The following is a 103,821-nucleotide window of genomic DNA, read 5'->3' as shown; positions in this document are numbered from 1 at the left end:
AGATTGTGTGTTTGTAAGTGCTCACGTACGTTGGTGTGGATAGTAGATTAAAATGATGTTTTTTTGTTTGTTTTTTTTTGGTGTTTGAGGTGTGGGGAGAGTAGATTTGGTTTTGGATTGGATTGCTTTGCGTATGTGGATAGTCTATTGAAGTGTTTAATGAAAAAAAAAATTTTAGAATAGTGATGAGCAGTATAAAAAAGTGAGTGTTTCTTTTAGGTCCGCGCGTTGTTTTGGTCATGATCTAGGTAAGATCAATTTTATGTTTTTAGGGGGATGTTTTCCATCACGTCCGCGCTTTCAGTATAAATTGAAACTCGCTCGACAGTCTAGCTACCCTTGTTGATTGATCAACACCACCAGAAGAATGAACACCAGAATTGTGAAACTGCTAGAACTCCAGATGCACCTGGAATATGCCAGGCGCATAGTAAAAGAACTATCCGCGGAAGCCATCGTAGAAGAGGCAAGAATAAAGAAGGAAGAGGAGGAGAGAAGAGAGAGGGAAGAGGAGGAAAAGAAAATAGGAGAGAGGATGACTTACAAGATACCAGAGACAGTGGATTGGGGTGCTGAAGCCAATCATCCCGCCTCTGCACTCCCAAGAAGAAAGGTGAAAGGAGACTGGGGAAGAAGATGCGTGTGTGGCGCTAGACCAGGAAGGTGCCATCATTAGATAGGTGCATCTGGAGTTCAAAAAAAAAAACAACAGCCCTTTTCAGGGCTACCCAATACTCTAGAAAAGAAATAACTATATATTTGCCAATGTGTGTGTAGGTAGAGTAGTGTGAATATAAACACCAACTCTTTTTTAATAATGCGAGTGTATGTGTTTGTGTGTTAGTGATTGTGTTTGTAACCGTTCACGTAAGTTTGTGTGAATAGTAGATTATGGGTTTCTTGATTGTTTCTTAGCGTATGTGGAGAGTATAGTTTGGGTTTTGTAACGGCTGACGTACGATTGTATGGATAGTAGATTATGGATTTTGTCTTAATGATTTGGGTGTGTAAATAGTAGATTTGGGGTTTGTTTATTGATGGTTAACGTATGTGAATAGTAGATCATATGAAATGAGAAAAGTAGGGGGGATGTTTTCCTTCACGTTCGCGCATTGTTTGGTCATGATCTAGGTAAGATCAATTTTATGTTTTTAGGGGGATGTTTTCCATCACGTCCGCACTTTCACTATAAGAACACACAAAGTTTGATGTTGGAACCATTCTAAGGAATAACTGAGACAAAATGACTCAAGTATCAGTTCTATTTAATCTATTGAGAGACATCTATTTTTGGATAATGGATGTAGAATATGTTGTAGGAAGAATAGAAGAGGAATGGAGGCATGGAGATATGAAAGACTCTGTAACCAGTCAAGTTCAAGGCCTAAAGACAGCAAGAGATATTATAGTAGGGATGATTGAAGAAGAAGTCAGTAAGTCAAGAGGCTTCATTAACCCACCTTACTTCAGAGTGGGAAGTTTGAAGGAAGCACTGGATCATGTCATCCAAGTCCGGTGCTTCCTAGAAAAAATATTGTACTGGACAGAGTGGAGAACTGTAAAATGGGGGTTGGACAAGGTGAAGAAAGGGGAAGATCTGATGAGAAAAGTAATGGAGGAAGAAGTAGAGAAGATTAAAGAGAAATGGAGGGAAGAAAGAAAAGATGTGGAAAACAAAAAGAAAAAGGAAGAGTTTGAGAGGCTAAATAACAATTGGATAAAGATACAGACGAAGTTTAGAGAGTTGGGCCATCCTGACTGGTTACCAGAGGAGGAGAAGAAGAGGAAGAAGAAAGGAATAATGGAAAAAGTGAGAACTTGGTGGAAGAAGTGGAGGAAATAGAAGAAGAAACCCAAAGGCCCTTTTCAGGGCCTCCCACATTTCTCGAAAAGAGATAGCCTTTCGATTGCCTACCCCTTTATAAAAAAAATTAAAAAAAAAAAAATAAAATCCTATGTTCAATTCCCCTTGTCTCTAAAATAGTTTTTTTTTCTAACATGTTCAATTCCCCTTTGTCCCTAGACAAACCCAAACTCTATTCCCATGTTCAATTGTCTTTGTCCCTAGACAGACCCAAACTCTATTCCCCATGTTCAATTGCCTTTGTCCCTAGAATCGATATTTTTTTTCCATTGTTCGAATGCCTTTGTCGCTAAAATCAATATTTCCTTTTTTTTCCTTTCTCCAATGTTAAATTCCATTGTCGCTAATCTTACCCAGGGTTTTTTGCCCATGTTAAATTTCCATTGTCGCTAATCTTACCCAGGGTGGTTAATGTTAAATTTCCATTGTCGCTAATCTTACCCAGGGGGTGTTTTTAATGCTAATTCCCATTGTCGCTAATCTCACCCCTTTCACTACTTGCGTGAGTTCTTTTTTATTAGATCTTAGTAATCAGTTAAAATATTGTTGTTTAATTTCCATTGGTCATTCTCCCCATGCTTACACTTTCCATGAATATTTCCAAAGTTATCATTTTATGATCTGAAATTTACAGGTGCTAATACCAGTCTTATATTTTTCATTGCTCGGTTTGATGCATAGCTTGTCTGGTCTGCTTGCTTGATTTATGAGATATTCATATGTATATTCCTTTCTAACCATATTTAACTTCCTATATGCATCTTAAAATTCATTTTCCTTTCTTCAGTTTTCATCTTTTCTCTAAATAATAAATCATTTGGCGTTAGCTCCGTCTTTCTGTCTTTCTCATCCTCCACCCAGTTATAATATCCTATAACAGAATTCTTCATCGTAAAGTCCTGGATAAATGTTGTCAGTTTTTTTACAAAGACCATTTTCTTTGCCCTGTTTTGGGCAGGAAAGTAAAAGTTAAGGATTTGCCATCCATTTATATATATATATATATATATATATATATATATATATATATATATATATATATATATATATATATATATATATATATATATGAAACAAACATCCTTTAAAAAGTCGTCCTACTTAAAAATGATCCCATGATATTTATTTTGAAACCGCTCCGGTGGCCTAGTGGTTAGAGCGTCCGCCCCGGATGCGGGAGGTCGTGGGTTCGATCCCCGGCCGAGTCATACCAAAGACTTACAAAAACGGTACTAACAGCTGCCTCGCTTGACGCTCAGCATTAAGAGGTTAGTGTTAGGACTGGTCGGCCCGGTGTCAGGATAATGTGACTGGGTGGGACATCATGCTACATGTCTGCGGCATGATGCCCCAGTGCTAGACATTACTATAAACTGCCACATTGCAGACATCTTAGCGATATGACTGAAAAATTGTTAAAGCTACGTTAAAAATGCAAATCACATCACAACACATTTATTTTGAAGCTTTAATAGTTATTACTACCCCACTCTTCTATCCCCATGATTGTTGTTCACTATTACTACTATATTCTGTTTTTCTATTTGGGATTTTGGTTTGTTTGTTACAAGTGTGCTTGTTGTAGCATTAATATATCCAATTACTTAGTTTATTTTTTATGTTCCATCTTTTTATTATCATTTATCCCATTCATATTAATACTAGTTATTCAATCTCCAATTTTCTTTCTGTCAATGTTCTTAATTTTTCGAAAGAAAGAAAAGTTTCTGAAAATTGTCTTTACATTTACCATTGTTCTGAGTTATTTGTTTGGCTCAGCAGTTGTCAGTCAAGACATTCTTTTTGTTTCTTCATTCATTTAATCTGTGGCATGTGTTCCTGTTTTTTTTCCGACCTATCCGTCCTTATGTCTCCAGTCATGTTTGTCTGATTCCAAATCCTGTTTCGTTTGATTCGATTCACTTTGCGGCTTTTCCGTTTGGTCTGTTTTTTTTTCATTAGAGTCAGTCTTATTCAAAATTTCTTGTATATGTGTGTGTCCGTCTTGCTCGTCTTGTCCCTCTTTTTATAACTCAAAATTGTAATATTTTGGGGCTTGACCTCAGTTTTAGGAGAGTCTTCTTATTCTCGATGAATGAACTGATTTTGCTTGTTCTCAATTTATACGAAATTTTTGTATGTATACTTACACGCAGGCATCGTCTGTGTTTGTAAACTTCTTTAAGGTGTAGGGACCTTTTAATGTTTGAAATTCTCACGGTAAAGTTCAGTCTAGACTATATTTTCTTGCAACATTTTTGTGAGTTCTTTCTATTTTATATTATAATTGAATGATTAATTATTTTAAAAAAATGAATTCGCTACCAACTTCATGTTTAGTAAATTTTAATGTAGGAATAAAAAACTATTAAAGTAATAATGAATAATGTTTTAGTAACCCATTCCAAAAATATATTCTATTTTAAAGTTAGTAAAATACATTTGTTCAAAGTGTTTGTTGCATTAATCGCAACTATTTAATTTTATACCTTTGGGCTATTATGAATTTAGTCGATAAATAATAATCTGTTTTAGATTCTAACAGGCAGAAATTATACAATATATGAAGTTGGTAAGCTCGAAGGAAAATTGTAATTGTATGTATTTCGTATATTTTAAACATAAAGTCTTTATAGATGTATAAGTTATTTAAATAAAGTTCACTCATCGAGATTCAGAAGACTGTCGTTCCCGTCGTACCCTCGCTCCCGAAGATGTAGACGTATTTACATAGGTACGAGTGACACATTTTGTTAAGAGAGCCTGAACTCTCTCTCTCTCTCTCTCTCTCTCTCTTTCTCTCTAACCATGTAAAGACATTTCTTAAGTTATGAGCATTTCCTTCTCGTAACAAGAAGTGAGAAGAAGGTTATGATAAAAATCTTTTCATTACATCTATGTTGAAAATTCAAACTAAACTTTGTACAATTACCCTTCTCCTTTCACCCTATAAACTTTTCTGTCCATAAATTCGTTTGTTCCTATCAATCCCTTTATAAACCCTTGTCCTTATCAATGCATTTCACATGGCCTTTTCCACACCTACCTACCAACAGTAGCGGGTATTGAAGTCAACTCGAACACTGTTACTTATCAACTGCCCAATTGAGGTCGGCCACTTCCAATACTGTTGCCAGGTTTTCCTAGTATGTCCAGTACCGTTACGTCAGTCAAGTTCAATTCTCCTTATAGCTATAACTATTTTGTCCCTATAAATCTCCTTGATACTATTCAATATTCACTTTTTTGTAATGAAGTCCCGTTGTCCCCCAGTCGTCACGACATACACATATACACGCACTGTAAGTTACCAACTACAGTGTTATATTACTATTATTCGGTATCCAGTAAAATGTACGGGCATCGAAAATGATTGACACAGTTTAAACGTTTATCCTTTTCTACTAAAATGTATTCATTTTCTCAACCAAATGGAAAGTTCACGGTCTTAGGAAAGGTGGAAATGTTAATATTACCAGTGTTTAAACTTTCTCGCATATTACTTGCTAAAACAGATGTTTTATAACCTCGTATATGCTGTAACTTGAAACATAACCATTAGCTGCAAACGGGTGGAGAGTTTGGCTGTGGATTGGGTGGGTATTGCTGACGTTTGAAAAATTTACTTTATATGTACATTTTTTAAAGCTGTGTGATAAACACATCGAACAGCAAAATTATTTTCTTTCTGCGTTTACAATCTCAAAATTATTTTCAAAGTCTGATACCAAGAGCATCTGTTTCCGACATCATTTATTTTACACCATCGGATTCTTGTCTGTGATCATTGAGAGAATAAAGATGTAAAACAAAATTAAGTACTCTAAAACCCTCTTGATATACCCCTCTCTCCGTGTAAATGAATAACTGTTATGGTGGTGTCCTATTATTTAACCAACTTCACCCACCCCTCCAACCATGCCACCCCTACCAAACTCAATTACTCTATTGACAACCAAACAAAATTAAAACTATTCGACATTTGATATATAATAATTCCCTTAACAATTGTACCAGTTTCTATATTTTTTATATTGTTGTTGTGAATTCAGTTCCTATAGAAAATAATCTTGTCATATTTTACAACTTAATCATGAAGGAATCAGAACGATTTATATTTAAAAAGACGTACGTACGTATGTAGGGACGAACACTATGACTAAATTAATATACACGCTTCGTTTTTAGAAAAGAGGGTAATAAAAACAACGACAACGACAACAGCAATACTGATAGTAGTAGTATCATTAGTAATAATACTATGATTATACTGTCAGACAGAGGCTTAGTCGTAAGTACGCTAAGTCGATATTAATGTTCATGTTTGTATCTCCAAATGCGATATTATTATTATTATTATTAGTAGTAGTAGTAGTAGTAGTAGTAGTAGTAGTATTCGCCAACACTGTCAAAGCCTGATCCGTCCACAGAGAATTTCAGTTTTATTCACTCGTAAGTCACTTTTGTTATCTTTTTGTTCGTCTTCGTTTTCTTCTTCTTCTTCTTCTTCTTATTATTATTATTATTATTATTATTATTATTATTATTAGTTGTAGTATTAGTAGTAGTATTCAGCAACAGTAATACTGATAATGCATAACTGGTGAAGGAGTGCCTCACATTTACAATTGTTCTTATGTTACGTGGTTAGGCTCGAATAAACAGTAACACAAGATAGAGTGAAAATAACAAGCTTTGAAAAATATAACAAATAATTTATTTCCCTGGAAAAATACTGTAAAAATGAAAAAAATATGAGAACTATCGGTTTCCGGAATCAAATCCAAAAATACGAGAATAATCCATGAATAAAATTTTTGAAGTCCTAATGTTGAAATATTCTAATGATTCCAAGTTCGAGTCCTGACAAAGAACCCAAGGTGGAAGGAGCTGAAGTATGATGTAGCCTGTACTGTGTTGAAGTCTACAGTTCCTTGTAGAAACATAATAATTAATCCTCCAGTTTTGGAAATCCAAATAAAATTTTCAAGCAATGTCCTCGTTCAAGAGTTCTGTATGAATACAATAATATTTCCCGAGAAACGAATTTATCTACTTGAGTCCAAATAATCAGAAGAAACTTAACAAATAACTCAAAAACTCAAAACTTCAATACTGGTCACAACAGAAGAAAACAATTTGACATGAAGTGTTTAAAAGCCCGGACTCTCTCTCTCTCTCTCTCTCTCTCTCTTTGTAAACATCACTATTAATACTAAGTATTTCGCAATTTTGGAAATGCCAAATTGTAAAATATATTGCGAAATAGGGGATGACGTGATCATGTTTACGTGTAAAAGTCATATAGCTTCTGTGTGTCTTTGATAAGAACCAATCATTTTATTCCGAGAAAAAAGTTGTTTACTTGACCCTCAATCATGGCCAGGAACTAAGTCAAAAATAGAAACAAGTGCTCATATTATTAGGTAATTATGGAAACATTCGGGTCAAACTGAAATTTCTGGAAAATATCAAATTCCAAGTAAACATAATAACATTACATTGACATGTATAAAAAAAATTTAAACCTCGAAAACCCACAAACAATCAAATCAAATCAAACACAAATTAAATAAAATGTAAATTAAATCAGATATATGTAACATTGTTAAATCTTCAGTTTAGAGGATGAGTAGCAAGGTATATAATCGGCATGATCATTTTGTTTCCAGTTCTTTGGTAGTGAGCAGATAGAATGTAATCATATATTTCAGGTGACTTTTACAGTGTACGGCGAGATACTGGTTCAAGAAAAGTTGCATTTGCCGTAGCTTTGCGCTACCATATTACATCCATCAGTCCCGGGCAGATAGCTCCTTTCGATACTGTACTTTACAACGAAAGAAACTTTTACAACAGTAATTTGCATATGTTTACGTGTCCAGTGCCGGGTACCTACCTTTTCACACTTAGCGTCACTTGTGGCTCAGGTACGTCGGTAGTTACCTAAGTTTGATTGTAAATGGAGATACTAAAATGCGTGTTGGGGCAAGCCCTGGAAGTCATGTGATCTCTAATCAAGGGAACTCTACTGTTGTAACCCGATGTGATGCAGGACAAAACTTGTGGGCTAGCATTGATGGGGGGCAGGGGATACGGTGAACTTTCTGTATGGTGCCATCTACACATCCTTATCCGGTTTCCTTCTCTGGACAGACGCGTTGGGAAGTAAATGAACGTGAATGTTGAAGAGGTGTATGAAGATCGCATGAGTTTAATGTCGCTGGGACATAAACAGCATCGTGTACACTGTGGAATGAATACATCAGCAGTTTGGTTATAATATTATTATAGTAATATTATTAAATTATATTTATGAAATAGTACTTTCTTATAATTATGATTTCACAATGAGATATCTCGAGAAAGTGAGAGTATAGCAGGGCGGATTACCGATTAAGCACACTTTGTACATGTTTAGGGTACCAGTCCAACAAGGGCACCCGAAAAAGATTCAAATTAACTGTTGATGATAAAAATCGAATGAATTATATATGAAAATTTCGATCTGCATGTACAATTATATTGATTTTCGCACCTTTTTACCTTTTAATTGTTTTTTTTTTTTTAGTTTCACGGGGGGGGGGGGGCGCAATATTTTCAGTGCTGAGGGCAATGAAGGCGTTAATCAGGCACAAGACGAATAAGGAAGGGTAAAGTGTGTAGATACACATCCAGGACCCACATGCAGACTCAAGAGTCAAATAAAACAAGTTTATTAGTGGTGTTACCAAGGAAGTCGCTGAACACAACCTAACTGCAGGTTGTCAAAGAACTTGTCACCCACAAATAATAGCCTGCTGGAATTTTTACAGTATAGATGGCGACTGATGGATTGCTTGCTGATTTTGTGTCACCTGAAAACCAGTTTTTTTTTCTCTCTCTTGTTGCACTTGCTCATTCAGGATTTCGACGTGGACAGTTTTGAGTTTCAGGGATGTTTTGGATTTGTGTATGGATGAATCATTTCCACCAGTGCCACTTCCCAATGGACTTCGTGATCCATTTGGATGGCCTGAAGTAATTTGACCACGAAACAGCATAATGTGTTGTTGGGAAACACCTCCAAGGAATTGTCACTGGAAAACGTTAAGTAAAATTGGTTATTCATAATTCCAGAGTTCTGCTGTCCCAGGGGTCACTCGAAGTTAGAGGAGATCCAACAGAGGACTGTTGTGGTTGCTGGGGTGGTGACGGTTGGGAGAGTGATTGACACTGGGCACAAGTGTCCCGTTGTTATCGTTAGAGGAGTATTTCAAGGAATATAAAAATTAACCAGACATGGAAAAGGGTCAATGGAACCTTCATTTTCTATTTATTGTAGAAATCCATATCTAACCATAGCTGATGTCTGAGCTGGACATACAAGAACCATATTCAGGTTGCCATTTAATTTATTGGTAGTATCATGGTGATCATAATTCTAAAATTAAGTGACACTATTATGAACATGCAATGTCAAAGTCCCGGTGCAGGTTTACTTTTTCTGCTGAATTCCTTTATGTTAAGACTAGGCACCAAAATATGTATAAGGCAAATGGTAAACATTAAAGCTGAGATCAGAAGTTTTTATGACACAGGGGCTTAAACTATGTATACTAATAAGAAAGAGAGATAGCCAATAAGTTTTGTATAATTTAAAATATAAATTTATTTCTCTAAAATTAAAAATGAAAGAATTAAAAATAACTTATATTTGTTAATGAATTCCTTAAATCATAATAGTTCCAACAGATTCAAGTAATCCAAATACATTCAGAATGATAACTAAAATGTCTGATGTACCAACACTACATGAGAATCACTGTGATTTAAAATCCAAAACGTCCTTGAATGTTTCACAGTAAATCCAATAGGAATAACAAATCCAAAACATCCTTGAATATTTCACAGTAAATCCAATAGGAATAACAAATCCAAAACGTCCTTGAATGTTTCACAGTAAATCCAATAGGAATAACAAATCCAAAACATCCTTGAATGTTTCACAGTAAATCCAATAGGAATAACAAATCCAAAACGTCCTTGAATGTTTCACAGTAAATCCAATAGGAATAACAAATCCAAAACATCCTTGAATGTTTCACAGTAAATCCAATAGGAATAACAAATCCAAAACATCCTTGAATGTTTCACAGTAAATCCAATAGGAATAACAAATCCAAAACATCCTTGAATGTTTCACAGTAAATCCAATAGGAATAACAAATCCAAAACGTCCTTGCAGTCAACAGCACCTGTTCTGATTCCAACCAATCAGGAACTAGGTCAGTCTGAAATGTTAACAGCACCTATGTCCTTGTTAAATCATGTGATGTTTACTTGAACTGTTCTCTCGATCAACCTTGGAATTTATGAATGAAATACTGCTATGCACAATACATGATGTGACTCATCTTTAAAGTGCAAACTACAATGTTAGAATATTAGCATTAAAATTACATCAACAAAATGACACTTAGAGAATTCATTATTATGAAAACAATATACACAATATCGATATATTTAAAATGATTTGTTTCGAAGTAGATTTTTCATTGTAATTCTACCAGTTATAATGGTCTTCCTCATGAAGGATACCCAACCCTCACCAGTGGCCACCCTTTTTCAATGGCTAAAATAATTAGGTCAGGATCATTGTGACTCAAATAGAAATGGATATTGCACATTTCTTTTTGCTCTATTGTAAGTTCCTAGATTAAGCTTTATGGGTAATTTATACTCATGATAAAAAAGAAACCTATTGGCTGCCAATATATTTGAATAATCCAGATAAAACCCCAGGAAGAACCACCATCCAACAAGAAGCTACTGTCAAGCTTTCTTACATACACATGGTGGCTGAGCTGAGACTTGAACACATGGTGGCTGAGCTGAGACTTGAACACATGGTGGCTGAGCTGAGACTTGAACACATAGAACTAACATGTCAGTAAGCAAGTACCTTAGACTATTCAGCCACCCAAGGCCCTCAACAGTCATGGTTATAGTAAGTCTAACAACACAATCATGGTTTCAGCATAGTAAGTTTCGTTCATTGACACGTGTTAGTCAACAATCTCCGTGTGAACCATGCCCTACTAAAGCCTACTAAAGCCTGCATATAGGACTATTCAGCTTGAATGGGGCATATAACAAGTGGTGATCACAATACAGTTCTTGGTATCATTCTCCATACACTATTTTAGTCAAGGCTGGTGCATATGATCTTGTCTCTCCAGTAGCCATACCAATACCAAATATGATTACTGCATGGATGCTGAATGGTGTTCTCAGAAAAAGGGGGCATATCAAATAAATAATTGTTTATGAAATTTAAAAATATGGATAAAATCTCATCATAAGGTGGAACATGTTTTTCAAGGTATGATGCTGTTCGTCTCTGTTATCAATTTTGTTTCAGCACAATAACTTAACCTGTCCACCATCTACCATTACCTGCTTTCCTAGTGACTGGCACATGTAGTAGGAAGAACCTTAACATTTTTAAGGTCAAAAGTAAGTTAAATTATATAGTTCTAGCCCCCATCTAGACTGTTGATGTATAAACTGCATCTAATACATGAAAACTGCATAAATGATACTCTTCTGAGTCATTGACCAGCCAGTGGATGCAACAGTAAGATTAAATTTAATTGTGTGAATTATGGCTTTCTAGATTGTGTTCATTTATTTCATTTGTAAATACTTTTTGTGTACTTCAACCAGGCTTTTGTCCCTTCAATCAGTTTCTATGGTATCAACATGTCCTGGCAAAGTTCAGCTGTAAAATCAAACTCATTGTGATGGACATAACTCCATTATGTCATTTAAATGAAAACTCTTCTAGGTCTAATCCATATCATGTCCACCAACCCATGTTAAGGTTATGCCATCATAATTAGAGGAAGGTAAAATCAGGCGAGGATTTGGAGTAGGACAAGTCCTGTGAATGAATATGTGGAATACTGGAGATAATATTTACTCAGAGATTCATACAAATAAATCAAAATGCTGAATTTAATAGTAGTTTAACAACCTAAAGATGGGTATGCAGTCATGGAGCACAATTATTCTAACTGCTTTAATAAATTTGCAAACTAAGTTTGGCTTAAATCCAATCAGTTACAGTGAAATTATGTTGCAAAACTCATTTTGTTGCTGGATGGACAGACGCAGAGCCAGAGGGACATACAGACAGATGGATGGCAAATTGACAGATTACTATTATAGGCTTCCACCAATTTTGTAGAAATAGGGGAATGTTTGCTGAACAGAAGGAAAATAAATCTCAAATTTGACCAGTATAGTGATATCAATATTGACTGTTTAGAAATAATAAGCAGCATATGCAAATAAAAATGAAGACAAATTTAGAAATGAAGTTGGGTAATATACAACTCCCTCATTGTAGCATGCCCAGAAAACGTGCAAACCACCTTCATTCATTGCTTGCTTTCAATTTGAAATGGAAGTAAGTGCACAGGAATGGAATGAATGTCATGAAATTTGTAGTTTTTAATAAGAACCCATTTTGTAAAATGTCCTTAAAAAATTCAATACACTGTAAATGACAATATATGTTGAAATAATCAATGAAAATATTGGTAATGCCTATTTGTGGCAATGTTTTAAAAAATAAATACCAATTAAATAAGTCTTGTCAAATGAAATTATTATTTCAGTTTTATCTTTTAATTCAGTTTCATTGTAATTAAAATAGATTTAATACAGTGTATGCTCCTTGTATTCAAACCTGCAAAGTGTCAATCAACCATCATTGTAATTACACTAGATTTAATATAGTGTATGCCCTCTTGTTTTCAAACCTGCAAAGTGTCAATCAACCATTAAAGCAATGCCCACAGGTTTCTTGAAAATCTTAAATTAGGTAGGTGCTGATTGTGTTTTGATCTGTAACTTGTGACAGTGCTTGTTGCATTGTTACAATCAATTGAAAGTTAACCAGCATTGTATAATCGCCTTAATTTTATGTTTTGTTTTTTTTATTAAATGAAAGTCTTGTTTTATTCCAAAGTGTAAAAAGGCTTAAACACAGTACTGGTGTAAGAACTGCAGTCACAGTCCTGTGTCAAATGCACTCATTTCAACTAACTAAATGAACAGTTTAAATATTCTTGTATGTAAGCAATGTAGTTAAATTATCGTACATTAATCAGTGGTTTATACTGGTCATCCACAACTTGGATCAAGGATAATGGTGCCAAGAGAAAGGTGTTCTTACTGGAGCCAAGAGAAAGGTGTTCTTACTGTGCAAAAAGCTTAGTTTTATACTTATGGTTTATTATTGAAAAATGAGGAGCCAAGGTTTGTACTGTGCTTTAATACCATAAACTGGTACACAGACAGCTCAAAGATGAGCAGAAAGTTTGTCAATACTTGCCATAAAATCACAGCAACAATGTGTTATTCATGGAATAATAAAAACTGAATTTCAACATTGTTGTTTCTTGAAATAAGTGTTTATCTTTTGAAGGAAAGGATCTAACTTTGTTCTAAATAAAAGGTAATGCAAGAATTCATCCATATTCAGATGCAAAAGGCAGTGATGTAATACATTATGCTGGTACACATGTGATGTGTATTGAAGTCTTTGGGTGTAATGTTTTTAATGATCTTCAGAGATTGTTACCTTGAAAATAAAGATAATTGATAAAGAAAAGCAAACAACTTCATTATTAAAAAGGTATTTATTAACACAATGTCAATCATTCTCTTTATTGTCATAGGTACATCAAAGACATGCATCTTCATTTATGCTGTGATCTATGATTTTGAAACCTGTTGTGTACGAGTTATCAAGGATGAGATGTACAAATGTATAAAGTCTTATATTTTAAGGTTACGGCTTAATTTATGAATAAAGTGCATACCATGGCTTATAAAGGAAGTCAGTTTTTATTTTTTTGTGGCCAAGAAATTGATGGAAGGTTCAGAATCTTGACTAGACCTCTAGTAAAAATATTATGCAAAGGCTCACATCTATTAATCTAATACAGATTATAATAGGACATAAAATACCTACTAATAGTCACACTTACTAAACCTGCAGTAGTATGACTTTACCACACTCTCCACTAGTATACTATTAAGTTCATATTATGAATTCAACTATAGAATGACTACAGTTCACTCTCCACTGGTATGCTATCATGTTCACACCATAAGCCATTTTGTACCATGACTATACTTCACTCTCCACTCTAGTGTGATTATACTTCACTTTCCACTGTAGTGTGACTATACTTCACTCTCCACTGTACTGTGATTATACTTCACTCTCCACTGTAGTGTGATTATACTTCACTTTCCACTGTAGTGTGACTATACTTCACATTCCAATGTAGTGTGACTATACTTCACTCTCCACTGTGATTATACTTCACTTTCCACTGTAGTGTGACTATACTTCACTTTCCACTGTAGTGTGATTATACTTCACTCTCCACTGTAGCATGATTATACTTCACTCTCCACTGTGATTATACTTCACTATCCACTGTAGTGTGAGAATACTTCACTATCCTCTGTAGTATGACTACACTTCACTCTCCACTGTGGTGTGATTATATTTCACTCTCCATTGTAGTCTGACTATACTTCACTCTCCACTGTAGTGTGATTATACTTCACTCTCCACTGTAATGTGATTATACTTGACTCTCCACTGTAGTGTGACTATACTTCACTCTCCACTGTAGTGTGATTATACTTCACTCTCCAGTGTATTGTGACTATACTTCACTCTCCATTGTAGTGTGACTATATTTCACTCTAGCTGTAGTGTGATTATACTTTGCTCTCCACTGTAGTACGATATACTTCACTGTGACTATATTTCACTCTCCACTGTAGTGTGGTTATATTTCACTCACCAATGTGGTGTGATTATACTTCACTCTCCACTGTGATATGACTATATTTCACTCTCCACTGTAGTGAGATATACTTTACTCTCCACTGTAGTGTGATTATACTTCACTCTCCACTGTAATGTGATTATGCTTCACTCTCCACTGTAGTGTGACTATACTTCACTTTCCACTGTAGTGTGATTATACTTCACTCTCCACTGTAGCATGATTATACTTCACTCTCCACTGTGATTATAATTCACTCTCCACTGTAGTGTGACTATACTACACTCTCCACTGTGGTGTGATTATACTTCACTCTCCACTGTAGTGTGACATACTTGACTCTCCACTGTGATCATACTTCACTCTCTGCTGTAGTGTGATTATACTTCACTCTCCATTATAGTATTACTATATCTCACTCTCCATTGTAGTGTGAGTATACTTCACTCTCTACTGAAGTGTGACACTACTACACTCTCCACTGTAGTGTCATTATACTTCACTCTCCACTGTGTGTGATTTAACTTCACTCTCCACTGTAGTGTGACTATACTTCACTCTCCATTGTAGTGTGATATACTTCACTCTCCACTGTAGTGTGATTATACTTCACTCTCCATTGTAGTATGACTATATTTCACTCTCCATTGTAGTGTGATTGTACTTCACTCTCCACTATAGTGTGACTGTACTACACTCTCCACTGTTGTGTGATTATACTTCACTGTCCACTGTAGTGTGATATACTTCACTCTCCACTGTGATTATACTTCACTCTCCACTGTAATGTGATTATACTTCACTCTCCATTGTAGTGTGATTGTACTTCACTCTCCACTGTAGTGTGACTGTACTACACTCTCCACTGTGGTGTGATTATACTTCACTCTCCACTGTAGTGTGATATACTTCACTCTCCACTGTGATTATATTTCACTCTTCATTGTAGTGTGATTATACTTCACTCTCCACTGTAGTGTGACTATACTACACTCTCCACTGTGGTGTGATTATACTTCACTCTCCACTGTAGTGTGATATACTTCACTCTCCACTGTGATTATACTTCACTCTCCACTGTAGTGTGATTATATTTCACTCTCCAATGTAGCATGATTAAACTTCTCTCTCCACTGTGATATGACTATACTTCACTCTAGACTGTAGTGTGATATACTTCACTCTCCACTGTAATGTGATTATACGTTACTCTCCACTGTAGTGTGAGTATACTTCACTCTCCACTGTACTATGAATAGATTTCACTCTCCAGTGTAATGTGATTATCCTTTACTCTCCACTGTAGTGTGATTATACTTCACTCTCCATTGTAGTGTGACTTTACTTCACTCTCCACTTTAATGTGACTATACTTCACTCTCCACTTTCATGTGACTATACTTCACTCTCCTCTTTAATGTGATTATACTTCAGTCTCCACTGTAGTTTGGTTATACTTTACACTCTACTGTAGTGTGATATACTTCACTCTCCACTGTAGTGTGATATATTTCACTCTCCACATTAATTTGACTATACTTCACTCTCCATTTTAATGTGACTATACTTCACTCTCAACTTTAATGTGATTATACTTTACTCTCCATTGTAGTGTGACTATACTTCACTCTCCACTGTAGTGTGATATACTTCACTCTCTCACATTCACATCATGAACCCTTTTGTACTACATGTATTACTATCATTCACTCTCCACCAGTCTGCTATTGTGTTCATATCATAAATTGAAGAAAACAAGTTATACAATGTGTTAGTGAAAGATAGATTGACGAATGAAACCAGCAGTACTTCGATGAAATTCAGGAAACTATTCTCCAAGTGAATATGAAACAGTCAATGGAACCACAACAATTACAAGATGGATATCATGGATGCTCAGTCACGTTAACAATCAATTCAGAAGGAAATTTAATAATTCCTCTTGCTCATTACACACATGCATGCACACACACATATATGTGTGTGTGCACATGAGTGACTGTCTAGAAAGCTGGCTCCTGGCACTATTCATGGACGTATTTTGTTGACATCACAGTATTTTCATAGGGTTTGTTTTCACCTGCAAAAAAATAAACCTATTAACTGAAATAATGCCATGCAAAAAATATGTAGCAACTTAAGAGACATCATAAAACAGAAAACTTTGGTACTTTATCAACCAAGGAACATCCACTCAATATTTACACAGAAACACATTGAAAGGCAAGTCTCTAAATTATTTGTGTTTTCATCTTAATAAAAATGTTCATAGCTAATGCAAATTTTGTTAAACCCATTGTGAATAATATATATATATATATATATATATATATATATATATATATATATATATATATATATATATATATATATATATATATATATATATAGATATTTATATATATAAAGGGTGCGTGATATTATCAGTATACCAGTTTACAGCAGTATACTTTCTATACATACCATGGTACTTATTCAACGTACCAATACCAGAGTACTTTTTCACTATACCAGTACCAGTAGTTTCCATCAGTTAGGAATATATGGAAATTCCAAAGTAATCATATTACAATTTAAATGATATTAACAAATTTTCCTCATCATTCTGTACAAAACAGTTCAACAAATTACCTTTCTTTTTACAAAATGGTTGTATCTGTGAAAAATTAATGATAAATAATTACAAATATAATTATATTATATATCCATTTAATCTTATAAGGCAGATCTGGCATGCAATACAGTTATTCAGTCTATAGTCTACAGATCTGGCATTCAATACAGTTGTTCAGTCTATGGTCTGCACATCTGGCATGCAATACAGTTGTTCAGTCTATGGTCCACAGATCTGGCATGCAATACAATTGTTCAGTCTATGGTCTACAGATGTGGCATGCAGTATAGTTGTTCAGTCTATGGTCTACAGATCTGGCATGCAATACATTTGTTCAGTCTATGGTCTGCACATCTGGCATGCAGTACAGTTATTCAGTCTATGGTCTACAGATCTGGCATGCAGTACAGTTGTTCAGTCTATGGTCTACAGATCTGGCTTGCAATACAGTTGTTCAGTCTATGGTCTACAAATCTGGCATGCAATACACTTGTTCAGCCTATAGTCTACAGAATTATATTTATTAAGGAGCATTTTTAAATGGAGGGACGTACAAGTTGTCTATTAAAATCAACAAGGAATAAAATTTGTTTAGTAAATCTGAGGATAAAACTGACAAATATTTGCAACATAATGGTAGACATATCACAGAGAGTAGCAGATGTTCTGATTGTGACACAAATTTAGAAGTATATCTTGTTACAGTATTTTTGTTGTGACTTTTCATAACGGGACACATGCTGGGAATTATATGCTGGTTCCTATTTTCAAATTTAGATGAATTATATCTTGTTACAATATTTTTGTGGAGACACACATTAGGGAATTGCATGTTTCATGTCATTTTAAATTCTTGCTATTATTCAAGTAGAAACTAAAGAGATGAAAATAAAACAATGCAGTCTAAATCAGTAAATATGTCCCATACAATATTCTAAAAACAATTGCCCATGACTGCAGTCTAAATCAGTTTGTATGTCCCATACAACATTCTAAAAACACTTGCCTGTGACAGATGTAATTTTATTTATATATTTATGGTTGTTTGATCACACATTTGACATGTGTTACATATGCCAATGTGGTAGCCAAATATCTGAGCCAAAGCCAACTTTAAAAAACAAAATGGATTTAAAAAACTCAAGAAACCACATGTCATGTTTTAGTTATTTACTAGTCTATGTGAATGTGTTAATAAATATATGTATTCCTTTTTTAGGCTGTGAATCATCGTACGATTTTCAGCACACTTGTGTAATTTTCTCAATTCCACTCAATATTTGCTTGCTTGTTGAGTGTATTATATGTTTACTGCTTTCTAACTATAAGACCAATAGTGTGGCTTGTAAATTGTTGGCTTCAATGTCAACACTTTCAACTTTTATCAATAGGTTCTCGAATTTCAGCACGATGTCTTGAACAGTATCAGCTATTGTGTAAGCTTAATCATCCCACATAAGTTTTTAGATTTCAACTTATACAAAAGATACAAAATTCATCTAAGATTTTTAACATTTAATTTGTGGGGTGGGGGTTGGACCATGATTTTCTTTTGAGCTGAAATATTTTCTTTGCATTTATCTCAATATAATAAATTTTATTCCCAAATACTATCATGGACATTATATGGTGTTATTTTTCTACAAAACAGGAAAATATTTTTATTGACAGACAGGAGTTAAACAATAAAGTTTCAGGCCCCTACCCAGAACATTAAATTGTTGGTCCCTAATATTACTGCAGTATACTGTGATATGTATTGTGGTAAATTCAGAAATACTGCAATAACCAGCTCTAACAGACATAAAAATATGATCCTTTACTTTACACAGATTCAATCGGACATTCCCATAGACTCACACTTCATTCACGCACTTCAATCTGTTGTCTGCAATACTGTAAAATTTATTAAAAATAAAAACTTTTGACCAATCCATATGTCAATTCGGGTCGTAGCATCAAACCATAAGTTTTTCCCTATGATTCGCTATAGACTTCCCCAAAACCTTTTGTTTTTTTAACAAAATGTATTTACACACTATTTTGATCATCGAATACATTTGCACTATGGTAAATCAACTCAAAATTCATCAATTTTACAAAAGCAATTTCTGGTGTGAAAATCTGAACTCACACTCCATGCTTGACACTGAAAAACATGTGAAATTTGTATCACAAGAGCAATATTTTGGTAAAATACTTTGATTTAAACTAGTTTTTTCAGCAATTCAGCTACTTTACTTCATCAGTACAGACTACAGTTCTATGACCATGAAGTAACCACTGTTGACCATGACTGTGAGAATCTCATTGCAGAGGGTCCTAAAATGGGATGTATCTACAACAACATGTTGCTTTATGGTAATGAACAGCAAATCACTTGTCATCAAACACCAGCCTTGTCATCAAACACCAGCCTTGTCATCAAACACCAGCCTGTCATCAAGCACCATCCTTGTCATCAAGCACCAGCCTTGTCATCAAGCACCAGTGTTGTCATCAAGCACCAGCCTTGTCATCAAGCACCAGCCTTGTCAACAAGCATCAGCCTTGTTATCAAATACCAGCCTTGTCATCAAGCACAGCCTTGTCATCAAACACCTGCCTTGTCATCAAGCACCAGCCTTGTCATCAAGCACCAGCCTTGTCATCAAATACCAGCCTTGTCATCAAACACCAGCCTTGTCATCAAGCACCTGCCTTGTCATCAAGCACCAGCCTTGTCATCAAACACCAGCCTTGTCATCAAACACCAGCCTTGTCATCAAGCACCAGCCTTGTCATCAAGCACCAGCCTTGTCATCAAAAACCAGCCTTGTCATCAAGCACCAGCCTTGTCATCAAGCACCAGCTTTGTCATCAAGCACCAGCCTTGTCATCAAACACCAGCCTTGTCATCAAGCACCAGCCTTGTTATCAAATACCAGCCTTGTCATCAAGCACCAGCCTTGTCATCAAACACCAGCCTTGTCATCAAGCACCAGCCTTGTCATCAAACACCAGCCTTGTCATCAAACACCAGCCTGTCATCAAACACCAGCCTTGTCATCAAGCACCAGCCTTGTCATCAAGCACCAGCCTTGTCATCAAAAACCAGCCTTGTCATCAAGCACCAGCCTTGTCATCAAGCACCAGCTTTGTCATCAAGCACCAGCCTTGTCATCAAACACCAGCCTTGTCATCAAGCACCAGCCTTGTCATCAAACACCTGCCTTGTCATCAAGCACCAGCCTTGTCATCAAGCACCAGCCTTGTCATCAAACACCAGCCTTGTCATCAAACACCAGCCTGTCATCAAACACCAGCCTTATCATCAAACACCAGCCTTGTCATCAAGAACCAGCCTTGTCATCAAGCACCAGCCTTGTCATCAAACACCAGCCTTGTCATCAAACACCAGCTGAGGGTTACAGTTTGCATGCTTAATATCCTTACACTTATACTAATGGTGAGTAATACTCTCTCAAGCTCCAAACCAAAACTGATACTTATCATTGTCTCATTTTGGCATATATAAGCTTAACAATTTCAAAAAAAACCAACAGAAAACAAAACAATAGACAAAATGATTAAAAGAATAACTTTTACAAAAACATCCTTAGAATAACAAGCATACATTTTTTCTAAGAAACCATTCTTTGAAATTGACTGCACTGTTGTTTGCTCCAAGGATTAAGTTGCCTTTTTCTAAAAATGTTAACGATGAGCAGTATACCTCATAGTCACATGATCTATAACAAATTTAGTCTGTGACACCTCTATTGACTGACCAACGAACAAACAATGTGCAAACTGGACAAGGATAAAAAAAAGATAATCTCATGTAATAATATTTCTAAATATATGCCAGTCAAAACCTTGTAACTGCTAGACATGTCTGGCAAATACAAGAGATTAAGAAAGTCTGGTGTATGTAGCTGTATCAATACAACTTGATAACCAGCTGATGTTTCTATGCCTGTCAAGTCTAGTCATCTATAATGGTGTTTTACTTACCCACCTTACAGTCCATTTATCAATTATGGTGTTTTACTTATCCATCTGATAGTCTATTCATCTGTTATGGTGTTTAACTTGTCCATCTTACTGTCTATTCATCTACTATGGTATGTTTTACTTATCTGTATTACAGTCCATTTTCTTATATATCTTACAGTCTATTCTGCTATTATGGAGTTTTACTTATCTATCTTACAGTCTTTTCATCTATTATGGTGTCTTACATATCTATCTTACAGTCTATTCATCTATTATGGTGTTTTACTTATCGATCATACAGTCTATTTATCTATTATGTTGTTTTACATATGTATCTTACAGTCTACTAATATATTATGATATTTTCTTTATCCATCTTACAGTCCATTTATCTATTATGGTGTTGTATATATCCATCTTACAGTCTATTCATCTATTATGGTGTTTTACGTATCCATCTTACAGTCCATTCATCTATTATGTATCCATCTTACAGTCTATTCATCTATTATGGTGTTTTACATATCCATCTTACAGTCTATTCATCTATTATGATGTTTTACATTTCCATCTTACAGTCTATTGAACTATTATGATATTTTCTTTATCCATCTTAGAGTCTATTCATGTAGTATGGTGTTTTACATACATATCTTACAGTCTATTCATCTATTGTGGTGTTTTACTTATCTACCTTACAGTCTATTCATCTATCATGGTGTTTTATGTATCCATCTTACAGTCCATTTATCTACTGTGGTGTTTTACTTATCTATCTTACAGTCCACTCATCTATTATGGTGTTTTACTTATCAATCATAGTCTATTCATCTATTATGGTGTTTTAATTATCTATCTTACAGTCCATTCATCTATTATGGTGTTTAACTTATCTATCTTACAGTCCATTCATTTAGTATGGTGTTTAACTTATCTATCTTACAATCTATTCATGTATTATTATATATTAGTGTTTAATTTATCAATCTTTAATCTTGTAGTCTGTTCATCTATACAAGTGTTTTATTCATCAATATATTTCAGAGGACTAGACTTATTTATTAAAGCTATACATTAAAAATAAAATTCATAGAATTAAATTTTCAAGCAATCATCAAAAAATTCTTAGTTCTTGAAGTAGCTGCCTTAAAAGCTCACACAAGGCCTACATTCAGTATGAAACTGTACAGATACACAAGGCCTGCATTCAGTATAAAACACAACAGATGTAGTCCAACAAATCAAAAGATGGGGTTAATTAATTAATCTTGATTTTATTTTTCTTCAAAGATTTATTGCAAATTAATTCCTTTGTGTAAATTTTGATTCACATTAGCTATCATGTTCTGGGTTTTTCAAAAAGTTTAATTAAAACTTAGTAAACAAAAGAAAGATATTGCTAAGTGTTCCTCACCACAGTAAATTATTGTTTAACATAATTTAGAGAAAGAATACAGTTTTACCCTCATCAAATCTCTGAGAACTCATCTGTACATATGGACTTGAGATAATTGTTAAACATAATTCACATAATTAATTTGGTTTTACCCTCATCAAGTCCTGGTGAACTCAGAGAGCTATACATATGGCCTTGATTAGTCTCACATGGCTGAAGTTGGTCATACAACACTTGACCAGTGGATGGTCTTGGATCAGATGAAATTCTGAAAGAAGGAATAATCCAACTAAGCTTTTCTAAAATAGATCTGAATTGCATTTGTACTTTACACTAACATATGTGTGTGTGACTTTATTTCTTCACTTTCTTATTCTAAAGTGATTAAATTCAATTATTTTAATTGTATTACATATTAGCAATAGGATTGTTAATGTGGCAATAATGAATACACAATGCACTTAACATTAAAACATATGTCTAAATTTCATTAATGTCATGTCCTGTTTGTAAAGCGTGGAAAATGCAAAAATATGTTCCATCTTCAACACAAGTCAATTTAGACCCAAGTATTCAATATACTGGATACATGCAGTATAACATTGATTTGAAATAATGTTGTCATAAACTAGTAATGAACATGAAGATATTGTACACATATGAAATGGATACAAAGCTTATAAGGACAAGAACATATGTGTAAGCATTCAAAGTATGTATGTATCAATGCATTATTATGACTTTATGATGGCCTTAAACTGAGTAACAGAAAAGAGCAAAAACCAATTGAATTATTTGTTGAATTTTACACAACTTGTAGATTTGCTCTCTTTTCTGTTACTTAAATTTAAGACCATGGAGTTTTTTTCCAATCTTCCATACAGCAAGTGGCTCGAAATTAGTATCGACATTTGTATAGTGTAAGCGTTCCTGTGCCGATTCCAGTTTTGATTTCCACAGTCTCTGTTTGAACTGTTGTTTCAATATTCCTCTTCCAAACAGGTTTTGACACAATTTATGGTTTTCATGTACAAGTGGAAAAGGTGTCCAAGTTGGTATTTTACAAGAACACAGTAATCTTCAACAAAACCAATGCTCTCACACCCATGTATCAGCAAAATCAAGAACTTTTCTGTTGAACACAATTTTCCATGTTCATGAAGCTTTAGCTCTGCAGATTTTATTATAAAACCCTAATTTAGTTTATCAACACATCCATCAAGTAACCAAAACCAAATTTCTAGGTCATAGTTAGTGACTAAGTCAAGTTTGACCACAATCCGCTTTCATACATCATAGCAGGCAAAACTATTTTTATCCAGATTTTAGCACACTTAACTGGATTCATAACATTCTTTTCTATGCTAATCATTACCAGGGAGTAAATTGCTGACATGCCTTTTTCAGCAGCAATTTTCACTGTAATAGTACTAGAACTTAGGTCTGAAGAAAGAGTAACCCCAGCATATGTTTGTAACAAACTACAGGAATCTGCTTATCCCTGGGCATGAACAAGGCTTCTTCAGCATTCTTTTCTTTGAAAATGTGACATTATTCCTTTAATCAACATTGTCACAAAGTCTCCACTAAGTTACACAACCATGAAGCCTTCATACTGGTATATCCATAGCATGGAATGATCATGATAGTAGGGTTGTGCCATAGCTTTTAGCACACAAGGAATCATTAAACTATGTCCAAGAATTTCAACAAGAAAATATTTCCTTAGCAAACAAAGTAAAAATTTAAAAAGAACTTCCAGCAGTATGAATTAAATACCATATTGTCCTAAAAGTTCTATCACAGATCCAAAATTAAAGAGTGTTCTAAATTAATTCCAATCTTAAATGTTCTTATGAGCCAGTATCCTTGACTGTGATAACGTGTCACCGGATGTGATGTACCACAGTCATATAATCAACAACATCTTAAATAAATTCACAATAATCCCAAAACAGTGATTTTATCCTAAAGCCAAAGAGCACTTGTAATTCCAATAAATAATTGAAATAAACAAATACTCTCAAATAATAGTTGAACAGATGATTTCACTGCAGATACTAAGATTGGAATAATTAATTCTGTTTATCACAACCTTTACATAAACAAATAAGTCACAATAAGAGAACCAGGATTAAGGTAATTTTCCCATTAAATTCATCAGCAAGATCACAAAACTTAAACACACAATATAAACATACATAACATTACCAACTTGTATTCCAGATCTGATTGGCTCCAATAAAGATATGAGGTCATTTATCATGGTCATAGATAGCCATACTGAAAGCATTCTTCCCTGACCTATCCTTTGGAGTACTATGTATGATACATTGCCTGTTGAACAAAATGAGGGCCCTAGCACCTCAAAATAAAATTATCAATCATTCTCCACACTTTTCCTTTTATTCCAAGAGAGTACAGATTACAGAAAAGGCCAGCATGCCATACTTTTTGATGGCATTCAAATTGTCCAGGGATGCAGCATATACTTTTGAGTGACCTTCAAAATTTTGGGCTACTCCATCTTTTATAACAATGGCTGCATTAATTCCACTATGGTGGTCTCAAAATCCATGTTGCTACAGATGAAGAAATTGTTCCTTTCACTAAATTAAGTAAATCTTTTCAACAGTATTTTCTGAAACACGTAAGAATGTAAGGATGGATGTATGGATTTTAATGTGTAATAAGCTATGATTATCACAGATAAAACAATATAGATTTATGTCAGTAGATGAACAGAAAGATAGAAAGGTAGATAGATGTACTGATCTACAACTAGTCACCTTATATCAGTGGATTGTTTTAATATTAATGTTGGATCTGAAAAAGAAATTAAACTGGCAGAATGTAGAGGCTTTCATACTGTTTGGGTTTTAAGTGAGTTTTTCGTTGTACATTTTCATTACTCTTTACATATTAATTCACAACATTACTTGTAATGGAATAAACAGAAAAATGATTCATGTTCAAATTTTCTTACTCAGACAAAATATTTTGTGATATTTCAATGTTTCATATGGACACTCACATGCAATACATTATGGTATAATGTCAATCATTTCCATTAGGGTTATATTAATGTGATAATCAAAGACACTAAACAAATATTGCACTCTAGAGTTGTATTAATGTAATAATACAAAACACTATGTCAAGATGCCAGTCTGTTGTTGTATTAATGTAATAATCCAAAATGCTGAGCCAAATGTGGCACAATAGTCTTATCAATGTAATTATCATAAACACTGACGTAAATATAACACTCCAGTCTTATTAACGTAATAATCAGAGATACTAAGTTAAATATAACACTTCACAATCTTATAATGTAATAATCAGAGACACTAAGTTAAATATAACACTCCACAGTCTTATTAAAATAATAATCAGAGACACTAAGTTAAATATAACACTCCACAGTCATATTAATGTAATAATCAGAGACACTAAATTAAATATAACACTCCACAGTCTTATTAATGTAATAATCAGAGACACTAAGTTAAATACAACACTCCACAGTCTTATTATGTAATAATAAGAGACACTAAGTTAAATAACACAATTCACAGTCTTATTAAATGTAATAATCAGAGACACTAGATTAAATATAACACTCCACAGTCATATTAATGTAATAATCAGAGACACTAAGTTAAATATAACATTCCACAGTCATATTAATGTAATAATCAGAGACACTAAGTTAAATATAACACTCCACATTCCTATTAATGTAATAATCAGATAAACAAACATTACCATTAAGTGCTTCATACTGGCTTGACCCTGTTTGACCTGATTGTAGAGCTTCATATTCAGTGGTGTTGATATCACTCCTGAAGGCAGTGTTGATGTACTCTGGGCTTCTGCTGCCAAGGGCCTAAATGCATAAAGACCAGAATTTAAAAAGGGTCACAAACATTTTTGCTAATAATAAATAAAATCTATAATGTTTGGGGAATAAACATATTCTCTGCAGATAAGCAAGGTTGGAGCTGTTACATACACTGTAGTTCTATATTCCTTTTTTATACTTACTGTTTTTTTTTCTTCTGGCTCACAAATATATGAGTAGGTCATTTCTGGGCCACTCAATAAAAAACATTAAATCTGATGAGCATGTGAATAGAAAGTGGGTTTCTTATATACAACTGTTTTCAATTTCTACTTTCTATTGTAAACAAACAATGGACATAGACACCAGCACTTTTGATTTGTAAACAATTCATGTACACTCACGTAAGAGGTGCTTTGCATTGTGGTTGTTTAAATTTGTTTCTGAATGAACTAAAACAGCTGTTTCATGGACTGCCACAGACCAGCTGTTTTGGCTCATTCCATGTTAACTTTGTTGATACAATGTTTCAGATTTAGGCTAGCTACAGTGTACAACAGATATAAGAAAATGTCCTTACAAATAACATGCAAGTGACAAGCCATATACTGTCTTCTTTAGCTGGTGATAAGAATGGCAAAAAAATATACTTACAGTTTTACATCCTGAATTTCCTCAAAATTTACTTTCTTAGTTCTGCAAATCCGAATTACATCAGCCATGTCATAAGTTCTCAATCTTGATTACACATTTTAAAATTGTACTGTAATTTCTATCATAAGTTCAATTACATCCTCATTACTGCACCCAAAATGACATAAGCATTAAATTCCATAGCATCTTTTTGATAATTGCAATGGAAAAACTTATTATGATTTCAAACATTCAATGACTGAAACAGAAACACATTTGCAAATGTCAACACGCTTCTCCCTCACTTCTTCAATCGCATGTATTTCATGTGGAATTGTCACATATAAATCCAGTCCATATTCATGAAACTTCGTAGAATTTAAAAAAACATCAAAATCTATTCATTCCAGATCAAATGGAAAAGCTGTTGCAATGTACATTCATTCACAATATGACTCCAAATTTCAATTTTAATTAGACAAGCCATTTTCTTTCAAAAAATTATGTCAAGTGCACGACTAAGTTCAAATTTATCTGGGCAGAGTTATGTGCACAGTAATAATAGTGTTGCTGTGTAATGATGAATATGCACTTGTGTATTTAGTTTGGAATACGGCATACGTTCAGTTACTTTGTTTTGTATAGTGTATTTTGTTAATATAATTAGGCAGTAGGTAGAATTAAAAAACTTAGCATATAATAAAATGGTTACTGTATTTATATGGGAAAATATGAACTTGGTTTGTTGGATGGATACACTGCACTCCCATGGTTGGGCAGTATTTACATTAAAAAAACTTGTTCATATTTTCCCATACAAATGCAGTAAACTATAATTACTGGGATAACATGATATGTTGAGTCATGATACGGAATAGAAGGATACTGGACATTATATGATATTTTGAATCGTGATACAGGAATATAAGAATACTGGGTGTTATGATATTTTGAGTCATGAAACAGGAAAATAAGAATGCTAGGTGTTACATGATATTTTCAGTCCTGATACAGGAATATAATACTGAGTGTTGCATGATATGTTGAGTCATGATACAGGAATTTAAGAATACTGCATGTTACATTATATTTTGAGGGGCATTAGTATGATTTGTTAATGCCTCATAAAATGATACCAAATTACAATCATTCAATTATCTCACATTAAAAAGGATTTATGAAAAACTGTCAACAAACTTGATATAGACAAATAAACTAACAAAATGTTAATACTCACCTCTCTTTTCATATTTTCTGTAACCAAAATAGAGATCTGTTAGCATATCTGTCATCATTTTATCTTTTGTTCACTATGAATAAGTCATATTTGTAGAAGAATTGCAAATTTTAATCACAGAAAGTAATATATAATATGTATAAATAAAGATCACATGGATTTTTGTTGCTGGTGTGTGTAAAGTTTTATGACAATCCTCAGAAAAATTCATCTTGATTTACAAGACATTGAATATCTAAAAGGTATCATTTAATTTAGATTCCATTCAGATATGTAGATTAATGAATGGATACAATTTTATAAGACTCCTAACTAGGTTATAGCTTTTTGCTTTAAGATGGTATACATATAAAGGTTAAACATGGCTGTAGTGTAGAAAAATTACCAACATTAAAAAGTTGTTTTTCAAGATATTCTAAGAAAGCATGAAGCAGTGAGAAAAGAGACAGTTACAAGTAAAGTAACAAGAAACAGTTAAACTATTGGACTTTTTATTTTCTTTTTTCACATTTTACATCGAGTCCATTAGTGTACATCTCCACATGGCACCAAATTAACATATTTCCAAACAGATGAAGAACTGTTTTATACTTGTCAGGTTGAACGCAATCCATTATACATGATACATTAATCAATGGTGAAATATGGATGAGTTAAACAACTTAAGTGTTCAATAAATGAATCAGCATGTTACGAGCCATGATTTGTTCAGTTGTCAGGTTGATAACCACTTTCTTGATGAATTAAGATAGTCATAAAAGTCTGTTGAGTGTTGTTTAAGCTGGAAATGCCTATACTTGTAGATGTTGCTTTAGCAGGAAATATCTATACTTGTCAGATTTTTTGACTTTTGATCAGTTTTGTCAGCAAATTGTCAGATCAAAAGATGTGGTCTAAATTCAAAAAGGCTAGCAGACAATCTGAGAGAATTGGCATTATGTTCATGACATATTTCACAACTCATTCCCACATTATATATCTTGCAATACTCAACCATTCAATCAGAAATTATCCCAAGCTTGTAAATAGGTTCATTATTATGATTACCGTTACGTCTTGTAAACAACCATTTAAAGCTCATTGCAATCCACAATATGGACCAAAGTAAAGACACAGCATAGATTTACATGTTTCATAAGAAATTTTTTTTTTTAAGCAAAATCTTTTCAGCACATAATTAAACATTTAAATAAATTCTCATACTTAAAATATATTTTATTTGTGTCCAACATAGCCATTTTAATTTATAGCCATGGAGATTTCATCACACTACAAGTTATTTCACCCAGTGCTTCTTCATTATAAAACAACTAATGGTATCATAGACATTTTACAAACAAATCTAACACAAAATTATATTATCAAAGTATTGCCAACTTAGAGTGTTACTTGTTATAGTGCCATGGTATAATTGTGGTCTTTTGACATTCAAAATTAATAGATTTCTCATTTACCAAAGTGCAAGCCATCCAAAAGGTATGTTGATGGTATAAATTTTAAACTAAAAGAACTGTATGGAAATTAAAAAATTAATGGATGGTCAAACTTATGGAGACATAACTCAGGAGCACTCAGATGGGCAGAGAAAATGACTCCTAAATACTGTACATTTTTCTACATCTTAAAATGGAATCTGTGTACTTAGCATTCCAAACTCATGACCAAAGGGTTGAGGGTTTGATTCCTAGCAGTGGACCAGCCTAGGTCAGCTACCATGGCGTGTCCTTTTCCAATTGCCTCAGCACTAAATAACGTACCTGTGTTGCTGTACCATAGAACACCAACCAAACAACCAAAGAAAGAAAAAAGCTTTCTTATACATTCTTACTGTCTGAAGACACTTACCTTCTATTCTTGGCTTTAATGATGTCCGTCTTTTCACAATAACAACTACAACAAAAATGGCAATCACTAACACAAATGCACCAACAATACCTCCTATGACACCTCCTGCAACAACTCCAACTGGAACATCTCTAAGAGCAGGAGAAGGCAGCTCTGAAAATGATTCAATCAGTTATTTAATGAATCAATCAATCAGTAAATGAACAATTAACAGATGAATAAACATGAAAAGGCAGCTCTGAAAAGCAATAAATCAACCAATCATTTAATGGAACTCTAAAATAAATAATCAACATATGAATTTATCAACCTTCCTATGATTTCATTTCTCACTTTGCAATGCACGTGGATGGATGGATGGATGGATGGGTGGATGGATGGATGGGTGGATCGATGGATGGGTGGATCGATGGCTTGCTGGCTGGAAGGATGACTGGATGGATGCATATAAATGATTTTGATTACATCACTAATGCATGTGTATGCATCAATTTTGCTCATCAAAATCTTATAACATTTTGATAATATAAGATTATTTAACAAGTTGATAAAAAAATCTTATCATAAATATATTTGATATATCATGGACAAGCTCAGTAAATCAAATGCATGGTCAATTTAACAAAATACATAAATTTTACACATAATAATACTCAAATAGGAGTCTGATCACAATCCTATTTATCAAGCCTGATCATTATCCTCAAACTTGATCCAAGTTCTATTTATCAAGCCTGATCATTATCCTCAAACTTGATCCAAGTTCTATTTATTAAGCCTCATCCTTATCCTCAAACTTGATGCAAGTTCTATTTATCAAGCCGATCATTATCCTTAAACTTGATCCAAGTTCTATTTACCAAGCCTGATCCTTATCCTCAAACTTGATCCAAGTTCTATTTATCAAGCCTGATCATTATCCTCAAACTTGATCCAAGTTATATTTATCAAGCCTGATCATTATCCTCAAACTTGATCCAAGTTATATTTATCAAGCCTGATCCTTATCCTCAAACTTGATCTAAGTTCTATTTATCAAGCCTGATCATTATCCTCAAACTTGATCCACATTTTATTTATCAAACCTGATCCTTATCCTCAAACTTGATCCAAGTTCTATTTATCAAGCCTGATCCTTATCCTCAAACTTGATCCATGTTCTTTTTATCAAGCCTGATCATTATCCTCAAACTTGATCCAAGTTCTATTTATCAAGCCCGATCAAAATCCTATTTATCAAGATTGATTCAAGTCCCATAAAATTCAGTCTTTAGAGCTTTAAACCAAAACAAAACAATCAGATGTGAGATCAGCTCATAAATATACTAGATTTCTCCTAAAAAGATCATCAAAAATCTTGACAATATTAACCTATTTACAAAGTGTTATTACAACTGGGACAAAACTAGTTTCTCAAGTGATAAATCCTCAGTCAACACCTGCATGATTATCTCATGAATATGCATAAATCTTGCTGATAATAAAACACAAAGTCTGAGAAAAATATGACCACAAAGCACAGTACTTTTAAACTGTTGCTAAATCTGAGTCAGTCAGATGCACATTTATCTCATTAATATGCATGGACAGTGCTAAAAAATCTAATAGCCTGACATCCGGAGCCCCTTTGTTTTAGACTGGGTCTGTCCTGTATTCTAAGCGAGGTGCCCATCAGGCTTGCCGGAAAAAAAAAATTGTCTGAGGAAAGTTAGATCATGCTGATGAAATGTGTAAATGTATTTTGAAGAAGTTGACATATCTGCTATAACATGGATCATCACCACTGTCCTACGTGATATTGAGATCTGATTTTATTCAAATTGAAACATGGTGTGTCATACTAAAAATATGATTTTGTACTCCCAAACTCCTTAACACAGTCATCTTTCAAGAAAACAATGTTCAGTAATATAAAGGAAAAACAAAATTCAAAAAAACAAAAAAATCCCTACACCACTTTCAGTATTTGCCCAGTACATGTAGCATGTAGAAATGGTAAACAGTCATGATTGGAGCTGATGTAAAACTATCCTTTGGGCAGTTTAAATAGCAGCAATTAAAGTCAGAGGTCAGGTATAAACCACCATTTCATATATTTCTTAATTGGCTGACAATAGCTAGTGAGATGTGTTTGAAGGTTGCAGTGGGTGAGTCCACTCTTCTTACTTGCATAAGTAAAATCAGGGTGTGAAACAACCTATTATATGTAAAACAAAGAGATGCTATATGCATGTACAAGAAAAATAGTTATTACATATCATTGCCTTGAGTGAGAATATTTAAGCCAAATGTATTTTGATAAGTTTGTGAACAGCAGCAATGAGTCTTTGAAGTAAGATTTTACTGCATATATGTAATGCAAAGCATGATCATTTCAGTTCGGAAAGTGTTCAAGTGTAATTCATTTTTGAAGCTGATTTAGGAAGCAATTAACTATCAGCAAAGCTCAACAAAAATAAATTTCAGAACTCTTGGTTGATGTAGTTTTAATTTGTTAAGCATGCCAGCAAAACAAAAAACAAAGCAACTTTGCAATTACTGCTAACAACACATCAATATATGTCAACTCCAATCTGACCATGATTCACTCAGAGAATCTAGCAGATAAGTTTAAATACCAGGATCATCCAGTCCCTAGTGAATGTAGTGACGAAAACTAATGACACTTGCATTACCTACAAACCCCTTGGAACACTACTGAATTAGGTATAAGTTGTAACTATTGCAACATTGTGAGACAATATTAAAAAATGGAAAATATTGGGCATGTGAACATTGGAGTCCGGCTTTGTGAAATTTCATTCAGGACTTGTGAGTTAAAAAAGTCACCAGCCTTGGGCCTTTGTCTAGAATTTTTTCTTTGAGCACTGATGGATTTTGATAATTTAAATCTATTAACCATTGTCTGACAAAAAATGAATCAGAAATGCAGTTTCTGGAAAAATAACAAACTCAGCCAATCACAAGCAAGCTCACCTCATGAATATGCATTGAGATTCTGATTATTCAACTGAACATGCAAAGTTGAATTAAAATCAGACCATGAATATTTTTAGAATGTTCACAAGTCAATCTGATGCAAGAACACCACATAGCTTTGCATGGATCTTGCTCATTATCAGATTCATAAAACAAAATAGAAGCCATATTTCAACTCTGATCAAGTGGGATTGAAATATTACTCTCATATTGATCGAAAGCTCAGCCAATCAGATTCCAAATCACCATAATAACAGTCATGTATCTCATTCATCAAGATCTTCATGATGTAAGCATATATTGCAAGTTTCATCAAAATCAAATGAGACATACAGACAAAACAGATAAAATGTTCAGTCAGTGGGACATAACTGATATGCTTATATCTTACTATTTATTTATTAATATGATTCTAGAATGGTAACAAGCTCAGACAAGCAGTGCACTATCACTGAATTATTGTGCATGTACCTCATCCATTATCAAACAGATCAGAGTTCTTGAAAATCTAACAGCATATCCAAACTTATCTGATATACTGATGACATAAACCTATAATCCATGTTTGAAAAAACAAATCTGATCAAACACAGGGCTCCAGAGAGGTAACAAGCAATTAATGATGAACACAAGATTAATAGGCAAGAAAAAAGACAATGGCTGACCCATACCAGAAACTAATCTGGCCATACATGATTAAAGCAAAACATGTGGAATTTAATATTGGCAGTTTCTGCTATCATTTTACACTTTCAATGTAACAATATATATTTGATAATTTGATAATAATAATCACTAGATACAATGGAAAATGTTTTGGGGTCAAATACCCTTGCTGAATTAAAATTTTCTTGAATACATGTATTTCCCTTCATAGCAAGGACCCAAGGAAATCTAAATCTAAAAAGAGATGCTGTTTAAATCAATGTAATAAATAGTCAACCAATGTTGACTGTAAGAATTTAATAGTCAGGTTTACAAAAATGTCTTTGCAACAATATATCTTAGAAAAGCATGTGTGCTGTAGGGGAATGCGGAGAGAGAGGTATTAAATCCAAAGTCTTTAGTCCAGCAGTCAAGTTTTCATATTTATTTACAGTGCTAATGAAGGTTATTTCCTGGAAAGTGACACACAGTCAGTCCTGACTGTGGACCTTTTGGGTGGAAAATTCTTACATATTTACCTACCCTGGCCACAATGTCAAACATTTAAGTGCTGATCATACATGTGCATGACCAATTTAAGATTGAATACAGAAACACAGCAAGCACTTCCATTTTCCTTTATTAATATAAATCATTTTTATTTCTACACAAACTTTACTCTCCAACACTTGAGTAAACAGCTGCATCAGAATATACTTTAATCACAACATTTATGTTAATAAAATAAACGTACAGATTATTTAAACATAACATGTACCAATAATCCATTTGTCTATTCAAATTTAAAAGCAATCATATTGCAACTTACAGGGGAATTCTGAAATCTGACAAATTATCTGTAAAAAAAAGTAAATGAAATGGCCAAGTAATTGGATAATCACTCAGTTATCAATGGGTCCATTTTTATCTCATTCTTGTATAATCACAAGCTAGGAAAAAATCACCAAGTTAATGATGATGCCATTCTTACCTGTGTTATATACCATCACAGACTCTGAAAAAATCACATTATAGTGTGTGGTCTTAATCTAAACTTATTGATTAGAAACATTTATTTTCTTATTAGATTTATCATAACCAAGACCTTTGACCTCTAAAATATAAAGATGTGTTTATCATAAGTGATCCCCAAGAAAGTTAGCTCAAGGAACATATGCATAACAAAGTTATTCCACAAAACCATTCTTTTTATGAGCCACAATGACCTTGACATTTCATCATTTGATCCCAGAATCATTAGGTCCATACCAAAAGTGCAAATCCTTGGTCAATGTAGTGGCTTAACATTAGGGTCATTATGCAAAGGCTGTTTTTATTCTTTCGATCACAGTGACTTTAAACTTCTGACCCTCAAATAAATAGGTATCTTTCTAACCATGATTGCAAGTCATCCACAAACTTTGGTGAAAAGTAAATGGTCATGAACTTAAATTTGTTACCCGTATTCTTCAAAATCAGTTTCTTCTTTACCTCAAGTGTACTTCATCCACAAAACCTAATTCAGGTCTGTGATGTAAAACTAATATTGCTTTGCAGAAACCAGTTTCATCCTTTAAGACATGGTAAACTAGACTCTTAGCCTTTTGACTCTCAGATTCATAGGTTTCTTTCTTACCCCAGGAGCAAATCATGTATAAAATCTGGTAATATTAGATGGTGGAAAACTCGGGTTATAAAATGAAATAGGAAATGAGAAATGGAACAGTTGAATGGATGGCATAAAATTATATGTGCCACTTTGTGGTTATTTTTTGTTAAGTAATCTTTTTTTACCTGATGATTTCAACTGTACTATGATGGTCCTTTTGCCGAGATCATTTTCCAACTCCAGGGTGTAGGCACCAAAATCATGCAGTTTTAAATTATGAATAAAGAGATGTGCAACTTGAGCCTCTAGTTGAACAGGCTTGCCATAAAACTCATAGTCAACAGTTTCAGTAGAGAGGTACATGCTAGTTTTGCTGTTGTTCATTACTGTATTGTTATTTTGTTGAAAAGTAAAGTCCTTGATAGCTGGGTGACTATAAAAAGGTATTGATATATTGATGCTATGACCCACTTCTTCAGTAAACAGACTCTTGTCCTCCTTCACTAAATGTGGTATTCCTGGAAAAATAAAGAATAATGTGAACAATTCACTCTTTAAAGAATTTCTGTCTGAAAGTTTGCTGAAACAATATCCTTTTATATTTTCTGAAACTAGTAGCTGATATTGCTTACAAATGTTAGTGAATAAGGGAAGAAAAGACATAAAATGTGCAGAGTTTTAATGAAAACAATTTTCACAAATGGTCATAGTCTAATTAGTAAATCCAAGTTTGTTAAACACTGCACTATACTAATGTGAAGTTATAGATTGTCATGTCATGGTATTGAGTTGCTTCCAATATATCCAATATTTTCCAGCTTTTCAGAAGATTGTAAGAAATACCAGCAGGTAATTTCAGCAGAAAAATGACAATGATGTAAGCAATAAAAGCTAGAATGCACAATGCCTATGGCAAAGATGCAATGGAAAAAAAACCCTCTCAACAAAAATATCTTTCTATTTAACAGAAAATATCACAATCAGATAAATGTATAATTTTCAAAATTATGCCTTTCAACATTCATCTTATCTTGATTCATACAGATATTTTATTTTTGGGCCATAAAATAAGAATGGCGCAAAGAAGCATTTCAATTTACTACAAAAGTGTGGCGATGAACTCTCCTACCCAAAGAGAGAAAAGTTTGTATCATGTAATATATGACTCTGTAGAGGAGGAGCAGAGAAAGAAACAATACTTCTCCAGCGTATTTACTTGCAGTCTAAGAAATTGGATGTTACTGGATAGCAGTGCAAACCATATGATCAAACTCAAATTGGCATGATAGACAGTGAAGGGTCATTTGAAACTATTTTATTAACCCTGCATGGAATATACTTTATTCAACTATGAAGCTCATTTTGATGCTATCAGAAATAATAAGGTATTTTATCTGAAAATACCCCATTTAAAACTTCGATTTACCACATGTTAGAAGGAAGATGGATTTTAGGATACTTTCTATCCACACAGCATTGAAGACACTGCAGTGGAGGAAATAGTAAAGTGGCGACATATATATCTGTGCCATAGCCATAATTTTTCCCTCAATTAGATAAAATGCTCATTTTTATCTATAGGAATCTCCATGGCATTTGGAAGCACCAGATGCAAAGCCATGTGCCTTGCAAAATACAAACTCTGTGGCAGAACATGCCATTATGAGTACTGTAAAACACATAGGCAGTTATGTTATGTTCAAGGGGCATGATCATGTCTTAAATGTGGCATTGGAGTCACATCAATGTAATCAACTTTGCCAGTGCTATGGATCTGTTCATGACCACTATCAAGCACACAGATATAAATCAAACAACAAAACCTGTGGCTGCATAAACAAATACAAAAATAAATAAAACAGAAATAAATGATATAATAACCAGGATTGAAGTGACTGCAGTTTCTGACCCTGATAAAGCTGTTGACAGACTTCCCAACTAGAGTGAGACACTCCCCCCCAGTATAAGCATACCTACTGTGCTAAAACAGTTTGGATGGCAGTATGGAATATATATACCAAGTCACGTGAGAAAGGCTGATATAACTGAATTACTGAGACCCCTATTTGTACTGAATTCAACAGCTGCCTCTGCAACAACAATAGCAGCAGCAACAATCATCAACAAAACAACAGTAAAGCAACTACAACAATTTTCATGCAAACAAAATGTCAGAATACCAAGAGTTGCAATAAAAGTTGACATCATTGCAGTGTTAGGTGAGTATGAACAAAGCTGTCTTGCATCTTCTATTGCTACTGATCAGAAGCAAAATAATCACAAGTACCCAAAATCAAATTTCCAAAACATTATGGGGATTTGGAAAATAATGTGGCAATTGTTTGACAACTATTGACAAATATGATTCCTGAAACCATAATGGTGTTACAAAACGTTGGTGTTAAAGCAGACATTGTCATCAGCTCTCATCTGATTATGCCACTTAGCCTTGACAAAGACGGATTTAAAACTACAACATCATGGATTCACAGGGGTACCCATGTAATGAAAATGGCAGAGGCTCTGAAAAGATTTGCGAAATACTGGAGAAATGCACCAGTACAGGGTTGGGATCGACTCTCCAATGACGTGGCAAGGTCGAGGTACATCTCACCATATCGACCATTGTTTAGCAATATTGATCAGCATCTGTTTATCAAGTAGTCACTATGTGGCTGATAGTCAATGTCATGTCACAGATTCACCCTTGCCAACAACCCACACATGGAATGGTAACCCTGCTAACATTATGTATCTAGATACTAATAACCTTCACAACTGGGCAATGATGCAACCACTTCCGGTCAGTGGATTTCAGTGGATTGATCCTGCACACATCGATCTACAAAAAAAACACGTGAACGATCACAACACCAGTGGTGACTAGGATACTTCTTTGAAGTTGATCTGGAATATCCTTTACATGACACACAGAATGATTATCCACTAGCATCTGAGACAATCTGTTGGTGCTCAGTAAATGGTTGATGAATCCAAAATGAATGTAACACACTGGTGCCAATGTTTTGGACCAAACACAACTATGCATTACACATGAAACACCTGTATCATATACTTGCAATTGGGTATGCATGTAACCCAAGTTCCATCGAGTGCTTGAATTTTGCCATCAGGCTCAATGGAAGGTCTTGTATATATAAATGAATATAGATGTACTCATAAAAGCCATCAATGATTTTGAAAAGAACTTTTTCAAGTTCATGAACAATGCCGTGTTTTGGGAAAACCATGGAGAGTCAGCACAAATTTGAGTTGATCCTGTCTGTGATATTCAGTAAAACAAAAGTTGTATATTAGCAGAAATACAGAGTGAACATGAATATCTCTTTAAACTCCATCTCTTATCTTAAACTTGGGTACATGGGCCTGAGTCTGGCATGTGACACATTGTCTATCTAAGATACACAACCCATTCAAACTTTATACAGTGGATGCTAAAATATTCTTGTAAACCTTTAAACCATGTCTGTGACTTTAATCTTGGGACAACAGGCCTTGGTGTTGTAAGAATTACATTATCTAATTTTACGACACATATTTAGGCAAAGTTTCATAAAAATCCCTCAGCTTGTTCAAATGTTATGGAGCCAACATGAAAATCCCTATGCTGATCTTTGAACCTCAACTCTGACAATGAGACTGGAAATGTGAGGCTTTGTGTGGGACAAATCACATCATCAAGTGCAGTTGTTTCCCACCTGTGGGCCACATTGTTATTCCAAGGGAGCCTAAAAGCAAAACTGTTAGCATGTGTGGGGTCCATGAAATTTAAGCAGGTGTTCTCATACTTAGAAAGGTTGGGAACCACTGATCTAGTGAATATATACATTGTTTCAAGGTTTATTGTAAAGTTATAGACCAGTCAGGAAATCCCTATATTGACCTTTGAACCTTGCATGCGACCTGACTGAGGTTTCAGGTTTTGGAATGTGACACATAGTCAGTAGAGATACATATATGTGTAAAACTTGATTGAAATCACTGGTCCCACTGAACAGTTAAAGACTGAAAATAAAATGAGGGCTGGAGTGATGGATAGAAAATTTAACACAATATGTCTGTCACATATTGGTGAAAGCATACAAATATTGCCTAATATTAGAATCAACTTGCCATACTCAGAATTATTATTTGTATTGCATGTTTGAATTAATGGACTATCAAGATGGCATAATAAAATACTAGGGTGGTTCTCAACTGACAACTTTCTACCATAATAACATTAATGTTGATCAAGTCTTTGTAACAAGAGCATATAACCACATATGGTTTTTTCAAAGTATTTTTTTATCTCTAAAATTCTGAATCTTTTGATCATATGATTTTAAAATAAATGATATACATTATTGCAGCTTAATAAAAAACAAATCTTTAAAGCATTAACTCTTCTTTTAAATAATGCATGGTAAGCTACCTCAGAAGCTACTAGTGGTGGGTTCAGTATTTTTATATTCAACAACTGCTAACTTCAAACACATTGACTGAACAAGTTTTCATTCAAGGTTGGTATTATGCAGTGTTGTGAGCATGCAATCTTACTTTTTTCATAACTGTTGTAAGATCTATTATACAAGACCAGGTAAACCATAGGAAGTCACTCTGACATGACACAACTTATTTTTACTGTTCAAAGTAACTGAATTTGTATGAATTTATTGATTTAGCATTGCCTTCAAACATACCTTTTATCTGTCAATTTTAAATCTCCTTCTGTTTGTTTTTTTAAATCATAATAAAAAAAATGGCACTGACATTTGTTCATATATATATATATATATATATATATATATATATATATATATATATATATATATATATATATATATGTATATATATATAAACATCCATTTCATTTTTTAAAAATCTGATTTTATGATCACTGAAAAGCAGACAAAAGGTCATCATGACATAAAGATTAGTCATATACTACCGGTACTCAAGAAATAGACCATACAATTGAGTCACATGGCCCTTGGATACATAGGTTCTTAGGCAATGAATCAAATAAAAACATAAGCATTTTTTAATAGTTTAAGAACAAACAGGCACACAACAAATAGTAGTACTATATGTGTGTATGTGTCTGTGTGTAAAGGGTGGAATCTTTAGAAAGGAAGTTTGATAAATATCTGGAATAAAACAGATCAAAAGGTGAGAAAGAAACAACAAGACTGACTGAATGCTTGTTGGTTAATAGATGTTCATTATTTGCTTTTCACAGAGGTACCTGGTGCTGCCACCTATTCTAGCACTGAAAAGTGTGGGGGAAAAAATAAATGTACCATTGATGAAAGAAGAAGATAAAACTCATATTTATATGACTAATATATCTGTTGAGTCTGTAGACAAGGCATTCCATTGCTTGTGATGCAAGTTTTAAAACCCTGCAAACAATTTTAAAAGAATATTACAGCAATCAATCTAACAAGTCAACAACAAATCCTGATTTACAATTTTGCTATAAATTAATTATAATATAAATGCATTTTTCAAATGATTTTAATTTAAAGAAAAATATATCTTTATAATTCAGTACTATTAAATCTTGCTTTACTGTAACCAGTATTCACCTGTCTTATCAGTATTACTTTGCTTCAAATGTATTACTTTGCTTATTTGTCTATCACAGCAACTATTTATGCTTGACTCTGAGTCATCCTTTCATCTCTCTACTGCCTACAATACTCTAATACTCATTAGCATTTTAAAATTATTATAAGTACACAAGTGTATAACTAATCAACAGAAAAATTCTCAGAATCTAAAAATTATTTCAAAAAAATTTAGTCACAAGAATTAACTCTTCATGGAAATGTGATTCTGAATTTAACTGTTCCTGTTTATATTTATTATTAAATGTTATTTTAGCCAAAGTTTCATGACCATCAAATAAATAGAACTGAAACTAAAAAAGTATATGGATAGACAATTAGAAAAGCTATTTGTAGGTGCAATGACCTTGACTTTGACTTTACCAACCCACAAATCAGAAACATCCAGAAATGAATAGTTCACTGATGGATTGAGAGTTTTTAGGCCTCTGTGATCTGAATATTTTGATGGACTATCCTCCAAAGGAAGTTCTTGATCATTATCCAAGAATACCATTGCTGTAAAGTGTCATATCAATTAGATGAATAGAACCCTAGATAATATGGACTAACAGAGGGACAGACAGACAGAGAGACAGAAAATCATATTAATATACATTTGGCAGGTGTATAAAAAAAGTAAATGGCAATAAGTCAAATTTGGCAGATTTAGAATACATCAATAGTTCTTTTGTCACACAATTATGATTGCAATGACCCTATGTGTACTATCTGTAAAATTTGTCAACTAGCTGTTCAGTGGTCATTTATTTTTAATATTCAGTTTTTATATATCTCAGGAAAACATCAAGCTGATGTACACTTTGGAATAATGCACCTTACAATCAATGAATCTATGGATCACTGAACCCTTCTTTTGGACCAATCAACCTTCAAACAAAGGTAGCTTTGGATCACTGATCCTTCAGAACACTGAACCTTTAATTCAGACCAAAGAGCCTTCAGACAAAAGCAACTTTTGACCAATGAATCTTCAAAACTGAACCTTTCTTTTGTGCCATAGAATCTTCAGATCAATGATTTGAATATTGAAATATAAACTATTACATCTGTAAATGCTTTGTTCGTTTGCAAATCAATAAGCTAGACCTTCAAAGATGAATGTCGACAACGATTACGATGTGGATAAATTACTTCCTCTACTTGTTCCGAAATTAGGTATGAGGTTAATCCACAACTTCCACCATCACCTTCTTGTGATAGTCTAAATATTCATCCCTTTTTATTTAAACACAGGTCCTTAGGTGCCAAGATTTGAGCTTAACATTTGTCCCCTTTTGTAATTGTAAAGCAAATTTGTCAAGCATGTGAAATTTAAGATGTCAAATGTGTTACCATCAAGGCTCAGATAGTAGGAAGAGGTCACCACAGCCACACTGACTGTGCATGCATAAATAGCATCACATCTGCATGTGTGATCTGATGACTTCAAACGAGTGCATGAACTGACCTAAACAAGAATGGAAGTGGATTGGCATTATATGGCCTAGTTTCAATAAGGGACAATAGCCTGGTTTACAAAGAACATAAGCTTGGAAGGCTAAATTATATATCTTCATGCAATTTTTCTCTCTCTTAAATATAACTATTTACAAGTAATCCTACTTACTAAAATAGATTACGAAAATAGGAGGATTTAACTGTATATATAAATTTTTGTTTCATCTTTTCAATAACCATGTTTTGAAAGTGACTTTCAGCAAGATTTTCATGTATACAAAGAATATAATGACCATCTCTGCTTAGATATACATTGAAGCCATTCATAAAAAATGCATCACTTTCTAAGTACAGTTTACATCAGTACTATACTTTGTCATAATAAATTGTTACATAAAAACAGAACACTGATGTACTGAATATATATATATATACACTGTATATATATATATATATATATATATATATATATATATATATATATATATATATATATATATATATATATATATATATATTAACAATGATAGTTCTTCCCTGAGTTTTCCAGGGTTCTTCCTCCACCAGTTATACTGGCCACCATGCATAAAATATCTTGTGCTGAAAAATGGCGTCAAACCCTATAACAACAACAACAATAATATATTAACAACACATTAATAACACCTTTTTACATACTTTTAAAATATGTTACAGCAAGTGATACATATAATGCACTGAAAAATGGACCTGAAAAGGCAAAATCTTTAAATGGCATATCCTTTATTAAACAATCCACTACCACATGGCATCAAATTATATATAACATTTCCATGCTTCATTTGTTGCAAGAACAGATGGACAGACAGGTGACAAAAGGGGAATTACCCTAGAGCTCCTGCATCTTGATGTATGACCCTAAAGCTTCAATCTGACTTAAAATGTATCTCTATAATCAACTTTTGGTGATTTTCACAACAAACTTTTATTTACAAAGAAACTGTCAGTTGGTGTAATTTTGTGGAGTACGTATTAAACCCAATACAAAACAGTGCATGGTTCTGTGTCTGTTACATCAGACCCAATATAGGCTAAGTTACATTGGGCATTAAAAACAGTCCATTCCTAACACAACCAGATGCCCAACTCTAAGATGCCTTTTGTAATTTACCCCATTTAGGTTTGAAAGAAGATTCATTGCTAAAGATAACCAAGTGAGTATTGATAATAAAGTAAATGTAAGTAAACATAATTTATCATTATTGATGATCTGTTTGGAACAACTGCCTACTAAGTTATTAGACAATGGTTGATCACAGAGCTTTCATGGATTCTCCCATGTTGCATAATGGTTGGAGAGTCATTAAATATTTGTTGTGCAAATTTAATCACCAAGTCAAGACGTCTAGAGGATTTTGTCAATTTTATGATGAAGATAATTTATGGCATGCAAATACATGGATCCAGTAAACATTACCATTTCATAATCAGGTAACCCACATACACCTAGTTTTACCTGTGACCTTCAGATCAACTGTGTCAGTCTGTATAATATCCCCATTAATTCCCTTGATACCATTATCTACTGAACAGATATATGTCCCCATGTCCTGCAGCGATAACTTCTGCAATATCAAAGTGTTGTGACTTGAACTTGTACTGCTTGTTGAAATTCCAAGGAGATCAGATCTTATCACAAAGTTTTGCAACATGTGTTTCCATGGATGGAACACATATCTGGCTGGGACTCCTTTCACCTCACATCTCAGTGATGGTGACATGTTCTCAAGAGTAAGTCCATCAATAGTCATGTTTAACTTGGGAGCATCTGGAAAATATTACTATATATTACACTGTTGAACATGAAGATAAAAGTCAGCATGTTATGTACAATGAATTGCTATTATTCAAGTTTTTAATAAAAGTAATCTTAAACATGTGTGGTTAGAATTTTTATTTAACAGGGAGATCTAATCTGACATCATGAGATCTGGTCAGCAAGATTTGTGAAGTCCCTGGCAAATATTAAAGCTGCAACATTTACCAAAACTGATAAACATGTACCGTATAAATTTGATGTTTAGGGCAACAAAAGTTGAGGTGTATTTTGCTAGATTGGTTTAAAGGGGCAACAGTGGGTCAGAGTTGCACATTGAGATCATAAACAACTGAATAAATGAATAGGAAAATTAAAGACAAAAACAGTGTAAAATACATTTATTGAGTGGAATAGGTCACAAATAAATTGATAACTGACAATTTGTCTATCTTTATGTGATAAAATCCATTGAAATCCATCATGTTTTACATTTTAAATCCATGTATATGATAAATCCATGAAATTTATTATAGGTCATATACAAGTATAATAGTTCAGAATGATTGTATTCACAATAATCTATATTAATTCCACACATCTTACAAATAAACAATGAATGTCAATTCCACATTTTTTGTGATTCAAAGTATCCTATAAAAAGCAGTATATAATGTCATCTGGAGCAAAGTTCAATCCTCATTGTATGATAAAGTTCTGAAATCATCATCTAGTAATTTTAAATCATCATTTAGTCCAACTTTCATTTCTGTGTACAGTGTTACCCAGGAGGGATTTAGTTATGTCTTAAATTACTTCAAATCACTGAGTTTGGCTCATCCCATGCTGCACAAGAAAATTGCTTGCAATGAGAAAACTGATATAAATTGAGCTCACTGGCCATGGATTGGACCATAGCCAGGGTACTTATAGATTTGAGGTAAACAGTAATATCACAACACAAAAGGTTTTGTCAGGAAGCTGAATACTTTATGGGGGAAAAATCTTTAGCTGTAGAGCTACCTAAAATATAAAGCTGTATTCTCTCTTCCCTTTCTGACTATTATGTGATAGAATTGTATTGATATATTGGATGTTCTAATATTCTAAATTTTGCAAATAATCTGGCCTATGTCAAATAACGCCTAGTTATTAATTCACTATAGTCTGTTTTCAAGTTAGCAATTTTATATTTGAACAAACAATTTGAATTCATTTATATGTTGCATGTATTAAAGGATGAGATAATCAAATCCACATAATGCACGCATAATGTATACCATGCATTTGTACATGACTGTGTCCTGTGTACTACATGGCTTTTGTCATTTTATTGTCAGCACTGTGACCATATGTCTGAATTTGGAGGCTGAGGTTGGCTGTGGAGATAATAGCTTGGATGCAAAGTCAAAGTAATTGGTGGGTAGTTGTAGAACACATGTGCTGCTGTCGGTGATGACTTTGTCTTGGAGGAAGAGAGTAGTTGTTTCATGATGAGAGACCAAAGCTTTGGGACAAACTGTTTTCAACAAACAAGAGCTCTTGAGGAATCATTTGGCAGACTAGGAGGGGCAAGCCATGCATGGTGGCTTCTTGATAATCCATCAGAGTGCTGAGACTGAAGATACTTTATGGTCATCAACTAGATGCCACAAGTTATGTTCCATTTTTTTTTTAAAAATGTTTCAATATTACTATCTGAGTAAAATTTCTAAATGCAATCAGTACCACTATTTGAGTGGATATATATATATATACATATACATATATATATATATATATATATATATTGCTTTTAGTGTCTTCATTATAATCTAATCCCAACCCAGATCATCCTGTTACATCAACTATGAATGTTCTTCTTATATATCACGGGCAAAAGGTATCATGTACCATTAAAAAATATGGAAATTGATAGACTAAAGGTCCTGTAAAAGTGGAACCCGTATAATCTAGACTATGCACATTTTTATTCCTGGTAACTGTGGCACAAAAATGGGTTAACTTTGGCCTTCTATCATTAATTAGCCACTTAGCTTTCTGGGTAACTGACCATCAGCCTAAAATGTTAGTCCTTCTGATGGCTCGTTTACACATTTCTTTTAATTGTTCTGCAAATACATCTATTAAAAACAGACAATATTTATTTTGTGTAAGATGATTCTGTCAATTATAACATAGATCCATAGTGCATAATCTAGACTGACATGACATTTCTAATCAGAATCACAATGTGTGCTAATGAAACATCTGCAAGAAGAACAGAAAGTGGATAAAAATTACCCACTTTTACAGTTGGATAATGAGGGATGATGTCAGAAGGCAGTGAGTAATTTTCAAACAACCGTATAGCAATGAAAAACTTTTGTCTTGGATATGCAAAACAAAAATACCATCTAACAACCATATAGGAATGAAATACTTTTGTCTTGGATATTCCTGGGAAACAAAAATACCATCTAAGAATTTCAAACAACCATATAGGAATGAAAGACTTTTGTCTTGGATATAGCTGAGAAATGAAAATTCTGAAATTATTCTAAAAGGTGTCTTATTGATCTCTTGCACTGCAACTTTTGTTCAACCGCAAAAGTATTTCTATTTACACAATACCCACAATGAACTATCTTCTTTCATTAAAAAAATAAACAGCCCATTATGAGGCATTTTATAATTTTGTAACATGGACAAGTTATAATAACTATGACATTTTTAAAAAGTGAATCTTAAGCATAAACTTTACAACATCAAACTGCTGTGCCATATACACACAACCTTAGCACAGTATAAATTAAATTAGGGCATTTTGATATGATGCCATATTAAATTAGAGCATTTTGATATGATAATATATTAAATGAGGGCATTTCGATATGATACCATATTAAATTAATGTTGGCTAAAGTACATGTACCGCTAAGGTTAATATTATTTCATCAATGTTGACATTTACATGATATGGGGTCAACAATAATGTGAAGAGTGTGGGGCGTCAAACAGTTTGAGATGTTGGGGATTAATAATTTGTCATGTGGTAGTAGTGAACATAGCTTGTTTTACACTTTTACCTGTATAATCAATTTATCTCGGACCTGCCTATTCATGTGACCAAGCCCACCGAATGGGAAGTTGCTGAATTATTTTAGAACCTGCCAAAACCCCATCAGCCAATGAAAACTTAACCCAAAGATGCCATTGTCTTATTATTAATATTATTATTAATAATTGTCAACACATAAGTAAGCATCTATTTATAGATCGATTGTAATATTATGCTCTTAAATGACTCAGGTCATGTAGGCAAAGTCTTAATAAAGATATTCTGTACAATTTATAGTCATAAATACAATTTACAAAACTAAGATAAAACCATTTATCATGAGTTACACAAAATATAGATATACATAACAATCAATGTAAACAACACTTACACTGCACATTTAGATCCATAATGCTGGAAGTCCCTGTTCCATATGGATTGGAGGCTGAACACTGATACTGCCCATCATCAGACTTTTGAATGGATTGGATTTCGTAGAATGCAGAGGTTTGTCCCTGAAGAACAGTTCCTTGATGTCTCCAGATAAAAGCATTGGCCTGAGGCTGAGGATTAGCATCAAGAACATCACACAGCAAGATGAAATTGTCCTTGCCCTCTGTCACATTATATACAGAGTTGTTTGGATTAAGGCTGACAATTGGTGGATCTAAAACATAAACATGAATACTGTAAATTGCAAATTATTTGACCACTCCATGGTAACTACTTCATACCCAACTCAAACCTGAGCATTGATATATATGTATATATATATATATATAATGACTATGAGCTTACATTTGTAGCACTGAAAGCAAAATGTTCTTTCCTTCACCCCCCAAAAAATTGCTGTATTGGACAATAATTCCATAATAAAACTATCCGTCTTTATTGGGCTAGTAAAATTGACTGTAAGCAGTTCAAATTTATGTTTTAGAGGAAAGAAACATGTATTTGAATTTTGAGATCATTTTCTTAAAATCATCCCTGGAGAATTGCATCACTGCCCATGTTATAAGAAATTTTGTGACAAAAGTATTTTTTGTAGATGCATAAATAATGTCCATAGATATTGCACAATATTCCATGGACATCCATATCAGTAGGTTGTCTGGTGGAAATTGTCTTTGCACATTTACTATCTTTTCTCCCTTTAGAAGCTGCAAAATAAAGAATGTGCAGTCTTAAAGTGGACATAAAGTATATCTTGATCATCTCCCATATAGACAAGGGATTTGAATCAGGAGTGGAGAAACCAGTGGAAACTGGCTTTTGCTAACAAAAAAAGACTTTCATGGCAAAGGAGAGAAACCAACTCATCATTTCCATTGAACCTTAAAGACTCATGGTACTAATCAGTTCCCATAGTAAACCTATGCAAACATCAAGCAGCAGAGGGGGTGAACAGACCGAAACTAAAATAGTACTGAATAGACAAAAACAGTTTCGGTTTACTTATTTCGACGATAAACCTTTCCATGTAGACCATAGAATAAAAAAAAAATATCCCTGAACGTCGAATAATTTCTCTCGGAGAGACTCTTCGACGACCCGGGAAATGCAATAACATCCGCGCGCTGACGTTCTTGGTTTACTTCAATAAATCTGAAACTATTCCCCCGCGGGTCGTCATTGACACGGTCGGTCGGTCCAGCCCCCCCCCCCCTCTGCTGCTCTACGAAATGAGTTTCCAAGGAAAAACATTTTTATGTTAGCGGAATTAAATCATTGACAAATAAATAATGGCAAATATTGGAGAAGCACATACGACTAGATTAGCTCGAGAACGTCTCGAAGCAATTCAGAAATTTCTTCCTGTCCGTGATAGTGTCAGACAAAAATTACAACTAAGACAGCAAGCACGGGAAGGCTTTGCAGAGACTACGGAGGAATTATTTAAACCCGTGACCAAAGCTACTGAAAAATCCGCAGCTGTTACCAAAGAGGCTTTAATAGAGCAAAGGAAAATTTTACAGGATATTTCAGCTGGACTTAAACCCCCGCCTCCACCCGATGAAGTTGTTGTGTCAGTACCTGCTGGTAAGCGAGTAACAGGGAGAATTACTGACCCCGCCAAAAGATTTACGCCGGATTATATTGAACTTCTTAAAAATGTACCAGAAGAGAAATTACCTGAGACAATACTGTTAGGATTGATTAGAAGAGATGTGTCTTTAAACCCAGAACACGGTTCTATGACAGATGATAATTTTATCAAATATTCGTATCGTATACGTGAAAATAAAAAACAAATCAGCAGGGACGATACAAAATACGATAGACTTGTAGATGCTATACGTAAACTTGAAATTCCACCATCGCAACCTCAAGAAGAAAAATCACCGTTGCAACACACAGAACGACAACAATATCCTTCACGGCGAAGAGCAATAGATCCTGACCTAACTCCGTTAAGTGAATACGAGGCTGCATCTGAAGGAAGTCCGCGGGGCCAAAAATTCAAACAAACTAGGTCGCCGATAATTAGCTTAACAACATCTTCTGAAAGTTTGCCTCAAGACATTTTATCCCCAAGAATTGTACCATCAACAGGGGAGGGTTTAGGATCCGGTTTTATTGCCTGCCCTAATAATATCATCGATGATGTATCACGGTTGGAAGTTCTCATCGGAGGAAGACGTGCCGGAAACAATTCTCCGGAAATTATAAATGAAGCCGCAGATATCTGTCAGAGACTATTTCAGCGTGGCATCATGGATATCAGCATCTACCGGGGGCTCATTGATGAACTCGCAGACGGTTACCACAGCGACTAATAATTAAATTTGCTAGCAAATTCAGTTAGATAAACAATAATTAAATAAAATGATACTACACGATTCTTTTCGCAGACCAAGAAGTGTCAGAGTAGTAAACTCACGATTACCAGTATACGAGGTTGTTTACGGAGATGGAGTCGGTGATGTTGTTAGGGATTTAGTCACAAGAATCGCTCCGAAAGCTGGACCGTTAGCAAAACAATTCGCGATGAAAGCCGCTGATGTTGTCAAGGATAAAGCCATTGGCACTGTTGGTAGTCTTGCCGGGAAAGCATTTCAATCAATCAAGGATCGACTAGCACAGCTGATACGAAAAAAAAACCCAGTCGAGAGGTTGGTGCCAGTAAAACTACCATCCACTGAAGCTATGCCGGCAAATGTTAGTAGCGTAGTAAATAAGGCCGTAAATCAGAAATTAGCTGAGATCGCAACAGCAGGAATTACCTCCAAAGCGTTGCAAGATAGTGTAACTGCTAATTTGATAGCTGGTAGTGGTTTCCGGTGACGATAACATTTTAATTAGATCATCACAAATAATAATAATGTTTGCACGAAAATCCAATGACGCGTTTGATATGTCCAAACCAGTACTTAAAGATGATTCTGTACGTGATTTTCAATATTATTCTTATGAAGCACGTGATCCTAACCAACGCGGAAGAATTGAACTACAGGTCCAGGATACAAGTAGATACTTCTTGCCCGCTGAGGCCTTCATCGAAGTTGAAGGTAGGCTTTTAAAGAATGATAACACTAACTACGGAATCGGCGACCGAGTTGGATTTGTTAACAACGGCATCATGGCGTTATTTAAATCCGCTATTTACATGATAGATGGAAAAGAAATTGAAACAATTCATGATAACGTCGACGTTGCCACAACAATTCTCGGGTTGGCGAGATACTCGGATGATTACACCAGATCAGCCGGACCATCAATGATGTTTGCAAAGGATATAACCGACAGCCCCGAGAACAGGAATGTAACAATGAATAATGCCGGTGACGCAGTTGCATCGATGAACGAAAATTTTAATTTGGGTTTTGCAACACGTAGATCGATGTTAAGTGGAGATGAAGAGTTCTCAGGTGTGATTCCATTGTCTCACATCTTTGGATTCTGCAGAGATGTCCACAAGGTCATATTCGGTGCCAAACACACAGTTGTACTTGTGCGAAAACCTGATGATAATGACGCTATCTGGCGAGATGCTGCTGTTGCCCCTGGTCAGGTAATACTAACTAAACTGTGGTTGTGGATGCCAGTGTTGTCTCCGTCAATCACCGAAGAACAACGACTGTTGTCTTTCATGGACACGGGCGGTAAATCACTGCTATCCTGGAAAACAACAACCACAGACGTTATTCAGGGTGATAATGGTGGGTTGTTTACATGGCATATATCATCGCAACAAGGAGTATCAGCACCACGACATATTTTCATTGCATTTCAATACCGTGCTAGAACAGATAGCCAGGAAAGAAATCCAATGGTATTTGATACACTTGGAGTTTCTGAAGTTTCGTTGAGAATAAATGGGCATCAGGAGCCATCTGAGGATATATTAATAGATTTCGAACATCATCGTGTCGCACGCGCGTATCATCGTCTGATGTCATTTATGGGGCGCGACCTTAATGTAGACACTGGCCTGCAAATATCACAGCGAGACTTTATGAGTTTATATCCGATTTATTACTTTTCGCTGGAACATCTTGATCTGGTTAAACAATCTGTTGTCGACCTACATTTCCGAGCTCGTGTAGGTGTTCCTGCTGGTGGTTACAGAGCGATTGCTGTCATACTCTCCGATAAAGCAATGCTGCTTGAAGGTGTTGGCGGACGAATGAGGGTCATCGACGCTCCAATCGAGAATATGTAACGCAATTAAAATCAAACTTAGGATATAATGTCATACAGTCATGTTAATGTCACCTTGACTTCCGGTCAAACGAAGAAATTGCAATCAAAGAACGCAAGCACGTGCGGGACATCAATAACACTAAAACGAGATCAGATTACTGGTGGTCCAAACAAATTGTCGTTGACTAATACTCAGCTTAAACATTTTAATAAGGCACTAACAGCAAAAACCGGTGTCCGACTTGATTTCTCTGCTGCAGCTATCAAGGACATGACTAAAACCGGTGGAATATTTCCTCTTCTCGCAGCAATACCGGCGTTGATTGCCGCGGCAGCACCAGCCGTAGCAAAAGCCGCAGCACTCGGTGCAGTTGGAACTGCAGCTGGAATGGCACTAAAAAAGGCAACGGGAAAAGGATACAAGAAAAAAAAGGGACGCGGTCTAAGACTACCAGGAACTCCACCATCATGGTATCCAAAAAAATTCTAACGCCGTTGAGCAATTTTGATTTACTCGATGCTGTTAAAAAATTGCGTATAAAACATTTCAGAGGCGTATTTATGCGAGATCAATTACCGACGCGGCCGAATAATCCAGAAACTGGCATTATCAATCTCGACAACAAAGATGGTCCGGGAACTCACTGGGTTGCTTACGCGATCGATCCACGTGGAATTATCTATTTTGATTCGTACGGTTTAGCACCGCCAGTTGAGTTTCTCAAGTATGTCAGCAGATTTTCTAATGTTCCAGTGTGGCAGTCGACGTTACCAACACAAACATTAATTGATCCGCCCATTTGTGGGAGGGAGGTTTTAAATGTTCTTGATGCAATCTCAAGAAATCCAGCAACTCCTCCTCATAAAGTAGTGTATGAATATACCGCATCGAGAAATGCTAGCATTTGAAAAACAGCAATAAGAATAATGGTGGATATTTACGGAAGACCTTTCACACGAGGAGGTAAACCAAGCACAGATGCTGATCTCTCAAAATATGCGACCAAAGATGAAGTCGATAATCTTTTGAATATAGCTGGAGTTGACCCAGATGAAGTTGCTATTTTCCAAGACAGGCAAGGAAAACTAAGAACGAGCAACATTAAGTGGAATGATATAATTCGCAGAGTTCTTGGAGCTACCAAGGATAACTTCGTTGCATTTAGTGATGGCGGCCGGATCAAGGACTCGAATATATCAATCGCAAGCATCAAAGACAGTATTGATAAAGGTGTTGATAAATGTGTGAAAAAAGCCGGTGACACGATGACAGGCGAACTCAGCATGAGCGGCAACAAAATAACCGCGTTAGCGAATCCCGAATCCGACCAGGATGCGTCAAACAAACAATACGTGGACATCGTCAACGGTAAACTAAATACGCTGCGTGCAGAGCATGATGTTCACGTGGGCGCGTTTACAAGATTTCGAAGAAACTTCGTAAAAACTGATGAGGTCGTGGATAAGTTCTTTGGGACTCCTCCAGTCGTCGATGTAAAACTCGCTGATGTAAAGACCGACATTAACACGATCAAACAAACACAGCAGGATATCGTATCGGGTATTCCTGATATCGTTAACAAAACCAGTTTGATTAAAGTTCCCACTGGAGTTACTCCGGGGCATATCACCAACATCGTATTCACGGTATCATCGGGATTCGCAACATGGTCACGACAAAATAACACTATCAAATATACAGCAACAGCCACCGGTGTTTACAGGTTGTCTGTGTTTTCAGCCGCTAAATTTGAAATCTTCACAACATATCCTTGGAGACATTCCACCGATAAGTATTCCGGGGTTTGCACTGTAATACTAAACAGCGGAACCGAGGAAACATTTATGCTTGAAGCCGAGGACGATAGTTTAACAGCAACATCTTACTGGTTTTGTTTGGAATTCGTCGCTGCAACGCCTCAATTGGTTACCGCGTAATTGAATAATGTCAACGACGCCAGATGCTCAACAATATCGATACAATCAAGTCCGTGAGTGGCAATCTGAGTTAAAAACTGTCATCGAAGTAACTAGTCAAAAAGTAAAAAAATACAAGCGCCGCATAACAGTGCTGGATATTATGGTTTATTCAGTATCTGCCGTTGTTGCATCTGCCGGAGCAATACTATCAGCGGTCACTCCGGTAACTGCAGCAGTCGCCGCCACGATCTGTGTTTCCGCGGCCACAACAACAGCTGGAGTTTTCGGCATCATAGCAAAAAAAATATCATCATGTGCTAACACAAAATTACACGATTACACGACAAAATTAAATACAGCCACGACCGCATATCAGAAATTATCATCGCTGATATCATCATCGTTAGACGTGCAAAGTAGCGACGCTACGATATCAGATTCTGAATTCAAACTAATGTCAGATGCGTACAATGACTATTTGAAAACTAAACAAATAAATAATGTCAATAGAACTGCTTCAACAAATAGTCACAAACACAACACCGGTAAGGACCACAATGATCTCAGTGTCCTCGACGACACCAGAATTCGGTATTAATTTTCGAACTCCAATTCCAGTGAGTGAAATCGCGTTAGCAAAGCTCAGTGTGTATCACAGCTGGCCCAATGTTAGGTCGGCATCATTTGGTGGTCTGCAGCCAAATAATTCATTCGTGTTCGGGAAAAGCAAAGCCGACTCCGGCGAACAGGGTGAACTTGACTGGAATACAATTACACTTCCCACTGGGAGTTATCAGATCGAAGAAATCAATAATGAGATACAACGCCAAATAAAACGAATCACCGGCAAGGAAGCCAAAATATCTATAACAGCTCATGAACCAACGCTGTCTGCGGTCATTGAAATCTCAACGCCAGGATACGCCGTGGATATTTATAACAGCTCAATCCGAACATTATTAGGATGGCCAAAGGCCCCCGAGGTTAAACCTCGTCCACCAAAACCTGAAAAATCGGATTTTATGACCTATAAAGAAGCACTACACGACCTCGAGTACAATTATTATTTACTCCTTGCAGATCAATTACTAGCAAGAAAAAGTACTTTAATGCCCGATACTTGGAGTATAGAAGCTCCACGTGTTAAGGGGGGGCAGGAGCTCCGTGTTTACCGTCTAGATGATATAGAATCTGAATTATTTATTCCGATCAATCTAGTACATAAACAACAGCTACAACTCCTGCGAGTATATTTCCAAGATTATATTTCTGATTTAACAAGTCCGCGTGATAATATTATCACAACCATAGAAAAACTAAACAAACTCGCATCGGCCATGGAAACTATAAATCTAAGAATAATTCAGGCTTTACTGGATCTTAAAGACTATATCGATGATAATTATAGACAGATAGCCAGAGCAGATTTTGCAATTAAATATGGTATTCAAGTGAATGATATTTCAGATTTTAAATTTCCTGGATATAACGTGCCCGAGCTGAGAAAATCAGTCTCTGATCTCATCGATCAATCTTTCGAAGATATTCTTGCCGCGTACGAACGAATAAAACCACAACCTGTTATTCTCAAGCACGACAACAGTACAGCATCCGATGGCAGACACATCTCACCCGGGATCGTAAATATCACAGATGTTATTGCGGTCAATCTTGTATGTGACGTCATCGATGGCAGTTACAGCGCATCAGATACTACGACGGCACAACAGGGGTTTATCCTGTATACGTTCACACCAAGAGACCCCCCTGGTTTTCTGATTGTGCAAGAACCAATCAATCCGGTCTATCTACGGTGTCATAACCCGTGGTTGTCAACGATAAATTTCAAACTCACCGACCAGAGGGGGAATTTGTTGGACCTGCGTGACGAGACTGTTAGTATAAACTTACTGGTGAAGTCCTAAGTCAAGGGATCCATAATATTTATAATAGTTTTTTTTTTCTGCACTGATCCATTTTCGTCATTTTATCGTGCAAATACCCTATCAAAACCAGCATAAGTTATCGTTGAAAGTGCTAGCACGCATTTAAAAAAAAACGGTTGTGTATAATGTATCAACCCGAGTACATTCATGCACGAGTTCATATTCATGATAAGCAAATTCTTTACGAGGCAATAAAAACCGCATTTCAAATACAGACATTCCCAGAACAGTATTTCCCCGTTAAAATAGTTATTGACGTGTATGGTGACGAAGACTTCTTGTTAACTCCGTCACAATTAACAGAGCTACAGCAAAATCATATGATCATAGTTTGGTGTCAACGAGAACAGATTATGAACTATTCTCATTCCTGTATTGATGTTGAAACGCTTAAGCAAATCCTGAAAATCTGAAAGCGCCCTTCACTTGAGAAACTCTTTGAGTTTCCAAGGGCAAAAAAAATAATACACTTTTTTTTTACCGTGGAAATGTGCTTTACACTCCAAGCGGGGGGGCGCTAGCGTTTCTCAGGTTCTACTTTCACTTTGTGCTGTGAGTCACACGCTATGCGGTTTATACTTCCTTGTCGGCCTCGTAGTCAGAAACACTAGTATTTTTGTCAGAAATGCAAGGCATTTCCGTGTCTAGATTCTTTATATAACCTTTTAACCGTCTCACCCTGGTGCTAATTAATTTTCGAGTCTCATACTCTTGTGACAATCCAAGACGAATCTTCTCAACTGCACGGCACAGTGGAATAAATTCAGATACCTAATTTTCAGTTATCCCGGCAAGTGATCTGTAAACACGATCTTGCAAACCCTTAATGAACCTATAACGAGCAGGGAGATTGTTCTTCCCCAAGCGTGATAGCTCATTCAAGGATTCAAAATCTGACATAATTGTTTCAGTGTCTAGTAAAATATTAAAACCTCGCTGTTGTAATTCTTTAATTTCAACAAGTATGGTATTTATATTTTCGTGATTCATATTATTATATATTTTTATATTTTTAATAGAAACACTTTGCATGAGAAACGCTAGCTTTCCAAAACAAAACGAGACAGTCGGAAACATTTATCCCCTGCAAGGGCCTAGATCGTCAAATAACGTTCTAGAACCCCACGAGGACTGCTTCCGACATGACAATACAACATGTAACACGAAACACTTTATCCCCTGCAAGAGCCTCTAGATCGTCAAATAACGTTCTATAGGCTCAAGAGGACGTGTTTAGTGAATTGACAAGGACAAACATATAACACGTAACTTATCCTAAGGACGGACCCCTCTGACTGCCAAGTGACTCAGAGGCACATTTATTTACAAGACGAGACAGCCCTGGCTTCTAGGATCGAGTTCTCTAGCAGGCCCGGCAAACATTTATTTGACAACACAAACAACCTTTACCTCTGATTCGAGTATCACAGCAAGCAAAGGTACAATGAACATGTAATCTTATCCTAAGAGACGGTACAGAACAGACAACCTTTACCTCTGATTCGAGTATCACAGCAAGCAAAGGTACAATGAACATGTAATCTTATCCTAAGAGACGGTACAGAACAGACAACCTTTAACCTCTGATTCGAGTATGACAGCAAGTAAAGGCACAATGAACATGTAATCTTATCCTAACTTATCCTAAGACCTTATCCTATGACGACACAAACATACACAGGTGGGTCATTTTCTACGGTCAGCAGCAGAGCAAAACCATCCATTGAATCGACCATTGGATGGTGCACAAAAGACACCCGCCATTGGCGGATTAAATTTATGGTTTTGCTTGCGCGTGCTGACTTTCGATCGACCCAAAGGTCTTAGGGAGCGATTTCGTATATAACCCAACTGTTACTTGCGAGTTGGAAATTCGCTCTAGCAGTGGGCGGGACTTGTTTAAAATATTTTAATTGTATGTTTTCTTAAGCGCGGTCATATAACAAGCACAGAAGAGCAAAACAGTCGGATATATTCAGTAAAACGAGGATATTGTTTGTAAAAAAATATATATTCTACGGTAAATAAATGATTACATGTTATGAACTCGATAAAATATTTTATCAAGGTGGCTTTCTTAGGGGGAGCAAATCCTCTGACCAGCAACGACAACTCTGCAAAGCGTTACACACTCTCGGAGGAGTTATCGTCGTTTGTGTCAACGATAAGAGTTATATAACAGAATGAAATCTTCTGTTTGAGCTTCTTTGAAAATGCTGTTTTGTAGATCCCATCTGCGACATGCTGTACAGAAGGTGGACAAATACCGAAATACCTACCGGCGGCGTTTATTGACTGGAATACAATTTCTTCACCTGTAATTGCGTTTATAGATTTAATAGCTCTTCTTGCAACTGTTTTACAACGCCCTGTGTTACCCAGTAGGCAGTTCTTGCTCTGAGTGACCACGCGAAGATTGTTTATAGAGTTATCAAGTATGTTACCGTTAATGTGATCAATGACAAAACCCTTAGGGATCACTCCAAAGAAACATTCGTAAATAAAACGATGACATAAATACCTCTTTCCGCACGTGGCAGTAAATCTTGAATAACCACCATTATCAACTCCACCAACTGGTCGTCTTCGCGTGCAGTGTCGTACTATGCCATCTCGGTTTGCCTCATAATTTGGAATAGTTGGATGTCGGACGAATTCTTGATTCATTATACTATAAGCAAATCATTTGTCTAATTCATAATTTGTCTGAAAACTTATTTATGTAATCACGCTCCGAGAGAGCGTTATCACAGTCTGGATTTTTTTTATCATAATACCGTTTTAGTTCTCGATAGCGTTTTCCCCCACACGCTGAACATAATTGCGTTTTTCCTCGTACTCCAATGCCGCATCTGATACACGGTATCGGTCCTAGACTCCCACCGCGGACCTGTTGAGCATGTTGTCCACAGTATTCGCCTCTGCAGGGTTTGCTACACGGCGCTGATGAATTTAGTTTGATCCACTTGCATGAGAAACTCTTTGAGTTTCCGTTCATTATATATAATATTTTTGTCTATTTAAATATTTGTCTTAATTATAATAATGGGTTTTGAAAGACTATCCAGAATAAAACCCGTATCAGGTTCTCGATTCGATCTTGACCGGTTAACCGCTGATCCACGACGAAGAGAGTTAGCAACGGTAATTGGTGTTATCAAGAACGCCAAAGAAGAGTTTCGTCGTGATGGTGCCGGACATGTGTTCTCTACGTATAAAATTATCCCCGACGCGAGCATTATCATTGATGCTACCATGAACGATACAATCGCGCGTAACATAATTGGGTATCTCGACGATAGAAGATATTTCATACAGATAAAATTTATTGTTAGAGTCGACGACGGAAAGTGGATTATCAGAGACAAACTAGACCCTGTTCTTGATGCCAAGGGGGTTCGTGGAAAAACCGTTCTGTTAAGTAAAGACTCAAAACCGGGAGTACTTGTTGGGATTGATATACCATATTATGCCAGAGCGTATCCTGTGACCGCAGTTGTTTATGGAATTTATCCGATGAAGAAACCACGCGTTGATAAACTCAAACCGATGAAGGTGTCGGTGTTGAATTGTGTAGCTGAGCGAGTAATGGAACATTTTAAAAATGCAATGCGAGGAAACGGCCTAACACCGCTAAGACAAACTAAAATAACAGCGTGGGCGACACGAGTAGCGGATAAAGGAGCGTCAATAAATGATGTTGCTGAGCTAGAGCGATTACTAAAATTTCCTATAACGGTTTCATCGTTAACCGGTGAGGTATTGTATGAGTGTAAATACAATTCCCGTGGAACACCAATAACTATTATCGATCATAACAGTCACGCCTGGACTGACTCGGTTAGGATATTTCCGCAAGACCGTGTTGTGAAGTATTATCCGGAATTGCAAAGCAATTCTGGGAGCATGTTTGATTTTATTTATCAGATAAGTAAAACCGATCCAGTGTCTGTGTGGTTATTCAGAAGTAGCGAAGATGGAGAATATGATCAGTTTGTGAGACCCAACGGGGAAATATACAGAACAATGGCGTTACAGCAGGAAATGAAAAAACTCGCAGAAAAATATCATGCTGGCAACACTGATACGTTACTGACACACTGTTTTACTGTCCCGGGTGTTGTCGCGCATGTAGCCCGGGAACGAAATTCATGGAGACCAACTCCGAAAAGTTTTCTTGCGGATATCCAACAGAGCTGTGTTGAATACGGACACGGCGGTTTGTGGAATACTCGATATGATCACCGCGGTATGATATCCGTCGACATGACGGCGTGTTATCCAGGAAGTTTCCTTGGGCGTGGAGAATGCAGCGAATATTTTAAACGATTTGGCCACGTTACAAACTCGATGACAAGAGTTGCTGTAAACGGACCATTGCCTGATTTTGACTTGACCGGATTTGCTTGTGTGTCGTCGTTTAAATTCGCTAAGGATTTACATCCTGTGTGTTATGTTTGGTTTGGCAGACATTTCGTTGAGAAGCGATGGGCACCGATAGTGTTATTGCGATACATGCTTGACAGTCGAATACTGTTGTCGCTGACGGTCAGCGAAGCGATTATTTGTTATTGTCGTCAAACCGAAGTTTGGTTGCCAACTCCAACGCCGGTTACGTTAGAAGAAGTCATCGAAGATTGGTCACGAGAATATCCAGAAACTTCTATCGACGCTATCATCAAGAAAGCTCCTGAAGTACTTAAAAACAAACTCAGAAATGACGAAAGCACAGCAAAAGATCTAGGACGAAGAATAATAGGGAAATTCACTCAAGGTGGAGCGTATGATCATAAACAACATCACAGTCGATTAATCATGGACAAGACTGAATTGGATCTTATTGTCGCTGATGCAGCCACGAACAACATGTTCTGTAACCGCAAAGATGTGTTTCTGTCAAACGGGGAAAAACTAGGGACTGTTTTTAGTTATATTGACGGAGAATCATCTCAGTACATACATTTGAGATCTTCGATGCTGGCTTATGTATCCATAAATTTGTTGTCGATGATCAATAGATTCCCTGTTGCCGCAGTGAGAGTTGCAACGGATTCATTTTATATTGATAAAAAACACTCAGCGCTGTTGGATAATGTTATATCGGATGATCCATCGTGGGGCTCGTGGAGAATAAAGAATGAAATGTTACACGGATATTGTAAATCGGCTGATGTTGAAATCGAGGATGAGTATCGCAGCGCAGAAATATCTTCGATGGTTTCGTCGGGGGCAACTTCGTTGTTGCCGCCGGTGCACGATCCTGTTACAAGACACAAAACAGTTTATCTGAACGGTCCTGGTGGTTCTGGTAAAACAACTCGAGCGATTGAATTATTTAGAAACTCTGACATGATTGTGCTAACACCCACACACAGACTTGCCAGGGAGATGAGACAACGGGATGTTAACGCGTGCACGTATCACAGTTTTTTCAAATACAGCGGCGGCACGTGGACACCTGAACGAATGGGAACGAAATATATTCCCGAGAAAATCATCTGGGATGAGATAGACACTGTGCCGTTGGATACATTAAAACAGTTTCTGGATTGGCTGCTAAAGAAAAATACCGCAGTGGTGATGTGCGGCGATCATGGTCAACCACCCCCATTTACAGGTGAATCTCCACACGAGTGGCTGAAAACTTTTGTAGATTATTATGAGGAAATAACTAACGATGTTAGAGCACTCGATGAAACGCTGAAAGAGTTTAAGGCACTGATCAGGCTACAAACCAATAAAGTCCAGTGTGAGATAATGCGTGAAATAATTCCAGAGACTTCGCTGAGCGACTTTTGGGAAACGTGGAAACCAGGTGATTTAATTGTGGCAAGTAGAAAGATAGTCAGGGACACACTTCAGCAGCGGTTATTTCAGTTACATCAGAAGAAATTTCCCATGTTGCCAGTGCCGTTGTGTTATAGACCAGCTGATACGCGATTGCAGAATATTGATGTTGATATTCCAGGGCGCCTGACTGCGTCGGGTCCGGAGAAACAGAATTTAGTATTAAATGATATTGTCACAGTTGATGTTGATGCTGTTGAACAGGCACTGAAAATGAGCAAATCCCCGTGGACGCTAGGATACGCTATGACCATCCACAGTTCGCAGGGACTAACTATTTCAGATACAACAGTTTGGATTGTTGATGATCGCATCGAGTGGTCAAATTTAGTTTATTTAGCCGTGTCAAGAGTAAGAAGGATAGGTCAGTTACGAAGAATTGTATTAGATGATGTTGTCAACGACAGCTCAATCGCTGATGACACAATAAGAAAGAAATTAGCCGGTTACAAACAGAGCGACAAAAAAAATGGTAGAGAGTTTGATCCCAAACAAAGTTTGGATGTTGAATTTGTAATACAATTACAACAACAGCAGAATAATCACTGTGCGAGTTGTAATTGTTTATTGCTGTGGCAGTATTCGAAAAACGACCCAAGGCAATTCACCGTAGATAGAATAGATAGCAGTCGCGGTCATACACGTGAAAATGTGATGTTGACCTGTCTTGAGTGTAACCGACGCAGAGGTGTTGCTGCAGTTATTTAAATGATTGAATCACTTCAGTGCGGATCACTTTAGTGATCGGGGTGGTAATTGTGTATCCTCGGGAATCACCTGAAGTTGCTCGCGTTTAAATCCGCGTTGAGGAGCAGTCGAATCTAATCTGTAGATTGCGTTTCTCCCAGTTGATCTGGTTATGCTGGATATCTTATGTGTAGTAACACTCCATGTGGGATCGGTTGCTCTTTTTTTTCCTCCTTCTAGTTCGCCTGGTTCGTATAAATACCTAACGGTGACATTACCCAGCAGTGGGGACGCTAGCGTCCCTGGCTGCGTTGAAACATTTTGTTGCTGTTGTCCGCGTTCACTGACGCGGGGTATATATTTTTTTGTGATTGCATTTACAGGTCTCATGTTTGTTGTTCTGGTAATTTCATTATTCAGTGCGGCTATCACGTTTGGCAGTCTTGCAACCCATTCACGAGATCTCGTATCGTAAATGAATTCCCTCGCGTACTGGTATCCGAATAATCTCTCAGCGAGTGTTCTATTAAATCGCTCAACAATTGCCTGATCCCGATGAATTTCAGTATGTCCTCGTCGTATGGTAACGTTATGCTGCTTTGTCAGTGATGACACCGCGCCCTGAAATTCCTTGCCAGGATCAACTTGTAATAATCGTGGCCAGTTTAGAGGTCCTCGTTGATAAATTCGTTTAAACGCAGAGGCGACTTCGGACGCTGTTTTAGTCGCTAACGGTTCTGCTTCTTTGTATCTACTGGCAACATCAACTACTGTTAGCGCGTATTTGTATATTTTTCTACGGACAGTATCATGAGGCAGGAATAGTATGTCAGCCTGATGAACTTCATTGGGCACACTAACATCAAAATGTGCAAAGTTGATTTGTCGAGGTGGTGGTAAGTAGATTTGCCATATTGCTTGTTTTGATAGCCAATTTTTGGCAACCTCGCGTGTTACTGATGCCGCGTTGGCGAGTTTATTAATTGCTGAGTTACCTCTCCAGTATCCGATTGGGGAATAATAAATCGCTTGCATTTTTATTTAATTATCCAGCGCCTAATACTAATTTAGATTTCATCGCTGATCTTACTAACCAATTAGCGAGTGACTCCTTAAATGATTTATTTTTTATGGCGCTTAGTGCATGAATTAATTTCACATCCGCGATATGCCTGTCTTGTAGATCTTTACTTCGATAAGCAACATCATGTATGTGACACGCTGCGTCGATAGCGTTTATCGGATACTCTCCCGGTTTTGGTTTAGATTGTTCATCAAGTCTGATATCTAGTCGGGTCCCTGGACCGCAGTAATTGTATCCTGGGAGATGTTTTTCTCCGGGATACTTTGCCCAGGGAGTTCCGGGGAGCTTTCCAAGTTTGGCTGCAATGTCACCTCCGCTAAATTCTCGCTTTTTTTTTGAAATCTAAATTTTTTTGTGCCACATCGCGTACACTTACCAGAAAGTGCTTGTCTGTTATTTTTTGTTGTAATGGTTGTTAGATCATTCGTAGGGGTTCGTGCCTTACACTTCACACAATATAGATCCATAATTATTATTCTTTATATACAAATGGAAATTACAGATTTTTCTGCGACAAAAAAGAAAGAGCCAGTTAAGCATAATTCAGTGCTACCAAACTCTATCCGCGCGATTATAATTGGGCCATCCGGTTCAGGTAAAACACAGCTGTTGCTGAACTTGATAATGAAGTGGATGAAATGGGATAAACTGTATTTGATAGCTCCATCTGTAGATGATCAACGATGCTATAACGTTATAAAAGATTTTAATGAGAGTGCAAGCGCGCTGAGTAAAGACGGTGAGGATGTTGTTGAATTTATCACTGATATCGAAGAAGCCCCCAGCGTCGAGGATCTTGATGAATCAATTAACAACCTAGTAGTGTATGATGATGTTATGTTGGACAAGCAAAAAAATCCCGCAAGAATATTTTCCCGGGGACGTCACAAAAACACTGATGTGATTTATGTTACTCAGCGTTATACACAAATTCCTAAAGTAATCAGGGATAATTGTAATCTTCTTGCGATATTCAATGGAGTTGATACACATACACTGAGAAATATTCATCAAACCTGGTGTGGTGGCGATATGGATTTAAATAAATTTAAAAATTTCTTCAGTCATGCTCAAAGAAAACCTCACGGATTTGTGACAATAAATTTACACGATCCCAGAACAAGATACCGTATTGGACTTGATACACTATTTGCAACATAAAAATGTTTTTCCTTGGAAACTCATTTCGTAGAGCAGCAGAGGGGGGGGGGGGCTGGACCGACCGACCGTGTCAATGACGACCCGCGGGGGAATAGTTTCAGATTTATTGAAGTAAACCAAGAACGTCAGCGCGCGGATGTTATTGCATTTCCCGGGTCGTCGAAGAGTCTCTCCGAGAGAAATTATTCGACGTTCAGGGATATTTTTTTTTTATTCTGTGGTCTACATGGAAAGGTTTATCGTCGAAATAAGTAAACCGAAACTGTTTTTGTCTATTCAGTACTATTTTAGTTTCGGTCTGTTCACCCCCTCTGCTGCTCATCATGATATCTTGTGTGCTCATGATCAAACCTATATTTATCAGTATTGATGAAACCTATATGTCAGCTTCTGTGTAGAGGAAAGGATATGAGCCAAGCATTTTCTGGACCTGCATGTGTTTAAAACATGTGCTTTCAATTCTGCACCAAAGAGTCAGGTGCTAATTTTAGTAATGAGTGTTCCAAACTCAAGACTGTTAATGGACTGAAATTCCATGAATAAAACAATGTCTCTATTTTTTTCTCTCACTTACAACTAGGATAAGCTCTCAAAAGATTCTTTTTCCTAAAACATAACTTACATTATTAACCAGTCCTGGACAGCCTATTTACCCATATATACTCTATTATATGTTCACCCATTTCCAGGCTGGTTCCCATTTTTTCATACCATTATATACCGTGTGTCCTTAATGCAGTGCCTTGCTCTAATGATATGTTATGAAGCTCCTCCTTCACTGTGAGTATGCGAAAGACAGCAAGAAAACGATTTTGAGGAGAAGGTTCACAACCGAACTCCATTCAAGGGTTTGTAGGGGTCTTTAGTTAGAGACCACAAGACAAAAGAAAGATTCCATACCATGAGATATGAAAGTGGCAGAAGAGAACTGAAAAAATGGCACAAAGAAAATGCACTTTTTTATTACTCTGTCATTTATGTCTGACTTATGAGTTTGGACTAAAAGATCAAACAGTGAGGTTTGGTCTTTCACTGCATACCACTGGTATTGTTTTTCATACATGGCTGGAACTTTTTGTACTTCAAGTTGGGCAATTGTCAATATGGCCTCATAGAGATACTATTATTTCTCAGATGCCAAACAATTTTAAGCAAGATTTTCCAATAACTTTAGTTGTAATTGATGGTACAGTGTTCGAAAACCAATACTCCTTTTGCTCTAGCTTTACAAAGTCAACTTTACAGCGATTTACATTGAAGGGCCTTACTGAATGTGACCAAAGACGTTGTTATTTTTATATCTGCTCTATTTACTGGTTACTGACAAATCTATCTGTGAAGAGTGTAGATTCTTTTAGTTGTTATTAGTGATTTGAAATATTTTGGTTGAATATTTATGACATGGTGCAAAATTACTGGATAATTTTAAAAGTGGCATAGAAATTTTGTCTCTATAATACACAAAGCTTGTTCTGTAGTTGACATTTAGAAGATTAAACTCACCATGCTGCCCAACAGCCCACCACAATGTAAATTCACCACAATGTAAATTCATGACAATATAAATTCACCACAATGTAAGTTCACCACAATATAAATTCACCACAATGTAAATTCACCACAATATAAATTCACCACAATGTAAATTCATGACAATATAAATTCACCACAATGTAAGTTCACCACAATATAAATTCACCACAATGTAAGTTCACCACAATATAAATTCACCACAATGTAAATTCACCACAATATAAATTCACCCCACTGTCATGGCTGATCATATCAGTATGGGCAACTTCAGAGATTGGTTGTACTGGATCTGTTACAGTAACTTACATTTTAGTTATTTTACGTTTGGGTTATATATGACCTCAAACATGTCTGATTCAGCTGCATCAATGCAGATTTATCATTGTTATCAAGGTAGTAAGGGGAAATAACTTCATAGAGACACGAGCGGTCTTGAGTCAGATTTCTTCAGCAAGAATTAATTTCCATGTCTAAAATGTAGTGCTAGTTTTTGTTGCTGTATGTGTAACCTCTGTAGCACACTCATTCAAAACCTCACAGTGTATTATGGGTAATCTTATATTTTAGCAAAAATAGGATATATTGTTCACATGATAAAATATATGAATGAGAAATATATGAAAATTAGTCTGCCAGTAAGTCTCAATATTCCATGTATTAGTATATAATAATAATAATAATAATAATAATGATAATAATAATGATAATAATAATAATAATAATAATAATGATAATAATAATAATAATAATGATGATAATAATAATGATAATAATAATAATAATAATGATAATAATAATAATAATAATAATGATAATGATAATAATAATAATAATGATAATAATAATAATAATAATAATAATAATGATAATAATAATAATGATAATAATAATAATGATAATAATAATAATAATAATAATAATGATAATAATAATAATAATAATAATAATAATAATGACTTTATTTAAAGAGGGTAAAACAATTAGCCAAAGAACTAATCTACCTTTAGGCCTCATGCAAAGGAATTTATTTATTTTAGCTGCATCTCTGAAGCCACTGAATATACTGGGTTTGGAAGAAGGAAATAGAGTGGGCATTTCTAATCTCAACTGGAATACTATTTCAGAGCAAAGTTACAGAGTATTGGAAACATTTTTTGAATAATTCCTTATTTGGTTTGGGAATTTTATACTCTTTGGTAGACATGGATCGCAGGTGGGGAGTATTACCAGGTAGCCTATAATGGAATAGTGATTATAAATATTCAGGAGCACTATTATTGAATATCATGTACATTAGTTTGGCTTTTCTCAACCGGATTCAGTTGTTAATAGGTAATATTTAAAACTTGCCAGCTAAATTTTCCTTGGTTTCTTTCTGGATTGATATTAGCCCTAATGCTCTTTTTTGAAGATGTGCCAGCTTTGCTATGTTTTTATCATTTGAATTACCCCATACTGTATTACAGTAGTCTAAATAGGGTTGTATGTAACTGTTATAAAATAGTTTTATGTGCCTTTCAGAGAGAAAATGTCTTATCCTACTGAGAAGCCATAAACTTGAATTAACATTTTTACTGATATGTTTGATATGTTCAGACCATGATAGGTTATTATCTACCAGAACACCAAGTAGTCTATCATGACAGACCATTTGCACATTTTTATCCTTCCATGTCAGACATAATTCATCACTATCAAGATTTTTTCTTTTTTGCCATGTTGAGATAAGTAATATTTAAGTTTTTCCACTTTTTTAAGACAAAAATCACATTACAATGATTTGATACTGCATACAAAATATATATAAAAAAAACAGAATCAAGATGAGTCCGCAGACCAATTTCAGCAAAGATAAGTACAACTAAATACCTATCCATGCTAGAAAAGGGAATAATATAATTCTCATGCATAGTAAGAACCGCACCAACATCACTGTGGGGTAAGTAACCTGAATACAAGGCTATGGAAAATCTAAGCTAGAAGTAACTTGTGAGAAAGCTAATTTTGAACAGAAAAAAAAACTTGATGTAAGGGTAATTCCTCCGAATAAAAATAATGAACATAAGGGAAATTACCAAATTGCGATGTAAGACATGAAGTGAAGGTAATTTTCTCTTTGACATTATCAAAAGCAGTAATGTCTGCAGCTGGAAAAGAATGAAGGAAGGATAGTGCACATGGGTATCAAGGTAGCTACAAGATGGACATAGGAATGTTTTAGAATCCAGAAACAAGGTTGCTACAAGATGGACATAGGAATGTTTTAGAATCCAGAACTTTCATATCACTGTGCGTGAGGATGAATTCTTATCATACGGTTGAGGATATTTTCCATCTGGAAATCATCATGTTATATGCAACATCCACATGTTTATGTAAATGCTGATATTAAAATCTGGACTTTCTCATTTTTTGTTACTGAAGGTATCACTGTTCTAATTAAGTTCCCACTGCATTTCCTTCATTTTGCTATATTTTTCATACAAAGTCCAGCGCATTACTTACAATTTGAGATGAACCAAGTTTATCAAAGTTTCATTAGGAACAAACTTGGACACAAAACATGTTTTTTAATCATGGCCCATGACCATGAGAGTGACATCAAGAAGAAAAGATCACTAAGTTGACTCAATAATCCAGGATATATCCACATCCTATTCTTCTTACAATCCATCCATAAGTAATATGTTTTGGAGGGGAAAAAGAGGTTACCTTAGTTGTAATTTTCAAGGTCTTTTTCATACATATCCATAAAGTAGGTTAAATTATAAAAGTCCATTCACACTGGTTTATATTAATGTGCTAATCACAAGGCAGTACAGCTAAACAACTAAGTACATTGGCCTCAAATAATTAATGTCCATGTGCCAATTAGAAGAAGAATAAGAAGAATAATACAACTGAAAAGGTTGCTTCCTTGCTCTGGATAATTCATGACTATTCTTTCCCATACTCATAAATATCTTAAGATGCATCAATGCTTCATTATAAGTCCATGCCAGAGTATTCAGACAACATGGGGTCAGAGTATATCACAAACAATACAATTCTTTAAGACTTCAACTTAACTGATGTAATTGACAAAACTGAAAATCTGAAAAAATGTGGTGTGGTTTATTATATCAGATGTAATGGCTGTGAGAACGATTACATCAGAGAAACAGGCAGAGTGTTAGAAACCAGGATTAAGGAACACATCAGTAGAGAGTCATTGGTCATACATAAACATTGTAGCAATATGGGATATTTCATCATCCCCAATCAAACCGTGGTGATCACATCAGAGGACAATACAGTATACGGAAAAAGAAGGTGAATGAAGTGATGGCAGTATGACAGCAGAGGCCAACACTAAATTGGGACATGGGAATAAATTACCACCCATCAACACCAGTCTCCTCATATCACATGACCATTATAAGTCATGTGATCAACTTTAGTCAATGATGAAGGCAGTGTGATATTGCTGAAAATTTCAAACTCTTAAGATAATTATGCTCTTAGCATGGGAAATTACTAATAATGAAGATTAATAATGCCTTTATTTAAAGAGGGTAGCTCAGTTAGTTAAATAAAACTAATGTCCCTTAAGGCGCATTACAAAAAAGGTATATTTACATATAACCTCATGCATATTTTCTCTCATGAAAGTAACAATTTACAAGTAAGCACATCTACAAATACAAACTATGAAAGTAGGAGGATTTAACTTCTAAACTTGTGACATTACAATGCAACCAATTACAAAGTTTGGTCAAATTCACTTTAATATGGGAGCCATGGCAACCCAACTGGTAGAGCAGATGACTCAAACTCTAGTTTGGGGGAGGGGTTTAAACTAATGTTTATCATGCAATACTTACCAACTGCTATTCTATAGCATTATGCTTTTTCACGATGAAAAACCACCATCCTTTGATGTGAATATATCCTTCCACATAGTGGAGACATTGGCATGTTTTGGCTCAATTTGTCAGGTTGGTAGGCTGATGCTCTCTCATTATAACTGATAAAAAAAACAGAAAATGGAATGTCTCACATCAAGGGAGAGATCCATGTTTTTCAATCGGAAATACTGTTATATCTCTGGGTCACATATTACGCCACAACAATAGGTCCCAGAGAAAAGGAAAAAGCAGTTTGGGAATGCCAAAGTGCTGCCTTCATGACATGCTCCAGGGAAGAGTGATTTAAAGGTAGGCCCATGATGTAGCAATGGTGTGAACTTGTGGGCTTTTAGATTCATAAAGGAGATGTATCAATCAGTAAGTGACTGATAGTTCTCTTAATTGTGGTGACAATTCACCTTGTGATAGAGGCAGCAGAAAATGCTATGGAGCCCTTAAGAGTAAAGAAAAGATGTTTCCTACAATTCCTTTTTTTAAGATGCTTTAAGATAGAAATGTAGAACCCTAACTTGGCATAAGAGTTTATCTTGATCATCCATAGCACAGATTCCACTGATACAGGGGGGTTCTATAGGCATTGGAGCTAACAAAGGTAATTGATTTTCACCTAAAACTCAAGGTTCACAAGAGAGAGAAACAGAATAATAATTTCCATTAAACTGGAGACAGTCATGGCATGAATCTCGCTTCATCTTGCAGCGCTAGAGAGAATGAAAGTTTGGAGTAGGAGGTCCTGAAAAGAGGCCATACTCAAACATCTTTTTTCATAATGGGTTTTGGTCAAAATCCATAAAACACAAGAAAGTCTTCATCTGGAGTAAGAGAGTGCCAGAGGTCTCTGTAGCTCAAAATGCTTAGTAAGATCAGCAAAATGTGCATCAGAACTGACTGTCTTGCCCAGGAGGAGAATTTAAGTGTACTGAAAATTACACTTCCTCAGTCCTTAGTCCTTTAAAGAAAATAATAAACACCTTTTGTTTTCAAACATGATCAAAAGGAGATCAGAAATGAATATAAAGAGGGACAGCTAGGATCAACAGGCACTAATTACAGAAGAGGGACAGCTAGGATCAACAGGCACTAATTACAGATGAGTCTCCACCTAGTATCATAGAGCTTGGATGTGGAACCTCTCCAGACTTGAGTGATGAACTGGCAACCTGACAAGAAAACTTGTTTTGGCAGAATGATCGCTTGAGATGAGCCAAGTATTAAGGTGGAGAATCTGTGAGCTGGTGTGGATGAGGGATCTCTGGTGTTGTGACAGAAGATCTCTCCTGTGAGGTAACGACCTGGACCCATCGATCAACAAGTCAGGAAGGTTGTTGAGCCATGATCATTGGGGTCTCAATGGGGCGATGAAAATGATCTGAGCAGTGGAAGTTCTGACTGTTTGCAAAACTTGAGGTAGTAGATGGAATGATAGCAAGGCGCATTAAAATATTTGATCCCACTGAAGGCTGAAGGCATCTACTGCCCATGCTCCCTGATCTAGGACTGGATACATAGAAGGGAAGCCTGTTGTTGAACCTTGTCACAAACAGGTCTACCAGAGATCTTACCCACAGTGTGAAAATGAACTCTGTAATTGAGGGGTAAAAACACCATTCTGTCAAAATGACTCTTCCATTCTTGGAAAGGCTGTTCACTAATATGATTTTCCCTGGAATGAGGTGGGGTCATAGGGTGATGTTCTCCAATGTGGCCCAACAGAGGAGGTTCCAGACATTAATACAAAGAGGAGTATACGTGCCTCTCTGACATCACAGATAAGCTATAACAGATGCATTGTTTGTGGAGACCATGGCAGACTGACCCCTTATCTTCTCAATGTTTATATGCAGTGCTAGAGATACTGCTTTCATATCTAGGTTGCTGATGTGGAGGGATGATTGGGATGGAGTCAAAACACCATGGAGGATTATGCCCACTTGCTCTAAATGAGCACCCCACCAGAATCTGATGAATCTGTGAACAAGAAGGACTTGGGCTTGTGTGCAAGAATACAAGCAGAATCTTTACAGCATACTCACTCATACACTTCCCAACTCTAGCGACATAAGCCTCTGTTTCAAAGGCTAAGCTCTAGACTAGTAGATAGTGCAATCACAACTATGTGCATTTATTAATTAAAGGAAAGTGAATGTGCTTACATAATCACTTACATGTTAAAAAATCAACTTTAAGACATCTACAAAACTACATATATGTATGTTCCTTCAAGTGGGTGGATAGAAAGAGTTTCATATGGCGTAGGAATATGTCAAGGCCATCAGGTCAAGATGCATGTTCCTATGCTGTATCAAATAAGTTCTTTTACAACTTGGAACAATTTTAGCACTTATGCGATTTTGTAATGATTTGATATTCCCTTTTTATTCACACATTCATTTAAAAAATTTAATGTATATTTAAAACTAGTGAGTTAGGCACCCCTATTAAAATCCCAATGCATGTGACTGGGGATAAGCCTAGATATATACTGTGCAGCTGTGTCATCAGTCTTTCTGCATTGCAGATATGATGATTTACTGTCTAGTTTTGAATTTCATAAAGGTTTGTAAGAGACACATGAATGGATTTATATTAAAGTCATAGCTAAGTGGATTTTTTTTTACTTCTCAAATGGAAAATATGTTTTGGATCAGCGCGTGATTTCTGACACCAAACTTACTGAATATGCACACACTACTTCCATACAAATTTAGGGCAATTTCATAGACCAACAGTAATTAGATAGATTTAATTTTATACAAACAACTCGTTAATTTAGAGTACTTTCAGATTCTCTATTTTTTGTTTTAATTTAGTATAATAAATTATTGATGCAGTAAACTTAAAAGGTGATAATTTAAGGACTAAGTTTTTAAGATTCATTTGGATATTTCTAAACAAGAAAATTCTAAACAATATTATACTGTTTTATTCTCTTTATTAATACTTGAACAGTTATAAATATTTAAAGTGTAAACAAACATACATTCCTCGAATGTGCTCCTGATCAACAACATTGTAACAAGATCTAATTCTTGTAAATTTACATCAGTCAAAGCAGCTCTTGCTCTCTGTGATACATCTACCTTTATGTCGCAAATATTTACTAAACAAATTTGATTCCTCATTAATAGGCAAATTGAAAGTTCCTACACTTATATCTGCTCCTAAAAAATATTTTGTTAAAAAGAATTCTGCAAACCATGTTTTTGAAACTCTTAAGCTGAAATGGATTTTTGATACCGGTATGTTTGGAATTTTAGATGATTTACATTGTGGACTGTCTTTTCTCTGTCATCATTTCTGTAACTGGGAATGGGATCAACAGGTGCAAGGTTCAGAAGTTTTTGTTCTTCGGTGTCTTAGACCTTTTTGCTCAAGGTCATTGAGCTCAGAATTCAGCACTTTGTTGCTGTTAGGAAAGTTACTTGAAGTTTAAAATCTGTAGCCAAAGACAGTGTCTGAAGGAACAAGTTAAGCACAAATTTAACAACACAATACTAGAGAGCAAAATATAGGTCACAATGACCCAATTTTCACTTTAAAAATATACCACTCCAAATGTCACATATAGATATATACTTTTGTGACTCTATAGGCAACAGTGTCCAAGACAATAACCTAAATACAAACCATAATTTTAAAAAAATATTTGCTCAACACAAACACTAATTAGTACTGATGCTAGATAGAGAGGAAAACTGATTTTTGGACAGATAACATCAATCTGTAAGCTCGAACTGTACTGCTAACCAGCCAAACGTGTACTTACACAGGATATTGAGTTGGATTTCTGCAGACAATATTTCAGGTCCACTGTTTGCTTCATTTTGTGCAGTACAGAATATGTACATATTCTGAAATGATCTGTTGCCTGTCAGCATCAAGGTACTGTAGGATATGACCAGATCCTGCCAAGTCTGTCCAGGCACTTTCACTGGCTCTGGTGTGGATGATATAAACTGGTTTTCTATAAGCATGTCCGACTGGTTCCCATGCCTTTTGTACCAGTGAAATATTGCATGAGGTCTACTCCCTTCTGGGGAATTATTACATCTGATAATTGTGCTTGTTCCTATAGGAACAGCTACAGGTGAAAATAACGAATTGCCAGTCCCATCAGTCAACTGAACTCTGGTGACCGGTACTGAAAAAAAAAAGCAGGAGAGTAATGCCAATAAATATATTTTTCATTTAAATTTTCATTTTTTCATTTCTCACAAATAAATATATTTTTCATGAGTGACCTGAGATGGATTTCAATAGATTCAGTATATATGAATGTATTAACATTTAGTGGCACATTTGCACAACTAAAAGTATAATTGTACAAATATAAAAATGAAAATAAACTCTTCCAAACTGATGTACGCATCTAAAACTAAAATTTAAATAACAGGGATGTTAAAATTCTGTAAAACCTATACAAAACATAAGATAAAAGTAACACATGTAAAAGCCTTAAACATAAACATGCAATTCCTGGAGCCAGAATTGGCACTCTGTGTGCAAACATCAATATGTGTGATGTTTACCATTTATCAACATACATCTTCTGCACTGGAGTAACTGACACTTTTGAGGAACATCAACCAAGTTTTGGAGTATTTTGAGGAAAAATATTAACAACTAATTCAATATCTAAGACTAAAAAACCAAAACTACAAACGTTTCCTCTTGGAATGTTGCCTGCATGTTGATATTGATGTTAGTAACATAAACAGGATCACTGAAAAGTTGGCCAAAGACTGGGATATGGGGTGTGTATATCTGTTTTATATTTTCCAAGGAAAAGAAAGACTGCCATCTCTGAGCTACTCCTGTGGAAGGGTCTTCATCCATTGTCTGCATCAGGTACTAAGAGACAATTAGCATATACCTTGAAATAGAATTTGGATAAAGTAGCTTTCAGCGGTGTATGGGAAAGCAGAAATTTCATGACAGTGGAGGTGGCTATCAGCACTCCAGTTACACAAGAGCCTAAAAGAAAATCCCACACCCTCGAAACAAAAACTTGTTGAAACTGTAATGAAACAAGCCATAAAAACAAAAACATTGCATCCATTATGGCCCTCTGCAATGCTAAGGGTCACAAGGTATCTGCCTGTTGGAATAAATAAGGAGAAGGAAATAAGTCATAAAATCCTCCCAATGTGATTCTTACTGCACCACAAACACCACTAACATATGAAATTAATTTTAGAATCTCAATTTTAAGCATGTCAATCAATGTTTTTTCAATGATTCTGAATCCAACTGATGTAATGCACAAAGTAACAAGTTTGCATGGTTACCACTATATCAATAGTTTTAACTGAATGTCATATATATATATATATATATATATATATATATATATATATATATATATATATCCAATAACTGTCATTACTTTTTCTTAAGGCAGCAGCGTGATGTTCCAAAATAGTCTAAAGGAAAAAAGATCTAACATGATGGAAAAAAAACAGCAATTTTCTGACTATCAATTCAAATATTCTGATTGGTTAAGATGGGATATAAAAAAATTCCAATGTGAAGGAAAATGCCATGAGAACTGTTGTGCTTTGTCATGTCTAACATTTTCAGCTACTCACTATATGACATTTCACAAATACCCAACATCATAAAAGAATCCACCTGACTGACTTATTCAATGGAAAATAACTTACTGGTGATTCTATTAAGAACCTTTCTCAAACCTATCCAATGGGAAATAACCCCACACTTGTAAACATATTTTATTATTAGAAACTTGACAACATCTGTTTATAAATCCAATGCAACCTACAGGTACTCATAATATCTTACAATATAATCTACATCTGTATACATAAATTAGCTACATAGATAATCACTATAATCAACAGTCACAAACAAAATTTACAATAAATATAGATAGATAAAACACTATTCATCGATGACAACTTTCTTATAGTAACATCATGTATTGGTCAGATATTTTTTGCTTTCCTGCTGTTTTCATATTGTTACAAAAGTTAGTGATGTAAGAAAACAACCTTGTCCTTATAGTGCTTCTCAAATTACACAATAGTGCACTGTCCCATAAAATTATGACCTACAAAATTAGAGTTTTAGGCTAAAACATTTATCACACATTATTTAAACTTTGCTTTATATATATATATATATATATATATATATATATATATATATGAACTGTATATTTTCCATTTATTTAATTGCCCAATGATTTACACAAACAGGCCATTTAATGAAGAGATACATCCTAGAGACATCAATGTCTGTCATTATTACCACAAGACAAGAACATGTTAATTGTTTCAAACTGACTTTATGAAGAAAATAGAGCAAACCTTGCTGATCTTACAATTTTTAAACTGTTCACTGTATGATTCAGATCTTAAGACTTGTCTTTGCTGAATACATCTGACAATAGAAGCAAACATTCACAGCATAGTCATCATAATGTTTTCTGGTATGAGATATATTTACATGATGACAAAATTAATAGATGCCTTCCACAGAAATGCTTGCATAAAATGGAGAAACTTCTCTTCCAAAGCATTACCATTGCTTTGAAGCTAACATGTTTCATTAAAAATGTGATCATTCTTTTCAATACAAAATTTTATCAAATTTAAGATTTCGCCATTTTCTATAATCCAAAATGTCTGTACTTTAGTGTAGGGATGAGAAGTTTCTGAACAACTAATGTAGTTATTTTTAAAACACTGATTTGTTTTAAAAAGCTGCCATTAATCAGAGGAGCAACATTGCATAAAACCAACTGTGATACAAAAATATAAACAATCAATAGACCAATAGATGGTCCAGAATTCCCAATGTCTTTACTACAAATAAGGCACATTATATGCAATTATAGGCTAAACTGTTATCAGGTATGATAGGCTGAAGTATATACTTACCCCTGACAAATATGGTCACACCCAAACTAGTACATGGATTGGGTGAATTAATGCAAGGTCCAGTGCCTCCAGAAGGTGTTAAGAAACATCTCCATCGTGCAACATGGTCACCAAAACTGACTGTCTTTTGCAACATTGTGAAGCTTCTCAATCCATTGCAGCTCACATTAAAAGCATTAGTCTCATTGTTTAGCAAGATAACATATGCACAATTTGGTACATCATAGATGAAAATGTGATCGATCCCGTTCTTACTAAAATACACAAAATATGTCCCAACATTTTCATCAACTCCACAGGTGAGGGTCAGCAAGCTTCCATTGTTCACATAAGCTGTGGTGCTTGGGCTTAGTGTAACCGCTGGCACAGCAACAGCATAATCTGTTTAAAAAAGAAGAAATAATTAAGTAAACATGTGTTTCTGTCCTATTATTGGCTTCATTTGCTGAGAAAATACAACACTCAGCGAATGAAAGGAGATATATCTCAATATGTAAGGGATGTTTGTTATTGTGAAACTTACCCTTTACAAAATGGGACTTATCCTCCTAACATGATAAGGATTCATCTTCCTATATGATGACCTTCCATACGTTTCTAAAGTCAACCGTATGATGCACCACATGCCTAGTAGTCTTCATCCTTCATATGTATAAACATATATATACATACACACAGACACACACACATATACATACACATATAAACACACATACACATAGACACACATATACATGCACATTACATATACATACACACAAATACATACACAAACATACATACACACATATACATATAGACATATACATACACACATATAGATACACATACATATACATACACACACACATACATACATACACACATACATACATAGACACATATACGTATACACATATATATACACATATATATATACATACATACACACATAACCATACACATATATACATACACACATTTATATACACACATATATGCACACATACATACACACATATATACACACATACATACACACATATATATACACACATACATACACATATATACATACACACATATACATGCACACACATACATACACATATACATACACAAATATACATACATACACATATACATACATGAATATGCATACAAACACATATACATGCACACACATATACATACACATGCATATACATACATAACATATACAAACACACATATACATACACACATAGACATATAAACATATACATACACACATATACATATACACATATACATACACACATAAACATATGCACATATACATATACATACACAAGCATATACATACACACACTTACATACATACATACACACACACATGCATGCATGCATGCATGCATACATACATACATACATACATACATACATACATACATACATACATACATACATATATACATACATACACACACATATGTATATGGTTAAGCTAGATATATTTCAGAAATGATCTGGCAGTTTCTTTCGTTCTCAAGTCAGTTATAAAATATGATTCATTGTTGTACCTGTATAAGGTTGAATTGAAATATTTGTATGCCATTAACCCATACTGTGTTCATTCTTTCTTTCATAAATATTGTGTTCATGTGCAGATTGTTGTATGTCTCCAAGGGCCTCGTGTATTGTTATTTATATCAATAATAATATTATTAATATTATTTGAGTTCATTACAAAGTTTTACTATACATACATTATTAAATGCTTTGACGAAATACAGCAATACCAAATCAGGCCTTATTAATATTTACAGCTATGATTTCTGGCTCCTTTTCCATTTATTTATTTAGGGTTTTATGCATATATTGTCTCTTTACATTTTAACTGTTATAAATTAGCATCTTAGCCTTTAATTTGCTCTTTGTTGCCAGCATTTTGCTGACATAATATTAAACCTACCTACCTATTCCTACCCATTTTGATATATGTTTAAATCTACCCACCTACTAACCCATCCATGCCTGTCATCCACCTATGCATTTACCTTCCTTGTACTTACTACATGCCAATTTTAATGGGGCATAAATGACATAATGAAAAAGAACATTTGTTAATAACATAACAAAGAAGAGGCTATTTAATTAGTTAGTAAAAAATCTATTATCGTTGTCTACCCATAGAAACCAATGATTGCTGGGTGAACACACACTTCAAGTGCAAGCATTATTATGCATAAAACATTACCTTGATTAGGTAAAGTCACTTATGAAAAAAATGCAGAATGGTCCATGTAATTCCTGTAATAATTCACCTGTACAATACAGTGCTATCTGCTGACATTAATCTACCACCATAAAAAGCACAGTCAATAATATGGAAAGTTTACCATTTGGTAACAATATCCTTTTAAATGCAGTGGTCAGAAAGGGTCTTCAGAATTAAGGCCATAATGTACAGACTCTGTGTAGCACCAATACTTATTCCACACTTGTAAAGTATAACATCTTGGTCACGGTGACTTTCTTTGATTCTAATTGTGTAGTACTAATAGGGATGCATCCGATATCATGTTTCGTCATTCAGACATAAACAGAACACAGTAAAATAAAACTTTAAAAACAAAAATTGAACAAATCCACTCAAGCATGAAACATAGATCACAAAGACTTCCTTTTGCAATAAGGATTTAGAACATATTAATATGAACCCACTCTCCATGTTTCATAATCCTAGCTGTGACAGCATGCATGTAACATGCCTAATAGTCATTTGGTCACCAAAGCCAGGAAGAGATTCAGTAACATAATATGCTTCTTTTGCTGTATAGGTGTGTACCATTTTTGCCGGCCTATAAGACGATGCTTTGTGACAAGAAAATCTAAGCTTCGTCTTATACTCTGAAATGATTTATATATGGATTATGTCATCCGATTAGCTTCATCATATTTTTTCATATAGAAAATAATTCTCCAAGAGTACAACAAATAATGTGTAAAAAATATTTCATTTTGGGGAAGAGATCGTGTATGAAAAAAATACAGGATCCCACATTAAGTATCTTAAACAATTACATGATTGTCAGTATTAAAAATTAACATAGATCAGATGTAACTTGCATAACAGCATGCACCAGTAATGTACGTTGTTTGCAACATATGATGTTTAATTTGAATATATATATATATATGTGTGTGTGTGTGTGTGTGTGTGTGTGTGTGTGTGTGTGTGTGTGTGTGCATTAGAATTGAGAAGTTAGAAGTTAGAAGATGAATAACCATGACAAAGACATATTCCATCAAAATTTTCTTTATGCACCCAATGATCAAATGAAATGTATGCCCCACTTACAGAGAGAGACAGACAGACAGACAGAAAGACATACAAATGTCTTCACGATTGTAAATCTATATTGTTAACTTACCTGATGACTGACCTTGATCATGTACAAGTACAGCACCATATTCCATTATCAATTAATACCACTAGGTTAGCAATTCCTTCTAGTTTTTTACCACTTCCATTATTAAAAGAAACCCATGACTCTGTAGTGGTATTTACATGCTAATTATATATGCTACGGCTGTATTCAGTCATTCCCAGATAACATCTTTTTGATGTCTAGATTTGGTAGACCAGATCAGATTAGAGAGTCTACCAATATGGAAATGAGGCTACCATGTAGTTAATGAATACTGTACCATATAAAGAAAGGAAATGACTGGTTGCTACTCATGTACATTTCTCAGCCAGTGACATTTTTAACTTGCCAGCAGAACCAACAGCAATTTAAAATACATCTAGCATCAGCAAAGATCAAAATCAATTGCTGCTTAAGTACAGGAAGAGTACATGCACTTTAAACAAAGTCTTATTTGTTCGGAATGGAGAGGTCTTTATACTTGCAAAGAAAATTAGACAGCAAGCAAATTGGACATTCTTGAGATTTAACCTAATGGAGTCCATATGGATATAACTATTGTGAATATTTAAACCCTGAAGGAGTATGGTATGCATTTTCATAGTTTACATTTACTGCTTCATTTGTTTATTTTATTAAAGTTTTTTCTCTTTGACAAAAGCTTCAGCAACATGGGGGCAATAAAATAAAAAAAACACAAAGAACTGAACTCTTTCTCTCTCTCTCATATAGTGGATCATATTTTATTTTGTTCACGAGGTGCAAGGAGAAAAATGCAATGGAATACATATGCATGTTTCTCTCTGAATATCTTGTCCCATTCCCAAAAGAAACCCAACAAACAAACTGGAAGAAATTTTTTTGTACTACTAATGATGCAATTTCCCTATTGCTAGTAATCTGAAATAGATAACCAGTGAAACTTTTAATATTTATAAAACTGGAAGTTGTTATAATTTAATTCCACACAGCATCATGAGTTTTATCCTCTCTGTAACTCAATAAATGTTTGGGTAAGCATCATTTTATGGAGCTAAAAGTACATAATACATTTAAAATACTTCATGCGAAACAAATTAGGTACTTTTCGTTACATTTAATGATCCTGACCGTATAGGTTACTGAGATACAGATATAATAAAATTTGTGATGTTGCGTGGAACGAAAAGAAAAACACATTCTGAGGAATTTATCTGGCCTTGTCTTTTACTCTGCGTCGACTCATATACTGATGAAGGATGGAAAATTTGCTGATTCAACTATACTACTCATGGACTTATAGGCTGGCAAATACAGTTTGCAACAAAGATCCCAACTTAGCATCTTTAAAAATTTAACCCAAGTCAGTGAAGTGCAAAAGTTGGATAAAAGTGTAAGTCTGATGCATCCCCTCACTAAGTTTTGCATGGCCCCAGGTGGCCGAGTGGTCTAAAGCTCTCACTGTTACAGATCACTACCATATCCCTTCTGTCTGTGTGGGTTTGAAATTTAGGCTTGGCCAATGTGAATATGCAAGAGAGCTTGCCTTTAGCTTCCCATGAGTCAATGGTTCTTCCAATGGTTTTCCTAAGTTCTTCGTCCACAAGTTAAACTGGCCACCATGTACAGTCTAACATTTGCTGAAAATGGAATTAAACCAAGTAGCAACAACTAATAAAGTTTGTATTTCTAGATAGCATATATAGCATGCAGATGTGGTCATAAGTAAATGCAATACCTAACCTAAAGCAATGTTAAATATAGGTCACCATGACTTTTTAGTTATAGAGGTGGTAGTAATAGATATATCCAATCATTCAGTTTAATTGATTCAAACATGGACAGTACAAATACAAAACATAACCAGTCAGTGAAGTACGAAACATAGATCACAGTAACCTGCTTAAAGATGAGGGTGTAGTACTCACACAAAAATTGTATCCTCACCAAATTTATCATTCCAAGTATAGCTGTATCATCCATGTAGTTATTTAGTTAATGTAAAACACTTAACATAGGCCAGTAAAATGTGAAAGCTGGGTCACAGTGATCCTTTATATTAAACGGTTTAGGTATATGCAGTGGTTTGATGATTCTGGCATGAATGGTACTTTAGACTAAATCCAAGTTATGAATATATGAAATATGGGTCTGAATAATCTACTTCTGTGATGTGGGTATATAATTCATAAGTTGCAGTCCAAAGTTTCATGGATCTAGGTAAATGACAGTATTTTAACAGGTTATGGGGTATATATAAAAATAACCTAAACCAGAAAAATATGAAATGTTAGTCACTGATGCTTTGTTTTAAAGAGTGGTACTAACAGAAGTGCATACAATTGATATTTTGATGATTCTGGCATCAACTGAGCTGGAGAAATTAACTTGAAAATAATTTACTCAATGTCAGTGAAGCATAAAATATATATCACAGTGGCCTAATTTTCTGATGAAGGTGTTGTACTTATCAAGATGCATTATAACTAATGTGAATTGTAATGTATGGCATTGTATGCAGCCATATGTTCAAAAATAAAATCAATGAATATTAAGTATACACATACAGACCATTAGGCAACAACATCCTACCTGAAATTATTGCAGAATGAAGTACAGTCAATATGAAAATGACCCACAGCATCTTCCCTTTGGAACAAAATCAAGTTCCCATAGACATCTCATAGAAAAACTGGATTTAGCCCTGGAAAGAAGCTAACAATAAAGAAATTAATTAATCTGCATGTACATTGGACAGAAATTTAGCACGTATTACTAACTAAACATCACATCTTTCATTAATTATTGTTAAGCTTGTAACTCATGTGAATTGTTTAGCTTTTAACATGTGTGAACTCATAAATAAATAATATACAGTGTGACCCCGCTATAACACGGTAACCGGTTTATATACAAAAATGTGTTATAACCAACCAAGTCAGTTAGCTGAAGAAAAGGATGTGTTAACTTAAAATATAGCTGGCCAGAGGTGTAATAAAAGCGGGCGCAAATAATACGTTGTTTTGATTAAATGAAGTCCAACTAGTCAGAAAAGCACTTTCATATTGACAACTGAATCCAGGAATTCGAATATAGATCACATGTTATAAACTTCATGTATGACTCAGATTCCGTTATAAAATACATATAAATATTATATTCCTCGTGTTGTTCTATATCCGATTGTCACTTAATAATTCACTACAATCATCGCTGCTTACATGCTATATGTACATGTACTAAACTTGCCTACATTTTGGTCAGCTGGAGACAGGTATCATCTTGCCGAGGCTATCCAGGTGATGCGGTTATTTATAGGGAAGTGAAAAAACTTCAGCAAACATCTTTGCTAGATAACCCATATTCAATTAACTTGACAACCAGATATAAATAGTCTCAAAAGATTGTAAATTTAATTTGCGTTTGATGCAGCCATAACAAATATTTTCTGCAAAAATGAAACTTTCACGGCACAATAACTTGCTTGAGTCATTTTGGAAAATGCAACAATCTATCAGATTACATTGCCTTTGCTTAAGTTTGATGCTGCCTTCCTTTGATGAAATGTTATTTGTTGAGGGTATTTTTAAGCTTGTAGTCGACTTTCTTTGATGAATGGTGCATGTGTTATTGAAGTTACCACTTACAGACAGTTTTAAAGGACCAAACATATGTCTGTTTCTTATTGCGGTGGTAACATAAAATAATTGTAGAACATTGATTGAGACTGACAATTTCTTTTTCATTTGTTTAGCATTTATACAGAATGATTGGTGTTTCAAAGGTGATCAGTTTTCTTTGAAGTTTCAGCAAATCTATTTTTTCTAGGTTCATTTTAAAAACTAAAGGAATTAGCCGTCGTTTGATTGATTGTAGCTAGTCCTGGCATCATAGATATACCAACAAGAAGATCTCCGGGGAGGGGGGTAGTGGTTGGGGGGGGATTGAGTTGATATTTTTGGTAGCGGAGTGATGCTGCTTTCCATGCATGTATAGGAATTGTTATTGTTTAGAAAAAGACCAACATACTATGAATAAACGGGTGTTCTGTTCTCTTCAGACAGTGATAACTACAAACAAGTAAGAGTGGTCTTAAGGATTTAATTCTATAAGTGAAAAGAGGAAAAGTTTACTTACCAACCACATAGAGAAGTCAGTCAAAATAAAACTTACTAATTACAAGAGTTCGGCCGATAATCTGATACTATATCGTCCAAAACATCTATTATGAAAAATAATGCCTCGCTGGTTGACCTCCACTACCAGAAATGGTTTGAAAATGTGGAGATCTCACAGCATTTAGTAGTTAGGCCAGATGTCAGAATATGCGGATTATGATTAAACAATGCACTGTTAAGATGGTTAGTCAGTATCATCAATGAATTTATTCATCTATCAATATATAAATTCCAGTGCATTTTATGTTAAGTGTGTGGCTTCTTTCAGTGATAACAGTGAAAGAGCCAGATCTTGAGAATGACCAGCCGGTATTCACGCAACCACGCATCTGGACCTTTACATCCGACGGCCACCAGGGATTTGTCTTTTACATTATGCGGCAATATAGGTGATTTGATTAAAACCAGGGATTTGTCTTACATTATGCAGAAATATAGGTGATTTGATTAAAACCAGGGATTTGTCTTATATTATGCGGAAATATATGTGATTTGATTAGATTATGTTCTGTATTAGAAACAAATATTTAAAGTGGTTCGTATGTTATAAATCTAGAAAGAATAAACAGTACAAAACAACATGTAAACATGCAATCGAAATGACAGATAAAAGTGGTATCAAGCACACCTAACAATAGCAACAGTAATCATCAGACAATTGTTGTCTTAATTACAGTCTATCATGCACAGGAAGTGCGCATATGTTCTCTTTAATTTTTAAATCCATATGGATCGGATGAAATAAATATCTAGAGATGATAAAGTCATGGAAAGATGTTTGCTTTTAAAAAGAGTTCAGTAAGTAGAGATGAAAAAATTGGCCTGTCTACTCGAAAACAGATCTCTTTTTATGAGAATCTTTTGTGTTTTTTTTATAACAACATTCTAATGAGCAGGTAAAATATCAGCACATACTCATTACACGCATGTTGTTGATTCAGTTAAGGTAGAACAATGCAAAATGTATCGTGTTCACAAAGGATGTTGAAAACAGGTTGACACAATGAATGCATGCCATAAATGTAAATCAAAGATAGTTGCAAAACAGTAATGCCGATGATCACCAAAACTATTGTAACTATGCAAATAGGTTATGATACATCGCAAAAAATACCATATACTAAAAAAACGTTTGATAGACTGTTACAACTCTATGATCGTAAGCTAAGTAACATAAAAGGGCAAAAACCAACACGTTTTGTAAAATGCAATACAAAATTTATTTCCCTAGAATACAAGGTGAAAACTTAAAAGGAATTTTCATTAGTGTCAATTAAATACCGAAAATTCCGAAAAGTTCAATCAAACGTCTAAATGTATTGAGTATTCCGAATGAATTTCAGCTGTGTTCCAAATGAATTATAATTTTGAATGTGCTGATGTGCCAATAGTCTCAAAGTCCCTGGGTCCATTATAAATACATTCAAATACATAGTCATTTTGGTTTGGTTGCCTTCATCAGAAAGATAAGGTTGGTCTGTTCTGTAAAATTAAATTTGTTATATTACCATCAATCATGTCATCCCTTAAGGATTTGGTCGCCTTAGACAAAGAATGTGGGTATAAGAGCGAACGTTTCAGGAAATTTATTCAGGAAGAACAAGCCCGGGAGAGGGATGATAGGGTAATGGCGAGGAAATTAGAAAAGGAAGAATATGTGCTGGTATTTAGTTTCCATCCGATTCAGTTCAAACACTGTTTCTCCACAATTAGTCGCCTTACAAAGTTTCAAGTTATTAATTTCTTTCAAATACATTTATACACGGTTAAAAAGCAATTGATCTGATTTATTAACCTGACGAGCAGACACAGCGTGAATTTGGTGAGTATTAACAAGAACCAATCATCTTTAACGATATTTGTAATTCAAAGCTTTCCTCGATGCTCTGGACACCGATCCAAGATAGAAGATGTTGTTTTGCAACGTCAAAAGTCAAAAACGTTCACATATAATGGAGCCATAAGCTATGAATAAAAATATTTTCAATTTCGAAAACTTCAATGCGTCCAAAATAAAAGTCACCAGGTATTACCACACATTACCTATCATACCCTTTGAACCCAAATGAACGAGAAAAATACACTGCGATCTTACTTGATACTTTTTGAAGAAAAGAACAATTAGGAACCGAATTTTCCACGGCATTTAGTACGATAATTATGCAGGAGGTTATGCTTTGTAGGGAATTGACTTTACTCCAGACTAAATCAGCGAACAAGGACACTTCAGCCCTATGAAGTAAGGCAAACTCCATGTGAAACGTCAGTTTTCACTAGCCTTCGTTAAAACAGTAAAAGTCATCTTCTATGCAGAATATGAGTCTATTAAAAGATGGAATATGAACACGAAGAAATATAAGAAGACGACGTTTTCCATTCAGAATATCAGTAACAGATCAAATGTGGTAAAGGAGAAAAAGACAGATATGGAACATAAGTCAAAGTTGTATGTGAAGAGGAAACGTTTTCCATTCAGAACAGAATCGCAGACCAAAAATGGAGAAAACGAAGAAAAGGACTATTATACAGTCATTTTGTTATGGTGTAAGACAACATGTAAAACACTTATTCACTTGTTTGCTCATTACCTAGTTGAACAAACAACATGGGAGCTATATTCTTTCCGTATGAAATGCTTGCTTGCCAGATTTTTCGTACTGAACGAATATACTACATTGAATTTTCAGGCCGCGTACGTCATGCTAACCTGTACTAACCAGTAAAATCAATCTGGCATGTCACGTGGTGAGGAATGCGATCAATACACAATTATATAATGCTGCAGTCTTCACACTGTTGTGATACATAAAGTATCCTTGGGATACACTATTTAAAAGATCAAGTATTTTCACGTACATACGACTAATTTCCTTACAATGTTTGTAGAATATTACTTTAGCTGTCTCTGTAAATTTATAATGAGAACTTTTTATCTATATTGATATATATGTCGATTTACTAGCTCACGACAAAAAAAAAAAAAAAAAACCAGTGTGCAGGACGAGTAATATTTCTAGTTTAACTTGATTAGAAAAATATGATTCACACATTCTGTATCATTTGACACTGAATGATAATGACATAACTTGTACACGTATCTTAAAAATTAAACACATACCTTTTTGTTTAGATCAATTATCCAAATACCTCCCGAGTCAACCAGGAAGTTAGCGATGCACAAAAGTGTGGTGCACGAGAAGGACCACAACAAGAAATATCTCCTCAGTACGTTGTAGCTCGTCAATTATATAAAGAGGTATTTTTCCAAAAATTGAGAAAACAAAGAAAAGGAATATTATAAAGTCTTTATTTTCATGACGTGAGAAAATAAGTAAAACACTTGTTCACTATTCACTTGCTTGCTCATTACTTAGTTGACATAATCAGATTCCTGACCTAAACATACATTCATGCTTGTCCATCCGATGATTATTCTAGTCACATGCAATTGATGATTAGTGAGGAATACAAGATGGATGACTATTGGGAAGACGCACCAAACTTTATCTCAAAAGAGAAAACCTTCAAAGATTTGTATAAAGACTTGAGTGATGTTACGAGACTATGCTTTTACAATAAATAACAGAAAAGAGGGAAGACCACAAACTTTGTAAAATTTAACTAATAATGTATTTCTCTATAATACAAAATGATAAATAAAAACAAAAGAACTTACGGTATTGTGAATTAAGTCGAAAAATAATCCAAGAATTAAAGACACAAGTCCTAGTAATAAATAGCCCCGAATAAAACTCAGTTCAAGTCTCGAAGAGATCCAATATTGAAGGCGATGACATGTCTTTTATAGCCTAAGAAGTGCTGATGTGCCAACAGTCTTTTGTTGAATCACATAAATATTATTCCAGGTTTGAATTCAGTATAAATTCCAATGAATGTCTTTAATCAAAAACATTGTCAGAGTACTTCTGTATTTCCAGAGAAAAAAAACTCTTGACTTCAATAACTTGAAGAAAATAAAATTCAGCCCAAACTGGTCACAATATAATACAACTTAAAGTGCTAGACGTTAAAGCACGACTGGTAAAATTCTCATAGTCACAAGATAATATAGTTCTCTGCTTGACCTCAGGTCACAAATAGCATTTTCTTAAAACAACAATTACCCAATGGAAAATAACGTTCTAGAATTATCTAATGAACCTTGTTTATTTAAAACACAATAGCCTACACAATTCACTTAGTAATCTCCAAAACCCTGGCCCTGATCAACATATTTAATCATTCTTTGTTTACCTGATAAAAAATCCGGATAATAAGCTCATACACATAGAGAATAATGAAGCTATTATTTGTTGTTTACATACATGAAAAAAAAAGAGACAATCAGGTCAAGCAGAAATGAACTCAGTTTTGGACAAGGTCAAGTCCAGCATACATTGTTACATTACAATAGCATGTAATGGAATAAAAAATTTAAAACTAACAGACAAACAATTAAATTAAATATACCTAACAGTGACCATTTCTTAACTCCTCTGACTTCATTAGAGGAGAAACGCATCAAAGCTCTAGCAATATGGCACTTCTTTGACTTAATGTGACTAATATGTTTAATGAAAGGTCAATTGCGAACTTGTGACTGATCATTATCTGTGAGAAAAAAAAGTATCTGAGAACTTCATTGCCTCCTAAATCGCAACTTCTTGGAATCTAGTTGTGGGTGCATGAGAGAAATGTCCACATCGCAAACCTAAATATGTTCGAGCCTATGTCATCAACACAGAGACAATTATCACCCAGCATCCCAATGGGTAATCGTTTACATTCCCAGTGACCATAGTACGGAATCTGTTGGTTCCTGTTGGTTATCTCCTCTGGAAGACAACATAATAGACTTTATGAGAAGAATTGCATTATCCACTCAGTTCATCAGCATGCGAGTACAAGGGTCGGATTATGTTGTAGGTGTAAAATATTGTATATGTTGTTTTCGTTAAACCAATTTTGGATGTCCGTCCTTACACGTACTGATTTGTTTTAGAAGTGATTTCGCTAGGATCGATGATAAAATATGATAGCAATTTTGTAAGTATTTTTACAAGCCAGTGGTCTTTGCTTGACCGAGCGATGTCAAACCCTGGCACGATTCCCGCTAGAAGTCATAAGTTTACCCCAAAATTTCCAAAGACATCCATACAACTTAGCTGTAAATTAGAAAGCCCGACGTGTCCGTTCTATACATTAATTTTACTCTAATCAGTGCAAGATCACAGATCTCCCAACCTGCCAAATATCTATCAACCGCACATCTGCACGGTTGTTCTTCGTTAGATTTCTGTACCGGCAGCAGTTCCCGCCGTAGAAACTATACAACTATCCCTTAACACAGAGAACTATGTTAAGTACGCTACTTTAGACCAGTAATACTATGGTTTCCAGGCACATTTCGCCAATACAAGTGCATCACATTTGCCACCATGGCGACATAAGCAGTATCTGCCGAGTCCCTTTTTGATTCCATCGTGTAATTTACCGGTTTACTACCGTAAATACTGCCACTGCACTCACACCACCAATGTACACCACTATATATTAATAGGGACTATGGTACGACAGGGTTTTGACCTGAATTCACTACTAGTGAACCACGGCATCATGAAGAATCACTAACGCCTCACTCCGTGACGTTTGCTCCTAGTAATTGACTAATCATTTCGGGCTAAGGAATATTTCCATTGCACCGAATTCCAATAATCAGACAAGTAATCACAAAAATCTAATAATTCCTTAAAACTGGGCGATATAACCGAATGCGCATACTTCAAATTTATTAAAGTATAATCTTCATTTGTTTTCTTTAGCACTTAAACGTATAGATGGATAGTAAATGACTTTGTTATATATCAGTTGGAATCTAGTCTTAATTCACAACGTTGTGAACTTTGTTATTTGTATAGGAATAGCAAGGCACTAAAACTAATTTTACCTCTTCGTGTATTAATATTTTAATGACATATTTAATTTTAACGAAGTGTTGATATTTTTTACAAAATGGTATTTACCAGTATTTACTTTCTGCGAATTCTCTCTCTCTCTCTCTCTCTCTCTCTCTCTCTCTCTCTCTCTCACCCTTAGTATTTAGCATAAAAGTTATCCAATACGGACCTAAAAATGATATTTTCTCGCCCTGTCATCCTTATTCCGTCAAAGGTATTTATCCAGCGTGTCACAAAATGGACTGACTCTGGATATGCCGATGCTGCAATCTTGCCAAAAATATATTTTACTTCAGCTTGATTAATTTCTCCAAATTCTGCTTTAAAGTTGGCAACGTGACATAAAGGTGCTACTCCATGGCGTATTTTCATTAATTGGACGATAAACACAATTTTTATAGCATGTGAAATGATATTTGATAAGGAGTTGGTCAATCGTTTTGTCAAGTAGCAATATTTAGCAAGGACAAGAAACCATAAATTTTTAACGAAACTGATGAATATAATTTTGACAAACAATTTATTATTTTTTCCCAAACTCGACTGGTTAACAGTAAGACTGGCAAAGTTATCACCAAAACTTGGTGCCAGCAGCGTAATATGGGTCAGTGTACTATCATAAATATATATAAAAGCAACAAGAATAAGAAAGAAACAATCGTTCGGTCCTTTTGCTTGTGTGATGGAATGCGTGCTGCTGTATTGAATAATAATATAAATATACGACATTCCCCATCCCTTGGCGTATATACTATGTGATTATTAGGAGATAATTTTATATACTCCATACGTGTGCTACTGCCCATGTCAGGTTTTTTTTTTTTTTTTTTTTTGTAAGCTGCGTATATATTAATCATCATAACACCAGCTTCAACATCTTCTCAAACACATTAGTTTGTTGATGTGTGTGTTGGTCAGTACGGATGACGCAAGGGTGGATGTTCGATTATTTGCATGTATTGGTCAGTATGATGGATCTTGGTTAGTATGATTGGATGCTGGTCATTAAGGACGGGTGTTGGCCAATAATATGAAGTGTCATCATCCATGTTGCAATTACTATTTGTCCCATAAATGTACTCCAAGTCCTTGTTATTTGTCCATATAATAGTCCACAATCATCTATACATTCTCAAATGTTATATTTTGTCCCCATACAGTCTTCTATACATTTTTAATGTTATATCCCATTTTGTCTCCATACAGTCATATTCCATGTTAAAATTCCATTTGTCTCCATACGGAACATAATAATCGCAGTCCTATTGATGTTTGCAACATTACATTCCAATGTGCCCCCATAGCGCCCATATGTTTAGTTTCCTGTGCTGCTCATATGAGCAGGTTGCATGATAAATAACTATTTGTCCCATAAATGTACTCCAAGTCCTTGTTATTTGTCCATATAATAGTCCACAATCATCTACACATTTTTAAATGTTATATTTTGTCCCCATACAGTCTTCTATACACTTTAATGTTATATTCCATTTTGTCTCCATACAGTCATAAACCATGTTAAAATTCCACTTGTCTCCATACCGGAACATAATCGCCGTCCTGTTGACGTTTGCAACATTACATTTCAATGCGCACATATAGCCCCAGTATGTTCAATATGGGATTGGAGAATAGTTAAATTTTCCATTTATAAACATATTTACATTTTAACATATAGAGCCACCCGAAATCGAAAGCATACTTGCAAAATCTAATACAAGATTTTGCGTGTCTTGTAGCTGATCAGGATATATGAACATGTTTAAAGAATGAAGTTTCTCTTAAAGACGGATCGAAGAATGAAAATATCTTTGACAACGTCCATTTACTTCATTAAAAAAAAAGATAATTTTGTTTTAATTTTCTCGGCTTCTGGTATGCAGTCTTTTCATTGTGATGATGCCGAAGGGCAAAAAGGCATATTGAAAGATATACAAATACTGGGAGTCTACACTTGACTCTGACGATTTTAATGCACAACATTTCAGTTAAAATCACGAATCGAACTGCTTATTTCATCTAGCAATCAAAACAAAGTTAATAAAAAAAGACTAGTAAGTAAATCTCAAGAACATATGCCCATATACAACAAAGATTCTAAACAAATACTATTGCCTCAAAAAAAAATAATATTCCACAATCAATCTATGAAAAAGTTGGACGATTCAACTTTCATTTCAATAAGGAAATTTTAGTTTTTTTTAATTCATGAATGGGGTAAGAAATATAACGACTTGTAGATTTAACGTCACCGTTGTTTACACACTTAATCATTATTTGATTTCAGTGACTATCCACCACTATATATCTTGGCAATATAATGAAGTAAATCATGCAGGTTACATTATTCGTATGTCCCACTGCCTAAGCGAACAAACAACTTGTGAGCTCTATTTTCTTTCCTTATGAAATGGTTGCTTGCCAGATTTGTGTACTGAACGAATATACTACATTCAATTTTCAGGCCGCGTACGGAATGCTAACATGTACTAACCAGTATAATCAATCTGGCATGTCACGTGGTGAGTGAGGAATGCCGTCATTACACAATTATCTAATGCTGCAGTTTTCAGACTGTTGTGATACATAAAGTATCCCTGGGATAAACTATTTAAAAGATCAAAAATATTTCTCACGTACATACGACTAATTTCCTTACAATGTTTGAAGAATATTACTTCAGCTGTCTCTGTGAATTTATAATGAGAACTTGCATGACATATGCAGTGTTAACCTTTTTATCTATATTGATATATCTGTGTCGATTTACTAGTTCGTGACAAAGAAAATCCAGTGTACAGGACGAGTAATATTTCTAGTTTAACTTGATTAGAAAAATATGATTCACGCATTCTGTATCACTTGACATTGACTGATAATGACATAACATATAAATGTATCTTTCAAATTAAACACATACCTTTATGTATATATAAATAATCCAAGAGCCTCCCAAGTCAACCAGGAAGTTTGTAAGGTACAAAAGTATGGTGCACGAGAAGGATCACAACAAGAAATATCTCCTCACTACATTGATATTGTAGTTCACTTTTAAAAAGAGGTTTCATGTTAAGAGGAACACTTCAGCGCATCAATGGACTGCAAAAAAATGCGAAAAGAGAAGAAAACAAAAAACAAGAAACATATTAACTAGTTCTTTTGCAAAACAATGAAATGCAAATGTTGGGAGTTAATTATATTTTATTAAATAAAAAAAGCAAATATATTCAATCAATTTTTTATATTTGGACACATAATACTGAGGAAAAAAAATTCGTTCATCTGCAATTACAAATAAATCAAGTATGTAGCTAGCTAGCTTTTCTGAAATTAAATTATAGCAATGATACTAATGTTTTCCACACCGCAACAGTGAAAGAAAACAAATGTAAAAAGTGTACGTCTTTCCTTCACCTTCATAGCCTGTTCATTGTTTAAAATTTAATTCTGGCCACAATATGACCACCTTTCCGCAATTTGTGAATATTCAGGAACAGGATGTCGATTACTACACTACTCCTATACAGTATTGGATTTTTTGAGTACCATGTGGGTCCTTTGTATTAGATTTATTTTGTTACATACAGGTATTTTATAACTGCCTTTATATGTTGAAGTTTTAGCTTGTTGGACTTTCTCTCTCAAATTTAATATAAGAAACGTTTGTCATAATACAAGAAACGTGCACCAGTCATGCACGATTTAAATAGAAAAACGAATCTGACAATATTGGACTAATCTTTCACGTCACGACCAACACAAGAAAGATTTTGACTGCACAGGAGAAAGGTATAGCTGACCCTCACAAAATAAAATATAAGCCAATGTACAGGACAAATAGGATGCGATAACTAAATTTTGCATATATGGATGATATCAATTCCTCTTTTTGCTTCTTGTGCATTGTACCGACTGGGTGGGGTAATCATCTATGGAAACAATTTTTCAAACAAAATGCAGTTAGATATAACCAGTAGGAGCTTATGAGGCCAACAGACATTTTGCTGGAACGTAACTTTGAAAACTAAAACGTCATACGAAAAAAATATATACAATAAGATCAATAACGTCAAACCGAAGGCTCTAACTTACCCAGAGTTTCTCTAATTGGGTTACTTTATTTTTGTCGAAATTTGTATGTGTTTTTGTTTACTCACGGACGTCTCATTGAGGTCGCGCCTCCTCTGCTGCTATAATTAGATCAGTATTATATATCAATATTGTGGCACCAGCTATGGAATCTCATGCAGCTAGATTAGCTAGAGAAAGATTGGAAGCAATCAAAACGTTTTTGCATGTTCGTGATTCTTTTAGACAAAAACTTCAAGAACTTCAAGAATCACAAGTTAATATGGGGAAGGTACACAAAAATTATTCAAACCTGTTACTGAAACAACTAAACCCCTTTTTCCTCAATTTGAAAAAAAAATAGCTGAAAAAACCGAAGAAACGTTGAGACTTTTACAAGATCTTCCTGGTCGAATGCCTCAGCCAGCAAAACCTATTACTAAAGAATAAAACAAAAACTGATGAATCAATAGTCGAAGAATTACGTAATAATATTTACTGAAGATGCTTTAAAATTAATCGATAAAAATGATCCAGATGAATTTCCAGTTCTTGTTGTTATATACTATGAAATGATGGAAAAACTGTTGAGACCAACATATGGAAAATATATTTCCAGTATACAGCGTTGGGCTGATGTGCTTTATTAAATTAAAACTGGAAAAGATCGAATCGACATAAAAAGTGTATCGTACATAGAATACATCACGGCGGTAAACGATGTGTATGATAAATATGAAAAACGAAAACAGCAGGAAATGTGAGAACAAAAACTACGAAAGAAAGAACAAAAACTACGAAAGAAAGAAAAGGAGAGAAATACTTCTATCTGTTCAAACATTAATTTATCAATTTAAACCTGGAACCTATGAAAAAATTAAAAATATGAATGATGATCAATTAGCTGAATATACTGCCAACTATTCTAATTATTTGTCGGATATGTTAGCAGAACATCAAGACCTTCATGAGGATCAATATCGCAAGACGATCTTTAAAATTCGTCATAATAAGGGTGGGTTTAGTACGGGTGATTGAAAATTTGCTAATTTCTCTGCAAAAGTAGATCAACTAAGAGTAAAACAGAAGTAAGAAATTGATCCATGGACGGTTCCACTTTCTGAATCACCTACTAAACCACAATCTTCTAAACAAGAACCTTCCTATCAGCTTCCTACACCGCAGCAACAAAATAGAACGACGCAAAAAGCAACCACAATCTCCCGAGTCACGAATTATTACTGTCACACTCAAAACCACAAACTCCTGAGCAAGAACCTAGTGCTTCTATAAATATATGTCTAAAGGGGAGTTATTCATTACTTAATAAGCGAGCATCATCAGCATTAGTTGCTCCTTTTTTTTTAAATAGAGGAAAATATTTGGATAAAGATGTTATTGAACAGTTAGAACCTGAAAAATGGATTGTTACAGTATATGCCGCCCATAAAAACCGAGATACTATTAGTCAGGATTTTATTGACTTTAAACAAAACGTAATGAGAGATAGAGAGACGAGATATAAAATAATAGCAAAAGAAGAAAATGTGACAGTTGAAGAAGCAACGATATAATGCCCTTTACGAAATTTACGAACCTACGTCAGGCGCTGCTGGAAGTGGTTTTTACTCAACTACGCTAGGATGAGTTCGTCTTATTGTCATGATAGTGTTCTTACCGACGTAGATAGATTAATTAAAAGTTCTGATTGGAGGAAAACGCGCAGGAAATAATTCGCCGGAAATTATTAATGAAATATCTCATATTTGTCGAAGATTATTTACTGGCGGTATTATAGATATCAATGTTTATCGTTTTCTCATTGATGAAATTGCTGACGATTATCACAGCGACTAAAAACAGCTAATTAATCAGTATGTAACTAAAAAATTATTATACACGATGCACAACGAGGACCCGTAATGGTCAGGGTAGTGAAACACGATTACCAACTTACAAAGCGATTTACGAAGATGGACTCGGTGATATTGCTATGGGTTTATACAAAAGGATGGCTCCAAAAGCAATACCGATTGCACAACAAATAGGAATGAAGGCTATTGAGGCTGTTCGTGATAAAGATAATAATGCTATTAGTAATCTTGCCGGGAAAAGCGTTCTCGACAATCAGTGATAGACTAGCTCGATTTGTACGAAGAAACCCACAACTAGTAAAATTGACTATCACTGAAGTTATGCCTGTCAGTAAAATAACAAATCAAGCTGCAAATCAAAAACTATCAGAGTTGGCTGGTGTTTCCATATCAGAACAAGAAAAGGAAAACATATAACGGTAAGTTTAATAGCAGAAAGTGGTCTTCGTGTTAGATGATAACACTTATAATAAAATGTTTAAACGTGTGTCCAATCCCGTGTTCGATATAGACGCACCAGTTTTCAAAGATGAATTGGTATTCGAGTATCAGTATTATTCTTATGACGCATGACAACCATATCAGCGTGGTCGAATTGAATTAAAAGTTCAAGATACAAGCAGATATTTCTTACCTGCTGAAGCATTAACTGAAGTAGAACTTTTGAAAGTTGATAATACAGAATATAATGCTAATGATATAATTAGTTTCGTTAATAACGGCATCATGGCGTTGTTTGACAGTCATACATACATGATTGATGGAAGACATATTGAAAATATTCAAAAAGAAGTCGATTTTGCTAGAACAAGAATAGGTCTAGCAAGATATTCGGATGATTATACAAGATCAGCTGGCCCGTCAATGATGTTTGCTAAAGAAACTTAGAAAGAAACTGTTGGCATCTTGGACTATTTTATTGTTATTCATGAAAAGACTGTTAGCACATCTCGACGTCACAGGCCACTACATGCACATCAACATATTCAGCGCTGGATCTTATTTCGAACACCACTGGAATTTAATTAGAAATTTATTCATTAGGACTGGTGATATAACTTTTAGGGCTATTTGGGATTCAATTCGCATTAAAGAAGTTCTTTTGCAATTTTAACTTTGTATTCTAGGGAAACAATTTTTTATCTTTTGGTGGAATTTGCCAGAATTCTTTAAAAGTGTCAAACGTTATGATGTATGTTGAAGTTTAAATTTTTCAAATGCAGTCTTCGAAATTTACAGAAATTTCAAATTAGGATTTCTTCTTGGATTGTATTATTGTGATCCTACAAGAGACTGTGGGAACATCAACATCACAGACACATCAACACTTTCAGCCTAGGACTTAATTTGATTTCCATTAAAGTTTATTAAGAACCTTTATTATTAGGACGTGTGTCTGTAATGATATGATTATTTGTAATTTGATTCGTAATATCGTAAGTTTTTATAAATAAGAAAAAGTTCACTCGGTTTTCTTAGGAAATAATTATTTTGTTGACGTTTATATAAAGCTTGTTGCTTTTCACCCTTTTCTGTCATTTTTATATTAAGAGCAGAGACTCGAAGCAAAAATTTTGAGGCTGGCCCGGGACAGGAATTTCTCTAAAATATTTCAGACAACTTCGGTTTTGTATTTGAAATTTCAATTCACCTAGTTTTGGAATTTCCTAAGTCCCATGTATTATTTCTTATTTTAGAAATCTATGGTGAAGCCAGAAAGCTTTTAAAATAGTATCTAGGGAACTGTTGTTTTGAGTCCTACCCGGGCGTGGTTAGAAATTCTGAAAATGGAATTTTAGCTAAAAAGTGGAATTAGAATCTAGACATGTGCAGTTTCAGATAGAAATGATGCAGATGCGAAGAGAGAGAGAGAGAGACAGAGAGAGAGAGAGAGGAGGAGGAGGAGGAGAATGACAACTGCAGAAAGAAAAAGATGGGCTAATGCAAAGCAAATGCATATGCAAAGAGAAAAGGAAGAAATGTAATTCAATTTGGATTAAAAGAATAAGAGATAGCAAGTGGAATGCACTCCCCCACTTTTGATGTTATCAGAAATATCAAGTTAGAAGCCTCTTTTCAGGAAAAAGAAATAGATCAATATTCATTTAAATGGAAAAAGAGCACTGGTCTTTATAATTACGAAGTGTACTTATTGGCAAAGCTCGTGATATTTACATTTCACTGTCACTACAGCAGAGTGCTGATCATGCTGTCATTAAGGAACATATTTTTAATGTTTTTCAGTTTGTTCCTGAGGCATATCTGCAAGGGGTAAGTAGTTGTAGAAAAACAACTAACCACATCTATGAAGAATTTACTTAGAAATAAGCACGATAATTTGATAGGTGGTGCTCTTCTAAAAAGGTTAATAAAGATAACGATAATCTCAGACAACTCATGTTAATTGAAGTGTTCACGAACTGCGTCCTTAGTGACGTTAAGACTTGCCATGATGAGTTTAATAAAGGTCAAAACTTTTGAAAATTTTCGTCATACTGCTTACAAGAATTCCTTAGCTAAAAGATTCTCTTGTCGGTAAGTCTTTCGCTTAGAAGTCTTCTGGTAAAAAACTATTTCAGTCTGACACGAGCAATTCTAGATTTCAAACTTTTAGAAATTAAGTTTACGAGAAGACTGATCAGATGTTCTTATCTGTTCCTACGCGTACCTATTGTAATGAGAAAGGGCACCTTATTTCTGATTGCTGCAAATTTTAAAAAAAGCAACACGATCAAGACCGATCTATTCCAAATGCTATTATTTCTATGAGAGTACAGTCTTATATTTGAAAGCAATACATTTGTTAGGTCAAACAGACCCCAGTCTGATATTAATATGGAGAAGTATGAACCATTCATGTCAAAATCTTCTATATCACATATTGGTGATTTGGCCAATTCTATCCCTATTAAGATTTTAAGGGACACAGGAGCTTCTCAGTTTTTATTATCAAGTACTTTGCCTTTTTCTGAGAAGTCTTCTTCTAATGAGAGTGTTCTTCTTCTTCTAATGAGAGTGTTCTTATGCAGGGAGTAGAGTGTGGCTTTGTTAATGATCCTATCCATTGTATAAATTTGTCATCAGCGTTAGTCTCAGGACCTGTGACAGTCAAAACAATGCCATCTTTACTCATCGAGGGTATTCATTTATTACTAAGCAATGTCCTAGCAGGAAATACGTTAGCAGCAGAGGGGCTGTACAGACCGAAACTTTTTGCACAATAAACCCCTCCAGGAAACTATTCCTCGATAGAGGGCTTATTTCGACGAAATAAACCCTTCTATTCAGAATACAGGACAAAAAAAAATGTCCCCCGAAAACTCGAAGAGTTTCCAGGGACAAACTCGTTGAGTTTGCACTGACAACTTGGGTTACTTCAATAAATCTGAAACAGTTTCCGTGGCGGGGTCGTTATTGAAAAATCCATGGGTCGGGTCCATCCCCTCTGCTGCTCTGGGAAATGAGTTTCCAAGGAAAAACATTTTTATGTTGCAAATAGTGTATCAAGTCCAATACGGTATCTTGTTCTGGGATCGTGTAAATTTATTGTCACAAATCCGTGAGGTTTTCTTTGAGCATGACTGAAGAAATTTTTAAATTTATTTAAATCCATATCGCCACCACACCAGGTTTGATGAATATTTCTCAGTGTATGTGTATCAACTCCATTGAATATCGCAAGAAGATTACAATTATCCCTGATTACTTTAGGAATTTGTGTATAACGCTGAGTAACATAAATCACATCAGTGTTTTTGTGACGTCCCCGGGAAAATATTCTTGCGGGATTTTTTTGCTTGTCCAACATAACATCATCATACACTACTAGGTTGTTAATTGATTCATCAAGATCCTCGACGCTGGGGGCTTCTTCGATATCAGTGATAAATTCAACAACATCCTCACCGTCTTTACTCAGCGCGCTTGCACTCTCATTAAAATCTTTTATAACGTTATAGCATCGTTGATCATCTACAGATGGAGCTATCAAATACAGTTTATCCCATTTCATCCACTTCATTATCAAGTTCAGCAACAGCTGTGTTTTACCTGAACCGGATGGCCCAATTATAATCGCGCGGATAGAGTTTGGTAGCACTGAATTATGCTTAACTGGCTCTTTCTTTTTTGTCGCAGAAAAATCTGTAATTTCCATTTGTATATAAAGAATAATAATTATGGATCTATATTGTGTGAAGTGTAAGGCACGAACCCCTACGAATGATCTAACAACCATTACAACAAAAAATAACAGACAAGCACTTTCTGGTAAGTGTACGCGATGTGGCACAAAAAAATTTAGATTTCAAAAAAAAAGCGAGAATTTAGCGGAGGTGACATTGCAGCCAAACTTGGAAAGCTCCCCGGAACTCCCTGGGCAAAGTATCCCGGAGAAAAACATCTCCCAGGATACAATTACTGCGGTCCAGGGACCCGACTAGATATCAGACTTGATGAACAATCTAAACCAAAACCGGGAGAGTATCCGATAAACGCTATCGACGCAGCGTGTCACATACATGATGTTGCTTATCGAAGTAAAGATCTACAAGACAGGCATATCGCGGATGTGAAATTAATTCATGCACTAAGCGCCATAAAAAATAAATCATTTAAGGAGTCACTCGCTAATTGGTTAGTAAGATCAGCGATGAAATCTAAATTAGTATTAGGCGCTGGATAATTAAATAAAAATGCAAGCGATTTATTATTCCCCAATCGGATACTGGAGAGGTAACTCAGCAATTAATAAACTCGCCAACGCGGCATCAGTAACACGCGAGGTTGCCAAAAATTGGCTATCAAAACAAGCAATATGGCAAATCTACTTACCACCACCTCGACAAATCAACTTTGCACATTTTGATGTTAGTGTGCCCAATGAAGTTCATCAGGCTGACATACTATTCCTGCCTCATGATACTGTCCGTAGAAAAATATACAAATACGCGCTAACAGTAGTTGATGTTGCCAGTAGATACAAAGAAGCAGAACCGTTAGCGACTAAAACAGCGTCCGAAGTCGCCTCTGCGTTTAAACGAATTTATCAACGAGGACCTCTAAACTGGCCACGATTATTACAAGTTGATCCTGGCAAGGAATTTCAGGGCGCGGTGTCATCACTGACAAAGCAGCATAACGTTACCATACGACGAGGACATACTGAAATTCATCGGGATCAGGCAATTGTTGAGCGATTTAATAGAACACTCGCTGAGAGATTATTCGGATACCAGTACGCGAGGGAATTCATTTACGATACGAGATCTCGTGAATGGGTTGCAAGACTGCCAAACGTGATAGCCGCACTGAATAATGAAATTACCAGAACAACAAACATGAGACCTGTAAATGCAATCACAAAAAAATATATACCCCGCGTCAGTGAACGCGGACAACAGCAACAAAATGTTTCAACGCAGCCAGGGACGCTAGCGTCCCCACTGCTGGGTAATGTCACCGTTAGGTATTTATACGAACCAGGCGAACTAGAAGGAGGAAAAAAAAGAGCAACCGATCCCACATGGAGTGTTACTACACATAAGATATCCAGCATAACCAGATCAACTGGGAGAAACGCAATCTACAGATTAGATTCGACTGCTCCTCAACGCGGATTTAAACGCGAGCAACTTCAGGTGATTCCCGAGGATACACAATTACCACCCCGATCACTAAAGTGATCCGCACTGAAGTGATTCAATCATTTAAATAACTGCAGCAACACCTCTGCGTCGGTTACACTCAAGACAGGTCAACATCACATTTTCACGTGTATGACCGCGACTGCTATCTATTCTATCTACGGTGAATTGCCTTGGGTCGTTTTTCGAATACTGCCACAGCAATAAACAATTACAACTCGCACAGTGATTATTCTGCTGTTGTTGTAATTGTATTACAAATTCAACATCCAAACTTTGTTTGGGATCAAACTCTCTACCATTTTTTTTGTCGCTCTGTTTGTAACCGGCTAATTTCTTTCTTATTGTGTCATCAGCGATTGAGCTGTCGTTGACAACATCATCTAATACAATTCTTCGTAACTGACCTATCCTTCTTACTCTTGACACGGCTAAATAAACTAAATTTGACCACTCGATGCGATCATCAACAATCCAAACTGTTGTATCTGAAATAGTTAGTCCCTGCGAACTGTGGATGGTCATAGCGTATCCTAGCGTCCACGGGGATTTGCTCATTTTCAGTGCCTGTTCAACAGCATCAACATCAACTGTGACAATATCATTTAATACTAAATTCTGTTTCTCCGGACCCGACGCAGTCAGGCGCCCTGGAATATCAACATCAATATTCTGCAATCGCGTATCAGCTGGTCTATAACACAACGGCACTGGCAACATGGGAAATTTCTTCTGATGTAACTGAAATAACCGCTGCTGAAGTGTGTCCCTGACTATCTTTCTACTTGCCACAATTAAATCACCTGGTTTCCACGTTTCCCAAAAGTCGCTCAGCGAAGTCTCTGGAATTATTTCACGCATTATCTCACACTGGACTTTATTGGTTTGTAGCCTGATCAGTGCCTTAAACTCTTTCAGCGTTTCATCGAGTGCTCTAACATCGTTAGTTATTTCCTCATAATAATCTACAAAAGTTTTCAGCCACTCGTGTGGAGATTCACCTGTAAATGGGGGTGGTTGACCATGATCGCCGCACATCACCACTGCGGTATTTTTCTTTAGCAGCCAATCCAGAAACTGTTTTAATGTATCCAACGGCACAGTGTCTATCTCATCCCAGATGATTTTCTCGGGAATATATTTCGTTCCCATTCGTTCAGGTGTCCACGTGCCGCCGCTGTATTTGAAAAAACTGTGATACGTGCACGCGTTAACATCCCGTTGTCTCATCTCCCTGGCAAGTCTGTGTGTGGGTGTTAGCACAATCATGTCAGAGTTTCTAAATAATTCAATCGCTCGAGTTGTTTTACCAGAACCACCAGGACCGTTCAGATAAACTGTTTTGTGTCTTGTAACAGGATCGTGCACCGGCGGCAACAACGAAGTTGCCCCCGACGAAACCATCGAAGATATTTCTGCGCTGCGATACTCATCCTCGATTTCAACATCAGCCGATTTACAATATCCGTGTAACATTTCATTCTTTATTCTCCACGAGCCCCACGATGGATCATCCGATATAACATTATCCAACAGCGCTGAGTGTTTTTTATCAATATAAAATGAATCCGTTGCAACTCTCACTGCGGCAACAGGGAATCTATTGATCATCGACAACAAATTTATGGATACATAAGCCAGCATCGAAGATCTCAAATGTATGTACTGAGATGATTCTCCGTCA

At 35.2% G+C, this 103,821-nt stretch overlaps 1 protein-coding gene across 1 annotated transcript; it reads right to left on the bottom strand.

Annotated features, from left to right (window-relative positions):
• Positions 1–13,539: 13,539 nt before the first annotated feature.
• LOC149773277 (cell adhesion molecule CEACAM2-like) lies at positions 13,540–93,561 on the bottom strand. The gene is made up of 13 exons (XM_089946518.1): positions 93,471–93,561; positions 83,008–83,130; positions 77,045–77,425; positions 73,909–74,283; positions 47,804–48,079; positions 44,073–44,384; positions 35,690–36,022; positions 30,272–30,424; positions 28,427–28,443; positions 26,481–26,601; positions 25,502–25,538; positions 22,865–22,980; positions 13,540–16,804 (listed from the first exon to the last, which is right to left on the bottom strand). Exons 2-13 carry the CDS (start codon positions 83,057–83,059, stop codon positions 16,749–16,751), a joined length of 2,229 nt encoding a protein of 742 aa, XP_089802644.1. The 5' UTR covers positions 83,060–83,130; positions 93,471–93,561; the 3' UTR covers positions 13,540–16,748.
• Between the last annotated feature and the right edge of the window lie 10,260 nt (positions 93,562–103,821).

The sequence above is a fragment of the Sinohyriopsis cumingii genome, unplaced genomic scaffold (assembly GCF_028554795.1).
Source record: "Sinohyriopsis cumingii isolate HCF-2022 unplaced genomic scaffold, ASM2855479v2 utg000695l, whole genome shotgun sequence".
In the NCBI taxonomy this organism is placed as follows: Eukaryota; Metazoa; Mollusca; class Bivalvia; order Unionida; family Unionidae; genus Sinohyriopsis; species Sinohyriopsis cumingii.
The sequence above is the reverse complement of the archived record's forward strand: the minus strand, read 5'-3'. Positions and strand labels throughout refer to the sequence as shown.

What these genes read in the sequence shown, in the direction of transcription:
- LOC149773277 (XM_089946518.1), bottom strand. Translation starts at nt 83,059, where the DNA reads ATGCTGTGGGTCATTTTCATATTGACTGTACTTCATTCTGCAATAATT. An exon ending in TCATTCTGCAATAATTTCAG is followed by an intron (nt 77,426 to 83,007) that starts GTAGGATGTTGT and finishes TTTTTTAAACAG; the next exon opens with ATTATGCTGTTGCTGTGCCA. An exon ending in TGTGACCATATTTGTCAGGG is followed by an intron (nt 74,284 to 77,044) that starts GTAAGTATATAC and finishes TTTTTTTTTCAG; the next exon opens with TACCGGTCACCAGAGTTCAG.